We start from the raw sequence: 142,586 nt of genomic DNA on the forward strand, positions 1-142,586 counted from the left end.
CTTAACTTAAATGGAGCTTTGCTTAAGCTATGCCCAGTGCCAAAATAGAATAGACCCACCATAAAAAAATAACCCTTCCTCCCAACCACAACACCCCCATAAGAAAACAGAACGGCTCCTACCACCTCGCCCCAGGCCGACCCAGGGGCACCTCACACAGATCTCGAGCCCATCCACGGTCCACAGGAAAGCCTCACTAGGTAGGAATCTGCATAAGATCACGGACAATCTCTCCCACACTATCTACGCACCCTCTCCCCCTCTCACCAACCCTACTTGGTAACCACTCTGAATCTCCCACGACTCTCAACCCATAGTAGTAACTCGTAAACTGCAAGAGGTACACCTGTAGTTAATGACACTGCAATTATCTCGCATTTAATCCTCAACTAGTCAAAGGTTTGAAATGCTTTGTATTAATACCTATACCCCCACCTATCCCCTTTTCCTTTTGTTTTTGTACCCAAACTCTTATATCGACGAACCCCTCTAAGTTGTGTACTGAAACCATGGATGTTACCCTTACATGCCTGTTTAAACTGTACGATCATAAGCAAACTGTTACCTCTGTTTTGTAGTTTTGTATACTACAACTGTTATCCTCAAACTCTTTTTTTCTGTACCCCTTTCCTAATATAACAAAATTCATAAAATAAAGAATTTATTAAAAAAAAGGTAACCCTTGCTTTATCTTTATTTACAACTGTATAAAGCAAAATTAATAAAAACAAAAAAATACATAAAAAAAAATAAAGAATTAAAACAACACAAAATCAAGTGACAGAGCTGCTTTAAGCAATAGTTGTGGTCTTGTATTTCTGTTCCAAGCCTTGTTTCGCCATGTCGTGTTCCCCTGGGGTAACACATCCTCATTTCACAAATACTTGTTGTGACACTATCCTATCTTATACAACAACAACAACAACCAGAGTGACAACTGAAAACAGGCAATTGCTACACTGGTGAAATCTGCATTTTATACAAGTGTCTTTTTTTTTTAACATTCTGTTTTTATTTAAATTTTCAAAATGTTTTGGAAAATACAACAGTCAACATAGTGTATAAACAACAATAAAGTACAAGTAAAGAGGGCGATAGATAAATACAAACAGGCCAGATAGTTCTAGAACAATTGGGTATCGGAGGATGATCCCAGAATTAAAGGAAAGCTGCAGGCACCACAACTACTTCAGGCGGCGGTTTGCCTATGTTTACTACGTTTCCCCCTTATAATTCATAAATAAATGCCTCTATGAGCTCATTTGCACATCAAGCTAGGAGCTCTGGGATAATTGTGAAAATATAATTTCTCGAGTTTCTGTACCCGAGGGGGAACTTCCAAATGCTAACTTGAGATATTTATAAATAATCAAGGTAGAGATAGACTCCTACAAGCGTTATTTATGCATAATATATTGCCAAAAACCTGCGGCAAATGTAAATATGAACAAAACAATAACAACGTGTCTCTTTGAAGCTTGTCAGGATTACAGGAGTTATAGGAAGTTGCCAGATAGGAGCACATACTTTATCTGTAAAAATGTGCATATTGCTTTTTATGTTTCCAGTCGCTCACTAAGTACAGCAGAAGACCAGCAGTTGTGTTGGTGGGGGCAATGACCCCTTATAATACGTGGCTTTCTTGTAACGCATTATTTGTTGCACCCCCGATATAAATTAGGCATTAACAGAACAAATGCAGTGGGTGATGTCAGCTTTATTTAAAATATGAATTGATATATTTTGGCACTCCAACTGCTGCGGATAATGGGAGACGTAGTTCATACTAGCTGGAGGGCCGCAAGATTCCACCAATCATTAGATAATATTTTTTTCTCTGTGGACCTTATAATTTAAGCTTTGCCGCTATCTGGTCTTAAAACTTTCTCAATCTTCCGTAACAGACCTTTCTAACCGTGTCTGCCATCTCTCCTGAGACCCTAACAATCTGCATATATACTTATATTTGATATAAAAAGAAAAAAAACCCTCTGTATTATTACTACAACATTTTTTCGCCGCTACCATTGTTTTTCCACTGCGTACCTCATCGTCCAAACTGCCAAAGAATCACTTAAGTGTTTTACCATTTGAGTTTTCTTAAGCACAGTAAGTCTGGGTGGTTGAACACAGTATTGTCCTCAATTTATGAGATAGATTGATAACTTGCATATATCTATCCTTTCACCCATTCAGACAGGGCACCTGTTACAGAAACCTTGCAGGGTGACACGTCAATGAAATGTCTTCTCTTCATTAGACATTTTAATATAATATTTTTCATGTCCGCTTTTGTCTCCATACTGTCAGATAGAGATTGAGAATATGGCAGAAAAAGCGTATATTTTTTATTTTCTTTTTTCCAATATGCCTCTCAGTAATGTGCAGGGTGTATGAGTGTATCACAGAGCTCCACATAATAAAACGCTCAGTAATGTGCAGGGTGTATGAGTGTATCACAGAGCTCAACCCAATAAAACTCTCAGTAATGTGCATCGTGTATGAGTGTATCACAGAGCTCCACATAATAAAACTCTCAGTAATGTGCAGGCAGCAATATATTTGTGTGTGTGTATGTCTGTCAGTGTGTGTGTATGTCTGTCAGTGTGTCTGTGTGTATATATCTGTCATTGTGTTTGAGTGTGTATGTCTGTCAGTGAATGTGTGTATGTCTGTCAGTGAGTGTCTGTGAGGGAGCCTGTGTGTCTAAGTGACTGTGAGTGTCTGTCAGTGAATTTGTGTTTGTGTCTGAGTAATTGTGTGTCTGTCAGTGTGTGTGTCTGTCAGTGTTTGTCTGTGAGGGTGCCTGTGTGTTTGACTGATTGTGTGTGTCTGTCTGTGAGTGTGTGTATGTCTGCCAGTGTGTGTCTTTGAGGGAGCCTGTGTGTCTGAGTGATTGTGTTTGTCTGTGAGTGAGTGTGTGTGTGTCTGTCAGTGAATGTGTATGCGTGTGTGTGTGTGTGTGAGTGATTATGTATGCCTGTCAGTGTGTGTGTCTGTGAGTGGGTGTGTCAGTGATTGTGTGTCTGTCAGTGTGTGTCTGTTAGTGAGTCAGTGATTGTGTGTGTCTTTCAGATTGTGTCTAATCAGTGTGTGTGTGTATGTCAGTGTATCTGAGAGTGTGTGTCTGTCAGTCAATGTGTGTGTTAGTCTTTAACAAGAAAAGGTGTGGCATTGCCAGGAAGGGGTGGAGCAAACTTAAATTAGGGGGTGCCCGAGTTCCTTCATGCCTAGGGCAGCACAGATCCAACATATACCACTGTGTGCAGGGTCTATGAATGTATCACAGAGCTCCTCATTATAAAACTATCAGTAATTTGCAGATTGCAGGAGTGTATCACAGAGCTCCACATTATAAAACCCTCAGTAATTTGCAGGGTGTATGAATGTTTTATTTTCATGGTCGGAGATGGGTGTAAGCTCTGTGGTCTCAGGGCCCTGTGTTATATTTTCACAGTCGAGATGGGTGTAAGAGCTGTGGTCTCAGGGCCCTGTGTTATATTTTCACAGTCGGAGATGGGTGTAAGCTCTGTGGTCTCAGGGCCCTGTGTTATATTTTCACAGTCGGAGATGGGTGTAAGCTCTGTGGTCTCAGGGCCCTGTGTTATATTTTCATGGTTGGAGATGGGTGTAAGCTCTGTGGTCTCAGGGCCCTGTGTTATATTTTCATAGTCGAGATGGGTGTGAGCTCTGTGGTCTCAGGGCCCTGTGTTATATTTTCACAGTCGAGATGGGTGTAAGCTCTGTGGTCTCAGGGCCCTGTGTTATATTTTCACAGTCGAGATGGGTGTAAGCTCTGTGGTCTCAGGGCCCTGTGTTATTTTTCACAGTCGAGATGGGTGTAAGCTCTGTGGTCTCAGGGCCCTGTGTTATATTTTCACAGTCGAGATGGGTGTAAGCTCTGTGGTCTCAGGGCCCTGTGTTATATTTTCATGGTTGGAGATGGGTGTAAGCTCTGTGGTCTCAGGGCCCTGTGTTATATTTTCACAGTCGGAGATGGGTGTAAGCTCTGTGGTCTCAGGGCTCTGTGTTATATTTTCACAGTCGAGATGGGTGTAAGCTCTGTGGTCTCAGGGCCCTGTGTTATATTTTCACAGTCAGAGATGGGTGTAAACTCTGCACGTGACACTGTACTATGCAGTGTGCATTTCTCTTTACAAAGTCAGACAGCAGCCCTTCCTGTGTCTGTTTCTTATTAACAGTCATCAGCTCCCTCCCACCCTCCTCACATTTTGAATCTGTATCAGGACATAGAGGGACGGCCACGTTTGTCTATTTGCATGATGGGAAATGTAGTTTTAGACAGGAGATGACAAAATCCTTTTTTTCATCTTTGTTTGGTCATAGTTTATGTGATTTTTAAAGTATAATTAAACCATGATCCAACATGTAAAACGAGTGACGACAACCAAAGAGAATTTGTCACAATAACCTTGTAGGTTTGTTTTTGGACGGCTGACCCACTCCAGTTGCTAGAATAATTGTTATTTTATTCACATTGCTGGCAAATTCTGACAGATTCACAGCAAGATGTCCATCCGCTTTGTCTGGAGCATTGCGCTCTTTGCAGTGTTTGCTGTTACTGTGATAAATCGAGTGCAGTCTCCGACATTGGATATTGATACCTCCTAGACTCCTAGTCTAATGACTGCCCAGCGCTGTCAGCTTCCAGCCTAATCATATAGTACAATGAGTTCCATATAGACTCCAACTCCATGCACAGCCAGCAAAAGGCAATAATCTTTGAAATGATCCTTTATTGCGGTGTACAGATAACAGGAAATGTTTCGGCCATGCCTTTTGATAAAGACCTGGTATGGCCGAAACGTTACCTGTTATGCAATGACTGCTAAGCTTCGTCACTCCCCTCCAGCCGAATGTTGTCACCTCTCAGCCTCAGCTATATCCAGTCCTGTCACCACCAATTGGTAGTTACAAACTAGAAATGTCTGTATTCTCCGTCTACCTGCAGAGGGTCCAGGCTTTGGGTGCCAGGAGAGGGATAATTTTTGTAAAATTACTTTAAAAGGTTTAACAAAAAGGGGAGACTTAGTGTATTTGTATCTAGTCTGACGCCAGCTGTCAGTTCTTGGCTACAGTCTGACAGCACCCATTGCAGCTTTATTTACAGATCTGTGAATTTTAATTTCTTTGTCTCATACTTAGGCTATTTGCTGATACATTTTATGTTTTTAGGTAGCCAAGTAACACAGTTGCTAAGCAACATATTGTTTTTATTAAGATTATTATTTTTCTTCTGCCTCTTTTCTGAAATGCCTGTAGAACCCAAAGTACTATTTGAAAACGCATGGAACTTGACTCAGTGATGGAGAACTAAGGTGCACTATATCCTTTGCAATATAAATATCATTGGCATGTTCAGACTGGCCATTGGGCAAACAGCAGGCCGCAATGACCATGGTCCAAGACCGACAGTGGAGATCAGAGATCCCCCCAACGGCCAATGCAGAGCCAGCACAATCCAAGCACCACCTCTGCTGTGTGCCACTATGGACCATTGGGGAGATCAAGGATCTCCCTCACCGGCCCGGGGCCCACTGGCATGTTACTGCGGCAATCACCAGAAGAAGGAGAGGGAAGAGGACCCGGGAGCTCTAGCCTGTGGCTCCACTGGGTACTTTCACTCGCGAAGAAGGGGTGGGCAGGTTTAACGTTTATTAGTATTTCTTTTTAATTAAATAATAATGAAAAAATAATGAAAAATTATATGAAAAATTATATTTGTCCCCTTCCACAATTGAGGCATTGCAGCACTTTCAAACATTACACCTTCCCACACACTGCACCCCTCACACACTGTACACTTCACACACACTGCACACCTCACACACACTGCACTACACCTTTCACACACACACACTGCACCCCTGACAAACACATACTGGATCCGCTATTCACACACTAATTTCCCTGTATTCAAACAGCCTCTACACACACTACATCACCTATATACACAGACACAACCTGACTCTCTACAGCCCCTACCCATACATATTACACAACTAAAACCGACCTATTTACACAAAACACCACACCACAATCGCACAAGCAGCCTCCATACACATGCACAATACACTTTCCTGGAGTTTTGGTCTCTGATTTCCCACTAATGGAGACAAGTTACAAGAACACTTGCTTGCGTTGTGCAGAACTAATACAGAGTCTTTTTCTCAGATCTTCAGCAGAGCTCTGCGCATGGGTTGCCCTGGAAGAGCATTGAACCAGCATGCTCACTTTGAGAGGGGATTTGCTTGTCATTGGCGATGACAACACAACCTCCTCTCTGCCTCCACCCCTTCCCACTGGGTCACTGTGGGAGAGGGAGGTGTAGGGGTATGTGAGTATGTGCTTGTTAAATACAAACTGCTGTGTGAAGTAATGTAACCCAGATTTGCATTCATTCAGAAGAGGCCAACCGGTCACATAAATGATTGCGTAAAGGTCTGGCGGTACAGCCAGTGCAGCTACATAGGAGGACGAAGGTGGTGCCCCGCTGGTGAACAGAAGTGCCCCCCCTCTCCTATGAAGCTGTATTGGCTGCATCTCCTGAAATGTGCAAAATCCTTTATTTGACCAAAGCTGGGTAACGTAACTTTGCTGCAACCCCTCTATTAGTTATAGCATTGAATACCTGGCATAGGGAGGGAGAGGAGGAGGCACAGAGAGGGGAGAGAGCCAATCACATACTCCAATCAGCCTCGGCCAGCACCTGCTCGAACCAGTGTAACCAAAGTCAGACACCAACCTGCACCCAAAAGGTATGGAAAAAGAGGGTGGCTATACATTTGTAAATTATAACTTGTATCTGCATTTGTTCTTTCAGTGTGTATGTTTTTCATGTGAGCATGTTTGTGTGGCAGTGTGTGTGTTTACATCCTTGCATTCAAATGCCGCCACTGCATGTAAAACATCAGTCCTGCACATAAACACACCCCTGCATTCAAATGCCAACATTATACATAAACACACCCCTGCATTCAAATAATATCACTACATGCAAACGCATCCCTGCATTCAAACACAAACACTACATACAAGTACACCACTTGGCTGCAGTACATGAGAACACACAACTACATTCAAATGCCAACACTAAACACAAATAAACATCTACATTCACACACACTCCATCCAAAAACGCACTCACATGCAAACACACAAACACTGCTTGCAAATACAGTCCTGTATCTGCAAGGACGGGCAAATGTTAAATCCCCAGCTGGCAAAGCATTGTGGGAGATGTACAACAGACGGGGGTCTACTCATTGCCACCCTTATGCCAGATGGGGGCTCAAAATAATTCTTTACACCAGGGCCCTCTCTAAAGTAGTTCAGCCACTATCTTCAAGCATCAAAATCCAGGTGGCCCCTGTAAGCCCGTCACCTTCAAAGAGTCTTTAAATTTGCAATGATTTAACTATTGAACTGTGTTACAATTTGTTATACATATAATTTTAGCAATATCTGTTCATGTCATTTGGTCTGGCAGCTGTTTATGTCCTTTGAGATCAGTTTTATTTACAATATTGTCATTTTTCTCTCTCTCCAGAACCCCATATGCTACAGATCTGCGAGGAAAGACTATTAGTAACAATGTTTGGCGGCCATGTTGAATTGTGCAACGTTCGTCAAACATCTTTTATTCTGAAACATTATTTTCTCCACAATAATTATCAATACGCTAATATTAATATAGCCGCATGAGCCAATTACCCCCATGCCGTCCTAGAACTGTGTTAAATTGCATTTATTTCACTATTGAACTATATTGCAACTTGTTAAATATTGGATTGCTCAATAGCAGGAGATACTGGGGGGATCAAAGGTCAGCAGACATTTAGAATTTGACACCTTTGAATATTCTGCGTCTCTACCTGTTCTAATTATGCACGTGATGCAGCAATGCTGTTATGACAGTTCAATTTGTCAGTCAGTCGCGTGGTTTGGAAGCCTTTTCGAAACTGTCATCAACAGCAAAAGTGTCATAGGTAATATGGGGGACAAAGGTCACAAAATTCAAAGCTTCATCGAATTAGAAATATTGGTAATTTACACCCCAACATGTAATATGCCTTTATAGCTGCAATGCAGCTATAATAATTTAATAATTTAAATGACACAATAACATGGGATAATACAATGAGCTGCAATAATACAATAAGCTGCAATAATACAACAAGCTATAATAATACAATGAGCTGTTATAATACACTAAGCTGTAATAATACAATGAGCTGTAATACAATAAGCTGTAATAACATAATGAGCTTCAATAATACAATGAGCTGTAATACAATAAGCTGCAATAATACAATAAGCTGCAATAATACAATGGGCTGTGATAATACAATAAGCTGTAATAATACAATAAGCTTCAGTAGTACAATGAGCTGCAATTATACAAGAGCTGTAATAATACAATAAGCTGTAATAATATAATGAGCTTCAATAATACAATGAGCTGTAATAATACAATGAGCTGTAATACAATAAGCTGTAATAACATAATGAGCTTCAATAATACAATGAGCTGTAATACAATAAGCTGCAATAATACAATAAGCTGCAATAATACAATGGGCTGTGATAATACAATAAGCTGTAATAATACAATAAGCTTCAGTAGTACAATGAGCTGCAATTATACAAGAGCTGTAATAATACAATAAGCTGTAATAATATAATGAGCTTCAATAATACAATGAGCTGTAATACAATAAGCTGCAATAATACAATAAGCTGCAATAATACAATAAGCTGTAATAATACAATGAGCTGTAATACAATAAGCTGTAATAACATAATGAGCTTCAATAATACAATGAGCTGTAATACAATAAGCTGCAATAATACAATAAGCTGCAATAATACAATGGGCTGTGATAATACAATAAGCTGTAATAATACAATAACACAATGAGCTATAATAATACAATAACACAATGAGCTGCAATAATACAATAAGCTGTAATAATACAATGAGCTGTAATACAATAAGCTGTAATAACATAATGAGCTTCAATAATACAATGAGCTGTAATACAATAAGCTGCAATAATACAATAAGCTGCAATAATACAATGGGCTGTGATAATACAATAAGCTGTAATAATACAATAAGCTTCAGTAGTACAATGAGCTGCAATTATACAAGAGCTGTAATAATACAATAAGCTGTAATAATATAATGAGCTTCAATAATACAATGAGCTGTAATACAATAAGCTGCAATAATACAATAAGCTGCAATAATACAATAAGCTTTAATAATACAATGAGCTGTAATACAATAAGCTGTAATAACATAATGAGCTTCAATAATACAATGAGCTGTAATACAATAAGCTGCAATAATACAATAAGCTGCAATAATACAATGGGCTGTGATAATACAATAAGCTGTAATAATACAATAACACAATGAGCTATAATAATACAATAACACAATGAGCTGCAATAATACAATAAGCTGTAATAATACAATGAGCTGTAATACAATAAGCTGTAATAACATAATGAGCTTCAATAATACAATGAGCTGTAATACAATAAGCTGCAATAATACAATAAGCTGCAATAATACAATGGGCTGTGATAATACAATAAGCTGTAATAATACAATAAGCTTCAGTAGTACAATGAGCTGCAATTATACAAGAGCTGTAATAATACAATAAGCTGTAATAATATAATGAGCTTCAATAATACAATGAGCTGTAATACAATAAGCTGCAATAATACAATAAGCTGCAATAATACAATAAGCTTTAATAATAGAATGAGCTGTAATAATACAGTAAGCTGTAACAATACAATGAGCTGTGATAATACAATAAGCTGTAATAATACAATAAGCTGCAATAGTACAATGAGCTGCAATAATACAATGAGCTGTAATAATACAATAAGCTGTAATAATAGAATGAGCTTCAATAATACAATAAGCTGCAATAATACAATAAGCTTCAATAATACAATAAGCTGTGATAATACGATGAGCTGCAATAATATAATGAGCTGTAATAATACAATAACCTCTAATACAATAAACTGCAATAATACAATGAGCTGCAATAATACAATGAGCTGTACTAATACAATGAGCTGTAATAATACAATAAGCTGCAATAGTTTTGTAAGTTGTCTTGCTGATGACAATATAATATTTACTTTTATGTTGAAAATGCCACTACCTGGCCCGCAACCTTTAAACGCACGGTAGAAGTTGTCTCACAATACTAATTGTATTTCCTGGCCTGCTTCTGTGATCAAATGCGCTGGTCTACAAGATCAGATAAAACCAGCCCCTAACAACCGTACTAAAGCCCCTTACTCCTTACTACACCCCTAAAACCCCACTACAGCCCCCAACCCCAATCAATTCCTGGTACTCCTTACTACAGTCCCTTACTACTGCCGAGGAGCTCTGTTATACACTCAGACACGTTACTGGGAGTATAACTGCTGTGGAGCTCTGTTATACACTGAGACACATTACTGTGAGTATTATTGCTGTGGAGCTCTGTAATACACTAAGACACATTACTGGGAGTATTATTGCTGTGGAGCTCTGTGATACACTCAGACACATTACTGGGAGTATTATTGCTGTGGAGCTCTGTTATACACTCAGACACATTACTGGGAGTGTTATTGCTGTGGAGCTCTGTTATACACCGAGACACATTACTGTGAGTATTATTGCTGTGGAGCTCTGTAATACACTAAGACACATTACTGGGAGTACTATTGCTGTGGAGCGCTGTTATACACTCAGACACATTACTGGGAGTATTATTGCTGTGGAGCTCTGTGATACACTCAGACACATTACTGGGAGTATTATTGCTGTGGAGCTCTGTTATACACTCAGACACGTTACTGGGAGTATTACTGCCGAGGAGCTCTGTTATACACTCAGACACGTTACTGGGAGTATAACTGCTGTGGAGCTCTGTTATACACTGAGACACATTACTGTGAGTATTATTGCTGTGGAGCTCTGTAATACACTAAGACACATTACTGGGAGTATTATTGCTGTGGAGCTCTGTGATACACTCAGACACATTACTGGGAGTATTATTGCTGTGGAGCTCTGTTATACACTCAGACACACTACTGGGAGTATTATTGCTGGGGAGCTCTGTTATACACTCAGACACATTACTGGGAGTGTTATTGCTGTGTAATACACTAAGACACATTACTGGGAGTACTATTGCTGTGGAGCGCTGTTATACACTCAGACACATTACTGGGATTATTATTGCTGTGGAGCTCTGTTATACACTCAGACACATTACTGAGAGTATTACTGCTGAGGAGCTCTGTTATACACTCAGACACGTTACTGGGAGTATAACTGCTGTGGAGCTCTGTTATACACTGAGACACATTACTGTGAGTATTATTGCTGTGGAGCTCTGTAATACACTAAGACACATTACTGGGAGTATTATTGCTGTGGAGCTCTGTGATACACTCAGACACATTACTGGGAGTATTATTGCTGTGGAGCTCTGTTATACACTCAGACACACTACTGGGAGTATTATTGCTGGGGAGCTCTGTTATACACTCAGACACATTACTGGGAGTGTTATTGCTGTGTAATACACTAAGACACATTACTGGGAGTACTATTGCTGTGGAGCGCTGTTATACACTCAGACACATTACTGGGAGTATTATTGCTGTGGAGCTCTGTTATACACTCAGACACATTACTGAGAGTATTACTGCTGAGGAGCTCTGTTATACACTCAGACACGTTACTGGGAGTATAACTGCTGTGGAGCTCTGTTATACACTCAGACACATTACTGGGAGTATTATTGCTGTGGAACTCTGTTATACACTCAGACACATTACTGGGAGTATTATTGCTGTGGAGCTCTGTTATACACTCAGACACATTACTGGGAGTATTATTGCTGTGGAGTTCTGTTATACACTCAGACACGTTACTGGGAGTATAACTGCTGTGGAGCTCTGTTATACACTCAGACGCATTACTGGGAGTGTTATTGCTGTGGAGTTCTGTTATACACTGAGACACATTACTGTGAGTATTATTGCTGTGGAGCTCTGTAATACACTAAGACACATTACTGGGAGTACTATTGCTGTGGAGCGCTGTTATACACTCAGACACATTACTGGGAGTATTATTGCTGTGGAGCTCTGTGATACACTCAGACACATTACTGGGAGTATTATTGCTGTGGAGTTCTGTTATACACTCAGACACATTACTGGGAGTATTATTACTGTGGAGCTCTGTTATACACTCAGACACATTACTGGGAGTATTATTGCTGTGGAGCTCTGTTATACACTCAGACATTACTGGGAGTATTATTGCTGTGGAGCTCTGTTATACACACAGACCTATTACTGGGAGTATTATTACTGTGGAGCTCTGTCATACACTCAGACACATTACTGGCAGTATTATTACTGTGGAGCTCTGTTATACACTCAGACACATTACTGGGAGTGTTATTGCTGTGGAGCTCTGTTATACACTCAGACACATTACTGGGAGTATTATTACTGTGGAGCTCTGTTATACACTCAGACACATTACTGGGAGTATTATTGCTGTGGAGCTCTGTTATACACTCAGACACATTACTTGGAGTATTATTGCTGTGGAGCTCTGTTATACACTCAGACACATTACTGGGAGTATTATTGCTGTGGAGCTCTGTTATACACTCAGACACATTACTGGGAGTATTATTGCTGTGGGGCTCTGTTATACACGCAGACACATTACTGGGAGTATTATTGCTATGGAGCTCTGTTATACAGTCAGACACATTACTGGGAGTATTATTGCTGTGGAGTTCTGTTATACACTCAGACACATTACTGGGAGTATTATTGCTTTGGAGCTCTGTTATACACTCAGACACATTACTGGGAGTATTATTGCTGTGGAGCTCTGTTATACACTCAGACACATTACTGGGAGTATTATTGCTGTGGAGCTCTGTTATACACTCAGACACATTACTGGGAGTATTATTGCTGTGGAGTTCTGTTATACACTCAGACACATTACTGGGAGTATTATTGCTGTGGAGTTCTGTTATACACTCAGACACATTACTGGGAGTATTATTGCTTTGGAGCTCTGTTATACACTCAGACACATTACTGGGAGTATTATTGCTGTGGAGCTCTGTTATACACTCAGACACATTACTGGGAGTATTATTGCTGTGGAGTTCTGTTATACACACAGACACGTTACTGGGAGTATAACTGCTGTGGAGCTCTGTTATACACTCAGACGCATTACTGGGAGTGTTATTGCTGTGGAGTTCTGTTATACACTGAGACACATTACTGTGAGTATTATTGCTGTGGAGCTCTGTAATACACTAAGACACATTACTGGGAGTACTATTGCTGTGGAGCGCTGTTATACACTCAGACACATTACTGGGAGTATTATTGCTGTGGAGCTCTGTGATACACTCAGACACATTACTGGGAGTATTATTGCTGTGGAGTTCTGTTATACACTCAGACACATTACTGGGAGTATTATTACTGTGGAGCTCTGTTATACACTCAGACACATTACTGGGAGTATTATTGCTGTGGAGCTCTGTTATACACTCAGACATTACTGGGAGTATTATTGCTGTGGAGCTCTGTTATACACACAGACCTATTACTGGGAGTATTATTACTGTGGAGCTCTGTCATACACTCAGACACATTACTGGCAGTATTATTACTGTGGAGCTCTGTTATACACTCAGACACATTACTGGGAGTGTTATTGCTGTGGAGCTCTGTTATACACTCAGACACATTACTGGGAGTATTATTACTGTGGAGCTCTGTTATACACTCAGACACATTACTGGGAGTATTATTGCTGTGGAGCTCTGTTATACACTCAGACACATTACTTGGAGTATTATTGCTGTGGAGCTCTGTTATACACTCAGACACATTACTGGGAGTATTATTGCTGTGGAGCTCTGTTATACACTCAGACACATTACTGGGAGTATTATTGCTGTGGGGCTCTGTTATACACGCAGACACATTACTGGGAGTATTATTGCTATGGAGCTCTGTTATACAGTCAGACACATTACTGGGAGTATTATTGCTGTGGAGTTCTGTTATACACTCAGACACATTACTGGGAGTATTATTGCTTTGGAGCTCTGTTATACACTCAGACACATTACTGGGAGTATTATTGCTGTGGAGCTCTGTTATACACTCAGACACATTACTGGGAGTATTATTGCTGTGGAGCTCTGTTATACACTCAGACACATTACTGGGAGTATTATTGCTGTGGAGTTCTGTTATACACTCAGACACATTACTGGGAGTATTATTGCTGTGGAGTTCTGTTATACACTCAGACACATTACTGGGAGTATTATTGCTTTGGAGCTCTGTTATACACTCAGACACATTACTGCGAGTATTATTGCTGTGGAGCTCTGTTATACACTCAGACACATTACTGGGAGTATTATTGCTGTGGAGCTCTGTTATACACTCAGACACATTACTGGGAGTATTATTACTGTGGAGCTCTGTTATACACTCAGACACATTACTGGGAGTATTATTGCTGTGGAGCTCTGTTATACACTCAGACACATTACTGGGAGTATTATTACTGTGGAGCTCCGTTATACACTCAGACACATTACTGGGAGTATTATTGCTGTGGAGCTCTGTTATACACTCAGACACATTACTGGGAGTATTATTGCTGTGGAGCTCTGTTATACACTCAGACACATTACTGGGAGTATTATTGCTGTGGAGCTCTGTTATACACTCAGACACATTACTGGGAGTATTATTGCTGTGGAGCTCTGTTATACACTCAGACACATTACTGGGAGTATTATTGCTGTGGAGCTCTGTTATACACTCAGACACATTACTGGGAGTATTATTGCTGTGGAGCTCTGTTATACACTCAGACACATTACTGGGAGTATTATTGCTGTGGAGCTCTGTTATACACTCAGACACATTACTGGGAGTATTATTGCTGTGGAGCTCTGTTATACACTCAGACACATTACTGGGAGTATTATTACTATGGAGCTCTGTTATACACTCAGACATATTACTGGGAGTATTATTGCTGTGGGACTCTGTTATACACTCAGACACATTACTGGGAGTATTATTACTGTGGAGCTCTGTTATACACTCAGACACATTACTGGGAGTATTATTGCTGTGGAGCTCTGTTATACACTCAGACACATTACTGGGAGTATTATTACTGTGGAGCTCTGTTATACACTCAGACACATTACTGGGAGTATTATTGCTGTGGGACTCTGTTATACACTCAGACACATTACTGGGAGTATTATTACTGTGGAGCTCTGTTATACACTCAGACACATTACTGGGAGTATTATTGCTGTGGGACTCTGTTATACACTCAGACACATTACTGGGAGTATTATTACTGTGGAGCTCTGTTATACACTCAGACACATTACTGGGAGTATTATTGCTGTGGAGCTCTGTTATACACTCAGGCACATTACTGGGAGTATTATTGCTGTGGAGCTCTGTTATACACTCAGACACATTACTGAGAGTATTATTGCTGTGGAGCTCTGTTATACACTCAGACACATTACTAGGAGTATTATTACTGTGGAGCTCTGTTATACACTCAGACACATTACTGGGAGTATTATTGCTGTGGGGCTCTGTTATACACTCAGACACATTACTGGGAGTATTATTACTGTGGAGCTCTGTTATACACTCAGGCACATTACTGGGAGTATTATTGCTGTGGAGCTCTGTTATACACCCAGACACATTACTGGGAGTATTATTACTGTGGAGCTCTGTTATACACTCAGACACATTACTGGGAGTATTATTGCTGTGGAGCTCTGTTATACACTCAGACACATTACTGGGAGTATTATTACTGTGGAGCTCTGTTATACACTCAGGCACATTACTGGGAGTATTATTGCTGTGGAGCTCTGTTATACACCCAGGCACATTACTGGGAGTATTATTACTGTGGAGCTCTGTTATACAATCAGACACATTACTGGGAGTATTATTGCTGTGGGGCTCTGTTATACACTCAGACACATTACTACGAGTATTATTGCTGTGGGGCTCTGTTATACAATCAGACACATTACTGGGAGTATTATTGCTGTGGGGCTCTGTTATACACTCAGACACATTACTGGGAGTATTATTGCTGTGGGGCTCTGTTATACACTCAGACACATTACTGGGAGTATTACTGCTGTGGAGCTCTGTTATACACTCAGACACATTACTGGGAGTATTATTACTGTGGAGCTCTGTTATACACTCAGGCACATTACTGCGAGTATTATTGCTGTGGAGCTCTGTTATACACTCAGACACATTACTGGGAGTATTATTGCTGTGGAGCTCTGTTATACACTCAGTCACATTACTGGGAGTATTATTGCTGTGGAGCTCTGTTATACACTCAGTCACATTACTGGGAGTATTATTGCTGTGGAGCTCTGTTATACACTCAGACACATTACTGGGAGTATTATTGCTGTGGAGCTCTGTTATACACTCAGACACATTACTGGGAGTATTATTGCTGTGGAGCTCTGTTATACACTCTGACACATTACTGGGAGTATTATTGCTGTGGAGCTCTGTTATACCATCAGACACATTACTGGGAGTATTATTGCTGTGGAGCTCTGTTATACACTCAGACACATTACTGGGAGTATTATTGCTGTGGAGCTCTGTTATACCATCAGACACATTACTGGGAGTATTATTGCTGTGGAGCTCTGTTATACACTCAGACACATTACTGGGAGTATTATTGCTGTGGAGCTCTGTTATACACTCAGACACATTACTGGGAGTATTATTGCTGTGGGGCTCTGTTATACACTCAGACACATTACTGGGAGTATTATTGCTGTGGAGCTCTGTTATACACTCAGTCACATTACTGGGAGTATTATTGTTGTGGAGCTCTGTTATACACTCAGACACATTACTGGGAGTATTATTGCTGTGGGGCTCTGTTATACACTCAGACACATTACTGGGAGTGTTATTGCTGTGGAGCTCTGTTATACACTCAGACACATTACTGGGAGTATTATTGCTGTGGAGCTCTGTGATACACTCAGACACATTACTGGGAGTATTATTGCTGTGGAGTTCTGTTATACACTCAGACACATTACTGGGAGTATTATTACTGTGGAGCTCTGTTATACACTCAGACACATTACTGGGAGTATTATTGCTGTGGAGCTCTGTTATACACTCAGACATTACTGGGAGTATTATTGCTGTGGAGCTCTGTTATACACACAGACCTATTACTGGGAGTATTATTACTGTGGAGCTCTGTCATACACTCAGACACATTACTGGCAGTATTATTACTGTGGAGCTCTGTTATACACTCAGACACATTACTGGGAGTGTTATTGCTGTGGAGCTCTGTTATACACTCAGACACATTACTGGGAGTATTATTACTGTGGAGCTCTGTTATACACTCAGACACATTACTGGGAGTATTATTGCTGTGGAGCTCTGTTATACACTCAGACACATTACTTGGAGTATTATTGCTGTGGAGCTCTGTTATACACTCAGACACATTACTGGGAGTATTATTGCTGTGGAGCTCTGTTATACACTCAGACACATTACTGGGAGTATTATTGCTGTGGGGCTCTGTTATACACGCAGACACATTACTGGGAGTATTATTGCTATGGAGCTCTGTTATACAGTCAGACACATTACTGGGAGTATTATTGCTGTGGAGTTCTGTTATACACTCAGACACATTACTGGGAGTATTATTGCTTTGGAGCTCTGTTATACACTCAGACACATTACTGGGAGTATTATTGCTGTGGAGCTCTGTTATACACTCAGACACATTACTGGGAGTATTATTGCTGTGGAGCTCTGTTATACACTCAGACACATTACTGGGAGTATTATTGCTGTGGAGTTCTGTTATACACTCAGACACATTACTGGGAGTATTATTGCTGTGGAGTTCTGTTATACACTCAGACACATTACTGGGAGTATTATTGCTTTGGAGCTCTGTTATACACTCAGACACATTACTGCGAGTATTATTGCTGTGGAGCTCTGTTATACACTCAGACACATTACTGGGAGTATTATTGCTGTGGAGCTCTGTTATACACTCAGACACATTACTGGGAGTATTATTACTGTGGAGCTCTGTTATACACTCAGACACATTACTGGGAGTATTATTGCTGTGGAGCTCTGTTATACACTCAGACACATTACTGGGAGTATTATTACTGTGGAGCTCCGTTATACACTCAGACACATTACTGGGAGTATTATTGCTGTGGAGCTCTGTTATACACTCAGACACATTACTGGGAGTATTATTGCTGTGGAGCTCTGTTATACACTCAGACACATTACTGGGAGTATTATTGCTGTGGAGCTCTGTTATACACTCAGACACATTACTGGGAGTATTATTGCTGTGGAGCTCTGTTATACACTCAGACACATTACTGGGAGTATTATTGCTGTGGAGCTCTGTTATACACTCAGACACATTACTGGGAGTATTATTGCTGTGGAGCTCTGTTATACACTCAGACACATTACTGGGAGTATTATTGCTGTGGAGCTCTGTTATACACTCAGACACATTACTGGGAGTATTATTGCTGTGGAGCTCTGTTATACACTCAGACACATTACTGGGAGTATTATTACTATGGAGCTCTGTTATACACTCAGACATATTACTGGGAGTATTATTGCTGTGGGACTCTGTTATACACTCAGACACATTACTGGGAGTATTATTACTGTGGAGCTCTGTTATACACTCAGACACATTACTGGGAGTATTATTGCTGTGGAGCTCTGTTATACACTCAGACACATTACTGGGAGTATTATTACTGTGGAGCTCTGTTATACACTCAGACACATTACTGGGAGTATTATTGCTGTGGGACTCTGTTATACACTCAGACACATTACTGGGAGTATTATTACTGTGGAGCTCTGTTATACACTCAGACACATTACTGGGAGTATTATTGCTGTGGGACTCTGTTATACACTCAGACACATTACTGGGAGTATTATTACTGTGGAGCTCTGTTATACACTCAGACACATTACTGGGAGTATTATTGCTGTGGAGCTCTGTTATACACTCAGACACATTACTGGGAGTATTATTGCTATGGAGCTCTGTTATACACTCAGACACATTACTGGGAGTATTATTACTATGGAGCTCTGTTATACACTCAGACATATTACTGGGAGTATTATTGCTGTGGGACTCTGTTATACACTCAGACACATTACTGGGAGTATTATTACTGTGGAGCTCTGTTATACACTCAGACACATTACTGGGAGTATTATTGCTGTGGAGCTCTGTTATACACTCAGACACATTACTGGGAGTATTATTACTGTGGAGCTCTGTTATACACTCAGACACATTACTGGGAGTATTATTGCTGTGGGACTCTGTTATACACTCAGACACATTACTGGGAGTATTATTACTGTGGAGCTCTGTTATACACTCAGACACATTACTGGGAGTATTATTGCTGTGGAGCTCTGTTATACACTCAGGCACATTACTGGGAGTATTATTGCTGTGGAGCTCTGTTATACACTCAGACACATTACTGAGAGTATTATTGCTGTGGAGCTCTGTTATACACTCAGACACATTACTAGGAGTATTATTACTGTGGAGCTCTGTTATACACTCAGACACATTACTGGGAGTATTATTGCTGTGGGGCTCTGTTATACACTCAGACACATTACTGGGAGTATTATTACTGTGGAGCTCTGTTATACACTCAGGCACATTACTGGGAGTATTATTGCTGTGGAGCTCTGTTATACACCCAGACACATTACTGGGAGTATTATTACTGTGGAGCTCTGTTATACACTCAGACACATTACTGGGAGTATTATTGCTGTGGAGCTCTGTTATACACTCAGACACATTACTGGGAGTATTATTACTGTGGAGCTCTGTTATACACTCAGGCACATTACTGGGAGTATTATTGCTGTGGAGCTCTGTTATACACCCAGGCACATTACTGGGAGTATTATTACTGTGGAGCTCTGTTATACAATCAGACACATTACTGGGAGTATTATTGCTGTGGGGCTCTGTTATACACTCAGACACATTACTACGAGTATTATTGCTGTGGGGCTCTGTTATACAATCAGACACATTACTGGGAGTATTATTGCTGTGGGGCTCTGTTATACACTCAGACACATTACTGGGAGTATTATTGCTGTGGGGCTCTGTTATACACTCAGACACATTACTGGGAGTATTACTGCTGTGGAGCTCTGTTATACACTCAGACACATTACTGGGAGTATTATTACTGTGGAGCTCTGTTATACACTCAGGCACATTACTGCGAGTATTATTGCTGTGGAGCTCTGTTATACACTCAGACACATTACTGGGAGTATTATTGCTGTGGAGCTCTGTTATACACTCAGTCACATTACTGGGAGTATTATTGCTGTGGAGCTCTGTTATACACTCAGTCACATTACTGGGAGTATTATTGCTGTGGAGCTCTGTTATACACTCAGACACATTACTGGGAGTATTATTGCTGTGGAGCTCTGTTATACACTCAGACACATTACTGGGAGTATTATTGCTGTGGAGCTCTGTTATACACTCTGACACATTACTGGGAGTATTATTGCTGTGGAGCTCTGTTATACCATCAGACACATTACTGGGAGTATTATTGCTGTGGAGCTCTGTTATACACTCAGACACATTACTGGGAGTATTATTGCTGTGGAGCTCTGTTATACCATCAGACACATTACTGGGAGTATTATTGCTGTGGAGCTCTGTTATACACTCAGACACATTACTGGGAGTATTATTGCTGTGGAGCTCTGTTATACACTCAGACACATTACTGGGAGTATTATTGCTGTGGGGCTCTGTTATACACTCAGACACATTACTGGGAGTATTATTGCTGTGGAGCTCTGTTATACACTCAGTCACATTACTGGGAGTATTATTGTTGTGGAGCTCTGTTATACACTCAGACACATTACTGGGAGTATTATTGCTGTGGGGCTCTGTTATACACTCAGACACATTACTGGGAGTGTTATTGCTGTGGAGCTCTGTTATACACTCAGACACATTACTGGGAGTATTATTGCTGTGGAGCTCTGTGATACACTCAGACACATTACTGGGAGTATTATTGCTGTGGAGTTCTGTTATACACTCAGACACATTACTGGGAGTATTATTACTGTGGAGCTCTGTTATACACTCAGACACATTACTGGGAGTATTATTGCTGTGGAGCTCTGTTATACACTCAGACATTACTGGGAGTATTATTGCTGTGGAGCTCTGTTATACACACAGACCTATTACTGGGAGTATTATTACTGTGGAGCTCTGTCATACACTCAGACACATTACTGGCAGTATTATTACTGTGGAGCTCTGTTATACACTCAGACACATTACTGGGAGTGTTATTGCTGTGGAGCTCTGTTATACACTCAGACACATTACTGGGAGTATTATTGCTGTGGAGCTCTGTTATACACTCTGACACATTACTGGGAGTATTATTGCTGTGGAGCTCTGTTATACCATCAGACACATTACTGGGAGTATTATTGCTGTGGAGCTCTGTTATACACTCAGACACATTACTGGGAGTATTATTGCTGTGGAGCTCTGTTATACACTCAGACACATTACTGGGAGTATTATTGCTGTGGAGCTCTGTTATACACTCTGACACATTACTGGGAGTATTATTGCTGTGGAGCTCTGTTATACCATCAGACACATTACTGGGAGTATTATTGCTGTGGAGCTCTGTTATACACTCAGACACATTACTGGGAGTATTATTGCTGTGGAGCTCTGTTATACCATCAGACACATTACTGGGAGTATTATTGCTGTTGAGCTCTGTTATACACTCAGACACATTACTGGGAGTATTATTGCTGTGGAGCTCTGTTATACACTCAGACACATTACTGGGAGTATTATTGCTGTGGGGCTCTGTTATACACTCAGACACATTACTGGGAGTATTATTGCTGTGGAGCTCTGTTATACACTCAGTCACATTACTGGGAGTATTATTGTTGTGGAGCTCTGTTATACACTCAGACACATTACTGGGAGTATTATTGCTGTGGGGCTCTGTTATACACTCAGACACATTACTGGGAGTGTTATTGCTGTGGAGCTCTGTTATACACTCAGACACATTACTGGGAGTATTATTGCTGTGGAGCTCTGTGATACACTCAGACACATTACTGGGAGTATTATTGCTGTGGAGTTCTGTTATACACTCAGACACATTACTGGGAGTATTATTACTGTGGAGCTCTGTTATACACTCAGACACATTACTGGGAGTATTATTGCTGTGGAGCTCTGTTATACACTCAGACATTACTGGGAGTATTATTGCTGTGGAGCTCTGTTATACACACAGACCTATTACTGGGAGTATTATTACTGTGGAGCTCTGTCATACACTCAGACACATTACTGGCAGTATTATTACTGTGGAGCTCTGTTATACACTCAGACACATTACTGGGAGTGTTATTGCTGTGGAGCTCTGTTATACACTCAGACACATTACTGGGAGTATTATTACTGTGGAGCTCTGTTATACACTCAGACACATTACTGGGAGTATTATTGCTGTGGAGCTCTGTTATACACTCAGACACATTACTTGGAGTATTATTGCTGTGGAGCTCTGTTATACACTCAGACACATTACTGGGAGTATTATTGCTGTGGAGCTCTGTTATACACTCAGACACATTACTGGGAGTATTATTGCTGTGGGGCTCTGTTATACACGCAGACACATTACTGGGAGTATTATTGCTATGGAGCTCTGTTATACAGTCAGACACATTACTGGGAGTATTATTGCTGTGGAGTTCTGTTATACACTCAGACACATTACTGGGAGTATTATTGCTTTGGAGCTCTGTTATACACTCAGACACATTACTGGGAGTATTATTGCTGTGGAGCTCTGTTATACACTCAGACACATTACTGGGAGTATTATTGCTGTGGAGCTCTGTTATACACTCAGACACATTACTGGGAGTATTATTGCTGTGGAGTTCTGTTATACACTCAGACACATTACTGGGAGTATTATTGCTGTGGAGTTCTGTTATACACTCAGACACATTACTGGGAGTATTATTGCTTTGGAGCTCTGTTATACACTCAGACACATTACTGCGAGTATTATTGCTGTGGAGCTCTGTTATACACTCAGACACATTACTGGGAGTATTATTGCTGTGGAGCTCTGTTATACACTCAGACACATTACTGGGAGTATTATTACTGTGGAGCTCTGTTATACACTCAGACACATTACTGGGAGTATTATTGCTGTGGAGCTCTGTTATACACTCAGACACATTACTGGGAGTATTATTACTGTGGAGCTCCGTTATACACTCAGACACATTACTGGGAGTATTATTGCTGTGGAGCTCTGTTATACACTCAGACACATTACTGGGAGTATTATTGCTGTGGAGCTCTGTTATACACTCAGACACATTACTGGGAGTATTATTGCTGTGGAGCTCTGTTATACACTCAGACACATTACTGGGAGTATTATTGCTGTGGAGCTCTGTTATACACTCAGACACATTACTGGGAGTATTATTGCTGTGGAGCTCTGTTATACACTCAGACACATTACTGGGAGTATTATTGCTGTGGAGCTCTGTTATACACTCAGACACATTACTGGGAGTATTATTGCTGTGGAGCTCTGTTATACACTCAGACACATTACTGGGAGTATTATTGCTGTGGAGCTCTGTTATACACTCAGACACATTACTGGGAGTATTATTACTATGGAGCTCTGTTATACACTCAGACATATTACTGGGAGTATTATTGCTGTGGGACTCTGTTATACACTCAGACACATTACTGGGAGTATTATTACTGTGGAGCTCTGTTATACACTCAGACACATTACTGGGAGTATTATTGCTGTGGAGCTCTGTTATACACTCAGACACATTACTGGGAGTATTATTACTGTGGAGCTCTGTTATACACTCAGACACATTACTGGGAGTATTATTGCTGTGGGACTCTGTTATACACTCAGACACATTACTGGGAGTATTATTACTGTGGAGCTCTGTTATACACTCAGACACATTACTGGGAGTATTATTGCTGTGGGACTCTGTTATACACTCAGACACATTACTGGGAGTATTATTACTGTGGAGCTCTGTTATACACTCAGACACATTACTGGGAGTATTATTGCTGTGGAGCTCTGTTATACACTCAGACACATTACTGGGAGTATTATTGCTATGGAGCTCTGTTATACACTCAGACACATTACTGGGAGTATTATTACTATGGAGCTCTGTTATACACTCAGACATATTACTGGGAGTATTATTGCTGTGGGACTCTGTTATACACTCAGACACATTACTGGGAGTATTATTACTGTGGAGCTCTGTTATACACTCAGACACATTACTGGGAGTATTATTGCTGTGGAGCTCTGTTATACACTCAGACACATTACTGGGAGTATTATTACTGTGGAGCTCTGTTATACACTCAGACACATTACTGGGAGTATTATTGCTGTGGGACTCTGTTATACACTCAGACACATTACTGGGAGTATTATTACTGTGGAGCTCTGTTATACACTCAGACACATTACTGGGAGTATTATTGCTGTGGAGCTCTGTTATACACTCAGGCACATTACTGGGAGTATTATTGCTGTGGAGCTCTGTTATACACTCAGACACATTACTGAGAGTATTATTGCTGTGGAGCTCTGTTATACACTCAGACACATTACTAGGAGTATTATTACTGTGGAGCTCTGTTATACACTCAGACACATTACTGGGAGTATTATTGCTGTGGGGCTCTGTTATACACTCAGACACATTACTGGGAGTATTATTACTGTGGAGCTCTGTTATACACTCAGGCACATTACTGGGAGTATTATTGCTGTGGAGCTCTGTTATACACCCAGACACATTACTGGGAGTATTATTACTGTGGAGCTCTGTTATACACTCAGACACATTACTGGGAGTATTATTGCTGTGGAGCTCTGTTATACACTCAGACACATTACTGGGAGTATTATTACTGTGGAGCTCTGTTATACACTCAGGCACATTACTGGGAGTATTATTGCTGTGGAGCTCTGTTATACACCCAGGCACATTACTGGGAGTATTATTACTGTGGAGCTCTGTTATACAATCAGACACATTACTGGGAGTATTATTGCTGTGGGGCTCTGTTATACACTCAGACACATTACTACGAGTATTATTGCTGTGGGGCTCTGTTATACAATCAGACACATTACTGGGAGTATTATTGCTGTGGGGCTCTGTTATACACTCAGACACATTACTGGGAGTATTATTGCTGTGGGGCTCTGTTATACACTCAGACACATTACTGGGAGTATTACTGCTGTGGAGCTCTGTTATACACTCAGACACATTACTGGGAGTATTATTACTGTGGAGCTCTGTTATACACTCAGGCACATTACTGCGAGTATTATTGCTGTGGAGCTCTGTTATACACTCAGACACATTACTGGGAGTATTATTGCTGTGGAGCTCTGTTATACACTCAGTCACATTACTGGGAGTATTATTGCTGTGGAGCTCTGTTATACACTCAGTCACATTACTGGGAGTATTATTGCTGTGGAGCTCTGTTATACACTCAGACACATTACTGGGAGTATTATTGCTGTGGAGCTCTGTTATACACTCAGACACATTACTGGGAGTATTATTGCTGTGGAGCTCTGTTATACACTCTGACACATTACTGGGAGTATTATTGCTGTGGAGCTCTGTTATACCATCAGACACATTACTGGGAGTATTATTGCTGTGGAGCTCTGTTATACACTCAGACACATTACTGGGAGTATTATTGCTGTGGAGCTCTGTTATACCATCAGACACATTACTGGGAGTATTATTGCTGTGGAGCTCTGTTATACACTCAGACACATTACTGGGAGTATTATTGCTGTGGAGCTCTGTTATACACTCAGACACATTACTGGGAGTATTATTGCTGTGGGGCTCTGTTATACACTCAGACACATTACTGGGAGTATTATTGCTGTGGAGCTCTGTTATACACTCAGTCACATTACTGGGAGTATTATTGTTGTGGAGCTCTGTTATACACTCAGACACATTACTGGGAGTATTATTGCTGTGGGGCTCTGTTATACACTCAGACACATTACTGGGAGTGTTATTGCTGTGGAGCTCTGTTATACACTCAGACACATTACTGGGAGTATTATTGCTGTGGAGCTCTGTGATACACTCAGACACATTACTGGGAGTATTATTGCTGTGGAGTTCTGTTATACACTCAGACACATTACTGGGAGTATTATTACTGTGGAGCTCTGTTATACACTCAGACACATTACTGGGAGTATTATTGCTGTGGAGCTCTGTTATACACTCAGACATTACTGGGAGTATTATTGCTGTGGAGCTCTGTTATACACACAGACCTATTACTGGGAGTATTATTACTGTGGAGCTCTGTCATACACTCAGACACATTACTGGCAGTATTATTACTGTGGAGCTCTGTTATACACTCAGACACATTACTGGGAGTGTTATTGCTGTGGAGCTCTGTTATACACTCAGACACATTACTGGGAGTATTATTACTGTGGAGCTCTGTTATACACTCAGACACATTACTGGGAGTATTATTGCTGTGGAGCTCTGTTATACACTCAGACACATTACTTGGAGTATTATTGCTGTGGAGCTCTGTTATACACTCAGACACATTACTGGGAGTATTATTGCTGTGGAGCTCTGTTATACACTCAGACACATTACTGGGAGTATTATTGCTGTGGGGCTCTGTTATACACGCAGACACATTACTGGGAGTATTATTGCTATGGAGCTCTGTTATACAGTCAGACACATTACTGGGAGTATTATTGCTGTGGAGTTCTGTTATACACTCAGACACATTACTGGGAGTATTATTGCTTTGGAGCTCTGTTATACACTCAGACACATTACTGGGAGTATTATTGCTGTGGAGCTCTGTTATACACTCAGACACATTACTGGGAGTATTATTGCTGTGGAGCTCTGTTATACACTCAGACACATTACTGGGAGTATTATTGCTGTGGAGTTCTGTTATACACTCAGACACATTACTGGGAGTATTATTGCTGTGGAGTTCTGTTATACACTCAGACACATTACTGGGAGTATTATTGCTTTGGAGCTCTGTTATACACTCAGACACATTACTGCGAGTATTATTGCTGTGGAGCTCTGTTATACACTCAGACACATTACTGGGAGTATTATTGCTGTGGAGCTCTGTTATACACTCAGACACATTACTGGGAGTATTATTACTGTGGAGCTCTGTTATACACTCAGACACATTACTGGGAGTATTATTGCTGTGGAGCTCTGTTATACACTCAGACACATTACTGGGAGTATTATTACTGTGGAGCTCCGTTATACACTCAGACACATTACTGGGAGTATTATTGCTGTGGAGCTCTGTTATACACTCAGACACATTACTGGGAGTATTATTGCTGTGGAGCTCTGTTATACACTCAGACACATTACTGGGAGTATTATTGCTGTGGAGCTCTGTTATACACTCAGACACATTACTGGGAGTATTATTGCTGTGGAGCTCTGTTATACACTCAGACACATTACTGGGAGTATTATTGCTGTGGAGCTCTGTTATACACTCAGACACATTACTGGGAGTATTATTGCTGTGGAGCTCTGTTATACACTCAGACACATTACTGGGAGTATTATTGCTGTGGAGCTCTGGTATACACTCAGACACATTACTGGGAGTATTATTGCTGTGGAGCTCTGTTATACACTCAGACACATTACTGGGAGTATTATTACTGTGGAGCTCTGTTATACACTCAGACACATTACTGGGAGTATTATTGCTGTGGGACTCTGTTATACACTCAGACACATTACTGGGAGTATTATTACTGTGGAGCTCTGTTATACACTCAGACACATTACTGGGAGTATTATTGCTGTGGGACTCTGTTATACACTCAGACACATTACTGGGAGTATTATTACTGTGGAGCTCTGTTATACACTCAGACACATTACTGGGAGTATTATTGCTGTGGAGCTCTGTTATACACTCAGGCACATTACTGGGAGTATTATTGCTGTGGAGCTCTGTTATACACTCAGACACATTACTGAGAGTATTATTGCTGTGGAGCTCTGTTATACACTCAGACACATTACTAGGAGTATTATTACTGTGGAGCTCTGTTATACACTCAGACACATTACTGGGAGTATTATTGCTGTGGGGCTCTGTTATACACTCAGACACATTACTGGGAGTATTATTACTGTGGAGCTCTGTTATACACTCAGGCACATTACTGGGAGTATTATTGCTGTGGAGCTCTGTTATACACCCAGACACATTACTGGGAGTATTATTACTGTGGAGCTCTGTTATACACTCAGACACATTACTGGGAGTATTATTGCTGTGGAGCTCTGTTATACACTCAGACACATTACTGGGAGTATTATTACTGTGGAGCTCTGTTATACACTCAGGCACATTACTGGGAGTATTATTGCTGTGGAGCTCTGTTATACACCCAGGCACATTACTGGGAGTATTATTACTGTGGAGCTCTGTTATACAATCAGACACATTACTGGGAGTATTATTGCTGTGGGGCTCTGTTATACACTCAGACACATTACTACGAGTATTATTGCTGTGGGGCTCTGTTATACAATCAGACACATTACTGGGAGTATTATTGCTGTGGGGCTCTGTTATACACTCAGACACATTACTGGGAGTATTATTGCTGTGGGGCTCTGTTATACACTCAGACACATTACTGGGAGTATTACTGCTGTGGAGCTCTGTTATACACTCAGACACATTACTGGGAGTATTATTACTGTGGAGCTCTGTTATACACTCAGGCACATTACTGCGAGTATTATTGCTGTGGAGCTCTGTTATACACTCAGACACATTACTGGGAGTATTATTGCTGTGGAGCTCTGTTATACACTCAGTCACATTACTGGGAGTATTATTGCTGTGGAGCTCTGTTATACACTCAGTCACATTACTGGGAGTATTATTGCTGTGGAGCTCTGTTATACACTCAGACACATTACTGGGAGTATTATTGCTGTGGAGCTCTGTTATACACTCAGACACATTACTGGGAGTATTATTGCTGTGGAGCTCTGTTATACACTCTGACACATTACTGGGAGTATTATTGCTGTGGAGCTCTGTTATACCATCAGACACATTACTGGGAGTATTATTGCTGTGGAGCTCTGTTATACACTCAGACACATTACTGGGAGTATTATTGCTGTGGAGCTCTGTTATACCATCAGACACATTACTGGGAGTATTATTGCTGTGGAGCTCTGTTATACACTCAGACACATTACTGGGAGTATTATTGCTGTGGAGCTCTGTTATACACTCAGACACATTACTGGGAGTATTATTGCTGTGGGGCTCTGTTATACACTCAGACACATTACTGGGAGTATTATTGCTGTGGAGCTCTGTTATACACTCAGGCACATTACTGGGAGTATTATTGCTGTGGAGCTCTGTTATACACCCAGACACATTACTGGGAGTATTATTACTGTGGAGCTCTGTTATACACTCAGACACATTACTGGGAGTATTATTGCTGTGGAGCTCTGTTATACACTCAGACACATTACTGGGAGTATTATTACTGTGGAGCTCTGTTATACACTCAGGCACATTACTGGGAGTATTATTGCTGTGGAGCTCTGTTATACACCCAGGCACATTACTGGGAGTATTATTACTGTGGAGCTCTGTTATACAATCAGACACATTACTGGGAGTATTATTGCTGTGGGGCTCTGTTATACACTCAGACACATTACTACGAGTATTATTGCTGTGGGGCTCTGTTATACAATCAGACACATTACTGGGAGTATTATTGCTGTGGGGCTCTGTTATACACTCAGACACATTACTGGGAGTATTATTGCTGTGGGGCTCTGTTATACACTCAGACACATTACTGGGAGTATTACTGCTGTGGAGCTCTGTTATACACTCAGACACATTACTGGGAGTATTATTACTGTGGAGCTCTGTTATACACTCAGGCACATTACTGCGAGTATTATTGCTGTGGAGCTCTGTTATACACTCAGACACATTACTGGGAGTATTATTGCTGTGGAGCTCTGTTATACACTCAGTCACATTACTGGGAGTATTATTGCTGTGGAGCTCTGTTATACACTCAGTCACATTACTGGGAGTATTATTGCTGTGGAGCTCTGTTATACACTCAGACACATTACTGGGAGTATTATTGCTGTGGAGCTCTGTTATACACTCAGACACATTACTGGGAGTATTATTGCTGTGGAGCTCTGTTATACACTCTGACACATTACTGGGAGTATTATTGCTGTGGAGCTCTGTTATACCATCAGACACATTACTGGGAGTATTATTGCTGTGGAGCTCTGTTATACACTCAGACACATTACTGGGAGTATTATTGCTGTGGAGCTCTGTTATACCATCAGACACATTACTGGGAGTATTATTGCTGTGGAGCTCTGTTATACACTCAGACACATTACTGGGAGTATTATTGCTGTGGAGCTCTGTTATACACTCAGACACATTACTGGGAGTATTATTGCTGTGGGGCTCTGTTATACACTCAGACACATTACTGGGAGTATTATTGCTGTGGAGCTCTGTTATACACTCAGTCACATTACTGGGAGTATTATTACTGTGGAGCTCTGTTATACACTCAGACACATTACTGGGAGTATTATTGCTGTGGAGCTCTGTTATACAATCAGACACATTACTGGGAGTATTATTGCTGTGGGGCTCTGTTATACACTCAGACACATTACTGGGAGTATTATTGCTGTGGGGCTCTGTTATACACTCAGACACATTACTGGGAGTATTACTGCTGTGGAGCTCTGTTATACACTCAGACACATTACTGGGAGTATTATTACTGTGGAGCTCTGTTATACACTCAGGCACATTACTGCGAGTATTATTGCTGTGGAGCTCTGTTATACACTCAGACACATTACTGGGAGTATTATTGCTGTGGAGCTCTGTTATACACTCAGTCACATTACTGGGAGTATTATTGCTGTGGAGCTCTGTTATACACTCAGTCACATTACTGGGAGTATTATTGCTGTGGAGCTCTGTTATACACTCAGACACATTACTGGGAGTATTATTGCTGTGGAGCTCTGTTATACACTCAGACACATTACTGGGAGTATTATTGCTGTGGAGCTCTGTTATACACTCTGACACATTACTGGGAGTATTATTGCTGTGGAGCTCTGTTATACCATCAGACACATTACTGGGAGTATTATTGCTGTGGAGCTCTGTTATACACTCAGACACATTACTGGGAGTATTATTGCTGTGGAGCTCTGTTATACCATCAGACACATTACTGGGAGTATTATTGCTGTGGAGCTCTGTTATACACTCAGACACATTACTGGGAGTATTATTGCTGTGGAGCTCTGTTATACACTCAGACACATTACTGGGAGTATTATTGCTGTGGGGCTCTGTTATACACTCAGACACATTACTGGGAGTATTATTGCTGTGGAGCTCTGTTATACACTCAGTCACATTACTGGGAGTATTATTGTTGTGGAGCTCTGTTATACACTCAGACACATTACTGGGAGTATTATTGCTGTGGGGCTCTGTTATACACTCAGACACATTACTGGGAGTGTTATTGCTGTGGAGCTCTGTTATACACTCAGACACATTACTGGGAGTATTATTGCTGTGGAGCTCTGTGATACACTCAGACACATTACTGGGAGTATTATTGCTGTGGAGTTCTGTTATACACTCAGACACATTACTGGGAGTATTATTACTGTGGAGCTCTGTTATACACTCAGACACATTACTGGGAGTATTATTGCTGTGGAGCTCTGTTATACACTCAGACATTACTGGGAGTATTATTGCTGTGGAGCTCTGTTATACACACAGACCTATTACTGGGAGTATTATTACTGTGGAGCTCTGTCATACACTCAGACACATTACTGGCAGTATTATTACTGTGGAGCTCTGTTATACACTCAGACACATTACTGGGAGTGTTATTGCTGTGGAGCTCTGTTATACACTCAGACACATTACTGGGAGTATTATTACTGTGGAGCTCTGTTATACACTCAGACACATTACTGGGAGTATTATTGCTGTGGAGCTCTGTTATACACTCAGACACATTACTTGGAGTATTATTGCTGTGGAGCTCTGTTATACACTCAGACACATTACTGGGAGTATTATTGCTGTGGAGCTCTGTTATACACTCAGACACATTACTGGGAGTATTATTGCTGTGGGGCTCTGTTATACACGCAGACACATTACTGGGAGTATTATTGCTATGGAGCTCTGTTATACAGTCAGACACATTACTGGGAGTATTATTGCTGTGGAGTTCTGTTATACACTCAGACACATTACTGGGAGTATTATTGCTTTGGAGCTCTGTTATACACTCAGACACATTACTGGGAGTATTATTGCTGTGGAGCTCTGTTATACACTCAGACACATTACTGGGAGTATTATTGCTGTGGAGCTCTGTTATACACTCAGACACATTACTGGGAGTATTATTGCTGTGGAGTTCTGTTATACACTCAGACACATTACTGGGAGTATTATTGCTGTGGAGTTCTGTTATACACTCAGACACATTACTGGGAGTATTATTGCTTTGGAGCTCTGTTATACACTCAGACACATTACTGCGAGTATTATTGCTGTGGAGCTCTGTTATACACTCAGACACATTACTGGGAGTATTATTGCTGTGGAGCTCTGTTATGCACTCAGACACATTACTGGGAGTATTATTACTGTGGAGCTCTGTTATACACTCAGACACATTACTGGGAGTATTATTGCTGTGGAGCTCTGTTATACACTCAGACACATTACTGGGAGTATTATTACTGTGGAGCTCCGTTATACACTCAGACACATTACTGGGAGTATTATTGCTGTGGAGCTCTGTTATACACTCAGACACATTACTGGGAGTATTATTGCTGTGGAGCTCTGTTATACACTCAGACACATTACTGGGAGTATTATTGCTGTGGAGCTCTGTTATACACTCAGACACATTACTGGGAGTATTATTGCTGTGGAGCTCTGTTATACACTCAGACACATTACTGGGAGTATTATTGCTGTGGAGCTCTGTTATACACTCAGACACATTACTGGGAGTATTATTGCTGTGGAGCTCTGTTATACACTCAGACACATTACTGGGAGTATTATTGCTGTGGAGCTCTGTTATACACTCAGACACATTACTGGGAGTATTATTGCTGTGGAGCTCTGTTATACACTCAGACACATTACTGGGAGTATTATTGCTGTGGAGCTCTGTTATACACTCAGACACATTACTGGGAGTATTATTACTATGGAGCTCTGTTATACACTCAGACATATTACTGGGAGTATTATTGCTGTGGGACTCTGTTATACACTCAGACACATTACTGGGAGTATTATTACTGTGGAGCTCTGTTATACACTCAGACACATTACTGGGAGTATTATTGCTGTGGAGCTCTGTTATACACTCAGACACATTACTGGGAGTATTATTACTGTGGAGCTCTGTTATACACTCAGACACATTACTGGGAGTATTATTGCTGTGGGACTCTGTTATACACTCAGACACATTACTGGGAGTATTATTACTGTGGAGCTCTGTTATACACTCAGACACATTACTGGGAGTATTATTGCTGTGGGACTCTGTTATACACTCAGACACATTACTGGGAGTATTATTACTGTGGAGCTCTGTTATACACTCAGACACATTACTGGGAGTATTATTGCTGTGGAGCTCTGTTATACACTCAGACACATTACTGGGAGTATTATTGCTATGGAGCTCTGTTATACACTCAGACACATTACTGGGAGTATTATTACTATGGAGCTCTGTTATACACTCAGACATATTACTGGGAGTATTATTGCTGTGGGACTCTGTTATACACTCAGACACATTACTGGGAGTATTATTACTGTGGAGCTCTGTTATACACTCAGACACATTACTGGGAGTATTATTGCTGTGGAGCTCTGTTATACACTCAGACACATTACTGGGAGTATTATTACTGTGGAGCTCTGTTATACACTCAGACACATTACTGGGAGTATTATTGCTGTGGGACTCTGTTATACACTCAGACACATTACTGGGAGTATTATTACTGTGGAGCTCTGTTATACACTCAGACACATTACTGGGAGTATTATTGCTGTGGGACTCTGTTATACACTCAGACACATTACTGGGAGTATTATTACTGTGGAGCTCTGTTATACACTCAGACACATTACTGGGAGTATTATTGCTGTGGAGCTCTGTTATACACTCAGGCACATTACTGGGAGTATTATTGCTGTGGAGCTCTGTTATACACTCAGACACATTACTGAGAGTATTATTGCTGTGGAGCTCTGTTATACACTCAGACACATTACTAGGAGTATTATTACTGTGGAGCTCTGTTATACACTCAGACACATTACTGGGAGTATTATTGCTGTGGGGCTCTGTTATACACTCAGACACATTACTGGGAGTATTATTACTGTGGAGCTCTGTTATACACTCAGGCACATTACTGGGAGTATTATTGCTGTGGAGCTCTGTTATACACCCAGACACATTACTGGGAGTATTATTACTGTGGAGCTCTGTTATACACTCAGACACATTACTGGGAGTATTATTGCTGTGGAGCTCTGTTATACACTCAGACACATTACTGGGAGTATTATTACTGTGGAGCTCTGTTATACACTCAGGCACATTACTGGGAGTATTATTGCTGTGGAGCTCTGTTATACACCCAGGCACATTACTGGGAGTATTATTACTGTGGAGCTCTGTTATACAATCAGACACATTACTGGGAGTATTATTGCTGTGGGGCTCTGTTATACACTCAGACACATTACTACGAGTATTATTGCTGTGGGGCTCTGTTATACAATCAGACACATTACTGGGAGTATTATTGCTGTGGGGCTCTGTTATACACTCAGACACATTACTGGGAGTATTATTGCTGTGGGGCTCTGTTATACACTCAGACACATTACTGGGAGTATTACTGCTGTGGAGCTCTGTTATACACTCAGACACATTACTGGGAGTATTATTACTGTGGAGCTCTGTTATACACTCAGGCACATTACTGCGAGTATTATTGCTGTGGAGCTCTGTTATACACTCAGACACATTACTGGGAGTATTATTGCTGTGGAGCTCTGTTATACACTCAGTCACATTACTGGGAGTATTATTGCTGTGGAGCTCTGTTATACACTCAGTCACATTACTGGGAGTATTATTGCTGTGGAGCTCTGTTATACACTCAGACACATTACTGGGAGTATTATTGCTGTGGAGCTCTGTTATACACTCAGACACATTACTGGGAGTATTATTGCTGTGGAGCTCTGTTATACACTCTGACACATTACTGGGAGTATTATTGCTGTGGAGCTCTGTTATACACTCAGACACATTACTGGGAGTATTATTGCTGTGGAGCTCTGTTATACACTCTGACACATTACTGGGAGTATTATTGCTGTGGAGCTCTGTTATACCATCAGACACATTACTGGGAGTATTATTGCTGTGGAGCTCTGTTATACACTCAGACACATTACTGGGAGTATTATTGCTGTGGAGCTCTGTTATACACTCAGACACATTACTGGGAGTATTATTGCTGTGGAGTTCTGTTATACACTCAGACACATTACTGGGAGTATTATTGCTGTGGAGTTCTGTTATACACTCAGACACATTACTGGGAGTATTATTGCTTTGGAGCTCTGTTATACACTCAGACACATTACTGCGAGTATTATTGCTGTGGAGCTCTGTTATACACTCAGACACATTACTGGGAGTATTATTGCTGTGGAGCTCTGTTATACACTCAGACACATTACTGGGAGTATTATTACTGTGGAGCTCTGTTATACACTCAGACACATTACTGGGAGTATTATTGCTGTGGAGCTCTGTTATACACTCAGACACATTACTGGGAGTATTATTACTGTGGAGCTCCGTTATACACTCAGACACATTACTGGGAGTATTATTGCTGTGGAGCTCTGTTATACACTCAGACACATTACTGGGAGTATTATTGCTGTGGAGCTCTGTTATACACTCAGACACATTACTGGGAGTATTATTGCTGTGGAGCTCTGTTATACACTCAGACACATTACTGGGAGTATTATTGCTGTGGAGCTCTGTTATACACTCAGACACATTACTGGGAGTATTATTGCTGTGGAGCTCTGTTATACACTCAGACACATTACTGGGAGTATTATTGCTGTGGAGCTCTGTTATACACTCAGACACATTACTGGGAGTATTATTGCTGTGGAGCTCTGGTATACACTCAGACACATTACTGGGAGTATTATTGCTGTGGAGCTCTGTTATACACTCAGACACATTACTGGGAGTATTATTACTGTGGAGCTCTGTTATACACTCAGACACATTACTGGGAGTATTATTGCTGTGGGACTCTGTTATACACTCAGACACATTACTGGGAGTATTATTACTGTGGAGCTCTGTTATACACTCAGACACATTACTGGGAGTATTATTGCTGTGGGACTCTGTTATACACTCAGACACATTACTGGGAGTATTATTACTGTGGAGCTCTGTTATACACTCAGACACATTACTGGGAGTATTATTGCTGTGGAGCTCTGTTATACACTCAGGCACATTACTGGGAGTATTATTGCTGTGGAGCTCTGTTATACACTCAGACACATTACTGAGAGTATTATTGCTGTGGAGCTCTGTTATACACTCAGACACATTACTAGGAGTATTATTACTGTGGAGCTCTGTTATACACTCAGACACATTACTGGGAGTATTATTGCTGTGGGGCTCTGTTATACACTCAGACACATTACTGGGAGTATTATTACTGTGGAGCTCTGTTATACACTCAGGCACATTACTGGGAGTATTATTGCTGTGGAGCTCTGTTATACACCCAGACACATTACTGGGAGTATTATTACTGTGGAGCTCTGTTATACACTCAGACACATTACTGGGAGTATTATTGCTGTGGAGCTCTGTTATACACTCAGACACATTACTGGGAGTATTATTACTGTGGAGCTCTGTTATACACTCAGGCACATTACTGGGAGTATTATTGCTGTGGAGCTCTGTTATACACCCAGGCACATTACTGGGAGTATTATTACTGTGGAGCTCTGTTATACAATCAGACACATTACTGGGAGTATTATTGCTGTGGGGCTCTGTTATACACTCAGACACATTACTACGAGTATTATTGCTGTGGGGCTCTGTTATACAATCAGACACATTACTGGGAGTATTATTGCTGTGGGGCTCTGTTATACACTCAGACACATTACTGGGAGTATTATTGCTGTGGGGCTCTGTTATACACTCAGACACATTACTGGGAGTATTACTGCTGTGGAGCTCTGTTATACACTCAGACACATTACTGGGAGTATTATTACTGTGGAGCTCTGTTATACACTCAGGCACATTACTGCGAGTATTATTGCTGTGGAGCTCTGTTATACACTCAGACACATTACTGGGAGTATTATTGCTGTGGAGCTCTGTTATACACTCAGTCACATTACTGGGAGTATTATTGCTGTGGAGCTCTGTTATACACTCAGTCACATTACTGGGAGTATTATTGCTGTGGAGCTCTGTTATACACTCAGACACATTACTGGGAGTATTATTGCTGTGGAGCTCTGTTATACACTCAGACACATTACTGGGAGTATTATTGCTGTGGAGCTCTGTTATACACTCTGACACATTACTGGGAGTATTATTGCTGTGGAGCTCTGTTATACCATCAGACACATTACTGGGAGTATTATTGCTGTGGAGCTCTGTTATACACTCAGACACATTACTGGGAGTATTATTGCTGTGGAGCTCTGTTATACCATCAGACACATTACTGGGAGTATTATTGCTGTGGAGCTCTGTTATACACTCAGACACATTACTGGGAGTATTATTGCTGTGGAGCTCTGTTATACACTCAGACACATTACTGGGAGTATTATTGCTGTGGGGCTCTGTTATACACTCAGACACATTACTGGGAGTATTATTGCTGTGGAGCTCTGTTATACACTCAGTCACATTACTGGGAGTATTATTACTGTGGAGCTCTGTTATACACTCAGACACATTACTGGGAGTATTATTGCTGTGGAGCTCTGTTATACAATCAGACACATTACTGGGAGTATTATTGCTGTGGGGCTCTGTTATACACTCAGACACATTACTGGGAGTATTATTGCTGTGGGGCTCTGTTATACACTCAGACACATTACTGGGAGTATTACTGCTGTGGAGCTCTGTTATACACTCAGACACATTACTGGGAGTATTATTACTGTGGAGCTCTGTTATACACTCAGGCACATTACTGCGAGTATTATTGCTGTGGAGCTCTGTTATACACTCAGACACATTACTGGGAGTATTATTGCTGTGGAGCTCTGTTATACACTCAGTCACATTACTGGGAGTATTATTGCTGTGGAGCTCTGTTATACACTCAGTCACATTACTGGGAGTATTATTGCTGTGGAGCTCTGTTATACACTCAGACACATTACTGGGAGTATTATTGCTGTGGAGCTCTGTTATACACTCAGACACATTACTGGGAGTATTATTGCTGTGGAGCTCTGTTATACACTCTGACACATTACTGGGAGTATTATTGCTGTGGAGCTCTGTTATACCATCAGACACATTACTGGGAGTATTATTGCTGTGGAGCTCTGTTATACACTCAGACACATTACTGGGAGTATTATTGCTGTGGAGCTCTGTTATACCATCAGACACATTACTGGGAGTATTATTGCTGTGGAGCTCTGTTATACACTCAGACACATTACTGGGAGTATTATTGCTGTGGAGCTCTGTTATACACTCAGACACATTACTGGGAGTATTATTGCTGTGGGGCTCTGTTATACACTCAGACACATTACTGGGAGTATTATTGCTGTGGAGCTCTGTTATACACTCAGTCACATTACTGGGAGTATTATTGTTGTGGAGCTCTGTTATACACTCAGACACATTACTGGGAGTATTATTGCTGTGGGGCTCTGTTATACACTCAGACACATTACTGGGAGTGTTATTGCTGTGGAGCTCTGTTATACACTCAGACACATTACTGGGAGTATTATTGCTGTGGAGCTCTGTGATACACTCAGACACATTACTGGGAGTATTATTGCTGTGGAGTTCTGTTATACACTCAGACACATTACTGGGAGTATTATTACTGTGGAGCTCTGTTATACACTCAGACACATTACTGGGAGTATTATTGCTGTGGAGCTCTGTTATACACTCAGACATTACTGGGAGTATTATTGCTGTGGAGCTCTGTTATACACACAGACCTATTACTGGGAGTATTATTACTGTGGAGCTCTGTCATACACTCAGACACATTACTGGCAGTATTATTACTGTGGAGCTCTGTTATACACTCAGACACATTACTGGGAGTGTTATTGCTGTGGAGCTCTGTTATACACTCAGACACATTACTGGGAGTATTATTACTGTGGAGCTCTGTTATACACTCAGACACATTACTGGGAGTATTATTGCTGTGGAGCTCTGTTATACACTCAGACACATTACTTGGAGTATTATTGCTGTGGAGCTCTGTTATACACTCAGACACATTACTGGGAGTATTATTGCTGTGGAGCTCTGTTATACACTCAGACACATTACTGGGAGTATTATTGCTGTGGGGCTCTGTTATACACGCAGACACATTACTGGGAGTATTATTGCTATGGAGCTCTGTTATACAGTCAGACACATTACTGGGAGTATTATTGCTGTGGAGTTCTGTTATACACTCAGACACATTACTGGGAGTATTATTGCTTTGGAGCTCTGTTATACACTCAGACACATTACTGGGAGTATTATTGCTGTGGAGCTCTGTTATACACTCAGACACATTACTGGGAGTATTATTGCTGTGGAGCTCTGTTATACACTCAGACACATTACTGGGAGTATTATTGCTGTGGAGTTCTGTTATACACTCAGACACATTACTGGGAGTATTATTGCTGTGGAGTTCTGTTATACACTCAGACACATTACTGGGAGTATTATTGCTTTGGAGCTCTGTTATACACTCAGACACATTACTGCGAGTATTATTGCTGTGGAGCTCTGTTATACACTCAGACACATTACTGGGAGTATTATTGCTGTGGAGCTCTGTTATACACTCAGACACATTACTGGGAGTATTATTACTGTGGAGCTCTGTTATACACTCAGACACATTACTGGGAGTATTATTGCTGTGGAGCTCTGTTATACACTCAGACACATTACTGGGAGTATTATTACTGTGGAGCTCCGTTATACACTCAGACACATTACTGGGAGTATTATTGCTGTGGAGCTCTGTTATACACTCAGACACATTACTGGGAGTATTATTGCTGTGGAGCTCTGTTATACACTCAGACACATTACTGGGAGTATTATTGCTGTGGAGCTCTGTTATACACTCAGACACATTACTGGGAGTATTATTGCTGTGGAGCTCTGTTATACACTCAGACACATTACTGGGAGTATTATTGCTGTGGAGCTCTGTTATACACTCAGACACATTACTGGGAGTATTATTGCTGTGGAGCTCTGTTATACACTCAGACACATTACTGGGAGTATTATTGCTGTGGAGCTCTGTTATACACTCAGACACATTACTGGGAGTATTATTGCTGTGGAGCTCTGTTATACACTCAGACACATTACTGGGAGTATTATTGCTGTGGAGCTCTGTTATACACTCAGACACATTACTGGGAGTATTATTACTATGGAGCTCTGTTATACACTCAGACATATTACTGGGAGTATTATTGCTGTGGGACTCTGTTATACACTCAGACACATTACTGGGAGTATTATTACTGTGGAGCTCTGTTATACACTCAGACACATTACTGGGAGTATTATTGCTGTGGAGCTCTGTTATACACTCAGACACATTACTGGGAGTATTATTACTGTGGAGCTCTGTTATACACTCAGACACATTACTGGGAGTATTATTGCTGTGGGACTCTGTTATACACTCAGACACATTACTGGGAGTATTATTACTGTGGAGCTCTGTTATACACTCAGACACATTACTGGGAGTATTATTGCTGTGGGACTCTGTTATACACTCAGACACATTACTGGGAGTATTATTACTGTGGAGCTCTGTTATACACTCAGACACATTACTGGGAGTATTATTGCTGTGGAGCTCTGTTATACACTCAGACACATTACTGGGAGTATTATTGCTATGGAGCTCTGTTATACACTCAGACACATTACTGGGAGTATTATTACTATGGAGCTCTGTTATACACTCAGACATATTACTGGGAGTATTATTGCTGTGGGACTCTGTTATACACTCAGACACATTACTGGGAGTATTATTACTGTGGAGCTCTGTTATACACTCAGACACATTACTGGGAGTATTATTGCTGTGGAGCTCTGTTATACACTCAGACACATTACTGGGAGTATTATTACTGTGGAGCTCTGTTATACACTCAGACACATTACTGGGAGTATTATTGCTGTGGGACTCTGTTATACACTCAGACACATTACTGGGAGTATTATTACTGTGGAGCTCTGTTATACACTCAGACACATTACTGGGAGTATTATTGCTGTGGGACTCTGTTATACACTCAGACACATTACTGGGAGTATTATTACTGTGGAGCTCTGTTATACACTCAGACACATTACTGGGAGTATTATTGCTGTGGAGCTCTGTTATACACTCAGGCACATTACTGGGAGTATTATTGCTGTGGAGCTCTGTTATACACTCAGACACATTACTGAGAGTATTATTGCTGTGGAGCTCTGTTATACACTCAGACACATTACTAGGAGTATTATTACTGTGGAGCTCTGTTATACACTCAGACACATTACTGGGAGTATTATTGCTGTGGGGCTCTGTTATACACTCAGACACATTACTGGGAGTATTATTACTGTGGAGCTCTGTTATACACTCAGGCACATTACTGGGAGTATTATTGCTGTGGAGCTCTGTTATACACCCAGACACATTACTGGGAGTATTATTACTGTGGAGCTCTGTTATACACTCAGACACATTACTGGGAGTATTATTGCTGTGGAGCTCTGTTATACACTCAGACACATTACTGGGAGTATTATTACTGTGGAGCTCTGTTATACACTCAGGCACATTACTGGGAGTATTATTGCTGTGGAGCTCTGTTATACACCCAGGCACATTACTGGGAGTATTATTACTGTGGAGCTCTGTTATACAATCAGACACATTACTGGGAGTATTATTGCTGTGGGGCTCTGTTATACACTCAGACACATTACTACGAGTATTATTGCTGTGGGGCTCTGTTATACAATCAGACACATTACTGGGAGTATTATTGCTGTGGGGCTCTGTTATACACTCAGACACATTACTGGGAGTATTATTGCTGTGGGGCTCTGTTATACACTCAGACACATTACTGGGAGTATTACTGCTGTGGAGCTCTGTTATACACTCAGACACATTACTGGGAGTATTATTACTGTGGAGCTCTGTTATACACTCAGGCACATTACTGCGAGTATTATTGCTGTGGAGCTCTGTTATACACTCAGACACATTACTGGGAGTATTATTGCTGTGGAGCTCTGTTATACACTCAGTCACATTACTGGGAGTATTATTGCTGTGGAGCTCTGTTATACACTCAGTCACATTACTGGGAGTATTATTGCTGTGGAGCTCTGTTATACACTCAGACACATTACTGGGAGTATTATTGCTGTGGAGCTCTGTTATACACTCAGACACATTACTGGGAGTATTATTGCTGTGGAGCTCTGTTATACACTCTGACACATTACTGGGAGTATTATTGCTGTGGAGCTCTGTTATACCATCAGACACATTACTGGGAGTATTATTGCTGTGGAGCTCTGTTATACACTCAGACACATTACTGGGAGTATTATTGCTGTGGAGCTCTGTTATACCATCAGACACATTACTGGGAGTATTATTGCTGTGGAGCTCTGTTATACACTCAGACACATTACTGGGAGTATTATTGCTGTGGAGCTCTGTTATACACTCAGACACATTACTGGGAGTATTATTGCTGTGGGGCTCTGTTATACACTCAGACACATTACTGGGAGTATTATTGCTGTGGAGCTCTGTTATACACTCAGTCACATTACTGGGAGTATTATTGTTGTGGAGCTCTGTTATACACTCAGACACATTACTGGGAGTATTATTGCTGTGGGGCTCTGTTATACACTCAGACACATTACTGGGAGTGTTATTGCTGTGGAGCTCTGTTATACACTCAGACACATTACTGGGAGTATTATTGCTGTGGAGCTCTGTGATACACTCAGACACATTACTGGGAGTATTATTGCTGTGGAGTTCTGTTATACACTCAGACACATTACTGGGAGTATTATTACTGTGGAGCTCTGTTATACACTCAGACACATTACTGGGAGTATTATTGCTGTGGAGCTCTGTTATACACTCAGACATTACTGGGAGTATTATTGCTGTGGAGCTCTGTTATACACACAGACCTATTACTGGGAGTATTATTACTGTGGAGCTCTGTCATACACTCAGACACATTACTGGCAGTATTATTACTGTGGAGCTCTGTTATACACTCAGACACATTACTGGGAGTGTTATTGCTGTGGAGCTCTGTTATACACTCAGACACATTACTGGGAGTATTATTACTGTGGAGCTCTGTTATACACTCAGACACATTACTGGGAGTATTATTGCTGTGGAGCTCTGTTATACACTCAGACACATTACTTGGAGTATTATTGCTGTGGAGCTCTGTTATACACTCAGACACATTACTGGGAGTATTATTGCTGTGGAGCTCTGTTATACACTCAGACACATTACTGGGAGTATTATTGCTGTGGGGCTCTGTTATACACGCAGACACATTACTGGGAGTATTATTGCTATGGAGCTCTGTTATACAGTCAGACACATTACTGGGAGTATTATTGCTGTGGAGTTCTGTTATACACTCAGACACATTACTGGGAGTATTATTGCTTTGGAGCTCTGTTATACACTCAGACACATTACTGGGAGTATTATTGCTGTGGAGCTCTGTTATACACTCAGACACATTACTGGGAGTATTATTGCTGTGGAGCTCTGTTATACACTCAGACACATTACTGGGAGTATTATTGCTGTGGAGTTCTGTTATACACTCAGACACATTACTGGGAGTATTATTGCTGTGGAGTTCTGTTATACACTCAGACACATTACTGGGAGTATTATTGCTTTGGAGCTCTGTTATACACTCAGACACATTACTGCGAGTATTATTGCTGTGGAGCTCTGTTATACACTCAGACACATTACTGGGAGTATTATTGCTGTGGAGCTCTGTTATACACTCAGACACATTACTGGGAGTATTATTACTGTGGAGCTCTGTTATACACTCAGACACATTACTGGGAGTATTATTGCTGTGGAGCTCTGTTATACACTCAGACACATTACTGGGAGTATTATTACTGTGGAGCTCCGTTATACACTCAGACACATTACTGGGAGTATTATTGCTGTGGAGCTCTGTTATACACTCAGACACATTACTGGGAGTATTATTGCTGTGGAGCTCTGTTATACACTCAGACACATTACTGGGAGTATTATTGCTGTGGAGCTCTGTTATACACTCAGACACATTACTGGGAGTATTATTGCTGTGGAGCTCTGTTATACACTCAGACACATTACTGGGAGTATTATTGCTGTGGAGCTCTGTTATACACTCAGACACATTACTGGGAGTATTATTGCTGTGGAGCTCTGTTATACACTCAGACACATTACTGGGAGTATTATTGCTGTGGAGCTCTGTTATACACTCAGACACATTACTGGGAGTATTATTGCTGTGGAGCTCTGTTATACACTCAGACACATTACTGGGAGTATTATTACTGTGGAGCTCTGTTATACACTCAGACACATTACTGGGAGTATTATTGCTGTGGGACTCTGTTATACACTCAGACACATTACTGGGAGTATTATTACTGTGGAGCTCTGTTATACACTCAGACACATTACTGGGAGTATTATTGCTGTGGGACTCTGTTATACACTCAGACACATTACTGGGAGTATTATTACTGTGGAGCTCTGTTATACACTCAGACACATTACTGGGAGTATTATTGCTGTGGAGCTCTGTTATACACTCAGGCACATTACTGGGAGTATTATTGCTGTGGAGCTCTGTTATACACTCAGACACATTACTGAGAGTATTATTGCTGTGGAGCTCTGTTATACACTCAGACACATTACTAGGAGTATTATTACTGTGGAGCTCTGTTATACACTCAGACACATTACTGGGAGTATTATTGCTGTGGGGCTCTGTTATACACTCAGACACATTACTGGGAGTATTATTACTGTGGAGCTCTGTTATACACTCAGGCACATTACTGGGAGTATTATTGCTGTGGAGCTCTGTTATACACCCAGACACATTACTGGGAGTATTATTACTGTGGAGCTCTGTTATACACTCAGACACATTACTGGGAGTATTATTGCTGTGGAGCTCTGTTATACACTCAGACACATTACTGGGAGTATTATTACTGTGGAGCTCTGTTATACACTCAGGCACATTACTGGGAGTATTATTGCTGTGGAGCTCTGTTATACACCCAGGCACATTACTGGGAGTATTATTACTGTGGAGCTCTGTTATACAATCAGACACATTACTGGGAGTATTATTGCTGTGGGGCTCTGTTATACACTCAGACACATTACTACGAGTATTATTGCTGTGGGGCTCTGTTATACAATCAGACACATTACTGGGAGTATTATTGCTGTGGGGCTCTGTTATACACTCAGACACATTACTGGGAGTATTATTGCTGTGGGGCTCTGTTATACACTCAGACACATTACTGGGAGTATTACTGCTGTGGAGCTCTGTTATACACTCAGACACATTACTGGGAGTATTATTACTGTGGAGCTCTGTTATACACTCAGGCACATTACTGCGAGTATTATTGCTGTGGAGCTCTGTTATACACTCAGACACATTACTGGGAGTATTATTGCTGTGGAGCTCTGTTATACACTCAGTCACATTACTGGGAGTATTATTGCTGTGGAGCTCTGTTATACACTCAGTCACATTACTGGGAGTATTATTGCTGTGGAGCTCTGTTATACACTCAGACACATTACTGGGAGTATTATTGCTGTGGAGCTCTGTTATACACTCAGACACATTACTGGGAGTATTATTGCTGTGGAGCTCTGTTATACACTCTGACACATTACTGGGAGTATTATTGCTGTGGAGCTCTGTTATACCATCAGACACATTACTGGGAGTATTATTGCTGTGGAGCTCTGTTATACACTCAGACACATTACTGGGAGTATTATTGCTGTGGAGCTCTGTTATACCATCAGACACATTACTGGGAGTATTATTGCTGTGGAGCTCTGTTATACACTCAGACACATTACTGGGAGTATTATTGCTGTGGAGCTCTGTTATACACTCAGACACATTACTGGGAGTATTATTGCTGTGGGGCTCTGTTATACACTCAGACACATTACTGGGAGTATTATTGCTGTGGAGCTCTGTTATACACTCAGTCACATTACTGGGAGTATTATTGTTGTGGAGCTCTGTTATACACTCAGACACATTACTGGGAGTATTATTGCTGTGGGGCTCTGTTATACACTCAGACACATTACTGGGAGTGTTATTGCTGTGGAGCTCTGTTATACACTCAGACACATTACTGGGAGTATTATTGCTGTGGAGCTCTGTTATACACTCAGACACATTACTGGGAGTATTATTGCTGTGGAGCTCTGTTATACACTCAGACACATTACTGGGAGTATTATTGCTGTGGAGCTCTGTTATACACTCAGACACATTACTGGGAGTATTATTCCTGTGGAGCTCTGTTATACACTCAGACACATTACTGGGAGTATTATTGCTGTGGAGCTCTGTTATACACTCAGACACATTACTGGGAGTATTATTGCTGTGGAGCTCTGTTATACATTCAGACACATTACTGGGAGTATTATTGCTGTGGAGCTCTGTTATACATTCAGACACATTACTGGGAGTATTATTGCTGTGGAGCTCTGTTATACACTCAGACACATTACTGGGAGTATTATTGCTGTGGAGCTCTGTTATACACTCAGACACATTACTGGGAGTATTATTGCTGTGGAGCTCTGTTATACACACAGACACATTACTGGGAGTATTATTGCTGTGGAGCTCTGTTATACACTCAGACACATTACTGGGAGTATTATTGCTGTGGAGCTCTGTTATACACTCAGACACATTACTGGGAGTATTATTGCTGCGGAGCTCTGTTATACACTCAGACACATTACTGGGAGTATTATTGCTGCGGAGCTCTGTTATACGCGCAGACACATTACTGGGAGTATTATTGCTGTGGGGCTCTGTTATACGCGCAGACACATTACTGAGAGTATTATTGCTGTGGAGCTCTGTTATACGCGCAGACACATTACTGAGAGTATTATTGCTGTGGAGCTCTGTTATACGCGCAGACACATTACTGAGAGTATTATTGCTGTGGAGCTCTGTTATACGCGCAGACACATTACTGAGAGTATTATTGCTGTGGAGCTCTGTTATACGCGCAGACACATTACTGGGAGTATTATTGCTGTGGGGCTCTGTTATACACTCAGACACATTACTGGGAGTATTATTGCTGTGGAGCTCTGTTATACGCGCAGACACATTACTGAGAGTATTATTGCTGTGGAGCTCTGTTATACGCGCAGACACATTACTGGGAGTATTATTGTTGTGGGGCTCTGTTATACACTCAGACACATTACTGGGAGTATTATTACTGTGGAGCTCTGTTATACACTCAGACACATTACTGGGAGTATTATTGCTGTGGAGCTCTGTTATACACTCAGTCACATTACTGGGAGTATTATTGCTGTGGAGCTCTGTTATACACTCAGACACATTACTGGGAGTATTATTGCTGTGGAGCTCTGTTATACACTCTGACACATTACTGGGAGTATTATTGCTGTGGAGCTCTGTTATACCATCAGACACATTACTGGGAGTATTATTGCTGTGGAGCTCTGTTATACACTCAGACACATTACTGGGAGTATTATTGCTGTGGAGCTCTGTTATACACTCAGACACATTACTGGGAGTATTATTACTGTGGAGCTCTGTTATACACTCAGACACATTACTGGGAGTATTATTGCTGTGGAGCTCTGTTATACACTCAGACACATTACTGGGAGTATTATTGCTGTGGGGCTCTGTTATACACTCAGACACATTACTGGGAGTATTATTGCTGTGGAGCTCTGTTATACACTCAGTCACATTACTGGGAGTATTATTGTTGTGGAGCTCTGTTATACACTCAGACACATTACTGGGAGTATTATTGCTGTGGGGCTCTGTTATACACTCAGACACATTACTGGGAGTGTTATTGCTGTGGAGCTCTGTTATACACTCAGACACATTACTGGGAGTATTATTGCTGTGGAGCTCTGTTATACACTCAGACACATTACTGGGAGTATTATTGCTGTGGAGCTCTGTTATACACTCAGACACATTACTGGGAGTATTATTGCTGTGGAGCTCTGTTATACACTCAGACACATTACTGGGAGTATTATTCCTGTGGAGCTCTGTTATACACTCAGACACATTACTGGGAGTATTATTGCTGTGGAGCTCTGTTATACACTCAGACACATTACTGGGAGTATTATTGCTGTGGAGCTCTGTTATACACTCAGACACATTACTGGGAGTATTATTGCTGCGGAGCTCTGTTATACACTCAGACACATTACTGGGAGTATTATTGTTGTGGGGCTCTGTTATACACTCAGACACATTACTGGGAGTATTATTACTGTGGAGCTCTGTTATACACTCAATCACATTACTGGGAGTATTATTGCTGTGGAGCTCTGTTATACACTCAGACACATTACTGGGAGTATTATTGCTGTGGAGCTCTGTTATACACTCAGACACATTACTGGGAGTATTATTGCTGCGGAGCTCTGTTATACACTCAGACACATTACTGGGAGTATTATTGTTGTGGGGCTCTGTTATACACTCAGACACATTACTGGGAGTATTATTACTGTGGAGCTCTGTTATACACTCAGACACATTACTGGGAGTATTATTGCTGTGGAGCTCTGTTATACACTCAGTCACATTACTGGGAGTATTATTGCTGTGGAGCTCTGTTATACACTCAGTCACATTACTGGGAGTATTATTGCTGTGGAGCTCTGTTATACACTCAGACACATTACTGGGAGTATTTTTGCTGTGGAGCTCTGTTATACACTCAGACACATTACTGGGAGTATTATTGCTGTGGAGCTCTGTTATACACTCTGACACATTACTGGGAGTATTATTGCTGTGGAGCTCTGTTATACCATCAGACACATTACTGGGAGTATTATTGCTGTGGAGCTCTGTTATACACTCAGACACATTACTGGGAGTATTATTGCTGTGGAGCTCTGTTATACACTCAGACACATTACTGGGAGTATTATTGCTGTGGAGCTCTGTTATACACTCAGACACATTACTGGGAGTATTATTACTGTGGAGCTCTGTTATACACTCAGACACATTACTGGGAGTATTATTGCTGTGGAGCTCTGTTATACACTCAGTCACATTACTGGGAGTATTATTGTTGTGGAGCTCTGTTATACACTCAGACACATTACTGGGAGTATTATTGCTGTGGGGCTCTGTTATACACTCAGACACATTACTGGGAGTGTTATTGCTGTGGAGCTCTGTTATACACTCAGACACATTACTGGGAGTATTATTGCTGTGGAGCTCTGTTATACACTCAGACACATTACTGGGAGTATTATTGCTGTGGAGCTCTGTTATACACTCAGACACATTACTGGGAGTATTATTGCTGTGGAGCTCTGTTATACACTCAGACACATTACTGGGAGTATTATTCCTGTGGAGCTCTGTTATACACTCAGACACATTACTGGGAGTATTATTGCTGTGGAGCTCTGTTATACACTCAGACACATTACTGGGAGTATTATTGCTGTGGAGCTCTGTTATACATTCAGACACATTACTGGGAGTATTATTGCTGTGGAGCTCTGTTATACATTCAGACACATTACTGGGAGTATTATTGCTGTGGAGCTCTGTTATACACTCAGACACATTACTGGGAGTATTATTGCTGTGGAGCTCTGTTATACACTCAGACACATTACTGGGAGTATTATTGCTGTGGAGCTCTGTTATACACACAGACACATTACTGGGAGTATTATTGCTGTGGAGCTCTGTTATACACTCAGACACATTACTGGGAGTATTATTGCTGTGGAGCTCTGTTATACACTCAGACACATTACTGGGAGTATTATTGCTGCGGAGCTCTGTTATACACTCAGACACATTACTGGGAGTATTATTGCTGCGGAGCTCTGTTATACGCGCAGACACATTACTGGGAGTATTATTGCTGTGGGGCTCTGTTATACGCGCAGACACATTACTGAGAGTATTATTGCTGTGGAGCTCTGTTATACGCGCAGACACATTACTGAGAGTATTATTGCTGTGGAGCTCTGTTATACGCGCAGACACATTACTGAGAGTATTATTGCTGTGGAGCTCTGTTATACGCGCAGACACATTACTGAGAGTATTATTGCTGTGGAGCTCTGTTATACGCGCAGACACATTACTGGGAGTATTATTGCTGTGGGGCTCTGTTATACACTCAGACACATTACTGGGAGTATTATTGCTGTGGAGCTCTGTTATACGCGCAGACACATTACTGAGAGTATTATTGCTGTGGAGCTCTGTTATACGCGCAGACACATTACTGGGAGTATTATTGTTGTGGGGCAATGTTATACACTCAGACACATTACTGGGAGTATTATTACTGTGGAGCTCTGTTATACACTCAGACACATTACTGGGAGTATTATTGCTGTGGAGCTCTGTTATACACTCAGTCACATTACTGGGAGTATTATTGCTGTGGAGCTCTGTTATACACTCAGACACATTACTGGGAGTATTATTGCTGTGGAGCTCTGTTATACACTCTGACACATTACTGGGAGTATTATTGCTGTGGAGCTCTGTTATACACTCAGACACATTACTGGGAGTATTATTGCTGTGGAGCTCTGTTATACACTCAGACACATTACTGGGAGTATTATTACTGTGGAGCTCTGTTATACACTCAGACACATTACTGGGAGTATTATTGCTGTGGAGCTCTGTTATACACTCAGACACATTACTGGGAGTATTATTGCTGTGGGGCTCTGTTATACACTCAGACACATTACTGGGAGTATTATTGCTGTGGAGCTCTGTTATACACTCAGTCACATTACTGGGAGTATTATTGTTGTGGAGCTCTGTTATACACTCAGACACATTACTGGGAGTATTATTGCTGTGGGGCTCTGTTATACACTCAGACACATTACTGGGAGTGTTATTGCTGTGGAGCTCTGTTATACACTCAGACACATTACTGGGAGTATTATTGCTGTGGAGCTCTGTTATACACTCAGACACATTACTGGGAGTATTATTGCTGTGGAGCTCTGTTATACACTCAGACACATTACTGGGAGTATTATTGCTGTGGAGCTCTGTTATACACTCAGACACATTACTGGGAGTATTATTCCTGTGGAGCTCTGTTATACACTCAGACACATTACTGGGAGTATTATTGCTGTGGAGCTCTGTTATACACTCAGACACATTACTGGGAGTATTATTGCTGTGGAGCTCTGTTATACACTCAGACACATTACTGGGAGTATTATTGCTGCGGAGCTCTGTTATACACTCAGACACATTACTGGGAGTATTATTGTTGTGGGGCTCTGTTATACACTCAGACACATTACTGGGAGTATTATTACTGTGGAGCTCTGTTATACACTCAATCACATTACTGGGAGTATTATTGCTGTGGAGCTCTGTTATACACTCAGACACATTACTGGGAGTATTATTGCTGTGGAGCTCTGTTATACACTCAGACACATTACTGGGAGTATTATTGCTGCGGAGCTCTGTTATACACTCAGACACATTACTGGGAGTATTATTGTTGTGGGGCTCTGTTATACACTCAGACACATTACTGGGAGTATTATTACTGTGGAGCTCTGTTATACACTCAGACACATTACTGGGAGTATTATTGCTGTGGAGCTCTGTTATACACTCAGTCACATTACTGGGAGTATTATTGCTGTGGAGCTCTGTTATACACTCAGTCACATTACTGGGAGTATTATTGCTGTGGAGCTCTGTTATACACTCAGACACATTACTGGGAGTATTTTTGCTGTGGAGCTCTGTTATACACTCAGACACATTACTGGGAGTATTATTGCTGTGGAGCTCTGTTATACACTCTGACACATTACTGGGAGTATTATTGCTGTGGAGCTCTGTTATACCATCAGACACATTACTGGGAGTATTATTGCTGTGGAGCTCTGTTATACACTCAGACACATTACTGGGAGTATTATTGCTGTGGAGCTCTGTTATACACTCAGACACATTACTGGGAGTATTATTGCTGTGGAGCTCTGTTATACACTCAGACACATTACTGGGAGTATTATTACTGTGGAGCTCTGTTATACACTCAGACACATTACTGGGAGTATTATTGCTGTGGAGCTCTGTTATACACTCAGTCACATTACTGGGAGTATTATTGTTGTGGAGCTCTGTTATACACTCAGACACATTACTGGGAGTATTATTGCTGTGGGGCTCTGTTATACACTCAGACACATTACTGGGAGTGTTATTGCTGTGGAGCTCTGTTATACACTCAGACACATTACTGGGAGTATTATTGCTGTGGAGCTCTGTTATACACTCAGACACATTACTGGGAGTATTATTGCTGTGGAGCTCTGTTATACACTCAGACACATTACTGGGAGTATTATTGCTGTGGAGCTCTGTTATACACTCAGACACATTACTGGGAGTATTATTCCTGTGGAGCTCTGTTATACACTCAGACACATTACTGGGAGTATTATTGCTGTGGAGCTCTGTTATACACTCAGACACATTACTGGGAGTATTATTGCTGTGGAGCTCTGTTATACATTCAGACACATTACTGGGAGTATTATTGCTGTGGAGCTCTGTTATACATTCAGACACATTACTGGGAGTATTATTGCTGTGGAGCTCTGTTATACACTCAGACACATTACTGGGAGTATTATTGCTGTGGAGCTCTGTTATACACTCAGACACATTACTGGGAGTATTATTGCTGTGGAGCTCTGTTATACACACAGACACATTACTGGGAGTATTATTGCTGTGGAGCTCTGTTATACACTCAGACACATTACTGGGAGTATTATTGCTGTGGAGCTCTGTTATACACTCAGACACATTACTGGGAGTATTATTGCTGCGGAGCTCTGTTATACACTCAGACACATTACTGGGAGTATTATTGCTGTGGAGCTCTGTTATACGCGCAGACACATTACTGGGAGTATTATTGCTGTGGGGCTCTGTTATACGCGCAGACACATTACTGAGAGTATTATTGCTGTGGAGCTCTGTTATACGCGCAGACACATTACTGAGAGTATTATTGCTGTGGAGCTCTGTTATACGCGCAGACACATTACTGAGAGTATTATTGCTGTGGAGCTCTGTTATACGCGCAGACACATTACTGAGAGTTTTATTGCTGTGGAGCTCTGTTATACGCGCAGACACATTACTGGGAGTATTATTGCTGTGGGGCTCTGTTATACACTCAGACACATTACTGGGAGTATTATTGCTGTGGAGCTCTGTTATACGCGCAGACACATTACTGAGAGTATTATTGCTGTGGAGCTCTGTTATACGCGCAGACACATTACTGGGAGTATTATTGTTGTGGGGCTCTGTTATACACTCAGACACATTACTGGGAGTATTATTACTGTGGAGCTCTGTTATACACTCAGACACATTACTGGGAGTATTATTGCTGTGGAGCTCTGTTATACACTCAGTCACATTACTGGGAGTATTATTGCTGTGGAGCTCTGTTATACACTCAGACACATTACTGGGAGTATTATTGCTGTGGAGCTCTGTTATACACTCTGACACATTACTGGGAGTATTATTGCTGTGGAGCTCTGTTATACACTCAGACACATTACTGGGAGTATTATTGCTGTGGAGCTCTGTTATACACTCAGACACATTACTGGGAGTATTATTACTGTGGAGCTCTGTTATACACTCAGACACATTACTGGGAGTATTATTGCTGTGGAGCTCTGTTATACACTCAGACACATTACTGGGAGTATTATTGCTGTGGGGCTCTGTTATACACTCAGACACATTACTGGGAGTATTATTGCTGTGGAGCTCTGTTATACACTCAGTCACATTACTGGGAGTATTATTGTTGTGGAGCTCTGTTATACACTCAGACACATTACTGGGAGTATTATTGCTGTGGGGCTCTGTTATACACTCAGACACATTACTGGGAGTGTTATTGCTGTGGAGCTCTGTTATACACTCAGACACATTACTGGGAGTATTATTGCTGTGGAGCTCTGTTATACACTCAGACACATTACTGAGAGTATTATTGCTGTGGAGCTCTGTTATACGCGCAGGCACATTACTGAGAGTTTTATTGCTGTGGAGCTCTGTTATACGCGCAGACACATTACTGGGAGTATTATTGCTGTGGGGCTCTGTTATACACTCAGACACATTACTGGGAGTATTATTGCTGTGGAGCTCTGTTATACGCGCAGACACATTACTGAGAGTATTATTGCTGTGGAGCTCTGTTATACGCGCAGACACATTACTGGGAGTATTATTGTTGTGGGGCTCTGTTATACACTCAGACACATTACTGGGAGTATTATTACTGTGGAGCTCTGTTATACACTCAGACACATTACTGGGAGTATTATTGCTGTGGAGCTCTGTTATACACTCAGTCACATTACTGGGAGTATTATTGCTGTGGAGCTCTGTTATACACTCAGACACATTACTGGGAGTATTATTGCTGTGGAGCTCTGTTATACACTCTGACACATTACTGGGAGTATTATTGCTGTGGAGCTCTGTTATACACTCAGACACATTACTGGGAGTATTATTGCTGTGGAGCTCTGTTATACACTCAGACACATTACTGGGAGTATTATTACTGTGGAGCTCTGTTATACACTCAGACACATTACTGGGAGTATTATTGCTGTGGAGCTCTGTTATACACTCAGACACATTACTGGGAGTATTATTGCTGTGGGGCTCTGTTATACACTCAGACACATTACTGGGAGTATTATTGCTGTGGAGCTCTGTTATACACTCAGTCACATTACTGGGAGTATTATTGTTGTGGAGCTCTGTTATACACTCAGACACATTACTGGGAGTATTATTGCTGTGGGGCTCTGTTATACACTCAGACACATTACTGGGAGTGTTATTGCTGTGGAGCTCTGTTATACACTCAGACACATTACTGGGAGTATTATTGCTGTGGAGCTCTGTTATACACTCAGACACATTACTGGGAGTATTATTGCTGTGGAGCTCTGTTATACACTCAGACACATTACTGGGAGTATTATTGCTGTGGAGCTCTGTTATACACTCAGACACATTACTGGGAGTATTATTCCTGTGGAGCTCTGTTATACACTCAGACACATTACTGGGAGTATTATTGCTGTGGAGCTCTGTTATACACTCAGACACATTACTGGGAGTATTATTGCTGTGGAGCTCTGTTATACACTCAGACACATTACTGGGAGTATTATTGCTGCGGAGCTCTGTTATACACTCAGACACATTACTGGGAGTATTATTGTTGTGGGGCTCTGTTATACACTCAGACACATTACTGGGAGTATTATTACTGTGGAGCTCTGTTATACACTCAATCACATTACTGGGAGTATTATTGCTGTGGAGCTCTGTTATACACTCAGACACATTACTGGGAGTATTATTGCTGTGGAGCTCTGTTATACACTCAGACACATTACTGGGAGTATTATTGCTGCGGAGCTCTGTTATACACTCAGACACATTACTGGGAGTATTATTGTTGTGGGGCTCTGTTATACACTCAGACACATTACTGGGAGTATTATTACTGTGGAGCTCTGTTATACACTCAGACACATTACTGGGAGCATTATTGCTGTGGAGCTCTGTTATACACTCAGTCACATTACTGGGAGTATTATTGCTGTGGAGCTCTGTTATACACTCAGTCACATTACTGGGAGTATTATTGCTGTGGAGCTCTGTTATACACTCAGACACATTACTGGGAGTATTTTTGCTGTGGAGCTCTGTTATACACTCAGACACATTACTGGGAGTATTATTGCTGTGGAGCTCTGTTATACACTCTGACACATTACTGGGAGTATTATTGCTGTGGAGCTCTGTTATACCATCAGACACATTACTGGGAGTATTATTGCTGTGGAGCTCTGTTATACACTCAGACACATTACTGGGAGTATTATTGCTGTGGAGCTCTGTTATACACTCAGACACATTACTGGGAGTATTATTGCTGTGGAGCTCTGTTATACACTCAGACACATTACTGGGAGTATTATTACTGTGGAGCTCTGTTATACACTCAGACACATTACTGGGAGTATTATTGCTGTGGAGCTCTGTTATACACTCAGTCACATTACTGGGAGTATTATTGTTGTGGAGCTCTGTTATACACTCAGACACATTACTGGGAGTATTATTGCTGTGGGGCTCTGTTATACACTCAGACACATTACTGGGAGTGTTATTGCTGTGGAGCTCTGTTATACACTCAGACACATTACTGGGAGTATTATTGCTGTGGAGCTCTGTTATACACTCAGACACATTACTGGGAGTATTATTGCTGTGGAGCTCTGTTATACACTCAGACACATTACTGGGAGTATTATTGCTGTGGAGCTCTGTTATACACTCAGACACATTACTGGGAGTATTATTCCTGTGGAGCTCTGTTATACACTCAGACACATTACTGGGAGTATTATTGCTGTGGAGCTCTGTTATACACTCAGACACATTACTGGGAGTATTATTGCTGTGGAGCTCTGTTATACATTCAGACACATTACTGGGAGTATTATTGCTGTGGAGCTCTGTTATACATTCAGACACATTACTGGGAGTATTATTGCTGTGGAGCTCTGTTATACACTCAGACACATTACTGGGAGTATTATTGCTGTGGAGCTCTGTTATACACTCAGACACATTACTGGGAGTATTATTGCTGTGGAGCTCTGTTATACACACAGACACATTACTGGGAGTATTATTGCTGTGGAGCTCTGTTATACACTCAGACACATTACTGGGAGTATTATTGCTGTGGAGCTCTGTTATACACTCAGACACATTACTGGGAGTATTATTGCTGCGGAGCTCTGTTATACACTCAGACACATTACTGGGAGTATTATTGCTGCGGAGCTCTGTTATACGCGCAGACACATTACTGGGAGTATTATTGCTGTGGGGCTCTGTTATACGCGCAGACACATTACTGAGAGTATTATTGCTGTGGAGCTCTGTTATACGCGCAGACACATTACTGAGAGTATTATTGCTGTGGAGCTCTGTTATACGCGCAGACACATTACTGAGAGTATTATTGCTGTGGAGCTCTGTTATACGCGCAGACACATTACTGAGAGTATTATTGCTGTGGAGCTCTGTTATACGCGCAGACACATTACTGGGAGTATTATTGCTGTGGGGCTCTGTTATACACTCAGACACATTACTGGGAGTATTATTGCTGTGGAGCTCTGTTATACGCGCAGACACATTACTGAGAGTATTATTGCTGTGGAGCTCTGTTATACGCGCAGACACATTACTGGGAGTATTATTGTTGTGGGGCTCTGTTATACACTCAGACACATTACTGGGAGTATTATTACTGTGGAGCTCTGTTATACACTCAGACACATTACTGGGAGTATTATTGCTGTGGAGCTCTGTTATACACTCAGTCACATTACTGGGAGTATTATTGCTGTGGAGCTCTGTTATACACTCAGACACATTACTGGGAGTATTATTGCTGTGGAGCTCTGTTATACACTCTGACACATTACTGGGAGTATTATTGCTGTGGAGCTCTGTTATACACTCAGACACATTACTGGGAGTATTATTGCTGTGGAGCTCTGTTATACACTCAGACACATTACTGGGAGTATTATTACTGTGGAGCTCTGTTATACACTCAGACACATTACTGGGAGTATTATTGCTGTGGAGCTCTGTTATACACTCAGACACATTACTGGGAGTATTATTGCTGTGGGGCTCTGTTATACACTCAGACACATTACTGGGAGTATTATTGCTGTGGAGCTCTGTTATACACTCAGTCACATTACTGGGAGTATTATTGTTGTGGAGCTCTGTTATACACTCAGACACATTACTGGGAGTATTATTGCTGTGGGGCTCTGTTATACACTCAGACACATTACTGGGAGTGTTATTGCTGTGGAGCTCTGTTATACACTCAGACACATTACTGGGAGTATTATTGCTGTGGAGCTCTGTTATACACTCAGACACATTACTGGGAGTATTATTGCTGTGGAGCTCTGTTATACACTCAGACACATTACTGGGAGTATTATTGCTGTGGAGCTCTGTTATACACTCAGACACATTACTGGGAGTATTATTCCTGTGGAGCTCTGTTATACACTCAGACACATTACTGGGAGTATTATTGCTGTGGAGCTCTGTTATACACTCAGACACATTACTGGGAGTATTATTGCTGTGGAGCTCTGTTATACACTCAGACACATTACTGGGAGTATTATTGCTGCGGAGCTCTGTTATACACTCAGACACATTACTGGGAGTATTATTGTTGTGGGGCTCTGTTATACACTCAGACACATTACTGGGAGTATTATTACTGTGGAGCTCTGTTATACACTCAATCACATTACTGGGAGTATTATTGCTGTGGAGCTCTGTTATACACTCAGACACATTACTGGGAGTATTATTGCTGTGGAGCTCTGTTATACACTCAGACACATTACTGGGAGTATTATTGCTGCGGAGCTCTGTTATACACTCAGACACATTACTGGGAGTATTATTGTTGTGGGGCTCTGTTATACACTCAGACACATTACTGGGAGTATTATTACTGTGGAGCTCTGTTATACACTCAGACACATTACTGGGAGTATTATTGCTGTGGAGCTCTGTTATACACTCAGTCACATTACTGGGAGTATTATTGCTGTGGAGCTCTGTTATACACTCAGTCACATTACTGGGAGTATTATTGCTGTGGAGCTCTGTTATACACTCAGACACATTACTGGGAGTATTTTTGCTGTGGAGCTCTGTTATACACTCAGACACATTACTGGGAGTATTATTGCTGTGGAGCTCTGTTATACACTCTGACACATTACTGGGAGTATTATTGCTGTGGAGCTCTGTTATACCATCAGACACATTACTGGGAGTATTATTGCTGTGGAGCTCTGTTATACACTCAGACACATTACTGGGAGTATTATTGCTGTGGAGCTCTGTTATACACTCAGACACATTACTGGGAGTATTATTGCTGTGGAGCTCTGTTATACACTCAGACACATTACTGGGAGTATTATTCCTGTGGAGCTCTGTTATACACTCAGACACATTACTGGGAGTATTATTGCTGTGGAGCTCTGTTATACACTCAGACACATTACTGGGAGTATTATTGCTGTGGAGCTCTGTTATACATTCAGACACATTACTGGGAGTATTATTGCTGTGGAGCTCTGTTATACATTCAGACACATTACTGGGAGTATTATTGCTGTGGAGCTCTGTTATACACTCAGACACATTACTGGGAGTATTATTGCTGTGGAGCTCTGTTATACACTCAGACACATTACTGGGAGTATTATTGCTGTGGAGCTCTGTTATACACACAGACACATTACTGGGAGTATTATTGCTGTGGAGCTCTGTTATACACTCAGACACATTACTGGGAGTATTATTGCTGTGGAGCTCTGTTATACACTCAGACACATTACTGGGAGTATTATTGCTGCGGAGCTCTGTTATACACTCAGACACATTACTGGGAGTATTATTGCTGCGGAGCTCTGTTATACGCGCAGACACATTACTGGGAGTATTATTGCTGTGGGGCTCTGTTATACGCGCAGACACATTACTGAGAGTATTATTGCTGTGGAGCTCTGTTATACGCGCAGACACATTACTGAGAGTATTATTGCTGTGGAGCTCTGTTATACGCGCAGACACATTACTGAGAGTATTATTGCTGTGGAGCTCTGTTATACGCGCAGACACATTACTGAGAGTATTATTGCTGTGGAGCTCTGTTATACGCGCAGACACATTACTGGGAGTATTATTGCTGTGGGGCTCTGTTATACACTCAGACACATTACTGGGAGTATTATTGCTGTGGAGCTCTGTTATACGCGCAGACACATTACTGAGAGTATTATTGCTGTGGAGCTCTGTTATACGCGCAGACACATTACTGGGAGTATTATTGTTGTGGGGCTCTGTTATACACTCAGACACATTACTGGGAGTATTATTACTGTGGAGCTCTGTTATACACTCAGACACATTACTGGGAGTATTATTGCTGTGGAGCTCTGTTATACACTCAGTCACATTACTGGGAGTATTATTGCTGTGGAGCTCTGTTATACACTCAGACACATTACTGGGAGTATTATTGCTGTGGAGCTCTGTTATACACTCTGACACATTACTGGGAGTATTATTGCTGTGGAGCTCTGTTATACCATCAGACACATTACTGGGAGTATTATTGCTGTGGAGCTCTGTTATACACTCAGACACATTACTGGGAGTATTATTGCTGTGGAGCTCTGTTATACACTCAGACACATTACTGGGAGTATTATTACTGTGGAGCTCTGTTATACACTCAGACACATTACTGGGAGTATTATTGCTGTGGAGCTCTGTTATACACTCAGACACATTACTGGGAGTATTATTGCTGTGGGGCTCTGTTATACACTCAGACACATTACTGGGAGTATTATTGCTGTGGAGCTCTGTTATACACTCAGTCACATTACTGGGAGTATTATTGTTGTGGAGCTCTGTTATACACTCAGACACATTACTGGGAGTATTATTGCTGTGGGGCTCTGTTATACACTCAGACACATTACTGGGAGTGTTATTGCTGTGGAGCTCTGTTATACACTCAGACACATTACTGGGAGTATTATTGCTGTGGAGCTCTGTTATACACTCAGACACATTACTGGGAGTATTATTGCTGTGGAGCTCTGTTATACACTCAGACACATTACTGGGAGTATTATTGCTGTGGAGCTCTGTTATACACTCAGACACATTACTGGGAGTATTATTCCTGTGGAGCTCTGTTATACACTCAGACACATTACTGGGAGTATTATTGCTGTGGAGCTCTGTTATACACTCAGACACATTACTGGGAGTATTATTGCTGTGGAGCTCTGTTATACACTCAGACACATTACTGGGAGTATTATTGCTGCGGAGCTCTGTTATACACTCAGACACATTACTGGGAGTATTATTGTTGTGGGGCTCTGTTATACACTCAGACACATTACTGGGAGTATTATTACTGTGGAGCTCTGTTATACACTCAATCACATTACTGGGAGTATTATTGCTGTGGAGCTCTGTTATACACTCAGACACATTACTGGGAGTATTATTGCTGTGGAGCTCTGTTATACACTCAGACACATTACTGGGAGTATTATTGCTGCGGAGCTCTGTTATACACTCAGACACATTACTGGGAGTATTATTGTTGTGGGGCTCTGTTATACACTCAGACACATTACTGGGAGTATTATTACTGTGGAGCTCTGTTATACACTCAGACACATTACTGGGAGTATTATTGCTGTGGAGCTCTGTTATACACTCAGTCACATTACTGGGAGTATTATTGCTGTGGAGCTCTGTTATACACTCAGTCACATTACTGGGAGTATTATTGCTGTGGAGCTCTGTTATACACTCAGACACATTACTGGGAGTATTTTTGCTGTGGAGCTCTGTTATACACTCAGACACATTACTGGGAGTATTATTGCTGTGGAGCTCTGTTATACACTCTGACACATTACTGGGAGTATTATTGCTGTGGAGCTCTGTTATACCATCAGACACATTACTGGGAGTATTATTGCTGTGGAGCTCTGTTATACACTCAGACACATTACTGGGAGTATTATTGCTGTGGAGCTCTGTTATACACTCAGACACATTACTGGGAGTATTATTGCTGTGGAGCTCTGTTATACACTCAGACACATTACTGGGAGTATTATTACTGTGGAGCTCTGTTATACACTCAGACACATTACTGGGAGTATTATTGCTGTGGAGCTCTGTTATACACTCAGACACATTACTGGGAGTATTATTGCTGTGGGGCTCTGTTATACACTCAGACACATTACTGGGAGTATTATTGCTGTGGAGCTCTGTTATACACTCAGTCACATTACTGGGAGTATTATTGTTGTGGAGCTCTGTTATACACTCAGACACATTACTGGGAGTATTATTGCTGTGGGGCTCTGTTATACACTCAGACACATTACTGGGAGTGTTATTGCTGTGGAGCTCTGTTATACACTCAGACACATTACTGGGAGTATTATTGCTGTGGAGCTCTGTTATACACTCAGACACATTACTGGGAGTATTATTGCTGTGGAGCTCTGTTATACACTCAGACACATTACTGGGAGTATTATTGCTGTGGAGCTCTGTTATACACTCAGACACATTACTGGGAGTATTATTCCTGTGGAGCTCTGTTATACACTCAGACACATTACTGGGAGTATTATTGCTGTGGAGCTCTGTTATACACTCAGACACATTACTGGGAGTATTATTGCTGTGGAGCTCTGTTATACATTCAGACACATTACTGGGAGTATTATTGCTGTGGAGCTCTGTTATACATTCAGACACATTACTGGGAGTATTATTGCTGTGGAGCTCTGTTATACACTCAGACACATTACTGGGAGTATTATTGCTGTGGAGCTCTGTTATACACTCAGACACATTACTGGGAGTATTATTGCTGTGGAGCTCTGTTATACACACAGACACATTACTGGGAGTATTATTGCTGTGGAGCTCTGTTATACACTCAGACACATTACTGGGAGTATTATTGCTATGGAGCTCTGTTATACACTCAGACACATTACTGGGAGTATTATTGCTGCGGAGCTCTGTTATACACTCAGACACATTACTGGGAGTATTATTGCTGCGGAGCTCTGTTATACGCGCAGACACATTACTGGGAGTATTATTGCTGTGGGGCTCTGTTATACGCGCAGACACATTACTGAGAGTATTATTGCTGTGGAGCTCTGTTATACGCGCAGACACATTACTGAGAGTATTATTGCTGTGGAGCTCTGTTATACGCGCAGACACATTACTGAGAGTATTATTGCTGTGGAGCTCTGTTATACGCGCAGACACATTACTGAGAGTATTATTGCTGTGGAGCTCTGTTATACGCGCAGACACATTACTGGGAGTATTATTGCTGTGGGGCTCTGTTATACACTCAGACACATTACTGGGAGTATTATTGCTGTGGAGCTCTGTTATACGCGCAGACACATTACTGAGAGTATTATTGCTGTGGAGCTCTGTTATACGCGCAGACACATTACTGGGAGTATTATTGCTGTGGGGCTCTGTTATACACTCAGACACATTACTGGGAGTATTATTGCTGTGGAGCTCTGTTATACACACAGACACATTACTGGGAGTATTATTGCTGTGGAGCTCTGTTATACACTCAGACACATTACTGGGAGTATTATTGCTGTGGAGCTCTGTTATACACTCAGACACATTACTGGGAGTATTATTGCTGCGGAGCTCTGTTATACACTCAGACACATTACTGGGAGTATTATTGTTGTGGGGCTCTGTTATACACTCAGACACATTACTGGGAGTATTATTACTGTGGAGCTCTGTTATACACTCAGACACATTACTGGGAGTAGTATTGCTGTGGAGCTCTGTTATACACTCAGACACATTACTGGGAGTATTATTGCTGTGGAGCTCTGTTATACACTCAGACACATTACTGGGAGTATTATTGCTGCGGAGCTCTGTTATACACTCAGACACATTACTGGGAGTATTATTGTTGTGGGGCTCTGTTATACACTCAGACACATTACTGGGAGTATTATTACTGTGGAGCTCTGTTATACACTCAGACACATTACTGGGAGTATTATTGCTGTGGAGCTCTGTTATACACTCAGTCACATTACTGGGAGTATTATTGCTGTGGAGCTCTGTTATACACTCAGTCACATTACTGGGAGTATTATTGCTGTGGAGCTCTGTTATACACTCAGACACATTACTGGGAGTATTATTGCTGTGGAGCTCTGTTATACACTCAGACACATTACTGGGAGTATTATTGCTGTGGAGCTCTGTTATACACTCTGACACATTACTGGGAGTATTATTGCTGTGGAGCTCTGTTATACCATCAGACACATTACTGGGAGTATTATTGCTGTGGAGCTCTGTTATACACTCAGACACATTACTGGGAGTATTATTGCTGTGGAGCTCTGTTATACACTCAGACACATTACTGGGAGTATTATTACTGTGGAGCTCTGTTATACACTCAGACACATTACTGGGAGTATTATTGCTGTGGAGCTCTGTTATACACTCAGACACATTACTGGGAGTATTATTGCTGTGGGGCTCTGTTATACACTCAGACACATTACTGGGAGTATTATTGCTGTGGAGCTCTGTTATACACTCAGTCACATTACTGGGAGTATTATTGTTGTGGAGCTCTGTTATACACTCAGACACATTACTGGGAGTATTATTGCTGTGGGGCTCTGTTATACACTCAGACACATTACTGGGAGTGTTATTGCTGTGGAGCTCTGTTATACACTCAGACACATTACTGGGAGTATTATTGCTGTGGAGCTCTGTTATACACTCAGACACATTACTGGGAGTATTATTGCTGTGGAGCTCTGTTATACACTCAGACACATTACTGGGAGTATTATTGCTGTGGAGCTCTGTTATACACTCAGACACATTACTGGGAGTATTATTCCTGTGGAGCTCTGTTATACACTCAGACACATTACTGGGAGTATTATTGCTGTGGAGCTCTGTTATACACTCAGACACATTACTGGGAGTATTATTGCTGTGGAGCTCTGTTATACATTCAGACACATTACTGGGAGTATTATTGCTGTGGAGCTCTGTTATACATTCAGACACATTACTGGGAGTATTATTGCTGTGGAGCTCTGTTATACACTCAGACACATTACTGGGAGTATTATTGCTGTGGAGCTCTGTTATACACTCAGACACATTACTGGGAGTATTATTGCTGTTTAGCTCTGTTATACATTCAGACACATTACTGGGAGTATTATTGCTGTGGAGCTCTGTTATACACTCAGACACATTACTGGGAGTATTATTGCTGTGGAGCTCTGTTATACATTCAGACACATTACTGGGAGTATTATTACTGTGGAGCTCTGTTATACACTCAGACACATTACTGGGAGTACTATTACTGTGGAGCTCTGTTATACACTCAGACACATTACTGGGAGTATTATTTCTGTGGAGCTCTGTTATACATTCAGACACATTACTGGGAGTATTATTGCTGTGGTGCTCTGTTATACACTCAGACACATTACTGGGAGTATTATTGCTGTGGAGCTCTGTTATACACTCTGATACATTACTGGGAGTATTATTGCTGTGGAGCTCTGTTATACACCCAGACACATTACTGGGAGTATTATTGCTGTGGGGCTCTGTTATACACTCAGACACATTACTGGGAGTATTATTGCTGTGGAGCTCTGTTATACACTCAGACACATTACTGGGAGTATTATTACTGTGGAGCTCTGTTATACACTCACACACATTACTGGGAGTATTATTGCTGTGGAGCTCTGTTATACACTCAGACACATTACTGGGAGTATTATTGCTGTGGGGCTCTGTTATACACTCAGACACATTACTGGGAGTATTATTGCTGTGGGGCTCTGTTATACACTCAGACACATTACTGGGAGTATTATTGCTGTGGAGCTCTGTTATACATTCAGACACATTACTGGGAGTATTATTACTGTGGAGCTCTGTTATACACTCACACACATTACTGGGAGTATTATTGCTGTGGAGCTCTGTTATACACTCAGACACATTACTGGGAGTATTATTGCTGTGGGGCTCTGTTATACACTCAGACACATTACTGGGAGTATTATTGCTGTGGGGCTCTGTTATACACTCAGACACATTACTGGGAGTATTATTGCTGTGGAGCTCTGTTATACACTCAGACACATTACTGGGAGTATTATTACTGTGGAGCTCTGTTATACACTCAGACACATTACTGGGAGTATTATTGCTGTGGAGTTCTGTTATACACACTCAGACACATTACTGGGAGTATTATTGCCGTGGGGCTCTGTTATACACTCAGACACATTACTGGGAGTATTATTGCCGTGGGGCTCTGTTATACACTCAGACACATTACTGGGAGTATTATTGCTGTGGAGCTCTGTTATACACTCAGACACATTACTGGGAGTATTATTACTGTGGAGCTCTGTTATACACTCAGACACATTACTGGGAGTATTATTGCCGTGGGGCTCTGTTATACACTCAGACACATTACTGGGAGTATTATTGCTGTGGGGCTCTGTTATACACTCAGACACATTACTGGGAGTATTATTGCTGTGGAGCTCTGTTATACACTCAGACACATTACTGGGAGTATTATTGCTATGGGGCTCTGTTATACACTCAGACACATTACTGGGAGTATTATTACTGTGGAGCTCTGTTATACACTCAGACACATTACTGGCAGTATTATTGCTGTGGAGCTCTGTTATACACTCAGACACATTACTGGGAGTATTATTGCTGTGGAGCTCTGTTATACACTCAGACACATTACTGGGAGTATTATTGCTGTGGAGCTCTGTTATACACTCAGACACATTACTGGGAGCATTATTGCTGTGGAGCTCTGTTATACATGCAGACACATTACTGGGAGTATTATTGCCGTGGGGCTCTGTTATACACTCAGACATATTACTGGGAGTATTATTACTGTGGAGCTCTGTTATACACTCAGACACCTTACTGGGAGTATTATTACTGTGGAGCTCTGTTATACACTCAGACACATTACTGGGAGTATTATTGCTGTGGAGCTCTGTTATACACTCAGACACATTACTGGGAGCATTATTGCTGTGGAGCTCTGTTATACACGCAGACACATTACTGGGAGTATTATTGCCGTGGGGCTCTGTTATACACTCAGACATATTACTGGGAGTATTATTGCTGTGGAGCTCTGTTATACACTCAGACACATTACTGGGAGTATTATTGCCGTGGGGCTCTGTTATACACTCAGACATATTACTGGGAGTATTATTGCTGTGGAGCTCTGTTATACACTCAGACACATTACTGGGAGTATTATTACTGTGGAGCTCTGTTATACACTAAGACACATTACTGGGAGTATTATTGCTGTGGAGCTCTGTTATACATTCAGACACATTACTGGGAGTATTATTACTGTGGAGTTCTGGTGTACACTCAGACACATTACTGGGAGTATTATTACTGTGGAGCTCTGTTATACACTCAGACACATTACTGGGAGTATTATTGCTGTGGAGCTCTGTTATACACTCAGACACATTACTGGGAGTATTATTGCTGTGGAGCTCTGTTATACACTCAGACACATTACTGGGAGTATTATTGCTGTGAAGCTCTGTTATACCCTCAGACACATTACTGGGAGGATTATTGCTGTGGAGCTCTGTTATACACTCAGACACATTACTGGGAGTATTATTGCTGTGGGGCTCTGTTATACACTCAGACACATTACTGGGAGTATTATTACTGTGGAGCTCTGTTATACACTCAGACACATTACTGGGAGTATTATTGCTGTGGAGCTTTTAGAAAAGAGGGACTTTCCCTCCTACATAGGGACACTTGGGAGATATGCTTATCAGATGGCTACAGATACTGCACACATTTCCAAATCACCAACCCTGTGTAATGGTATTTCTAGCTAAGTGCTGTCCTCTAGTGGCTCATGTTTGCAATTACATGTATTGAAATCTGTTGCTCTAAGTAAGAAGTAGTCACTGGTTTTTCATAACAGAGAAGCAAATTAAATAAATTTATGATCCTGCAAAAAATATTCACTTCTGTATCACGCAATACTTGAGACTGCAATCATGGTCTAAACACCTGGTTTTATACACTCACTTAGAGCGCACAGACAAGCTGGTATCCTGCGTTGGGATACTCGGGATTACATTGTCAATTCCTTTGCAATTGTCCACTAACTACTGGTTTAATTAATAACTCCGACACTAAATAAAACCCAAGAATTAGCAAAACTGGGATAATTTGAAAGAAATTTTTTTATCAAAATGAATTTGTTGTTTTTCCAGGAGATTCCTGCAGCTGGCTCTCTTTAAGGGGTTAAACCATTTGAGAGCAGTTTAACCGTGTGTTCCAGCTCTGAATCTCCCTGTCTCTGCCATTCCATTTTCTAAAAATCTCTAAACCGGAAGACTCGCTCAGACGCTCTCAGCCAATCAGTTAATCCCCATTCATAAAACTGACTTGGAAAATGTGCGTTTCTTTTTCATTCGAGAACAGTTTAGCCCCATATGGTGAGCCAGTGCTAGGGACTTCCTTGCACCATAACAACTTAATTTCAATAATACCTAAACTGTTCCTTTAAAAGAAAACTTTAGTGTCAGGAATACAAACCTGCATTCCTAAAAATATAGTGTGCCTCTGCCCCCATGACCCTATCCCCCACCGCAATGAAAGAGATAAAAACCCTTTAACCACTTACCTGTTTCCACCGGCGTGGTCGCTTGGCGCTAATTGCGTATAGTGATTGTCTGGAATACAGCAACTAAAGACAGTCTTAACCCTGCAATGTAAACATTGCAATTTCTCTAAAAATATTTGACGTTGCGGGGTTAAGGGGACAGGGACACTGCACCCAGAGATGGTCTGGGTGCCTATAGTCAGGGGTGTATTTACCACAAGGCAAACAAGGCATTTGCCTAGGGCGGCACTTTCAGGAGGGGTGCCAAAAATGCCACCCCAAGCTCCCAGACAAATGCCTTGTTTGCCTCGTGTTCTGGGGCTGTCCACCTTACAGTGTCTGTGAGTGAGAATGGGTGTGCCTGTGAGTGTGTGTCAGTGTGCGTATGTCATTTTATGTGTATCTGAGAGTGTGTGCCTGTCAGTGAGTGGGTGTGTCAGTGTGTGTCTGTCAGTGAAAGTGTGTGTTGGTTAAACAGTGTGTGCCATTGACTGTATGTGTGTTTGCCAATGACTGTGTATCTGTCAGTGAGTGTATATCAGTGCATTTATCAATGAGGGTATGTGTCTGTCAGTCAAAAAAATGGCAGTAACACAAATTGGGGGAGCAAATTTAGATTTTGGGGGTGCCCGAATTTAGTCTTGCCTAGGGCAGCACAAATCCAAAATACACCACTGCCTATAGTGTCGCTTTAAATTTGAAATTCAAGAGTGAAGATTCAAGAGAGACATTTGTCTCAACTAAAGCCTATTTCTTGCGTAAGTAACAAAATAAAAGCATGCTTTTCAGTGTTAGTTATTGTTTTGAATAAAGTATTTCAAGTTATCTGTTGGGTATTTTAGTTTACAACGTCTCAGACGGAAGAAGTGAGAGATCTTTTTAAAGATAAAAAAAAAATATTACAGCGGACCGACTTCTTCTTCCAGTCACGCTATCTGCAACGTGAAAGGAAACCGCAATAATTTGTTTTTTCTGCACCTCGAAATGTTCAAACTGGAGGAAAAAATAGGTGGAGTCCTCATTTATTAATGCTGCAATATATATATATATGTTTAAATTAGAGGGAGATGGTTAAATCATACCCCCCCACAGAAACCCAGATAGCCTGAAATGTCTCGCAGGGAATTCCGGCGAGAGTTCTACAAAAGCCCTACCACCTCGACTGTACTAGGGGTTAACAAGATATGTATAGCAGCTGTGAATATATTGCGCACTCAATATCTTATGCAGTCTCCTATTAACTAAAACTCTCTACCCTGGAACTTCTGACGTACACCAGTTATAAGATTGGTGAATTGTACTCATGACATGTTTTTGCTTGTTATTGTTGTAATACCTCTTGCTATGCTATCCAAAATAAAAAATAAAGATTGTCTAAAAAAAAAAAAAAAAAAAAAATCATACCCCCCATACCCCCCCTATGCCCCCCCTGCACAGCTGTACTGTGATTAAATTAATCAAGAACATCCTTAGATAAAGTAGTGGAGGGGGTATTGCAAAGAGTGGTAAAATACAAAACAATTTCATTGGCTAGCATTTTGTCCGGTCTTTTTTCGGCCCAGCTCTGTGACGTAGAGAAGGGTGTAGCTGCGCTGCCTATTTGCTGCCTTACATGACGATCACTAGTTAGAAACATCTTCAGTTTATGTTATTCACAAAAAGAATCTGGCACTCCTTCCAATCCAATTGATTGCCTGGTGCTTGTCAAGACAAAATACAAAAAAAAACAAAAAAAAAACACATCAGCATCGCACTCTCAGGACTTGTACAAAAAAAAACCCGTAACTTTTATTATCTTAACTTAAAAATCAACGTTTCAGTTTGATATACTCAAACTTTCATCAGGACTTGTTATATACTTATATATGTGTCTGTTACTTATTATCACTTAATATTTATTCTAATGGTTATTTACTAACATACGTAACGTGACTGAAAACATGATTCATTATTAACTGTTTTGGGAGGTTAGCAGCTAAGCAGATGGTAATCTTGAAGACAAGATACCGGGCAAACACATCCTTATTTTGGGCATATTAGAGGCAAACTAGCAGGGCCGGATAAATTGGAAGCAGCTGTGTGGAGCCGAGCTAGGATTGCTTTGTTAAACATTCTTTAAAACATTGTTTGTTAATTTAGCTACATTTTAATGCATAATCTAGCGTATCAAAGATGACAAATGGTCTAAGTTACTTTACCCGTAACAATTAGAATTCGAAAATATATCCAGGTGTTCTAGATCTTTATAGATCTTTAAATATGAATACAGCAATTCTAGCTTCTATCCAGGAGAGAATAATGTTAATTTATCCATTTTATCTGTATGTAAGCATGTAGATAGATAAGGGTGAATCGTGCATTCTGGGATAATTGTCTGGAGACATCGTAATAAAACACGTGACAAGAGGTCGAATCTCAAGAATCCTGAGATTTCAATATTTTCACCTGTTATGTGCCCTTGTGTTCTGTATCTTTTATATTACTTGTTTTTTAAGATTCCTTTAATCTCAACGGATAAACATGTCCCGGCCTGTCTGAGAGTGGTGGGAGTTACACTCCTGAGCAGCAGCTGCTATTTGAGAATATCACCATTAATTTAGCTCCTCTCTAAGAATGATATGCTGGCAGGGAAGTTGTAGAAGTGATATAACAATTGGGAAAAGGCATCATTAAAGAAACTTTGTAGGCACTATAACCACTTCATCTTATTGGAGCCGCTATAGTGCCTTTAGTCCTACCCCAAAATGTAATATTTTAATAGGTTAAAGGCTTGGAAGCACCTCCAAGCCCTTTGGGTAGCAGAGCCGGGGATTACATCCCGGCTCTCATAATATAGCATACCCTGACTGACGTCACTTGCACATGTGCAGTGCTGCCACAGTCTGTCAGTGATTCTCTATGATGGCATCATAGGCGCATCGCGGTGACTGTGTGCTTACGATCCTCAACAAACAGCATTCTGGAGGCATGGCTCTAGGAGGACATCTCTCAAGAAGGACCAGGTGGCAGTATAGAGGGGAGACTGGGCCCTGCAGAAAAAGTGTGTAAAATGATTTATTTTTATTTTTACAGTGCATGGTGGGGGGATTCATGAAACGAAATAGGGACAGGGATACCATAGCATTAGGTAAAACATATTTGTATTCCTAATGGTATATTGTTCCTTTAACCCCTTAAGGACCAAACTTCTGGAATAAAATGGAATCGTGACATGTCACACGTCATGTGTCCTTAAGGGGTTAATAGAGACAGCTGTGTCCTGTGCGTCCTAAGAGTGTAACTCCTATCAATTGTGGCAGATCAGTCATGTACCTCCCAGCACTACCATGAAATTAGGTTCCCCAAATAAAACGATAGCAGTAAGAGAGAAGACACCAATGAACTAATGTTTATAAGGGATTGTATGAGGGTGGATTTAATATTCTGCATGCCCCTATAGCTTTGTCACAGCAGCTCTATGAGAAGCCTCTGATTGGACACCGGCCCTGAATAGACTAAAAGTCTGGGGGAAATGCAGAGGGCCGTAGAGTGGTGAGAGTGGTGGGAGTTACACTCCTGAGCAGCAGCTGCTATTTGAGAATATCACCATTAATTTAGCTCCTCTCTAAGAATGATATGCTGGCAGGGAAGTTGTAGAAGTGATATAACAATTGGGAAAAGGCATCATTAAAGAAACTTTGTAGGCACTATAACCACTTCATCTTATTGGAGCCGCTATAGTGCCTTTAGTCCTACCCCAAAATGTAATATTTTAATAGGTTAAAGGCTTGGAAGCACCTCCAAGCCCTTTGGGTAGCAGAGCCGGGGATTACATCCCGGCTCTCATAATATAGCATACCCTGACTGACGTCACTTGCACATGTGCAGTGCTGCCACAGTCTGTCAGTGATTCTCTATGATGGCATCATAGGCGCATCGCGGTGACTGTGTGCTTACGATCCTCAACAAACAGCATTCTGGAGGCATGGCTCTAGGAGGACATCTCTCAAGAAGGACCAGGTGGCAGTATAGAGGGGAGACTGGGCCCTGCAGAAAAAGTGTGTAAAATGATTTATTTTTATTTTTACAGTGCATGGTGGGGGGATTCATGAAACGAAATAGGGACAGGGATACCATAGCATTAGGTAAAACATATTTGTATTCCTAATGGTATATTGTTCCTTTAACCCCTTAAGGACCAAACTTCTGGAATAAAATGGAATCGTGACATGTCACACGTCATGTGTCCTTAAGGGGTTAATAGAGACAGCTGTGTCCTGTGCGTCCTAAGAGTGTAACTCCTATCAATTGTGGCAGATCAGTCATGTACCTCCCAGCACTACCATGAAATTAGGTTCCCCAAATAAAACGATAGCAGTAAGAGAGAAGACACCAATGAACTAATGTTTATAAGGGATTGTATGAGGGTGGATTTAATATTCTGCATGCCCCTATAGCTTTGTCACAGCAGCTCTATGAGAAGCCTCTGATTGGACACCGGCCCTGAATAGACTAAAAGTCTGGGGGAAATGCAGAGGGCCGTAAAATGCTGCAGACACCAGATCTGCAGCTTTAGCAGGATATACCCATTAACCCCTGCTGGAGATGGGTTTACAGATTACAGAATGGATGTAGAAGTAAGTTACACTTGGCAAGTGATGCACAATATATTAGGAACTATAGAATATGAGTTTTTATTTCTGCATAATATTTTAATTCATTATCTACGAATTTTTTTAGAAACGCAGGTCAATTTTTTAATATTGTTTCCCTGAACTGAGCATTGACGTAGAAACAAAAGAAAGTATAATACTGTTATTCCAGACCCCATCACCAATCAATACTTTGATTTTAAACGTTTTGGATAAAGCTGCAAAAGCACACAATGAATCATTCAATGTTTCCATCATCTTTATTGAAGGAAAGAGCACAATAATGTTTTTATTACTTACTGAAACGGATACATGTCCATTCTAGAAAATTCATGTTTAACCCCTTAAGGACCAAACTTCTGGAATAAAAGGGGATCATGACGTGTCACACATGTCATGTGTCCTTAAGGGGTTAAAAAACTTTCCCAGACAAAACAAAAACGAAAAACAAGATCTTTGATTCTGGCCAGAAAGCATTGCAGGCACAACTTGGACAAAATCATCGCAGACAACCAGGAAGTGAGAGCTCCAGGAGCCTGATAGACATTTCTAAGTGGTTATCTTATGGACGTGTGATTTTTACAAACCTCTGCACTTATAAGTCAGTATCAGAGCTGTGAATGGGTGCCATGTACTCTCTGTAATTTAAACATTGCAAAGTAGTTATTATGCTTAGAGTGACCCTTTAACTCCACACACATTATATTAAATCAGCTGTGTACATACCTCCCAATTCCAGACACGTGGAATTGGGACCGGACCTCTCATATTTGGGGCAGAAAATGGCCTTAATGTCCCCAGAAAATGGACAAAGTGTTGGATGGAGAGATGTGGAACGGGACCAAAGAGGCAATATTTGTAATGTTCTCTAGCCAACTATGAGCAGAGAGACTTGATTAGCATCCAATCTGTGGTCCCTAACACAGTCCTCCAGGATTTTTACCAATTCTTTTCCACTGAGGTACTGAGAAATCCTGGAGCATCAGTGTGTCTTGAGGACTGGGATGGGAATCACTAATGAATATATAAATGATGTAGGTTTGCTCAGGTACCACGATGTTCAAGAAAAGTGAGATATCAGACTTTTTGTGTATCCTATATTGAGGGATGGGAGAGTGACAATGGCCTTCTAAACAATGCACATCAAAGAAATGGACATCTAACAAAGACCATATTGGCCAGTCAATACCTTCACAAACACAAACCTCTGAGTTTTAGTTTGAAAAATGTATGTAATTGTCAGCCCACGAGAAGAAACAGCAGACTCGAAATAAGCAATATGATAGTTCTCCAAGTCCCACCATTATTTATTGAAAAAGTGAAGAAAAAAGAAAAAAAAACAACCTAGGAAATAGAGTTCCAGGTGTCCTAAGATGTATTAAGAATATTCTTAAATACCCACGATGATCTCGCTGCAAGCCTTGGAATGGAAGATAAGATATTAAGACAATAAGCTCTCTGTGTAGTTTTAAGATGAGTAGGTGGGACGGATCACCACCATGTATGTGTTGGATCTTGAGGAGCATGGGAAGTTGGTGCCAGTGAGAGTAGCTGGGTCTAGCAACATTTGCTGCTTGAGCTCTTGTATTTCTGTGACGATTGTTCCACCACATTTCATCACTAGCATATTCTGATAGCGAATGTTAGGAGTGACATTGCTTGAGCTGAATCTGAAACCAGGAAGAGAATCGGCAGAACAAGAGAATCCATAGTTCCGGCAACTGTGTGTGTTGGTCAGATACATAACAGTCCACTGGGTCTGGGAAGATATGAACAGAGAACTGGGGTGTCTGGCTGTCCTGAAGGATCGATTACTTTGACTGTAGTACGAATTGGTTTGTGCACTTGAACTCCATGTAGAAGAGGTATAGATTCTAGGTGTGTAGGCATCTTTAGATAGGTTCATATAGCGGTTTAGGGCTTGGTAAGATAAAGTGTGGAACATTAAAGCCTGAACAAAGTGTTCCTGGAAAGTGAATTTATTCTTTTCATACATAGATACATTAAACTGGAGTTTGAGAAGCTCTTCTGGTGTCATCATTGGGAACCTTACTGTCTCAATAAGCTCTTTTGTGAGTTCTCCCTCCACTTGATTGGTAGTTATCCACTTTTGCACTGTTTCAAGTACTGCCCATTCACTCTTGATAACCAAATCTGACCTAGAAAGGATAGATCGCAGCTGGCTAAAAGTGACATCATTCCACACCTTCGACTGAGAAAACAACTCGAAATTCCAAGCAAAGTATCGTAGACACAAGTCCCGTAGTTTGGCATCAGAGCTGGACTCTGCATAGTTAAGAAGTTCAAGCTGTTTTTTGAAAGATGGATCTTCTGGGATTACGATGGAGAAGAACTGGGCAGTGTACTCCTTCAGACTGTTAACCTTGTAGGTGGAAGCTATCTGGTGGATACACTTTAAGGAGGACAATGTCACCTTAATTTTATGACTATAGAAATACCTAAATAACAGAGAAAGGACATGTTAGTACACCATAGGACTATGTAAAGAGTTACAGATAATATATAAACGGTTGTCAACCTGATTTTTATGGTACTATGGCATTTCTACACCTTAAAGGAACACTCCAAGTACCATAACCTCTACAGTGTGATGTAGTGGTTATGGTGCTAAGTGTCCATTTAAAGTTCCAAGCTGTGGAACTCCAATGCCTATGACTTTTAGAAGTGTTTTACAGTCACTAAAGTTATTGGACCCCTGCCAGAAGTCCTCACCTGATAAATATTTTTGCTTGCGATATACATTCGTTCTGAACGGTGAGCGTGAATTTGTTGCCCTCTCCTCCCAGAAGGAACTTTGCCTCCGGATTAAGTTGAAGGATGAGTCGATGAGCACAGATTTCTGTAGACACAGAAGGCTTATCTTTTCCAGCCACTGTGATAAAGTGATCACAGTTCTTCTGGCTCTCAAAAAGAACTGTCAGGGTCTCGCCGATTTCACAGGAGTTATCCAGGGTGTAAGCCGTGAAATTTCCTTCTACAAGACATTACAAAATATAACAATCAGAACAATCTTATCCTCAAAACAATTTATAATCAGTGGCAGTGTAAGTAATGCAGATTAGTAATAGTATCCAAGAATAAACTTAGGCTAGGTTCCACCAGAAATGGGTAGTTGATCATAATGTTATGCTAAGTATGGATACAGATTTATAAATAATAACTAGTATTTATATAATTCCTTTTCCCCAGTGAGACTCTAAGAACTTCTCAGTGCACTCTTTCAGAATTAACCTAATTGGCAGCTAAATAATAATAGATGTTGTTATTACCCAATTGATGGTACTCACTTATTGACCTCCGAAGGATGAAGGGCTGAGTTGAACCTGTGACTTTGTGTTTTTAATCAGGCTCTGTCAGCAAGGGATTTACAAATTGAGCTATCACACTGGTATGTGTTCTGCACCGCTGTACAATGGGTGGACTAACAAACACGAACTTGTAACCAGTCAAGATAGAGGCACAGGAACAGCGGAGTTGAGGGCCCTGCTCAATGAGCTTACATGCTAGAGGGAGTAGGGTATAGGGACACAAAAGGAGGTAAGGGGCACTGAGTCTCTGCAGTGGTGAAGCTACCCAGTGCAGAGACTCAGTTGAGTGCCCCTTACCCCTTTTTTTTCCTTCCAAAAACAGGCAGCCGGTGCACGATGGGATCACCAGCTTTTTTGGCAGCCGCTATGGCTTGTAAATAGATTGTGTTGTGTGTAAGGGAAGCTGTTTGTGTTCTTTGAGTGTTGTGTTTATAGTGAGGTTGTGTTTCATACGTGGGAGGTGACTGTGTATGACTATCTTCAGGGGGTGACTGTGATAGGGTGATTAAGGAGAGTACTGTGGCAGGGTGAGGGGGTAAGTGTGACAATGTAAGGGGTGTGATAAGGTTTGGGGGGTAAGTGCAGTAGTGGAACTATATAACTACTGTGGTCACAGGGGTCGCAACTGCGACCGGGCCCGTCACATGAGAGGGCCCAGCTGCCCTGTTTAACTCTGCTGATAAGTTCACACCCTCCCAGTAGCTCTCCAACATCTTGTGTCTGGGAAAGTTGGAGAGGAGTCCTCTATAGAGGGACGGGGTCTCAGTTCCCTCGTGCAGAAATCTCTCCAGGTTCCAGCTCACAGAGAAGTTCCTTCTCCGTTAGCTGGTTCATCACCACCTGCCGGACTCCATGCTGATGAGCGGTGGCTGGTAGAAGCACCTAAGTTCAGTGGCTGGGTGAATCTGCCCCTAGGGATTTCACTGACCTCGAGAGAGTGGTCAGTAATTTGATCAAAAGGAAGACCTGATCTGACCATACAACAGTCCTGACCTGACCATACGGAAGCCCTGATCTGACCATACGGAAGTCCTGATCTGACCATACGGAAACCCTGATCTGACCATACGGAGGCCCTGATCTGACTATACGGAAGCCCTGATCTGACCATACGGAAGTCTACAGTTGACCATGTGGAAGTCCTGATCTGACTATATGGAAGCCCTGATCTGACTATATGGAAGCCCTGATCTGACTATATGGAAGCCCTGATCTGACCATACGGAAGTACTGATCTGACTATACGGAAGCCCTAATCTGACCATATGGAAGCCATTAGAGCCAATTGTGTGTCAAACAGACAAGATGTAAAAGAAGGAAATAAGGATTTTGGAACTTACCCTCTTCTGCCGGAGAGCAAACCACACCAGCATCTTCAATGTGCTTACAGTCACTTAAACCCCAGGCTTTGAAAGCACAGTCGGCCAATGATGTCTCATTTCCAGTGCAAGCCAACTCATCGAGCATGATGGTACCCGATCCTGTGGGTAAAGCAAAGAGTGTTGGACATACCAACCCAACCTCAGCTTGGAAGAAAGGAAAGAGACTGTCCATAAATTACCTGGTGGGAACACTCCTCCCATTTCAGCTCTGATGGCCCCAGAGAACCCCAAAGCTCTGCAGACCACGGATGCCTCTTTAATGTCCCATCCATCATCGCAGACCGTTCCCCACTGTCCATCATGATACACCTCCACTCTGCCCTGGGCTGTACCGTTCCCTCCAGCCAACCTCACAGCTCCTTCGGTAATTGCTTGAAAAGAAACACAGTATTGTACTTTATATATTGTGTGTAAAAATGGGAAAAGGGGTCTGAAGGGAGTAAAAGTGTTAATAATTATTAATCAGTTACTGATTTGTTGAAGCCAAAAGGCCAAATTAATTCAGTAGGAAATGAGCCAGATAGCGGGGTAAAAAGTATTTTTGGTGTAGACAACTATCTACCAGCAGCTACATTTTAGTTACTGTTGTCCATAATGTTGTTTTTTTTTGTTATTTCAAAAAATGCCTATTTCCAATGACAATTTCTTGACAAAATAGGATTAACGCTGGCGACTGGAGCCGACATATTTCTTTTTTAACACATTTTATGGACTATACTTTTACAGTATATAAGCAAAAAACAGTAAATTCAAAATAAATACATAATTAACAAGACATTTTCAAATATCCAGTCAGCTTTGTTGCTCACTTAAAGGGACACTGAATTCCCCAATTCTTCACCTGGGATTTGTGTTTGAATGAAGGTGGTTGAAGACGAGCGCTTGCATTGTTATGTGTTTCAGCAATTGGCTAATTGTATTAACAAAATCAATCAACCCCCAAGCATTACAGAGGGCAAACGGTGGGTGTTTAGTTCTTCTTATTATTATTGGTATTTATATAGGACCAACTAATTCCGCAGCACTTTACAATATTATGAAAGGGGGGAGATTTACAATAAATGAGACAATTACACAGTGACACGGGAACAATAGATGAGGGCCCTGCTCAAACGAGCTTACAGTCTAGATTGACAGCCTGAGAATCATGGAATTTGTAGTTCTCTAAAGCTGAACTGCCAAGGGTTAACCTTGCCCCTGATCTAATGTATTAACCTAATTATTGTGAAATTCCACTTACCTGAAACCACTTTACATGTCAGAAGGGGTAAAACCAGAACGATCCATTGAAGAGGATGCATTTCTTGGGGGATTCTTGGGGGGGCAGAACCCAGACAGACGCAGATTATACAGGGGTTTAGGAATGGGTTCCAGAACCAAGACGTGCAGCAGTTACAAAGTATCTACAATGAATCTCTGTAACATCTGCATCCAGAGAGCAGGCTATTTAAAGCGAAGGATTAAAACGTATTACCCAATCAGGTACCAGCCTAATTCTCAGTTCCTCCCATCACTGGATGTTTGGTTTCGTTTCCTGAGAGTGATGAAAATGCATTATAGGCATTAGCGAAGATGCGGTTCTATGTTTATCTAAACAGAAACCTTGGTTTTACCAGGATGTCATGGTTACAGTGCCAAACTTATTCAAAGGAAGCGTGTTGGAATTTCATTGAGATTCCAGCCAAGTCAAGAGATATACTGAAACATGTATACTGAGTACGGAGTACTATGCCTTAGTATTTTTCCCAATCCTGCGGATTCTTGAGGTTCTCCATTGACCTAAGTGTTGACGTCGGCTGACATTGGCTCCTGGTGGATGACGGGCCAGGAGCTGAAAAGGATCAGCAGGAAGAAGATGGTGGCAGCAGTGAGGAACAGGTTTCAGGTAAGTATAAATTTTATTAGCCTTGGGGCTAACTGACATGCCGGTCGGGCGTGCGGCACTTCCGAGGGAGCACTTCCTCTGAGCACTCTGCTCAGCTCCCTCGCGCACCGCAGAGGGAGGCTGGGAACTGGAAGATTACGTCATATTCCGGGTCCCAGCCTCACTCTGCGGCATGTGAGGGAGCTGAGCAGAGTGCTCAGAGGAAGTGCTCCCTCGCCAGCCACCCGCCAGCACCCCCTGACCAACCAGCAGCTACTGGACCCCCAGGGAGAGAGGAAACCTCCCCCCCCCCCCATTCCCAAAGGTAAGGAGGCTGGGGCAGCACAAAACCAGGATATACCACTGCTTGGAGGTGTGTTTGGGGTCGTTATCATGTTGGAATACTGCCCTGAGGCCCAGTCTCTGAAGGGAGGGGATCATGCTCTGCTTCAGTATGTCACAGTAAATGTTGGCATTCATGGTTCCCTCAATGAACTGTAGCTCCCCAGTGCCAGCAGCACTCATGCAGGCCTAGACCATGACACTCCCATCACCATGCTTAACTGTAGGCAAGACATACTTGTATTTGTACTCCTCACCTGGTTGCCGCCACACAAGCTTGACCCCATCTTAACAAAATAATCAGTAATCCATGTCCTAAGTCTGCTTGTCTTCAGCAAACTGTTTATGGGCTTCCTTCTGGGACGACAGCCATGGAGACCAATTTGATACAGTGTGCGGCGTATGGTCTGAGCAATGCTGGCAGCAGCCATACGTCTATTTCCCAAAGACAACCTCTGGATATGATGCTGAGCACATGCACTCAACTTCTTTGGTCGACCATGGCGAGACCTGATCTGAGTGGAACCTGTCCTGTGAAACTGCTGTATGGTCTTGCCCACCGTGCTGCAGCTCAGTTTCAGGGTCTTGGCAATCTTCTTATAGCCTAGGTCATCTTTATGAAGAGCAGGGGAGGGCTGGCAGCCTTAGGCCTGGGGGGCAAAACCAGTCAAGTGGCCCATTGCGCCACCAAATCAGTTCACCATCCATGCCCACCTTTTCCTGGTTTTATAACGGATATTGATGTTATGCTAATCAGTAGCTCTTTGCCATACCCGCTCCTTCACGGCTCTGACTTTCAATGTTGTCAGAGCACAGGCTGAGAATCTCTGGGCCTGTGCTCTGACTCACTAACTGAGCGCCGGAACCACGAGGGAGAGGATATGATCTGACTGCACCTACTGCTGGTGCGCACCAGTGGACCACCAGCGAATCGTTTAAATTAAATATGCTGGTGTACCCAGCTTGTGAGCTGTGTTGGCCGCCGGGCGCCTCTTGTCAGGATCGGGACAGGGATCCAACACGCAGAGTACAAACAGTAGCCAGATACGTATACCGGACCTTAGAATGGCCGGACTAACGTAAGTAGTACTGTATAGAATGGTCAAAGACAAGCCGAGGTCGAGGGTAACAGAAGACAGGTAAGCGAGAGACAAGCCGAATCAAGGGTAACAGAGATAAGCAGAGTAAGGTAAACAAGCCGGGTCAAAACCAAAAGGGATAATAGAATACACAAGCACTGAGTGACTAGAACAAGCTAGAACCACGACAGGGCAATGAGCTAATGAAGGAAGCTCTGTTAAATACCCTGTTCAGAGCAGTAACCACACCTCCAAGACGTCCTGATTGGTCCTGCAGCAATTGACTGACAGGTCGATCCGGGGGAGTGTCCTGATGATGACTTCCTGCCTAGATGGTGTAAAAGGCAGTCACTCCCTCGCGGCCGGCCTTGCATGACCGGATAGGCCGCGGGGAAGGGAGTCATCAGACCGTCTGAATGGTGGAACAGCTAAGTCTCTACCTCTTTTGGAGGTAGAGACCACAGGTACCCTGACACCTCTGTTGTCATGGCACCCTGCGTGACCGCACAGCTTGCCCACCCCAACGGCTGGCCCTGCTGACACACACTGATGTTACTACTTAGACATCCCTCAATATTAATACAGAGATGAGAGTAAACACCAATAAACTGTGGAAACAGAGCTGATCCCTCACAAATTTATAAAGGTTTGCTTAGAGGATTTATTCAAGATTAAATCATGCCTCCTCCTCTCTCTCCCCCATGCGCTGCTCTGTAGGCTGGGAGGAAGTGAAGAGTAATCACAGTCTCCCAGCACAACGCCACCTGTGGCTGCATGGGGAACAGCTGTTTAATGTAATGCTTGTAGGACGGCCAGCTGCCGCAGAACCTCTTTGTTTCCGTCTCTGCAAAGGGCTCCAGGCACTGCTTGTTGTGAGTGTGAGCCACTGTAAATTAGGGGCAGAGGGCACTTGCACTGCGGTCAAGACGGGTCTGGGCAGGAGGAGAGTGCAGTGCAATCAGTGCACTCCCCTCCTGTGGGTCACCAGTAGACTGGTGCACCTGCCCAGGATCAGAGCCGGTGCAAGGATTTTTGCCGACCTAGACAAAATATAAATTTGCCGCCCCCCCATGTGATATCACAATGCCCCACTCATATGATCTGCCATATGAACTAACGCCAGTGCTGCACACAGTGTGTGTTTACATTAAAAGGCCTGCAGGGACCAGCTATAGACACCAGAACCACTTCATTAAGCTATAGTGTCCCTTTAATATGAGGTAAATTATAGATTAGTGTCACTAATAATATACTAGATTGCCTACTTAAAATTAGATGAGGATGATGATGGGCTGCAGTTTGGCTCCATTGGAATTATGGGTAAGTAGGATTGGCTATTTAAATGAGCAGCCATTTTAGGTGAGTCATTCTAACTTTCTACCTGGTTGAGTTTGTGTTCACCTCGGTGTGCGCGGGCTTTGCTTGGTCGGATTTCTTTTGTCTCCTCTGCAGGGCCAATGGACGACGTGGAGCATTTGCTGGAGGGGATCAGGTCGGCAGCACGGCATCAGGGTGCGGACTGGCTACGGGCCCAGCTAGGCCCTGCCCTGGCGGAGGCGGCGGATCGGGACGGTGATGGCGGTAGACCGGTTCGGGCCAGGAGGCCCCCGAGGAGGCTAAGCCCGGGCGCGGGGCCCGGTGAGGTGATCCCCGGAGGCAGTGGAGTTTCGGTTGCGGCCGGCAGCAGGCCCGGTAGCCGCGTGGTCGAGGCCTTGCCTCCCCGCGTGCGGCCGGAGCCTCGGATGAGCACTCGGAGGCGGAAGGATATCGTGGACGGGGGCGCTGCTGCTTTCGGGTCGGAGGTGACCGGGCGGCCCCCTGGTGGATCGGGAACCACAGAGGGGAGGTCCAGGAGGGCTTCCCCCCTATCGGAGAGTGATGATGATGATGATGAGTCTGGATCCGGGAGACCGCATGGCCGGCCTAGGAGGCAACAGGCAAGTGCAGAGGGCTCCGGCCGGGGCCCTCTTGGCGGGAAGGACGCTAGGGGGAGCTCTGCCACAGGGGGGGGCAGGAGTAGTCCGGTAGAGGGCGCCCGGGCCCTAGTCGCAAGGGGGGGGTCCTGGGGCCCCTAAGAGAAAGTGTGGTTTAAAAGGGGTGAGTTCCAAGGGCGGTGGGGGTTCTCGGGGTGCGGCCAGGTCAGTGAGCGGGTCCCCCAAGGGGGTGGATGGTAGGTCTGGGCTGGCAGGGTCTGGTAAAGGGGCTGTGGCAGTTGGTGCGGGGAGGGGGGTTCCGGAGGTAGATAGGCAGAGAAGTGGGGTAGACGGGGGATTGGGATCCTCTGTAGTGGGTGGGCGGCGGGGGGGCTGTGGCCTACAGGGGGGCCCAGGTTCTGGGAGTAGTAGTGGCAGCCCCTCGCCAGTTAGATCTCCGGGGTCCCGGGATACTCGGGGGAGGTCAGGTCGGCACTGCTCCCCCTCGGACAGCTCGGCAGGGGATTGTGAGGCAGCCCCTAGGTATGGTCGGTGGGGGCGGCCTACTGGTAGAGACGGGAGAAGTCGTAGTCCCGGGGGTTCCCAGGTGCCGCGGGGTAGTAGAGCTCAGCGGGAGGCTTCGGTGCAGAGCAGGCGCTCCCGGGGTCGTGACGGGAGGGGAATTGATGTTCGTTACACCCTACCCAGGACTTCTTCTCCTTGTTCTAGGTCTCGGAGCCGTTCCGCCTCCTCGCAGGCAGGACACCGGGTGGGCTCCCCGGTCGGCGAGACAGCGGCGGAAGTTCCTCTTCCTGGACGGCGGGCGATCAGCACTGCAGCCCCCACCGTTCAGGTGTCGGGGGGCTTGGCCGGTGAGTCCAGTGGGTCACTACACTCCAGCGCTTTAGTTACCACACTTCAGGCACTACTCCACTCATTGGGGGCGGGGGGTGACACTAGCGGCATTGGTCAGGTGTGGGCTCCAGGAGCTGTGGCTACGGGCTCTCGGGTCGGGAATTCCACAGGGCCTAGTTCGGGCGGGGACATGGTGGTGCCGCAGGAAGTAGGGGAGGCTGGGAGTGAGCGGGCTGAGTTGACCGGGGGTATCCCCGACGCGGCTAGGCAGCACGCGTATGTATCTTTTGCGGGTCCGCTGGGGGTTCACTTGAAACAGGACGTTAAGGATAAGATATGGAAGGGTGAGTTCTGTAAGATTTTCTCCCTCCTCCCATTAGAGGACTTTATTGACCTCAAAGAGGAGGATAAGAAGGATGAGAAAAAGGAGGAGGAGGAAAAGAGGAAGCGTTATCGCAAGATTCCGAAATCCTTTGGTAATTGGTTGAGGGCCTTTTGCGTGCTGGCTAGCGTACTCGGCGAGAAATCGCCGGGGTTATGCTCGTCTCTGTTTTGCTATCTGGATGGCATTTGGGAAGCGTACCGTACTTATGGGGGGTTGGCGTGGTGGCGGTATGACGAGCAGTTTAGGCAACGGCTGGCGGCTAATCCAGGTATGAGGTGGGATCAGATGGACCTGCCGCTCTGGATGAAGCTGATGATGGCGCAGAAGGAGCAGCCCTTTCAGAACTCGTCCGGCGCAAGGGGGCAGTCCGCCTCGTCGGCCACCTTACAAAAGGGCTTATGCTGGCTCTATAATGAGGGCCAATGCAAATGGGGGGCCACCTGTCGTTTCAAGCACGAGTGCTCCGGCTGCGGGGGCGCTCATGGGCTCAACCACTGCTTCAAGAAGGGTAAGTCCGGAGGCGCCGGTGCGGCTGTCGCGACCGGGGGAGGGGGTGCATCCGCTTCCCCGGGGCTTAACCCCAGTGAGGCTAAGCGCGATGGAGCCGTGGCTAAGCCGCTACGGTAACAGGGCGGATGCTGCTGTGCTCCTGGCGGGTTTTGCAACGGGGTTTTTGATTCCGTTCCAGGAGCGGGAGGGGGGATCGGGGAGGCTGCGCAACCTGAAGTCTGTTGCTGACTTCCCGGACGTGGTGAGGGAGAAGCTGGGCAAAGAAGTCGGGCTGGGCCGCATGGCGGGCCCGTTCGCAGTGCCTCCGATGGAGGGCCTGCGGATTTCCCCACTTGGGGTGGTTCCCAAGAAGGAGCCAGGTAAATTTAGACTCATTCACCATCTCTCATACCCGAGAGGGGAGTCGGTGAATGACGGTATTAGTAAGGACTTATGCTCGGTGTCGTATGCATCTTTCGACCGGGCGGTCGAACTGGTCAGGCGGGCCGGGCGTGGGGCTCTGATGGCTAAAGTGGACATTGAAGCAGCGTTTCGGCTGCTGCCGGTCCACCCGGACTGTCATCACCTACTGGGGTGTTTCTTCGAAGGGGCCTACTTCGTGGACTTGTGCCTGCCCATGGGTTGTTCCATTTCGTGCTCCTATTTTGAGAAGTTTAGCACTTTTCTCGAATGGGTGGTACGGGAGGAGGCGGGGAATCGTTCTATTGTGCATTATTTGGATGATTTTCTGTGTGTGGGGCCGGCTGATTCCTTGGAATGCCTGCGCCTGCTGCGGACGCTTGAGTGGGTGGCGGGCCACTTCGGGGTTCCGCTGGCGGCGGATAAAACTGAAGGCCCGACCACATGTCTGAGTTTCCTGAAACTGGAGATTGACTCAGGGCTGGGCGAATGTCGGCTGCCCCGGGATAAGCTGGACAGGCTTAGAGGGGCGGTGGCTGCTGTGGCTGGGGCGCGCAAGGTTACCCTGCGGCAGCTGCAGTCTTTGATTGGGCTGCTCAATTTTGCGTGCCGGGTCATACCAATGGGGAGGGTCTTCAGTCGCAGCTTGTCGGCTGCTACCGCGGGGGTTCGGTCCCCGCACCATTTCATCCGGGTGTCGGCGGCCATGAGAGCGGACTTGGGCATTTGGGATGCCTTCTTGCGGGATTTTAATGGGACGGTGTTTTTCCGGCAGGAGGGCCAGTCGTCGGCCGAGCTGGAGCTTTTCACGGATGCATCGGGCAGTGTGGGCTTTGGGGCATATTTTGGTGGCTGCTGGTGCGCGGAGAGGTGGCCGGAATCTTGGGGGTCGAGCCCTCTTATGCGCAACTTGGCTTTCCTTGAGTTGTTCCCGTTGGTCATCGCAATGGCACTGTGGGGCGACGGGCTGCGCGATCGGAAGGTGGTCTTTTTCTCGGACAACATGGCAGTGGTACACGCGGTGAATCGTCAGTCTGCGGCCTCAAAGCCGGTGGTTAAGCTGCTTAGGCGACTTGTATTGCTGTGTATGTCTCGGAATGTTGTTTTTCGCGCGCGCCATGTTCCAGGGTATTTGAATGAAGTGGCTGATGCTCTGTCTCGTTTTCAGTGGTCCCGATTCTGGCTGGCAGCGCCGGGGGCATCGAAGGAAGGGCAGGCTTGCCCGGACGAGATTTGGCAGCTGGGAGCATCCTGCTTGGAGGACTTGTGAAGGCTTCTCTGGCACCGGCCACTTGGGCCTCGTACAGTAAGGTTTGGGGCTCGTGGGAGCGGTCGCTGGACGGGTTGGCCATAGACAGCGGGGATGCCCTGCGGGATGCTTTCCTGTGGTACACCTGTCAGTTGCTGGCAAAAGGGCCGTCCCCGGCCGTGGTGGACAGGTCCATGGCGGCGATGGCGTTTTGGTTTAGGTGGCGGGGGAAGGAGGACTTTACCAAGACCTTCGTCATCAGGCAAGCCCTGAAGGGTTATCGCAAGGGACGCAGGTCGCCAGATACCAGGCGCCCGGTGTCGGTTAAGCTATTGGGGGATTTGGTGGGTCTGTTGCCTGAGGTCTGTTTCGATGGGTTCGAAGCTTCTCTGTTCAAGGTGGCGTTTATTTTGGCGTTTTTTGGGGCATTCCGAATAGGGGAATTGGTGAGTGCTAATAAGATGGTGCAAGGGGGTCTGCAATTTTCGGGGGTTCGTGTTTTGGATAGGAAGGTAGTAGTGCACCTTGCAAAAAATACCAAAACGGCAATCTACAATACAACAATAGAAATAGACATAGGGCAATATTGTTTGCAAAAATTATGGGTTAATGGATAAGAATGATTTGCACTCACAAACCCAATTTGATTGTAGGCATATCACTAGAATCAATGTAGCGACTTCAGGACTTTGGAACCTCAGTGGCATGCATAGGAAGAATAGAAAATAATAATAGTGCAGAGTATCTCAGTAAAAATCACACATTTTATTAAATGTCACACTTACAAAAACGAAGTGTCAGATAGGCACATCAGGTGGAAACACTTTTGATCCGAAATCCACAAGAGCAGGAAAGCCAGATAAAACAAAATAAATACAAAATACATAAAAAAATAAATAAATAACTAAATACTCTGTACACTAAAAAAGCCCTACGCGTTTCGTTCAAAGTTGAACTTCCTCAGGGGCAAATATCCAGATGCTGTCCTCATGCAAGCATAACATGAAATGCCAAACTTCTCCTTTTTAAATTCGTTTTCGGCGCGAAGTAATCAGCCGTGCGCCATACTTCCGGGTTCGGGCTCCGGTGCACTTCCGGTTACGCCTGCGTTGCGTTCCGGAATTGGTAACCAAGCCTCGTTTTGATTCTCATCAGTAAGGGCGGCCAGCCATGCGTTCCAAATGCGTTCCAATGCTCGAAAACGAGCAGAAAGTCCCCAAAGTAGAAAACCACAGTAAATATACACATTAAATAATCAATCAGGGAAAAGACATCCCAAAAGGTAAAATACCAGTATAAAAGAATGGATAGAAATGAAAATATAAGTAAAGACAAAATACAATTCTTCCTATGCATGCCACTGAGGTTCCAAAGTCCTGAAGTCGCTACATTGATTCTAATGATATGCCTACAATCAAATTGGGTTTGTGAGTGCAAATCATTCTTATCCATTAACCCATAATTTTTGCAAACAATATTGCCCCATGTCTATTTCTATTGTTGTATTGTAGATTGCCGTTTTGGTATTTTTTGTATTTGCTATGAGGACATGAGAGGAGTCCTTTCATCTACAATACTTTGTAACTAAGGGTAATTGTTGTGTGTTCTCCTTCACTCATTACCCACTGTGTGTGTTTTGATCTGCACACAGGTGTATTTGTACTTATCTGTTATTTTATATTCTTTCTGTTTTTCCTCTGCTGCACAAATACACTGCTTATATTTTTTTCTGGAAAAGCATCATGAGCATGTTCTCAGATCTAAGGGAGCTAAGGGAAGCTAAGCTCCAGTCCCTCTTTAATAATCCAAATACTAACTTAGAAAATAATACCTCCATAGATGACTATTTCATTAAATTAGAAAAACTCTCATTTAGAGAGACAAAAAAAATGGTGGGAGGTATCCTTTTTGGAGTCATACCTTAAGGAGGGATTGATTCCAAGAGGTTTAAGGTTGGATAAAAGACCTGCCAATGGATTAGAAAAATCTAAACATATTGAACGTTGGGACGTAGCATTGGAGAGATGCTCTATGACGCTTATGGAAATTATTATCGATTTTGAAAGAGACAACCTGAGTGTGGTTTCTGATGAAATGGGGAAATTAGCTGATATTAATATCTTTGACAAAGATACCTCTGATTTTAAGAGGAAAGAAAAAGTTCTGTTCGAAAGGATAGAGAAACTTGATGATAATATCGCACAAACTAAGAATAAGAAATATCTTAGAGACAAACGAGATAAAATCAATAATACCCATTCAACATTAAACAAAATTGATAGAAAATCTAGATTTAAGGATCATGGTAAATATAATCTAAATAGAGAAACATCTAATCAAAGAAAGGGTGACCATATGGGGGCTAAACCCAAGTGGACTACACCTTTAAGAAATCAAACCAATCCGAAAAAACGGAATGAAAGTTCATCTAGTTTGCATCTTTTTCCCAGACCACAAAGGGATACAGTTGCTAGTGTGATGAATACCACCCGATCTACTGCTCAAAACTCCAATTCTGATAGGAATTTTTTAGGGAAGGGGCAAGACCGAAGAAAGGGGGAAATCACAGAATTTTTTCCACCAAGGTCTCAAGAATTACCCCTAACCAATCGTTTTGTGCCCCTCAGTGAACAACATATCCCGGGGAAGAAGAGGAGATTGAGTGGAGAAAGGGTGGGAATTTAACTAAAAAACAAGAAGAGAGTTTAGGAGTTTTCAATTTATCTGGATTTAATTTGACATTACAAGAAACCCTCCTTCTGAGTAAGGGTTTGAAATTTGTCCCGGAAGAACCCCCGAATTGTTTTCAACTTTTTATTGACGCCCAGAAATTTATTAGGAAAATGTCGATTAAAAGATTTTTTATTAAGAAAACCAGCGAAGGTTTTTTGAATACCTCCTCCAATCCTACTAAAGATAGAGAGATTCAGAGATTTAAACCTAAATCTAAATTTTGTCCTAATGACCGAGGAAGTCAGATTGAAGCCTTCAACAAAATGATCATTAGGGATTTCGAAAAACTGGGAAGAGATCAGGCTAGGAGAGTTAAACATAAGAATCTTACTTCGAAAGAAAGTAATATCCTAATTAATTTAAGTAAAAGAAGTGAGTTGACTATTAAGAGTGCGGACAAGGGAGGAGGAGTGGTTATTATGTCGACAAAATATTATGTTGAAGAATCTTTAAGACTTCTAAATGATCATCTTACATACGCCAAACTCAACTCCAATCCCAATTATGAATTTAATCAAGATCTTAAAAGCATGTTATGCAGTGCTAGAACAGCAGGCACTATAGATGAATCCACCTATTCCTTCATTTTTACAGAATTTCCTAGGGTACCTACTTTTTATTTTCTCCCAAAGCTTCACAAATGTAAGGATAAGCCCCCAGGGAGGCCGATCATAAGTGGCATCGATTCTTTGACTTCAAAGCTCTCTGAGTATATTGATTTCCATCTGCAGAAATATGCTCAGGGTGCTTTGTCATATCTAAAGGACACGAAACATCTCATTCAGGAACTGGAAAGTATTGAATGGGGTGATGACTACGTTTGGGCCACTTTGGATGTGACTTCACTCTACACCGTAATTGATCACAATCTTGGTGTGGAGGCGGTCAAGAGTAACCTGATACAAGACACTGAATTAGAGCCTTCTTTTTTTTCTTTTTTGGAGGAGGCTATCCGTTTTATCCTTACACACAACTTTTTCAGTTTTGATGGGGAATACTTCCTCCAGATTAAGGGTACAGCCATGGGCACCAAGTTTGCACCGAGCTATGCTAACATTTTTATGGATTGTTGGGAAAGGTCGTTTATTTGGTCCAACAACCCGTTCGGTGCAAGCTTGGTGCTCTGGAGACGGTACAACGATGATGTCCTGATGATCTGGCGGGGCCCCTTGGATCTCTTATATGATTTCTTTGAGTATGTTAACTGCAACTCTTTGTCTTTGGTTTTTACCCCTAAAATAGGTGTCAATAGTATTGATTTTCTTGACCTTTCAATATATATTGAGGAGCAGGAGATCAAGACTAAAACATTCTTTAAGACTATTGATTCCAATAGCTTTATTGATACCACAAGCGGACACCATCCAAATTGGTTAAGAGGTGTCCCTAAAAGCCAATTTGTTAGGTTACGTAGGAATTGCAGTGATCTAGACTCTTTTTTTTGAACAATCTGAGATTCTCAAGAAATGTTTTTTGGAGAAGGGCTATTCCCCTGAATTTTTAGACACAGAGATTGATCGAGTTGGGAGGATTAGCCGTAGCAATTTACTTCAAGATAAGAAAAAAGATATAACTACTAGAAATCCAATTTTTGACTTTTCTTTTAACACTAAATATAATGGAACGGCTTTTGACATACAAAGGATTATTAAAAAACATTGGGGTTTACTCACCGAGGACGAATTTCTAGGTAGACAAATCCCACAAGCTCCTAAAGTTATTTTTAGAAAGGGCAATAATCTAAAACAAATTCTGGCCCCTAGTACTTTTCGATCTGGGAAAACTTCAATTGACCACATGGGAGGTTTTTTCACTTGTGGGAATTGCAAAAGTTGTAGTCACCAATTTAATACATTTAAAGATTTTGTTAGTACACAGACACAAGTTAAATTTAAAATTAAAAATAAGGTGTCCTGCTCCTCCACCCATGTGGTATATCTACTTACCTGTGGGTGTGGGATGCAGTACGTAGGAAGAACTGGGAAGAAATTAAAAGTAAGATTTCAAGAACATAGAAACAACATAAAAAATGGTTTGTTAACACACTCAGTGCCAGTGCACTGTAATAACTGCCCCTCTTTTAATTTTAATACCTTAAGATGTATAGGTATAGAACAGGTTACTTTAAATGAAAGAGGTGGTGACCTTATGATGGCTCTAAGGAAGAGAGAGGGATATTGGATCCACACGTTAAAAACTATGAAACCAAATGGGTTAAATGTAGATTTTGATTTGGTTTGTTTTTTGTGATTTTATTTATTGTATCTATTTTATTTTATTGTATTTTGTCTTTACTTATATTTTCATTTCTATCCATTCTTTTATACTGGTATTTTACCTTTTGGGATGTCTTTTCCCTGATTGATTATTTAATGTGTATATTTACTGTGGTTTTCTACTTTGGGACTTTCTGCTCGTTTTCGAGCATTGGAACGCATTTGGAACGCATGGCTGGCCGCCCTTACTGATGAGAATCAAAACGAGGCTTGGTTACCAATTCCGGAACGCAACGCAGGCGTAACCGGAAGTGCACCGGAGCCCGAACCCGGAAGTATGGCGCACGGCTGATTACTTCGCGCCGAAAACGAATTTAAAAAGGAGAAGTTTGGCATTTCATGTTATGCTTGCATGAGGACAGCATCTGGATATTTTCCCCTGAGGAAGTTCAACTTTGAACGAAACGCGTAGGGCTTTTTTAGTGTACAGAGTATTTAGTTATTTATTTATTTTTTATGTATTTTGTATTTATTTTGTTTTATCTGGCTTTCCTGCTCTTGTGGATTTCGGATCAAAAGTGTTTCCACCTGATGTGCCTATCTGACACTTCGTTTTTGTAAGTGTGACATTTAATAAAATGTGTGATTTTTACTGAGATACTCTGCACTATTATTATTTTCTATTCTTCCGATGCATGCCACTGAGGTTCCAAAGTCCTGAAGTCGCTACATTGATTCTAGTGATATGCCTACAATCAAATTGGGTTTGTGAGTCCAAATCATTCTTATCCATTAACCCATAATTTTTGCAAACAATATTGCCCTATGTCTATTTCTATTGTTGTATTGTAGATTGCCGTTTTGGTATTTTTTGTATTTGCTATGAGGACATGAGAGGAGTCCTTTCATCTACAATACTTTGTAACTAAGGGTAATTTTTGTGTGTTCTCCTTCACTCATTACCCACTGTGTGTGTTTTGATCTGCACACAGGTGTATTTGTACTTATCTGTTGTTTTATATTCAGTAGTGCGCCTTGGCAGATCCAAAACGGACGTCCGCGGCGTAGGCCGGGACGTGACACTGTGGGCCTTGCCGGGCTCGGCTTTGTGCCCGTTGGCTGCTACGGCGGAGTACCTGGCGCGGAGGCCGGCGATAGGGGCTTCCTTGTTGGTACATGCTGACGGATCGTCCCTTTCTCGGTTCCAGTTCACGAAAGTTTTTCGGTTGGGCCTAGGTAAGTTGGGGCTTCGGGCTGAACGATCTGGAACGCACTCGTTCCGTATTGGGGCGGCCACGGAGGCAGCACGGTTGGGATTGGGGGACGAGGTGGTGAAGCGGATAGGGAGGTGGGAATCGGTAAGATTCCGTTCCTATGTCCGGTTGGGTTTGTTGGAGTGATGGACTTGGGGACTGTATATAAAAAAAAAAAAAAAAAAAAAAAAGGATAACTAAATAAATTAAACAGGAACACTTCGATGTTTTGGGCTGGGGTGGGGGTCTCTGTTAGACTTCCCTCACCATTTGTTTTCTCCTCCCCAGGGCGTGTGGCATGGATCGTGGGCCATTCGTTTGTCTTCTGGGCCGAGAGGAGGGCCGCAGCTCGAGCACAAGGCCAGCAGCTGGGTTTTCCGAGAGGCCAGTTGGCAGTTCGTTGGTTTGGGTATCGGGGGTTTTGCTGGGGGGATGTTTGTGGTGCACTGTTTAGGATGCTAGCGGCTGGGTACGCGCCGGACTTGCTGGTCCTACATGTGGGGGGTAATGACCTGGGTCTTACGCCGCAACGCCGGCTGGTGAAGTGGATGAAGCAGGACATTAACAAGTTGAGGGGCCTGCTTCCGGGGGTCATGTTAGTTTGATCCGGTGGCTATGGATAGGTGCAGGAAGAAAGTGAACAGCTTGATGGCAAGCTTTGTCCGGAAGGTGGGGTGTGTGGTAGTGAGGCACCTTGAGCTGGAGGAAGGGTTGCCAGGATACTACCGCTCGGATGGTGTTCATCTCTCGGATGTGGGTTTGGACCTGCTCAACTTGGGTTGGTAGGATGGTATGCGGATGGCACTGTTTCTTCGGGGTGGCGGAGCTCAGACAGCTTAAGGGGTCAAGGTTTGAGCTTGTGGCGGGACGGGGAGCTGAAGGAGAGGAAATAGGCTCCCCAGGATGAACGTGAGGTGGAATAAACAAGTTGTGGTCATCGGTGGTTGAGAGGTTTCGAGTCCTGGAGGTGGCTCAGAACCTGGTGGGGCAGGGGTATCCGGGTATACCCCTGCCGTGGTTAATGGATGGTTGGCACTTTTACAATTGATAGATTGGAATAATGTTGGTGTATGTTATAAGTATGTATATGTGTTATTTATATGGGGGTCATTGCCTTTTGTATGGTAGCGGAAGGAACAGGATACGAGGGCGGAGTATGGGGGGCAATGACCCATGTTTATCTGTTAATTTGTGTAATGTGTTATCTAATATGTGTGCTTATGGTATGTAGTGTATAGGGATACCACTTTGTGCAGGTGATGCAGTGTGTTTGTGTGTAGTGGAAGCAGTGTGTATTTGTGTATAAGGGATGTATTATGTGTTTCTGGTTGTGTGTGAGGGATGCATTGTGTGAATCTGTGTTTGTATGCATAAGGGATGCAAGGTGTGTGTCTGTATGTGTGTGCATTGAGTGTAAGAGATGCATTGTGTTTCTGTGTGTATGTAAGAAAAACAATGTGTGTGTTTGCATGTGTGTGTAAGGGTTTGCATTGTATGTTTCTGTGTATGTGTGCAAATGATGCATTGTCCTTGTGTGTAAGGGTTGCATTGTGTGTGTGTGTGTGTGTGTGTGTAATGGATGCATTGTGTGTTTCTCTGTGTGTAAGGGAAGCATGTTCTGTTTCTGTGTATGTATAGGGATGCATTGTGTGTTTCTGTGTATGTATAGGGATGCATTGTGTGTTTCTGTGTATGTATAGGGATGCATTGTGTGTGTGTGTGTGTGTGTGCACGTAGTGTTAAAGAGCTCCCTGTCTTGCCCCCTGTCCTATAGAGCTTAGTGGTCTCTCCTCTCCCCCACCCTCCCCTAGCGGTCTCTTCTCACACTCACCCACCCTCCCTGTGCTCTTCTCATCCCCCCTCCACCCTCCCTGTGTTCTTCTCACTCCTCCCTCTGTGTGTTCTCACCCCCCCTGTGTTCTTCTGACCCCCCTCGTCCCGGTGTTCTTCTTACTTGCCCCCTTGTTCTTCTTACCCCCGTCTTCTTATTACTCTCCCCTTCTTACCTCCCTCTTCTTCTTCTTACTCCCCCCTTCTTCTTACTCCCCCCTCTTCTTATTGCTCCCCCTTCTTCTTCTTACCCCCTCTTCTTCTTACCCCCTTCTTCTAATTACTCCCCACTCTTGTTCTTACTCCCCCTTCTTCTTCTTAGCCCCTCTTTTTCTTATCTCCCCTCCTTCTTACTTCCTCCTTCTTCTTACTCCCCCCCTCTTATTACCCCCTCCCCTCTTCTTACTCCCTCTCTTCCCTCTTCTTACTCCCCCCTCTTCTTACTCCCCCCTCTTCTTACTCCCCCCTCTTCTTACTCCCCCTCCCCTCTTACTCCCCCCTCCCCTCTTCTTACTCCCCCTCCCCTCTTCTTACTGCCCCCTCCCCACTTCTTACTCCCCCTCCCCTCTTCTTACTCCCCCTCCCCCTCCCCTCTTCTTACTCCCCCTTCTTCTTACTCTCCCCCCTCTTCTTACTCCCCCTCCCCTCTTCTTACTCCCCCCTTCTTCTTACTCTCCCCCCCTCCCCTCTTCTTACTCTCCCCATCCCCTCTTCTTACTCTCCCCCCTCTTCTTACTCTCCCCTCCCCTCTTCTTACTCTCCCCCCCTCCCCTCTTCTTACTCTCCCCCCTCCCCTTACTCTCCCCCCCTTCCCTCTTCTTACTCCCCCTCCCCCTCCCCTCTTCTTACTCCCCCTTCTTCTTACTCTCCCCCCTCTTCTTACTCCCCCTCCCCTCTTCTTACTCCCCCCTTCTTCTTACTCTCCCCCCCTCCCCTCTTCTTACTCTCCCCCATCCCCTCTTCTTACTCTCCCCCCTCTTCTTACTCTCCCCCTCCCCACTTCTTACTCCCCCTCCCCTCTTCTTACTCCCCCTCCCCCTCCCCTCTTCTTACTCCCCCTTCTTCTTACTCTCCCCCCTCTTCTTACTCCCCCTCCCCTCTTCTTACTCCCCCCTTCTTCTTACTCTCCCCCCTCCCCTCTTCTTACTCTCCCCATCCCCTCTTCTTACTCTCCCCCCTCTTCTTACTTTCCCCCTCCCCTCTTCTTACTCTCCCCCCTCCCCTCCTTCTTACTTCCCCCTTCTTCTTACTCCCCCCCTCTTATTACCCCCTCCCCTCTTCTTACTCCCTCTCTTCCCTCTTCTTACTCCCCCCTCTTCTTACTCCCCCCTCTTCTTACTCCCCCTCCCCTCTTACTCCCCCCTCCCCTCTTCTTACTCCCCCTCCCCTCTTCTTTCTGCCCCCTCCCCACTTCTTACTCCCCCTCCCCTCTTCTTACTCCCCCTCCCCCTCCCCTCTTCTTACTCCCCCTTCTTCTTACTCTCCCCCCTCTTCTTACTCCCCCTCCCCTCTTCTTACTCCCCCCTTCTTCTTACTCTCCCCCCTCCCCTCTTCTTACTCTCCCCATCCCCTCTTCTTACTCTCCCCCTCCCCTCTTCTTACTCTCCCCCCTCCCCTCTTCTTACTCTCCCCCCTCCCCTTACTCTCCCCCCCTTCCCTCTTCTTACTGCCCCCTCCCCACTTCTTACTCCCCCTCCCCTCTTCTTACTCCCCCTCCCCCTCCCCTCTTCTTACTCCCCCTTCTTCTTACTCTCCCCCTCTTCTTACTCCCCCTCCCCTCTTCTTACTCCCCCCTTCTTCTTACTCTCCCCCCCTCCCCTCTTCTTACTCTCCCCCATCCCCTCTTCTTACTCTCCCCCCTCTTCTTACTCTCCCCCTCCCCTCTTCTTACTCTCCCCCCTCCCCTCTTCTTACTCTCCCACCTCCCCTTACTCTCCCCCCTCTTCTTACTCCCCCTCCCCTCTTCTTACTCCCCCCTTCTTCTTACTCTCCCCCCCTCCCCTCTTCTTACTCTCCCCCATCCCCTCTTCTTACTCTCCCCCCTCTTCTTACTCTCCCCCTCCCCTCTTCTTACTCTCCCCCCTCCCCTCTTCTTACTCTCCCCCCTCCCCTTACTCTCCCCCCTTCTTACTCTCCCCCCTCACCTCTTCTTACTCTCCCCCCTCCCATCTTTTTACTCTCCCCCCTCCCCTCTTCTTACTCTCCCCCCCTCCCCTCTTCTTACTCTCCCCCCTCCCCTCTTCTTACGCTCCCCCCTCCCCTCTTCTTACTCTCCCCCCTCCCCTTACTCTCCCCCCTCCCCTTACTCTCCCCCCTCCCCTCTTCTTACTCTCCCCCCCTCCCCTCTTCTTACTCTCCCCCCCTCCCCTCTTCTTACTCTCCCCCCTCCCCTTACTCTCCCCCTCCCCTCTTCTTACTCTCCCCCCTCCCCTCTTCTTACTCTCCCCCCCTCCCCTCTTCTTACTCTCCCCCCTCCCCTCTTCTTACTCCCTCCCCTGTAGTGTGGCTGAGCTGCTCTCTGGTCCGCGGTGCCGGCCGGAGTGATGGGAAGGTGCACGCTCAGTGTGCACTTCCTGTCAGTCCGGCCGGGTACATGAAACAGAAACTCCTGTTCTGCGCGGAACAGGAGTTTCTGTTTCCTGTAACCGGCCGGACTGACAGGAAGTGCACACTCAGTGTGCACCTTCCTATCACTCCGGCCGGGCACTGCGGACCGGAGAGCAGCTCGGCCACGCTACAGGGGAGGGGAGGGAGGGAAAAGCAGCTGCAGCCGTCTGAGCGCTCTTTACAGAGCGCTCGGCGGCTGCAGCATTTTTTTTTTTTAATTCTTTCTTTTTTTGTGCTTGGTAGAACATGGGTACAGAGTACAGTTCGGAGCATATTTGTAAAATGGGAGCAAGCAGGTACATGTTTTAGCGTTAGCGTTCATATTTCAAGTTTGTAAGCACATTTTCTCTTAACAAATAGGTATAGTGACATGCCCAGGGTGAGTAGTGTTGTGGTTGGTCTGGTAGGGTGTATTTACTTTCCCTAGGGGATACTCCAGGTGTGTGGGTGGTATGAGTGTAATCCAGGTTAGTGCAGGTATGTGGGTTTGGATGCTCGTGCGTGCTCGCTAGCGGAACATAGTAGATTTTCGTGGTCTGGCTAGTGTGGAAGTGGTTCCGGAGAGCGATGCACCCTGTGTGGCATCTTGTGTGTCCCCTGTAACCCTGGGGATGAGGGGGGGGGGGTTAGGCGGAGTGGCTAGATTCTACAATAAGCGCCTATAAAATCTCTATCGTGTGTTGCTGCAGTCTAGATGTGCCTCAGTGACATATGTGTAGAGGATGAATACGTGCTGAGCCAATACATATGGATTATCATTGCAAGGTAAAGAAAGAATAATTGCATGGGAGCACCGAGGCTCGTATACAGTACAGCAAAACATGAAAAACATTAAGATAAAGAGAGAACTTGGAAAAATAAGAAAAAATAAGGGGAAGAAAAAGAAAAAGAAAACCAGGGAGATGCAGCAGTGCCATTTATTTGGGGACAAAGTCACGGGTGTGAGTGTTCATTGGGGGATACCCCCTCTCTCTCACGGGTATCAGGTCTTCACACTGGCAGTCCCTGCTCTGTAGTGAACGTTACCCCTGGTTTCAGTCCCTGGTCGGGGTCAGGTGGTAGGTGTCGGTGACTCGGTGGTTGATTGGTCGTGTGTGGAGCCGTCGTCCTGTTCCCAGCTTTCTGGTTGGCTCGCGGTCATGGAGGTGAGTTGTGGGGATTGTAGTCCCAGTGTCCGCAGGAAGGTGGGCGCTCCGGTTGGGGTTGTGAGATGGTGTGCTGTCCCGTTGTGGTGGACAAGTAGTGCGCCTGTGTTTCCCCATCTGTAAGCGATGCCGGCCTTGCGCAGGGACGTTGTCACAGGTTCGAATGACTTTCTCCTTAACAATGTGGCTCTTGTGACATCCTGGAAAAAAGAGAGCTGAGAGCCCTCAAAGGCCAGAGGTGTTTTGCCTTTTATAGCGATCATTATTTGGATCTTGTCTGATGTTGTCGCCAGGCGCATGATAACATCCCTTGGCATGTCGGGTGGTATGCGGGTAGAGCTGGTCACTCTGTAAATCCCGTCCGGGGTTATCTTTTTAGCGGCTAGCAGTGTTGTAAGTAGCCGCCTTACATATTGCGGCAGTTCCTCTGTCGTGACAGCGTTTGGGATGCCCCGGATTTTGATATGATTCCGGCGTTGTTTGTCTTCCAATGACATAATTTGGCCGGCGAGTACATGTTGCTCTGCCTGTAGGCGTTGAATCGAGTCCTGGAGGGTGGACACGGTGTCCTGTACAGTGGTAATGTCAGCTTCCACTGTTGTCACTCTCTCTGTGACCGACTGTATGTCTTTTTTGACTATAGCGACATCAGCCGCCAGCAGCTGTTGTATGTTGGTCCAGAGGGTTTTCAAGTCGCCTTTAGTCGTGGGGGCCGAGTCGTCCTGGGCCTCTTGCGGCGGTGTGTGCTCCGCCAGGGGAGTCCTGTTTGTATTCGGCTCCTCGCGGTCAGGCTCGGATGGTTGCCCGGGAGGAGGGCGGTGTGTGGTGCGCGCCGTTTCGGTTTGCACCGGTCGGAGCCACATCTCGCCAATATCCCTGGCTTGTGTGGTCGCGCTTGTTGCAGGTTTGTTTGATCGGCGGCCCATACCCGTGGTGTCCGGGTTCAGGTTGGGTGCGTGGTACCCGAGTAGGCTTCCGTCTAGGTAGGCCTCCAGGCTCTGGATGGGCGATGCGCTGTAGGCCGCGGATTTGCGCCGTTGCCTGTGCTGCTTGGGTGGTTGGAAAAAAGGCATCAATCGATGCAGCAAGGAACGCTAGTGGCACCCCGTGCTAGTGGCATTAGTGGCACCCCGTGCAGACCGGGATAACCCCCCAGGGTCCAGAGGGGGGGGGGGGGTCAGACGCCGACCGGAGACCTGGGAGAGCGGCTGTCTCGTCCCAGCTCAAGCTCCAACACACTCCGGGCCCCTGTCAGGTTACTGTTGATGCCAGGCAGGGTCTTGAGAGGTATCCCCGCGTACCCCAGCAGCAGCAACTTGGGGATCAAGTTAATCACCGATATGAGTTGCTGTTTGGGTTTGGCCTCCAGTTAGCGCCGATTTTTTGGCCCTGAAGCGGAAGCTCAGACACAGCATGTCTGATCCCGTCGGCAGTCAGGCCCCGCCCGTTCAACAAACCATATAATAAATATAAACAATTTAAGAAAGTCCTTAAGAAGTCCTTTGACTTCATGGACAATTGTTAATAAAAAACAATCACACAAGGATTCTCTGAAAATGCAGAATTTTGAATTTACAGTAAAGCTGTCATAATTCTGTCATTATTTAACATAAAAGATATTATATATATTACAGCCTTTGCGTTTTGTATTCTGTAATGCATGCAAATGTTTAAATAGTACTCTTCAGTGTATCTCTTGACTTTATTGCCCCCACCATTATAGTGAGGTGGTATGGAGGACAATTTTATTGGGGGCTGAGGGAGGGGGGGTTAAGTTGCTAATGGTTTGGGGACACCTAGCCACTGAGAAGGTTGGCCTAAAATTCTGGGTGGTTGATAATGGCATCTCGTCTACCCTTTAATGTTTACTTGTTTGCTGTTATATTTATAATATATGTTTAATTTTATTAGCATAACAATGATGCATCTATTTTTCTCCCTACTGAACCATTTGGCCTTAATTTCATTGTTGATTATCCCTTTGAATTTCCTGTAGCAAACTAAAGATTATACAAGCAACCTGTTCGTTTTACAATATGGTTATGTCACTTTATGTGTCTGCAGGGGTTCTCACCTGCTGTAAAGTAGAATGTTATCGAACAAGGATAAGTGCAGATGATGACTATGAACTTAATTGAGGGAAAGACTAGAAAATCTCAACTTGTTTTTTTCAGACAATAAGTAGCCCACAAGACATATAAGCACATTACACAACTATACGTTTTTTAAAAATGTTGTTCCAAAAAAAAAAAGGAAATTTCATCGAACTAGGTTTTCACCCCCACCCCCACCCCATTAGATCAGTTGTTTTTTTACCATACGCTCCATGTTACTAATATGTGGCCTGTTTTAGTTCTTTAGTGTCCAAGCAGACTGTTTGTCATTCTATGATTTCTGCTGTTTGCAGCAAATTGTGAAGCGTGGTGCAATCGTTTTAGACAAGTTGAGACACTTGTGGTTTAAAAAAAAATAAAATAATGCATCATTCAGCACAATTCTATACACTATTCTTAAAGATGTCTTTTGAGTTTCGTTTACTGAGATTAGTGAAAATTCAAGAAACAAAACCTAATGTTTCAGAATAAGGAAGACTGGTGCTCATGAACATCTATCTGTAACTCTGTATGTTTTGATTTCCCCAGCAAAAAATTCAAATATTTTGCAGCATGTTTGTGGGCAGTTACTGTACCCTTCAATCAGTATCAAGGGTCTTTTGTTTTGTTTGTATCAGAAGGTGTTCTGATACCAACACGTTGTCTGTATTCCCTCTATTGTACTGTGCTCCAGAATACGTTGGCGCTATATAAATAACAAATAATAAAAATAATACTTTGACAATAGACTCCAATATCATCAATGCAAGCCACCTGGATTCTAAGAAAACAGAAAATGTGCAAGGAACATAGAGGGATATTTATCAAAGTGTTCTAGAAAGTGGTGGTTAAATTGCCGAATTGTTTTGACTTGATATTTGCTAAAGTGATATAAAAATTCCCCTTTTTTCTTTATAGCAAATTTGGCCAGTTTATACCACAAAATGTATTGTTCTGAGTAAGAAATGATGGTCCAGGCCCAGCTGGGTCGACTCGAATCATTGCTTTTTGTTTCTCCTCCAATGAACCTGTTTAATTTGTTTTCACATTGAGGGACTGAACCATCATTTTTTTGCTCAGAACTGTAAGGCGAGGTCTGGCCTACCTCAGGCCCGGTGCACCTTGGTGATCAGGAGTGTGCGGATACCTTAATTTTTTTTGCACAAAATTTATAGTAGCAGGAAAGATTCTGCCACTTATTGCTGAAAAAAAAAAATCATACATCGTTTGTATTGCTTAAAGAAAATGGCATGTATTCGAAAATGCAGCTTGGGCACCAAAAAGCAACAGATGACAAAATTGTGCCAAATGTTGCTGGAGATGTTATGTAAACTTGTTAGTGACACTCTCCTACAAGGTGTATCAAAATATATACAGTATCTCCCAAACGTGAATACACCCCTCACATTTTTGTAAATATTTTATTATCTCTTTTCATGTGACAACACTGAAGAAATGACAATGTAAAGTAGTAAGTGTACAGCCTGTATAACAGGGTAAATGTTCTGTCCCCTCAAAATAACTCAACACACAGCCATTAATGTCTAAACCATTGGCAACAAAAGTGAGTACACCCCTAAATGGAAATGTCCAAATTGGGCCCAATTAGCCATTTTCCCTCCCTGGTGTCATGTGACTCGTTAGTGTTACAAGGTCTCAGGTGTGAATGGGGAGCAGGTGTGTTAATTTTGGTTTTATCGCTCTCACACTCTCTCATACAGGTCACATTTCAACATGGCACCTCATGGCAAAGAACTCTCTGAGGATCTGAAAAAAAGAATTGTTGCTCTTCATCAGGGGCGAAAATTATTTTAGGACCGGCCGCGGCGGGCCGGCCCTTTAAATGCTGCAGCCGCCGGGGGCGGAGCCTGGCAGCCATCCTGTTCAGACGCCATCTAAACTTGCTCTCCCATAGCCAGAAACAATCCGTCGAATATCCCCTACACCAAGCACCATCAAGCAGCGAAAAATTTTGTTTCTTGAATTTTCACTAATCTCAGTAAACGAAACTCAAAAGACATCTTTAAGAATAGTGTATAGAATTGTGCTGAATGATGCATTATTTTTTTTTTTTTTAAACCACAAGTGTCTCAACTTGTCTAAAACGATTGGACCACGCTTCACAATTTGCTGCAAACAGCAGAAATCATAGAATGACAAACAGTCTGCTTGGACACTAAAGAACTAAAACAGGCCACATATTAGTAACATGGAGCGTATGGTAAAAAAACAACTGATCTAATGGGGTGGGGGTGGGGGTGAAAACCTAGTTCGATGAAATTTCCTTTTTTTTTTTTTAACAACATTTTAAAAAACGTATAGTTGTGTAATGTGCTTATATGTCTTGTGGGCTACTTATTGTCTGAAAAAAAGAAGTTGAGATTTTCTAGTCTTTCCCTCAATTAAGTTCATAGTCATCATCTGCACTTATCCTTGTTCGATAACATTCTACTTTACAGCAGGTGAGAACCCCTGCAGACACATAAAGTGACATAACCATATTGTAAAACGAACAGGTTGCTTGTATAATCTTTAGTTTGCTACAGGAAATTCAAAGGGATAATCAACAATGAAATTAAGGCCAAATGGTTCAGTAGGGAGAAAAATAGATGCATCATTGTTATGCTAATAAAATTAAACATATATTATAAATATAACAGCAAACAAGTAAACATTAAAGGGTAGACGAGATGCCATTATCAACCACCCAGAATTTTAGGCCAACCTTCTCAGTGGCTAGGTGTCCCCAAACCATTAGCAACTTAACCCCCCCTCCCTCAGCCCCCAATAAAATTGTCCTCCATACCACCTCACTATAATGGTGGGGGCAATAAAGTCAAGAGATACACTGAAGAGTACTATTTAAACATTTGCATGCATTACAGAATACAAAACGCAAAGGCTGTAATATATATAATATCTTTTATGTTAAATAATGACAGAATTATGACAGCTTTACTGTAAATTCAAAATTCTGCATTTTCAGAGAATCCTTGTGTGATTGTTTTTTATTAACAATTGTCCATGAAGTCAAAGGACTTCTTAAGGACTTTCTTAAATTGTTTATATTTATTATATGGTTTGTTGAAGGGGCGGGGCCTGACTGCCGACGGGATCAGACATGCTGTGTCTGAGCTTCCGCTTCAGGGCCAAAAAATCGGCGCTAACTGGAGGCCAAACCCAAACAGCAACTCATATCGGTGATTAACTTGATCCCCAGCTGCTGGGGTACGCGGGGATACCTCTCAAGACCCTGCCTGGCATCAACAGTAACCTGACAGGGGCCCGGAGTGTGTTGGAGCTTGAGCTGGGACGAGACAGCCGCTCTCCCAGGTCTCCGGTCGGCGTCTGACCCCCCCCCCCCTCTGGACCCTGGGGGGTTATCCCGGTCTGCACGGGGTGCCACTAATGTGCCAATCTGGGCCTAAAGAAACCACCCCGCAGTGGATCAACCATTGAGTATCACCCCCCAAGATGGCCGCCGTGCGCAAACCATGTGCGCAACCTGACGACCTGATCGCGGATGGGATAACCAGCTAGCTCAGGGCAAGTCCGGGGATGAAGGCACCTCTTACCACAGCTGGGGAGAGAGTGGAGCTAGAAGAGTTCCTGAACCCTCTGCCCAAAAGCACCATCACGGATGTTGCCCGGAGGAATCCACACAAGGCCACAACCTGAACCACAGACCGGAACCCTGAAAGCTACTAAAGAGCCAATCTGCCTGCCTGCGCTCAAGAGTATTACCACGCAGCCATCACGAACCTGGAGGAAAAAGCAACACACCTGCATGTTGAGGCGACTACCACTAAGACCTGGCATTAAGTCTTCCATATGACCCGCAACACTGAAGCCCCCCAGGACTCTGGTGGAGAGACCGGGCACATACCGATCATGGGAGTCGGCTGATCATCGCTACCTCCCCGAAGGGGACTTTCTGGACATCACCTTGCTAATTCCAATTAGAAGAATTGGTTGATCCGGGCTTCAGGACTTTACCTGCAATATGTGGCCACCCACATAGGCGGACTCCACCTTGGTTTCCACAGTATGTTGTGCACAGAGCTATGGTTATTATTGCTATTGTTTTTGTTAGTCATAGCTGATATTCTATCTCACTCTATAACTTAAAACAGGCTTAAGCTCCTACACATGTTTGGATTGATAATATGCTAGATTGAACCTACAGTTCATTACATACAAGTATGCTCATGTAGCCCATGGAGCAGCGTAGCTAAGGGGAGTGGGCCTTGACATTGCCAGGAGACAGGCCATCTAGGGGTCAGTAGTTAGGGATGGGCCTAAGGATATGGAGTGGGGTGGAGTTATAAGGGGAGTATAAGTAGTGGCCATTTTAGATCTAAGGATTACTTTTAATCTAAAGTTACACTTACCTGTTGTTGTAGCAGGATTTGTGTGGCTTTGTTTCTTCTTTTGTCTCCTCTGCAGGTTGTCAGCATGATGGAAGATTGGCTGGAAGGAGTCCGGGCTGCTGTGCAGGAGAGGGGTGTCAAGTGGCTGAGGGACAGTCTTGGAGAGGCTCTGCCATCCAGTTCAGGAAGCTCCCAGGGTCAGAGGCCGGTTAGGAGGACGAGGCCCCTACAGAGGTTGAGCCCCAGCCCAGTTCCGGGCTCCCGGCGTCCGAGGGGCCCTTCTGGAGGTCATCTGGGCGGCAGTGAGGCTGCTGGCGAGAAGGTCGCAAGTGGAGGAGGTCGCGGGCGCCATTGCAGTGTGGCCACACGAACCCGCCGTCAGGCGAGGCTGGAGATACTAGCTGCAGGTTTGGGAACCGAATCGGAGACTGCCGAACGTTCGGGGAGCTAACGTGGAGGTAGGAGTATCGGTGACCGGACGGAAACTGCCGAACGTTCGGGAGATGAATGTAGAGGTAGGAGATCTGGCGAATGGGCAGAAACTGCCGAACGTTCGGGAGACGAATGGGGAGGTAATACTACTGCCGATCGTTCGTTTCCCGGACGGGGAGGTAAAAATACTGCCGAACGTTCGGGAGTTGGACGGGGAGGTAGCCATACTGCCGGCCGTTCGGTTTTTGTGTCCTCTTTTACAGGAAGTGAAGGAGAAGTGGCTGCTGGTGACAGGAGTTTGGAAAAGGGGCCATTACAAGCGCGGGCCAGCGGAAGAAGGAGGAGCGGTAAGTGCTGTTGGCGGAACAGGAACAACTGCTGCGCATCGCCCGGGTGAGTCGCCCTCTGACGCTACTGCCCCTTCAGTTGCTAGCCCACGGGTTACCCCGGGGGTGGGTCCCGGTGCTGGCATGGTTGGTGACGACAGGGTGGCAGGTGGCAGGCAGGGGACTGCTAGGGCGCAGAGGTGACCGGAAGGGTTTAGCGCCTCGAGACGCCATAGAGTGTCCCCAGTCAGCGGGCGGGAGCGCAGCGCTTCGCCAGGGTCTCCCATACGACTAGGCTGGGGACGACGACAGGCTGTTCAGGAAGTCGGGGACGTATCCGAAGGGAGCGCCAGCGAGGGACAGCGCAGGAGGTCGGCACCCTCCAAAGGGATAGCGCGCAAGGCTATAGCAAAGGGTGCGCAAGGTGCTAGGAGACACAGGTCGCGGAGCAGCCACCGGAGGGGGACGGACGGAGATGACAGGGACCCCTGTGGGGTTGACCACACCCGGGGGCGGCGTAGGGTGCCCCCTGTCAGGACAAGGGGATGGAGGCAGCGGGACGATAGTTCCATGAGCGGGAGTTCCGCGGAGGGTATGCGGACTGCTGCGCAGGCTCTTGCCCCTCGAGGGCGGACGGCTAGAGGGGAGATGGGTTACAGTTCCCAGGACGAGAGGGGACAGGGCAGGGTTTCCCCGGCCAGCCTACCCAGGATGTCTTCTCCTTGCAGGTCTCGAAGACGGTCACCCTCCAGGAGGGAGCGATCCCACGCAGTAAGGACATCAGGACGGTCGCCGGCAGGCAAGGTGGACCTCAAGGAGGAGGATAAAAAGGACGCGAAAAAGGAGGAGGAAAAGAAACGGCGGTATAGGAAGATCCCCAAAACGTTTCGGAACTGGCTAAGGGCGTTCTGCATCTTGGCTAGCGTGATGGGCGAGAAGGTGGCGAAGCGCTGTTCACAGCTCTTCTGTTACCTGGACGGGGTTTGGGAAGCATATCGGACGTATGGGGGTCTAGCGTGGTGGCGGTACGACGAACAATTTCGTCAGCGACTGGCCGCTAATCTGGGAATGCGGTGGGACCAGATGGACCTACCGCTCTGGATAAAACTGATGATGGCGCAGAAAGCGTCTCCCTTTCAGACGGGGGCCGGCACGGGCGCTTCTACCGTCGTGTCGGCCAACCAGAAATGGGGCTACTGTTGGCTATACAATGAGGGGCAGTGCAAGTGGGGGGCCACCTGTCGCTTCAAGCACGAGTGCTCCGGGTGTGGAGGCAGTCACGGACTCCACAGGTGCTTTAAGAAGGGGAAGTCAGCCTCTGCAGCGGGGGGCCCGGAGGTTCGGCCGCGTCCCCTGCCACTGGGGGCAACGCCAGTGAAGGTCGGCGCGATGCTGCCTTGGCTAAACCACTACGCTAACCGGGAAGATGCTGGGTTGCTTGAGGAGGGGTTTTCCAAAGGGTTTATGATACCGTTTCGGGACCGGGAAGTGGCTCATCGACTTCGCAACCTGAAGTCGGCCGGGGAATTTCCAGGGGTGGTCAGGGAAAAGTTGCTTAAGGAGGTGCAGTTGGGCAGGGTGGCAGGGCCGTTTAGAGAGCCCCGCTTACCTAACTTGAGAGTATCAACGTTGGGGGCGGTACCTAAGAAGGAGCCCGGCAAGTACCGCCTGATACATCACCTGTCCTACCCCAAGGGGTCGTCTGTTAACGACGACATCGACAAGGCCCTTTGTTCGGTGTCGTACGCTTCGTTCGACCAGGCGGTGAGTCTGGTGCAGCGAGCAGGACGGGGGGCGTTGTTGGCTAAGGCGGACGTGGAGGCGGCTTTTCGCCTTTTACCAATTCACCCGAAGTGCCATCACCTACTGGGTTGTCACTTCGAGGCGGAATACTACGTGGATTTATGTTTGCCCATGGGGTGCTCTATATCGTGCGCATACTTCAAGAAGTTTAGAACATTTCTGGAATGGGTGGTGAAGCTGGAAGCAGGCACTAGGATGCTAGTCCATTAACTGAATGACTTCCTATGTGTCGGGCCTCCCGGATCGGAGGAATGCCGCAGGGGATTGAGGACATTGGAATGGGTGGCACACGTTATCGGAGTCCCCTGGCGGGTGACAAAATGGTGGGACCGACAACGTGCTTGAGTTTCTTGGGCTTGGAGATCGACTCGATCAAAGGGGAGTGTAGGCTGCCGCAGGATAAGTTGCTGGCTCTGCGGCAGGCAGTGGCGGAGGTACGAGGAGCTAAGAAGGTCACGCTCCGGGTGCTTCAGTCACTGCTAGGCCGGCTAAACTTCACCTGTCGGGTGATCCCAGTTGGCAGGGTCTTTAACAGGTTCCTAGCCAGGACGACGGGGGGGGGGGGGGTTCCCGCACCCCCTTATGCGGGTCACGGCGGCTATGAAGGCCGATTTGGACGTCTGGGGGGAATTCTTATGGGATTTTAACGGGAAGGTGTTCTTTCGGGAGCCGGCAGCTTCGTCACAGGAGCTGGAGCTGTTCACAGATGCTTCGGGTAGCGTTGGTTTCGGGGCTTACGGGTCAATGGTGCACGGGGACTTGGCCAGAGGAGTGGAGGGTCAGCCCACTGATCCGCAACTTGGCGTTCCTGGAGTTGTTCCCGTTAGTCATAGCACTGTCACTATGGGGTCCGCAGTTGAGGGATAAGAAGGTTGTATTCTTTTCGGACAATATGGCAGTAGTTGACGCAGTGAATGGGCTGTCAGCGTCCTCTATCCCGGTGGTTCGGCTCCTTTGCCGTTTTGTATTGTTCTGTATGCAATTTAATATTGTTTTTCGGGCCCACCACGTGCCTGGACTGTTGAATGTTATTGCCGATGCGTTCTCGTTCGCAGTGGGAGAGGTTTCGGCAAGCGGCACCTGGCGCGCGGGAGGAAGGGATGTCTTGCCCAGACGAGATGTGGCGGCTCGGGACATCATGCTTGGCGGACTGATCAGGGACTCCCTGGCGCCCGCTACATGGACGGCTTACAGTAAGGTGTGGGGGGAATGGGACTAGCTTGTGCAACAGTCGGGGGGTCAGCTCTCACGGGAGGCCCGGTTGGATACGCTGTTGTGGCTCGTGTGTAGGTCGGTTACCACAGGGGCTTCGGCCGCGGTGATAGGACGGAAGCTGGCAGCGCTAGCTTTCTTGTTCAAATTTAATGGATGGGAGGACGCCACAAAACACTTTCTGGTGAGGCAGGCGCTGAAAGGTCTAAGGAGGGGAAAAGTGTCAGTGGATTCCAGGAGGCCTGTGTCGTTTGCTACAGTGGGTAGTCAGGGTCCTGCCCATGGTGTGTTTTTCGGGATACAAAGTTAAGTTGTTCTCCGTGGTTTTTAGTTTCGCATTTTTAGGGGCATTTCGGGTCAGCGAGCTGGTCAGCAGCAACCGCCAAGGGGCGGGGGGGGGCTTCAGGCAGTGGATGTGGAGGTGTGGAGTGACAAGGTGGTGATCAACCTGAGGCGGTCCAAAACGGACACAATGGGGAAGGGGACCTTGGTTACATTGAGGGAGCTCCCAGACGGGGGCACGTGCCCAGTTAAATGCACCACGGCCTTCCAGGAAGTCTAGGCGACGGCCGGGGGTTCATATTTTCAGCACAAGGACGGCTCTTCACTATCAAAGTTCCAGTTCCTCAGGGTTCTGCGGAAGGCGTTGGTAAAGTTGGGAGTGGACCCAAGACAATTTGGGACTCATTCCTTTTGGATTGGCGCGGCTACGGAAGCGGGAGACTGGGTTTGGGTGATGATCGGGTAAAAAAGATCGGCAGGTGGGAATCCCTGAGGTTCAGGTCTTACGTTAGGCCAGACAAGTTGGTGTAAGGCCTATGGGTGGTTCAAGGGGAGTTGTTACTTTAATGTTGTGTTGTGGTTGACTATGTTGCTTTATGTTTTGCAGGTTGGACGGCATGGGTGGTCGGCCACTCATATATATATACTGAGCACATCGGAGAGATGCAGTTTGACATCGGGGTCTACAGCTGGGCTTTCCGAGTTCCATGGTGCAGCTCCGGTGGTTTGGATACCGGGGTTGGGGTTAGAGTGCTATCTGTCCGGAAATGTTTTGTAAAATTCTGTTGGATCAGGTTCCGGACATAGTGTTGCTTCATGCAGGAGGCAATGATGTGGGGTCATTTCCGCAGAAGGTATTGATCGAGAGTATGCAGAGGGATGTGGACAAGCTGGGGGAGTTAGTGCCAGGGGTTATGGTAGTGTGGTCGGAAATGGTTCCGAGGTTTTACTGGCGGCACGCGCGGAACCCCTCCGCGGTGGTGAAAATTAAGGGTAAGGTTAACAAAGTCATGGCGGCGTATGTGAAGCGGTTGGGGGGCTTGTAATTAGGCACAGGGAGTTGGAAGACATGCTTCCGGGCTATTATAGGTGAGATGGGGTCCACCTCTCCAAAGTGGGCTTAGAATTTTTGTTGCTAGGTTTCCAGGAGGGCCTCCAGAGGGCAATCTTTTCCCTGGGGGGGGGGGGGGGGTCGCTCAGGAGCTCGAGGAGTCGAGCTCTGAGCTGTGGCGGGGGATGGAGAGTAAAGTTGGGAAAAGTTTGGAGTTCTTGGCTAATAGTTAGGCCTTTGGACTGGTTTGGTAGGTTCGAGCTCGTAGGTAGCTCCGAACCAGGGTGTGTAGGGGTGTCTCAGTATGCCCCTACACTTGTGGTGCCCTTTGGTGGCAATGGATTGTGCCCTTTGGTGGCAATGGTCACGTTAAGTTAAAATGTTACAATGTTTGGGTATTATGTTACGTGGGGGTGGGTCATTGTCAAGGGGTTAAATTGTAAACAACTGTGGTAATTGTGCAGGCCAACGTAGGCCTGATGTTGACAATGACCTTTATAATATATGATAATAATAAATAAAAGCTGTGATATACTTTTGCCAAAACCCTGGTGTCAGTGTCTTTTATTGTAATGGGTATTGGTGGGGTTTTTTGTGCATATGCCGACAAGGCGACTGTGCACATGTCATGTGTTTGCATAGGTCTGTTCTCTGCATAATAACAGCATTACTGTTAGCACCAGTAATATCAACTCTCCTGTTTTAATCTAATCTACAGCGTGAAATAGTCATTAGCCATAGCATGTATAAAAGTATAATATGTTAGTCTCGCTTAGCATTAACACTTTGTTTCTTCTGATCAGTTAACTAACGTTTTGGCTTGACTTTTAACCCAGACCTGAATTACTCATGCTATCAATAACTAAGCTTACACTCAGATTAAACTTATCTATAGCATAAATATATATATCTACAACTGTTATACTGTTGAGCATACATAGCTCATAAAAATGTGTTTGTGCTCTGACATAGCCCAACTATAATTTACACTTACGTTCCCAATCGAATGTTTAAACTAGATCATAATATAAAAATGTGCATGTTAACCTTGTACCCCGCATGTTAAGCGTGGAAATTGCTAGAGGATTGCTTTTGGGGGCACCTATCGCCTGCTTGTACTATCTTATGCACTACAAAAATACAAAATTTAATAATAATAATATGGTTTGTTGAAAATGATAGCGTCTGACCAGGCATCCGTCAAACTGACATGTTATGTCTGGTTAGATGAAGGTGCACTTGACATTAGCTGGATATATTTTTGTAAATTTTAAAAAAAAGTACCAGTTTTAACATACTACAATGCCTGATGGAGCAAAATGGCAGCTTAATAAGATTCACAGCGCAATCTGTCGCGATACAGTATGGCGCGTTTATATCATTAGGCAAACCCAGTCACTGCTACTTCCTCTGCCTTCAGTGTGGCGCATTGCTCCTCAATTCTCCTCCCTGTAGATTCTATCAATATATGATACCATACTGGAAACCATCAGCCTCCGATAATCCCAAAAGAAGGGATCGAAGAAAGGCGGTTTCATCTGTTTGCGCTTAGAAAGTGAATGCAGTATTTTATACAGTGCTCCTTCAAACCCCATTAAATGGCCAGAAGTGATCACGCCAGCTTCCCTGAAACATAAATCAAACCTTGAAAGCTTTCCGCCCTGACCGGTTATCAGAGACAGAACTGTCTGCCACATTGTTGGCACTCCTTATCACACACCGCTCTGTTTTATTAGATAAATATACCATTATTATTCAATTATTATATCACACACAAGGAGCATAGAAGAGAGATACACGACTAGATTGCAGAGGTTAAGTGGAATAATGGGGGTGTTGTATAGTCATTTAACACTCATTGGGGAGCATGCCCAATTACAAAGTATCCCAGTATTTTCTGCGTTGGGTTTGGGTGAGCATCATTGGAGAGTAGGTTTAACGGTAAGGTGACCTTACGTGGCTGCCTGGGACCATCAATCTGCTTGGCTGTATTCCCCATCTCTATGTGAAGTTTGAAGGAGCCCCAAGCCTTGGACCCTGTCAGATCTTAATCCTTCTCTGCATCACGGAGCCAAATGGAGCTGAGGTCATGCAACACTAGTACAACTAGGCCCCGTATATGGCTTGCATGAAGCCAACAGAGATTCAAATTATTTAGGGCTCTGCTTGGTTCAATACAGATACAGTAGTTGTGTGCTTAATGTTGGAGAATGAAAAAGGACCAGACGTCAGCAGATTTTAATCAGAAAGATATTTTAATACACATTTTTAATGCTTACAAAACACAGGTTGGTTAAATGTAGCAACACATAGACTCTACAAATCCATATTAACGTAACAAGTAGCAAGTTATTCATTAAGCCAGCCGTAAGTTACTGGCAATTCACCAGGGAATGTCACACCAAAAATTCTCCAAGCTGGACATCGGACATTTTTTATGTGGCTTAAAAATATATCATATAGATATATATATTTTTTAAAAATACCAAGTAATATCATGCTTCCTTTACACCCAATGAAAGAAGGAAACTCATACAGCACCAGTGTGTATTAAAAAAAAGGGTAACCAAAATGTAAATCCTTAATGCTCCTCAAAGCATCATGGGAGCTGTACATGTTTTTCACCCCTACTCTGAACTAATGCTGTTTTGATACCAGTGGCGATGACTCTACTTTTCAAAGAAGACAATAATAAGTCGAGGTAGACACTCAACACTCTATGAATTACTTTAGTTGAGTTTGTAAATGGGACGGATAACCGCAGAGTATGTGTTTGATCCCGAGGTACATGGGAAATTGGTGCCATTACTAGTGGCTGAGTCTGATGCCATGTCATTCTTAAATACTTCCATTCCCGTGACTGTGGTTCCACCACATTTCATTAGCAGTACATTCTGATAGACAATGTACTGGTAAATATTACCCGTATTGAGTCTGAATAAAGGTAGTGAATCAGACGTACAAGGAATTCCATAATTATAGCACGTCTGTATGTTTGATGCATAAATAACATTCCACTGGGTCAACTGGGATGTAAGTAGGGCACTGAAATGTCTTGGGGTATTGAAATATTGAATATTGTAACCATAGTATTGATTTGCATAAACAGTTGAGCTCCATGTAGTAGATGTATAGATTCTGGGTATGTACACATCTTTAGAAAGGTCCACGTAGCTGTTTAGGACCTCGTAGGACACAGCGTGGAACATTAAAGCCTGAATGATCTTGTCTTGGAAAATTATTTTATTCTTTTCATACATGGAAACATTCACCTGAACTTGGAGAAGCTCCTCTGGAGACATCATGGGGAACCTTACTGTCTCAATCAGCTCTTTCAAGAGATCTCCCTCCACTTGATTGGTAGTTACCCAATTCTCCACAGTTTCAAGTACTGCCCACTCATTCTTAATAACCAAATCTGACCTGGAGAGAAGAGACTGAAACTGACTAAATACTAGATTTTTCCAAACCTTAGACTGAGAAAAGGACTCGAAATTCCAAGCAAAGTATCTTAGACACAAGTCCCTCAGGTTGGCGTCAGAGTTGGACTCTGCATAGTTAAGGAGTTCAAGCTGCTTTTTGAAAGATGGATCATCTGACATCAAGATGGAGAAGAACTGGGCAGTGTACTCCTTCAGACTGTTAACCTTGTAGGTCGAAGCCATCTGGTGGATACACTTTAAGGAAGACAATGCCACCTTGATTTTCTGAGTGTAGAAGTATCTAATGACAAAGATAAAGCCAAACACAGCCATTATTTTAGAAAATATTACTGAATATAGGGCCACTATGGGCCACCCACTTTAAAAAAAATTTAAAAAATAATGTTATTTCTTGGATGCCACAAATCCTCTAAGCTGAACTGTAATTCAATTTTGTAAGTACTTTAACCATCATAGACAGATAAGTTATCTGCTAACTAAAGCTCACCTCAAGACCTGACTGAGACAGCTAAACCCTTTAGAGTCATTACCTCTCATGGGTCAAAACCAGGAGAAAGATCGCTCAAATTCTTTCACTGAGTCTCAGTGGGTAAAATCCTGTATCTGAGCTCATTTCTACACACATCCGAGAATCCACACTTAATGTGTTTTGTGTACCAGTGTCCCAAAATGTAATTCACCCAAATTGAAAATAGTGGAAATGCTTGCAAGAGGGAGGAGGAGGGGTTATTATGCACATAAATGAACATGCCTGTTAATCCCTTCTTTCTGTTATAATATATACAAACATACCTACATACACACAAATCAATATATACATATACTTAAATTTCTGTCCTGGGGCCCCCCAAAAAAGAAGCTAACTCACTAAAGTCTGAATGGCCCATTACCAAACGTGATAAACCGTTTTGGCTGCGTATGGGACCATCCGAACTGCAAAATGCAGACATTGTTCATGCTATTTAACATGTGAGGATATTGTGATTTAAAAAAGATCTAAAGTATTTGCCACTGTGAGGGTTAATCACACGGGGGCTGGCCAGTGCTTGCTAGTCAGCTGTCACATGAAAAAAGTGAAAGAAAAAATAAAAACAATTTTAAAAAAATTAAAAAATATGGGGGATCATTAAGACTCCCATTTTAGGTCACTGATAGGGGCAAGGGAGTGGCCAGTGTTCTGTCCACCTACCATTATTTCATTTAAAGTTTAAACCCAACTCCTACAGGGAAGAGGTGGCCATGTAACACCCCTGTTATTTTACCTTTCAAGCAGATAGCCTGCAATCACTGCCCAGTTGCTGGTACTAAATATTTAGAAGATCTGTCCAGTGGGGAAACTACTGCCAGGCGGCGACACCAGGGCACGCACACTGTGGGTGCGTCGATTGGGTGGCCCGTGCACTTAGAGCCACCCAATGGGTATTTATGAACAGGGGCTGGGTTGGGCACAGTGGCCTTTTAACAGAGCCTGTGTCGGATCACTGATTCTGGGGGCAATGAATGCCCGTAAAAAAAAAAAAAAAAAAAAAAAGGTGACAGAAAAGACACATTTAGTAGAATTTGCAAAAGAGTGCAAATAGAAAAATATTTCATTCAAAACATTAATTTTAAATTTTTCTACTATCTTCAGTTTTTTGTCACATTCTACAGTGTTTTTTTTTTTTTTTTCGTTTGGTGGTAAACCGATTGGATTTACATTTGTTTGACAGAAAATCTATTCTATTCCTCACCTGATAAATATCTTCGCTTGTGGAATACATTCGTCCTGTATGGTGAGTGTGAATTTGTTGCCCTCTCCTCCCAAAAGGAAGTTTGCCTCTGGGTTTAGTGAGAGAATGAGTCTATGAGTGCAGATCTCCTTGGAGGCCACAAGTCCATCTTTTCCCACCACCGTGATAAAGTGATCACAGTTCTTCTGGCTCTCAAAAAGAACTCTCAGGGTATCGCCGATTCCACAGGAGTTATCCAGGGTGTAAGCCGTGAAATTTCCTTCTGCAAGAGATCGGTTGATGATTATTATGAAATCGTACAGCAACAAACACAAATACATTCATCTGTCCAATAGGTTTTATTTTACAGAACATTTGCTACTCTAGCAGGGAGTAAGGAAGCATAATGTTTTAGGACAGATATATTACACCTGCATTTCAGTTTTTCTCAGGTGTGAAATAGACTTGGATCGTATTGTGTGTTGTAGCAAATACCCATCAATGCATTCATTGTGGCAACAGTAAGCCTTGACTCTTAGAGTCTGTTATTACATAAACAGATTGATCCTTGGATGCAGAGTGCTACACATCAAAACTACCACTACTCTCAGCCGGGTGGAGGATCTTCATGTAACAATGGCACTTGACCAAATACTCACTCCCTTGTGAAACTTTCACATCCACTTGCCGTGTTTGTCGATGGCTATGGTTTATAAAAGAGGAATATGTGAATATTTCTTTATGTCCCCAGGTGGTGCTACGCAGGTTTGGTCTTGTCTAACAGACATTCCTCCACACTAGTTGATCTTGCTGAAAAAGCATTTTTTTGTTGACGTTACATTTTCATTAACATTGGAGACAATTTGACAACGATATTCAGGTGTTACATCTGGAGAGTTCTTGTAGATTCAGCACAGATGTATCTAACTAGTCAAAGTCTTCAGAGTCCCCACAGGATTAAATAACTATGGTAAACTTACAAACAACTTATCGCATACGCCTTGGTTTGAAAAAAACTTTTTATCATTAGTTGTTACTCCACCAGATGTGAGATCTCCAGTGGAAGAAGAAAGGTTCAGTTTCTACCACAGTTCTGAACAAAAAGCAGGTAGAACCTGCACTACGCTTTGTGTGTCAAGCAGACAAGGTGTGAAAGAGTAGGGAAAGGAGGATTTGGGAACTCACCCTCTTCTTCTGGAGAACAAACCACACCAGCATCTTCACTGTGCTTACAGTCACTTAAACCCCAGGCTTTGAAAGCACAGTCGGCCAACGATGTCTCATTTCCAGTGCAAGCCAACTCATCGAGCATGATGGTACCCGATCCTGTGGGTAAAGCAAAGAGTGTTGGACATACCAACCCAACCTCAGCTTGGAAGAAAGGAAAGAGACTGTCCATAAATTACCTGGTGGGAACACTCCTCCCATTTCAGCTCTGATGGCCCCAGAGAACCCCAAAGCTCTGCAGACCACGGACGCATCCTTAATGTCCCATTCATCATCGCAGATCGTTCCCCACTGTCCATCATGGTACACCTCCACTCTGCCCTGGGCTGTACCGTTCCCTCCAGCCAACCTCACAGCTCCTTCGGTAAATGCTTGAAAATAATAAACAAAAAGTATGAAATCATTTCAATAATGTATAATATAACGAAAGCAGATACTGGGGTGTTAATGTGAAGTGAAACCTTTCAAAATCTTAACATTAACACAGCATAATAATTTGCCTGTACTTTGTGTTAGCTTTTTAAATGGCTCAGACATTCAAGATATCATATATTATTATTATTATTATTAAATTAATTACATTTTGGGCTTTTCTCTAAACTCCTTGTATTTCCAGATTTTGCACAGATATTAAAGGACACATTCCGAGGGGACAGTTTAAAAAATGATGCTGTCGTGACTATTCGTTAAGGTCCAAACTTACTCCTAACAAACGGGGCAAAACCATTTGGTGCTGTATGGGGCCATTCAGACTGCAAAATCTATACATCGTTCACAGTATTTTAACAATGTCCGCATTTCGCAAAACAGGCTTTGAACGAGCCTGAAGTTGGGCTTGGTTTCAGTTGAACCAAATACTGCCAGACAGCTAGAATCCAGACCAGGATTGTTAAAATCCAAACTATTTGTCTAACAACCAGCAGGTAAATGGCTAAAAAAAAAAAGTAGTAGCTGCCCAGTGCTTGCTAGTCAGCTGCCCCAATAAAAATAAAATAAAAATAAAGCATATGGGGTCAGGGAGGTTCAATACATTGCAGCATGGTGGTAGGAGAGTGGAGGGCATATCTACTAAACAGTGAGCAGTCAGCTATAAGACGGACCCCATCGTCTGGGGATGGGACCAATCAACCACCAAGCTAGACGATGAGCATCGAGTGAGGGGTGAAATCCAATAAAGAGAATTGGACAGGTCACAGTCCATCCCCCGCCCCCTCCCATGGCCAGTGGGTGGAGGACATGTAATAAAACACGATGGGATGTCCTATTGACCCCCACGGAACAGCAGGTGGAGGCTCTAAAATATAAACCGAGAGGGAGCATCACACTGTCCCATTCCCACCACGGGCCATGGGTGGTGTCTATTAAATAGAAGCCAGAGGAGATGCCTGTGTCACCCCCACACACGGACGGGGGTTGGTAATTACTGAATAATAAAGGGTGGGATGGACATCCTATAGTCATCTCCAATCCCCCACCTATAGGCTTTGGGTGGGCGGTTCTTAGTGCAAGAAAAGTGGTGCAAATACTTTGAGGGCATAAAAACTTGTGCTGGCCACCTACTACAAAGGGTTACCCTTGCACCACCTAGGTCCTAGGGTTATTTAACTCTACTACAAATAGCACTGATACGTTATTATTTGCTCGTTAAAAGCAAATGCATGATAAATTGCAAATGTGTATTCAACCATTTCACATTCAGTCTTGGTGCTTTTTAAATATCTCCGATATTATTACGGTTTTATAGGGTTATGGGAAAAATGCACCTATTTTAAGCTAAACTCAGAAGAGCATCCAGCAGAATTTGGTCGCAGATGCGTTGAAGGAATTCCAACCAGAATTTATTTTAGTAAATAGGAGAAAGTACCATTGCAGTCAGATTTGAACCAGTTTCATCAAATGTTTTTTTCACCAAAAGTTGGACACGTTTGTGTTTAGCGAATAGCATGTATATTTATCTAAAGTGTGAGAAAAGATCTGCAGCCATCCTGTTTTTTAGATATATTTATTTACAGGTTTGTTTCCCTCTGTTTTTACAATATGTGCCTTTTAGCTCAATCCCTCCCCTGTCTCTCACTCCAGAGCAAATGATAGAAACATACAGGAGAGCGAAGATTAGCCGAGGGATCTCAGCCGGTTCCTGGTGGAGTGTGCCATTGCTGCAGAGGAATCCGGGGATTTTTTCCAAAAGTGGAATATTCAAAAATTAGTATTTACACAATATTGGGGGAAAGCATAAAATACATATTTTAGAATATATATATATAGAGAGAGAGTATATAAAATGAATTATATCCTTTGGATTCTCACACGTGGTGAGTTAGAGAGAACTCCCTAATGTATAAACACGTGAACCAGGGGGCGGCCCGCCTGTGTATGGGTTCTGTTTCAATAACTGGATATATATTTGGGAGTTGACATTAAGGTGCAGGGTTGTGTTGTTTAACCAGTTTGTCTTTTTTCTCTCTATTTTAATTAACATTAATAATGTCTCCACACTCCCTCCTTTCTATGACCTACTAGTTAAAGAATTTAGAGAGGGTTTTTTTGGCAGCAGTACACCCAATTTCCCAGTAAATGTATGTTTTTAACTTTTAATCAATAATCAATAATGGTTACATTTTGCATTGATGATAATTCATTCAATATTCCTCTTATTAATTTAAAAAAACCTGAACCATTCTATTACCGCTCTAAATTCGGCCCAAAAAGTCGACACTTTACGATAATTAAACCGTCAGAGGTAAGATTTGAGGGTGGTAGGGGATCCCTGTGTCTCTGGTCCCCATTTATTCCAAATTACAGCGATGTATTGAGATCAAGTGGGGGCTGTGAGGCTTAACATTGATAGCCACTTAGCCAGTGCCCAAGTCTTATATTTTTATTCCCAACTCTTTTCCATTTCTTTTTTTAATTTGTTTTTTATTCTATGTATTGGGGTTGATGAGCACTATAGTCATTGCTGCTGCCCAGGAGTTGCGGGAGTTTGAGTGCAGGGCTTAGTTCGTTTGTCTCTATTTTTCTAATGTACTAAGTATTGTATTACAGGACAATAGGTTAGCCTGGAGCGAATATCTCCATGGACAGATGGTTTGTTTGCGCACTTTGTCTTATCACAGTAAAACGATGAACAATAAGTGCAAAGTTTAAAGGTTGATTTACCGCAGATTCGGGAAGCCTTGAGAGAATTCAAAATTAAAAAAGCAATTCTATGATACAACAGGAGGATTTTATTTATCACAATTTAGATATACAACAGACATTTTGCTGATCTATAGTATAGAGCAGGGGTAGGCAACCTTAGGCACTCCAGATGTGAACGACATCTCCCCTGATGCTTTGCTAGCTCTATGGCTGTAAGGGGATTATGGGAGGTGTAGTCCATAACATCTGGAGTGCAGAAGGTTATCTAGCCCTGGTGTAGAGACATATCAATTCAAATTAAATTCCTGCCCTATTATTAAGGGACTCCGATATCATACAAAGTAGGGAAGTCATCACCTTCCCAAATCCCAACTCTAGACCCCCCACTATGTCTGAGGACCAACCAGTGAATGAAACATTGTTACAGTATACAGTAACCGCTCTGACACTGCCCTGACAACGGGTTTCTCCCATCCAGTGATGGAGACAATGTGGGATCCAGGTGTGGACTTTCACCCTCCCCACCCCCCTCACCACCACCCTGTGTATCCAGGTAAATACAGGTAATATCGGAAATAAAAACAGAAACAGCCTTAAAAATACACGTCTGGTCTATTTCTACTTCCTCTCAGTTTTTACCTACCTGAGGCCACTTCACATCCTGTGAGAAAGACAATCACAGAGATAACTTGCGAAAACAGCATTTCTTCAGCAGCTCAAAAGCCTTTGTTCATAAAAGCACCAACCGCTAATAGCAATAAAGGTGTTTTGGAGATATAATAATAATAATAAAGTATTTAACCAGGAAAGGCACATATGTTCTGGAGCCGTTGGTGCAGGGGCTGCGTAAAAACAAATGATACAGTGTCATTAACCTTCAGCTCTGAGACACTTATTCAAAGATCTGAGTTAATTACATCCAATCAGATCTCAGCTTACCCCCCCTTCACACTCCCCCCGCCCCCTCGCACTCCCCTGAATGCTTAGTTTCATTTCCTGAAGACAGAACAGTTCAATGAAAGTGAAAGTAATGATGAACAAAGAGATAGAAAGTACCCGCCCTACAACCATGACTCCCATCATCCTATGGATTAATACAGGGCGTAACGCGAGGCATGTGCCAGGTTAATGTAAATAGAAAGCTAGGCGTTAAATAATTACCAGCGTTTTGGGATTTAGTACCAGCTAGTAATTTGCCACACGCATCACGCATTCTTAGTAAATTACATAAACATTAATTCATTCACAAATTAGTGCTGTTTTAGCATGTTTGCTGATCTCGTGTTGGGTTTTCTATAAACTCGCAGTTTTCTGCAAGTGATAATAACAGTGATCATATTTATCCCGGTGCGCAGCTATATTCGCTATATTGATTGTTAGCAGTCAGAGAGCAAGTAAGGAAAATGTTGATGTATTGTGTCTGAGTGTATAACAGAGCTACACAGTAATAATACTCCCAGTAATGTGTCTGAGTGTATAACAGAGCTCCACAGCAATAATACTCCCAGTAATGTGTCTGAGTGTATAACAGAGCTCCACAGCAATAATACTCCCAGTAATGTGTCTGAGTGTATAACAGAGCTCCACAGCAATAATACTCCCAGTAATGTGTCTGAGTGTATAACAGAGCTTCACAGCAATAATACTCCCAGTAATGTGTCTAAGTGTATAACAGAGCTCCACAGCAATAATACTCCCAGTAATGTGTCTGTGTGTATAACAGAGCTCCACAGCAATAATACTCCATGTAATGTGTCTGAGTGTATCACAGAGCTCCACAGCAATAATACTCCCAGTAATGTGACTGAGTGTATAACAGAGCTCCACAGCAATAATACTCCCAGTAATGTGTCTGAGTGTATAACAGAGCTCCACAGCAATAATACTCCCAGTAATGTGTCTGAGTGTATAACAGAGCTTCACAGCAATAATACTCCCAGTAATGTGTCTAAGTGTATAACAGAGCTCCACAGCAATAATACTCCCAGTAATGTGTCTGTGTGTATCACAGAGCTCCACAGCAATAATACTCCCAGTAATGTGACTGAGTGTATAACAGAGCTCCACAGCAATAATACTCCCAGTAATGTATCTGAGTGTATAACAGAGCTCCACAGCAATAATACTCCCAGTAATGTGTCTGAGTGTATAACAGAGCTCCAGAGCAATAATACTCCCAGTAATGTGTCTGAGTGTATAACAGAGCTCCACAGCAATAATACTCCCAGTAATGTGTCTGAGTGTATAACAGAGCTCCACAGCAATAATACTCCCAGTAATGTGTCTGAGTGTATAACAGAGCTCCACAGCAATAATACTCCCAGTAATGTGTCTGAGTGTATAACAGAGCTCCACAGCAATAATACTCCAAGTAATGTGTCTGAGTGTATAACAGAGCTCCACAGCAATAATACTCCCAGTAATGTGTCTGATTGTATAACAGAGCTCCACAGCAATAATACTCCCAGTAATGTGTCTGAGTGTATAACAGAGCTCCACAGCAATAATACTCCCAGTAATGTGTCTGAGTGTATAACAGAGCTCCACAGCAATAATACTCCTAGTAATGTGTCTCTATAATATAATTAATGTGATTACAAAGCCAGTCTGTGTAAATACATTGTTTTTTTCTAAGTTACATTTTATAATCTTAGTAAGTCACCTACAATTTATCATGTGTGTAGGTAGCGGTTATCGTGTGGTGCGACACAATACATCCCCCCCATTCAAACCCTTAACCCAATCAAAACTAGGAAACATATGTGTGGTATAAAAAGGCCACAGCTTTTATTTATAATTGATCAAACATATTTATAAAACCAACCATAAATAAAACAAGGTATAAGCATTATTTAACTTGAACTAGTCCTTGCCAACCGTACCACCAACCCTCTAGGGTACACGCCCTACCGAGGCATCAGCCCTCCCCCCTCGTCCCCCCATGCGGCCCAGCGCTACTTCCTTCGCCAGTTTTTCCCTGACCACCCCCGGATATTCAGAAACAGATCTCAGGTTTCTGCAAAAACCGGAGACCTGCCGAGGCCGGTGAGGGATCCAAAACCCCTGCCCAAATCCCTCCAGTAATAAGGCAGCCGCCTTCTTATTCTTATAACGATTTAGCCATGGGCGCATCGCGTCGACGTCCACCGGCGTCTTCGCCCTTAGCGCCCACGGAGTCCCCTTTGTCGCCAGTTTTGGCTCGTTTGAAGCATTTTGAAGCGGGGTGGGACCCGCCGCACCCCGAACATTCATGCTTGAAGCGACAACTAGACCCGAATTTGCATTGGCCATCGTTATATTGCCAACAGCAGCCTGTTTTACGTTGACCGGCCGACGCTGCGGTTGAAGAACCCGCGCCGGCCCCCCCAAGAAAGGACGACAGGCCCCCTTGATGTGAGGCTGGGCGGGTCATGATAGCTAACCACAAGCCAATGTCCATTTGATCCCAGCCCATGGAAGGCCGAACCGCTAAACGTTGGCGGAACTGCTCATCATACCGCCACCACCCTAACCCGCCGTACACCCGACAAGCGTTCCATATCACGTCCTGGTAGCAAAATAGGGAAGAACATTTGGTGGGAGTCTTCTCACCTATCACGCTGGCTAAGATCGAAAAAGCTCGGATCCAGTTTCCGAAAGTTTTCGGAATCTTCCGATACCGAAACTTTTCTTTGTCCTTTTCAGATTCTTTAGCGTCAGCGTCCACCCGGGGAAGATCTTCCATAGGGAGGAGAGAAAAAATTTCAACAAATTCCCCCTTATCTATTTTCGCGCGCAATTCCGGCGTTAGATGGAGGCCCAGAGGACCTGACCAGCACATGTACGCCGCACCGTGTGCGGCCGGAGCAACCCCCAAACCCGAGAGAGCAGCGGCGTCCCCAGCCGTGCCCCCTGCAGTCTCCGGCGTCACCGTCAGTAACGCCGAGGTTGAGGGGCTGGGGGCCTGTGTCATATTAGCGGGCATTGACGCCGCAACTGCTGAAGGATCAGACCCTGCGGAACCTGCCCAACCCGCCCGAAGTTGGTTATCTAAAGCCACCGGGGGGGAGGCCCCGGGGCGATATCCCCGCTCAAGGGTTAGCAAAACCTGCTTCATAGCCTGGAGTACAGAACCCCATTCTTGCACTTCCCCTGCGCCAGCGCCCCCCAAACCCGACCCCGTTATACCGGAGTACTCACCTGCAGGAGCTGAATTGGAAGGTAGCAGCGGGACTTCAACATGCCCACCAGGCTGCAACGGCCCCAAGGGAACTGCGACCGCAGGAAGCACTGCACCAGTCACAGCATCAGGGAACCGACTTGTCAGCCGACCAGGGGTGACCTGTGAAGACAGGACAGGTGAAAAAGAACCCTGCCCACCCATCCCAGGTAATTGGGGACCCGCAGAAGTGGAAAAAACTGTGTGTGAATCTGGCATGGCAGAAAGAGCCCCAGAGGGGGCAGCATGGGCCGTAGTTAACGGTGGGGCAGATGCAGAGGGCATCAGACCCATAGGGAGGGGTCCAAGGGGGGTAGGATGGGCAGGAGAGAGTGTTGGGAGAGCTTGATGGGCGGCTGAGGTTGATGAGAGTGCAGGATGGACGGATGAGGTTGATGGAAGTGCATGCTGGCCGGATGAGGTTGATGGGAGTGCATGCTGGCCGGATGAGGCTGATGGGAGTGCCTGCTGAACGGATGAGGCTGATGGGAGTGTGGTAGTGGCCGGGCCAGGGGAGACAGAGCGGGGAGGATGAGAAGGGGGGGGGGCTGTGCCCACGATTAGCCGGACCTGGCTCTATACCCCGACCCCCCGAACCCCCCAACCCCCTACTGGTTGCCCTGCCGCCTCGCGGCCTACTCACCACTCCTGAAGAAGGGCCGGCCGCCGACCTAACTTGCTCGCGCTCCGCCTGAGATCCGCCATGAGCCGAGCGCCTGTTAGGTGCCCGGGTCGCCGCCAACGTTGTGCTGGAAAGTGATCTCGCGGCCGACCTCCTGGAGGCCCGCGAGATCACAGGAGCAGGAACCGGCGCGGGACGGCCATCACCTCCCCGAGAAGCGGCAGCCGCACGGGTAGCTCTAGACCGCCTCGGGGAGGAGGCGACAGACTGTAATGACTCGCTGCCGCCCGCGGCCGCGGGGGACCTGGCGCGCGGGCCGGCAACGGGGCTCCTGCTCCTACCCCTCACCCGACCCTCCCGCGAGTGGCTGTAACGGGTAGGGGGACGCGCCCGGTGGCGCGGAGTACTCTGGCTGCCGACAGAGGGAGCAGCTACCAAGGAGGCACCCTGCAGCCTTACCAGCTGGGCCTGCAGGTGCCGGCCACCGTCCTGGAGGGCCTCAGCCCGAAGAGCAGCAAGGATTCCATCGATATCCATGCTCCTGGCCGTGGGGTAAGCAAAAGCAACAATAAATGATAGGAAACAGGGGAGAAATTGTCACCTTGCCGTTATTTTTAAGATGGCTGAGGTGAAGGGGACAAAATGTCCGTTATTTATACAACCCCACCCAAACCCCTAACCTAAATGCCACACCCATTTTACACCCACACATGCCTCCTATCCGGCTAGCTTTCAGCCCGCCTCCTCTGGGCCTGAACAGACCCACTGCTGGTCACATCCCCTCTAACACACCTAAATTTAAAGTGTCCCTCTTTGTCCATTGTAAATATTGGGATGGGAGGTATGCGCATACATACATAGAGAGGGAGAGAGAGACTGAAAAAGAGAGGCATATACACACACAGAGAAAGAGAATGAGAAAAAGAAGAAGAGACGCACAGACGGAGACACACACACAGTTTCAGAGACAGGCGTAGTGCATTTTGAGGTTGAAAAATCCATTCTGCTTTGAATAACCTTTAAGATATTATTGTTTGGAGTGATATGTACAGCCATTAGTAAATGTTTCTTCCCGCATGGACTTGTGGGAGATTTTCAAAGAATGCTAAATGTTGGACAATAGGGCAAATATGAAGGTCACATAAACATGTCATTATCGTTAGGCACGGTGCTCCACCATAACCACTTCATTTCCCTCAGGGGCAAAAATACACAAATGTATTTTACCACAATAACACCCACTATGATTAAACAATTATAAATATTAATTTGAAAATGACTCATACAATTAAGGAATGTATTAGCCATATGATAAATAGACAATACTCATATTGGAAAAATACTATTTGGAGAATGAATTTTACTTAACACCCAGGACCTGTATATCACAAAGACCCAAGATACTAGACATGTTCTATGTGTCCAGTTCCAAATCAAATTTCGTCAGAATTCTGTTAAATTCAGCAGTTCAGACGAGTCAAAATTTTCAAATTGATTGAAATGAAGTGTAAAAGAATGAATTCTGAACCAATCAAAACAAATGATTTATCACCCATTGGTTTTTATAAAGAAAGCAAGTTAGGGCTTTTCTTTTTTTGCTCTTACAGCAATTTAGTAGATCCTTACGTGGGATTGCAATAATTAGGAATACCAAATTAGGGCGCTGTTTAGCAGATAGCTCCCTTTTTTGGTAATAGAGAGTTATGTACTAAACAGCTGAACGGGGATAATTAGGAAAAGGGCTTGTTTAGTAGATAACCCCCTAATTTGGTATCCTGTGTATATCACAAACATTCGATATACATGTAGCACATACATTATCTGCAGTTACACGTAGAGCTGGTATGGAAACTAGACGGAGATTCGTTTTGGGCTGAACTGCAATCCAGCCAAATAGAAACATAGAATGTGACAGCAGATAAGAACCATTCGGCCCATCTAGTCTGCCCAATTTTCTAAATACTTTCATTAGTCTCTGGCCTTATCTTATAGTTAGGATAGCCTTATGCCTATCCCACGCATGCTTAAACTCCAAACCCAGCATGATTGGGTGATAGGAAGCCAAAATGTAGATTTCCGAACGGCCACAAACCCAAACATGCTCATTGTGATTCAGAGTGCCACTCCTGTGGCCAGAAAAAAAAGAAAGAAAAATAAGAAACTTAGCTTGCCATGATGGACAAGACGTCTGCCCAATCATGTGGGCCCCTCCTGTCCAATAGAGGTAGAAAATTAGGACACAACCACTAAATGTTGATTTTATTCACAGATAAAGTGACAGCCAGAGGCGGACTGACAACTCACAGGAGATCAAGGGCCCCTCCTGGTGCAAGGTTTTGGCCACTTCTGCTCTTATCCCCTTCTTTTTGCGGTTCTCACACAGATATTATGGGCGCAGTGCCCAACACCCAGAATGGCTCTTAGAGCTACACTGTCATGGCCCCCAAACAGTGCACGATTTACTTTTATGGGGTTAATCCACCTCAAAACAGTGTTTTATTAAAACAATGTTTTTGGTTGGAATAACCCTTGCTGGCATGTCTCCCAGGCTATTGCCACACTTGCATTAGGATTTCCCCATAGGAAAGCATTAATCAATTCTTTCCTATAGGGATTCCAATGACACTGGAGATCCTCATCCAGAGCATGAGGACTTTCAGCGTTGTTTAGATGACCAAAAGTCATCCAAGTACCCGGAAGTTCCTCTAGTGGTTGTCTGGTAGGAGGAGTTAACACTAGCAGGTAATTATTGCAGTTTCTCAGAAACTGCAATAATAACCATTGTAGGGTTAAGGGACCTGGGACATTGCACCCAAACCACTTCAAAGAGCTAAAGTGGTTTGGGTGCCCATAGTGTCCTTTTACTTCAAGGTGTTTGGGCATTTTAGAGGGTCTAAAATACCCAAACACCTTGATTTAATTTGTTTAATCAGCATCAGATATTAAATGATCAATCTGTTTAAAAAAACAAAAAACTTCAAATTCTTTATCTACAAAAATTTCCATAGACTTTAAAGGAACACTATAGCGATAGGAATACAAACATGTATTGCCAAGGCTGTGGTGTTCCCCTATTGAGTTTTACTTATCTTTCCTCCCTTGCTGACCTGGTCTCATCGCAGCCGTGCCATCTCCCTGACTCAGGCCCCATACAGTGACAATCCTGCTTTCCTTTCACTATTACCAGATTTACAGACAATGAATGAATTGATTTCATTATGGGATGTGTTTGTCTTTGTCCAAATACTAATAAAAAGTATGTGAACAAACGCATCAAATTACAAAAAGAAGTTGATTGTTGCCTTAATGCTAACTTGAAAATGTCATTTTGTAAGATATTATCGTCATATTCTAAATTTGTAAAATAGTTACATTGTGTAAATATCCAAAACATTTAACAATTGTTACACACTGTTTATATTTCTGTTCTCTCATTATACAGTTTTGGGTGACTAATGTTTCTACAGGAGAAAACTGCAATTTTACTCACAGTAAATTCCTTTTTCCTTAATATGGTGGCAGTACAATAGGGATGTACTCTTCCTTCGGGACAAGCATCTGAAATAAATAATTAACATAAAAGGTTCCTCCCCTTACCAGGTATAAGAGACCCCATCAGCCCTAGGACCTCAGTACGTACCAAGAACACCACAGTGGATCAATAGAACACCAAAAATGAATATATACATAAACGGAGGGAATGCTGTACTGCCACCATATTAAGGAAAAAGGAATTCACGGTGAGTAAAATTGCAGTTTTTCCTGACATATGGTGGCAGTACAATAGGGATATATCGAGATCCCAGACTAAGGGCGGGAATTTAGGCATTAACAGCTTGTAACACCTTATGCCCGAAATCAGTGTCAGAGGCAGAGAATACGTCTAGTCTGTAATGTTTGACAAAAGTGTTGAAAGAAGACCAGGTAGCTGCTTTGCATATATCTTCCGGAGAGGCACACGCTTTTTCGGCCCAAGAGGCAGCCATGGCTCTAGTAGAATGCGCTTTTAAGGAGGCAGGCAGAGGAAGGCTCAAGGAAGAATAAGCCATTTTTATAGCATCCACCAGCCATCTTGCCAAAGTGGCCTTGGAGGCAACATTGCCTTTAAATTTTCCAAAGAAATTCACGAATAGATGATCAGTCATCCTATATGCAGAGGAGCGGTCTAAGTAGATTTTCAGAGACCTACCCACATCTAGTAGGTTCCAATCAAATTCCCAATCTGGCTTAGATGGACCAATAAAGGAAGGAAGAAAAATAGGAAGGTTGATAGCCTTAGAGGAGATGACTTTAGGAAGAAAGGAAGGTTTAGGGAATATAACCACTTTCTCCGGATAACATTTTGTAAAGTCAGGAGAAGAAGAAAGGGCCTGGAGTTCCCCTATTCTCTTAGCTGAAGTGATGGCCACTAAAAACACGGTCTTCAGGGACAGATTCTTCAACAACGCTTTTTCCAAAGGTTCAAACGGCTGAGTACACAGAGATTTCAAAACTAAAGACAAATCCCAAGAGGGAAAACAGATTTTAAAAAAAATCTCCTAATGAGAGGATTAGAAGCCAAATTCTTTTTACCAAAAAATGACTTGGAGCAGAAACTTGGACCTTGAGGGTAGACAGACTAAAACCCTGATCAAGACCATCTTGTAAAAAATGAAGGATAGTATCAGTAGAAGGAGAGCATCTTATGCAACGGTTAGAAATGCACCAGTGAAGAAATCTCATCCAAATCTTCAAGTATATAGAAGAGGTAGAGCTCCTGGTAGAACTTAATAGTAATCGAAACCTCTCTTTCTTAATACCCTGATTATGCAGAATTAGCCTTGCAGCAGCCAAGCTGTCAATTTGAACATGTTCAAAATTCCCACCGGAATCCCCTCGTTTTCCAGAAGATCCGGTGTTACTTGAAGAATCCAGTACTTTAAAGCCATTATCTTCAAAACCGAGAACCAGCTGCGGTTCGGCCAGTACTGCATTATGGCTAGAAGACGTGCTTGATCTAATGTCACTTTTTGCAGAATTCTCGGGATTAGGCTTACTGGGGGAAAAATGTAAGCAAGGGAAAAATCCCATTGGATCGAAAGACCATCCATTATAAGAGGCCTGTCTACCTTGAAGAGGGAGGCAAACAAACTCACGTTTGCATTGGATCTTCTTGCCATAAGGTCTATGACTGGAAGACCGAATCTCTCCACCAGCTGAGTGAAAATTTCTTGATTGAGAGACCACTTTGATCTGCTCAAATCGTCTGCTACCACGTTGTCTATACCCCGAATGTGAACGGCTGAAATGTTGTCCAGATGACTTTGAGCCCAGGACATAATCCGTGAGCAAAGGAGATACAATTTCTTTACTCTTGTACCGCCTTGTTTGTTCAGGTAGGAGACAGTAGTCTGATTGTCTGATTTTTACAGCTTTCCCCAAAATGAAAACTTTGAACTGCTGAAGAGCGTAGAGTACTGCTAACAACTCCTTGAAATTTGAAGATTCCTTTGTTTCTTTTTTTGACCAAACACCTTGTCTTAAGTGGTATAAAAGGTGAGCTCCCCAACCTGTGTTTGAGGCGTCTGTTGAAAAAAAGGATCCAAGATTTTTGACGAAAGGACAGGCCTTCTGAAAGGAATTTTTCCGCCAGCCACCAAGATATTTTTTCTTTTGTGCGATGTGATATGCTCATTATTGCATCCAAGTCTTCTTCCTTCTTTGACCATTGGACAAGAATTTCCAACTGTAAAGGCCCTGATTCTGCTTTGGCCCATTTTACTGCCGGGATTGTAGAGGATGACCTAAAAGCTGCATAGCTGTTCTCACTGAACAGCTGACATCCGAAGAAGTTTCTTTATCCAAATCTTGATCTTTTTTCTCTTTCCTCTTGTCAGATGAATCGACAGCGTGTCTGACTTGATCAAAAAACCTAGAAACAGGATAGACCTTGTAGGGGTAAGGTGTGATTTTTCTAGGTTTATAATCCAACCATGTTCTTCCAGGATTTCCAGTGTATAGGCCACATCTGATTCTTGACAGGTCTATAGTCGCCATTTGGGCAGTCGGAATCCAGGACAAACCACCCCCATAACCTAACCCAATAATACACAGACACTAAGTAGTATGGGGAAATTTGTCCACAGCTTTATTAACCAATAATTATAATAATAATAATAATAATAATATCGATAATAAATTAACAGGTAAACATGGGTCATTGCCCCCCATACTCCGCCCCCTCGCATCCTGTTCCTTCGGCTACCATACAAAAGGCAATGACCCCCATATAATAACACATATATACATAATTATAACATACACCAACTTTATATCAAAGTGCCAACCACCATTAACCACGGCAGGGGTATACCCGGATACCCCTGCCCCACCAGGTTCTGAGCCACCTCCAGGACTCGAAACCTCTCAACCACCGATGACCACAATCTGTTTATTCCACCTCACGTTCATCCAGGGGAGCCTATTTCCTCTCCTTCAGCTCCCCGTCCCGCCGCTGTGAAAGAAACGGATTAAATAAACACAAAACAAACAAAGGGAGGGTGGGTGGGACAAACTCGACCAGGTAGGAAGTTAGAATGACTCACCTAAAATGGCTGCTCATTTAAATAGCCAATCCCACTTACCCATAATTCCAACCCTCGCTTACTTCCTCCTAAGCCCGCCTCCTAACCCCTGTCAAGGCCTTTTTCCGCTTAGCTGCGCTCTAGCTACATGGGGCTACATGACAGGTCTATAGTCGCCATTTGGGCAGTCGGAATCCAGGACAAACCACCCCCATAACCTAACCCAATAATACACAGACACTAAGTAGTATGGGGAAATTTGTCCACAGCTTTATTAACCAATAATTATAATAATAATAATAATAATAATAATATCGATAATAAATTAACAGGTAAACATGGGTCATTGCCCCCCATACTCCGCCCCCTCGCATCCTGTTCCTTCGGCTACCATACAAAAGGCAATGACCCCCATATAATAACACATATATACATAATTATAACATACACCAACTTTATATCAAAGTGCCAACCACCATTAACCACGGCAGGGGTATACCCGGATACCCCTGCCCCACCAGGTTCTGAGCCACCTCCAGGACTCGAAACCTCTCAACCACCGATGACCACAATCTGTTTATTCCACCTCACGTTCATCCAGGGGAGCCTATTTCCTCTCCTTCAGCTCCCCGTCCCGCCACAAGCTCAGACCTTGACCCCTTAAGCTGTCTGAGCTCCGCCACCCCGAAGAAACAGAGCCATCCTTATACCATCCTGCCAACCCAAGTTGAGCAGGTCCAAACCCACATCCGAGAGGTGAACACCATCCGAGCGGTAGTATCCTGGCAACCCTTCCTCCAACTCCAGGTGCCGTACCACTACACCCCCTATTTTCCGCACAAAGCTTGCCATCAAGCTATTCACCTTCTTCCTGCACCTCTCCATAGCCCCCGGGTCCCGAGCGTGCCGCCACCGGCGCCGCGGGACAATCTCAGACCAGACCAACATTACCCCCGGAAGCAGGCCCCTTAACTTATTAATGTCCTGCTTCATCCACTTCACCAGCCGGCGCTGCGGCGTAAGGCCCAGGTCATTTCCCCCCACATGTAATACCAGCACGTCTGGCGAGTACCCTGCTGCCAGCATCCCAAACAGTTTCCCACAAACATCCCCCCAGCAAAAACCCCGATACCCAAACCAACGAACTGCCAACTGGCCTCTCGGAAAACCCAGCTGCTGGCCTTGCGCTCGAGCTGCGGCCCTCCTCTCGGCCCAGAAGACAAACGAATGGCCCACGATCCATGCCACACGCCCTGGGGGGAGAAAACAAATGATGAGGGAAGTCCAACAGAGACCCCTACCCCATCCCCAACCAACACAGTGAAACATCCCAACATAGCCATTACCCCTCACATCATAACACAAAACCTTTCGAATTTGATGGTTCTACACATTTTTTTTTTTTTTTTTTTTTGAAATACGAAACAGTCCCCTGCCATTAATCCAATAGACCCAACCGGACATAGGAGCGGAATCTTACCGATTCCCACCTCCCGATCCTCTTCACCACCTCGTCCCCCAATCCCAACCGTGCGGCCTCCGTGGCCGCCCCAATACGGAACGAGTGCGTCCCAAATCGTGCAGCTTGAAGCCCCAACCTGCCCAAGCCCAACCGAAAAACTTTCGTGAACTGGAACCGAGAAAGGGACGATCCGTCAGCATGCACCAATAAGGAGCCCCCCACCGCTGGCCTCCGCGCCAGATACTCCACCGTAGCAGCCACCGGGCACAAAGCCGAGCCTGGCAAGGCCCCCAGTGTCACGTCCCGGCCCACGCCGCGGACGTCCGTTTTGGACCTGCCAAGGTGCACCACCACCTTCCTATCCAGGATACGGACCCCCGACAATTGCAGGCCCCCCTGCGCCAGTTTACTAGCACTCACCAATTCCCCTACTCGGAATGCCCCAAAAAACGCCAAAACAAACGCTACTTTGAACAGTAAAGCCTCAAACCCATCAAAACAAACCTCATGCAATATACCCACCAAGTCCCCCAGCAGCCGCACCGACACCGGTCGCCTGGTATCCGGCGCCCTGCGCCCCTTGCGATAACCCTTCAGGGCTTGCCTGATGACGAAGGTCTTGGTAAAGTCCTCCTTCCCATGCCACCGAAACCAAAACGCCATAGCCGCCATGGATCTGTCCACCACGGCAGGGGACGGCCCTTTTGTCAGCAACTGACAGGTGTACCACAAGAAAGCGTCCCGCAGGGCCTCCCCGCTGTCCATGGCCAACCCCTCCAGTGACCGTTCCCACAAGCCCCAAACCTTACTGTACGAGGCCCAAGTGGCCGGTGCCAGAGAAGCCTTCACGAGTCCTCCAAGCAGGACGCCCCCAGCTGCCAAATCTCGTCCGGGCAAGCCAGCCCTTCCTTCGATGCCCCCGGCGCCGCCAGCCAGAAACGGGACCACTGAAAACGAGATAGAGCATCAGCCACCTCATTCAAATAGCCGGGAACATGGCGCGCGCGAAAAACAACATTTCGGGGCATACACAGCAATACCAGTCGCCTAAGCAGCTGAACCACCGGCTTTGATGCCGCCGACTGGCGATTCACCGCGTGAACCACCGCCATGTTATCCGAGAAAAATACCACTTTCCGATCACGCAGCCTGTCACCCCATAACGCTACTGCAACGACCAACGGGAACAACTCCAAGAAAGCCAAGTTGCGCATAAGAGGGCTCGAACCCCAAGAGTCCGGCCACCGCTCCGCACACCAGGAGCCCCCGAAATATGCCCCAAAGCCTATACTGCCCGAAGCATCCGTAAAAAGCTCCAGCTCGGCCGACGACTGGCCCTCCTGCCGGAACAACACCGTCCCATTAAAATCCCGCAAGAAGGCATCCCAGATGCCCAAGTCCGCTCGCATGGCCGCCGACACCCGTACGAAATGGTGCGGGGATCTAACCCCCGCGGTAGCGGCCGACAAGCTGCGACTAAACACCCTTCCCATCGGGATGACCCGACACGCAAAATTGAGCAACCCAATCAAAGACTGTAGCTGCACCAGAGTCACCTTGCGTGCCCCAGCAACGGCAGCCACCGCCCCCCGAAGCCTTGCCAGCTTATCCTGGGGCAGCCGACATTCTCCCCTCCCAGAGTCAATCTCCAGACCTAGAAAACTCAGACACGTGGTCGGGCCCTCGGTCTTATCCGCCGCCAGCGGAACCCCGAATTGGCCCGCCACCCACTCAACCGTCCGCAGCAGGCGCAGGCAATCCAGGGAACCGGCCGGTCCCACACACAGAAAATCATCTAGATAATGTACAATAAGACGACTCCCCGCTTCCACCCGTATCACCCATTCGAGAAAAGTGCTGAATTTCTCAAAATAGGAGCACGAAATGGAACAGCCCATGGGCAGACACAAGTCCACGAAGTAGGCCCCTTCAAAGAAACACCCCAGCAGGTGATGACAGTCCCGGTGGACCGGTAGCAGCCGGAACGCGGCCTCGATGTCCACCTTAGCCATCAGGGCCCCATGCCCGGCCCGCCGGACCAAATCGACCGCCCGGTCGAAAGATGCATATGACACCGAGCACAATTCCTTATGAATACCGTCATTCACCGACTCCCCTTTCGGGTATGAGAGATGGTGAATGAGTCTAAATTTACCCGGCTCCTTCTTGGGGACCACCCCAAGTGGGGAAACCCGCAGGCCCTCCAGCGGAGGCACTACAAATGGGCCTGCCATGCGGCCCAGTCCGACTTCTTTGCCCAGCTTTTCCCTAACCACATCCGGGAAGTCCGCCACAGACTTCAGGTTGCGCAGCCTCCCTTGACCCCCTCGTCGCTCCTGAAACGGAATAAAGAACCCCACCGCAAAACCCCGCCAGGAGCACCGCAGCGTCCGCCCTGTTACCGTAGCGGCCTAGCCACGGCTCCATCGCGCTTAGCTTCACTGGGGTTAGGCCCAGGGGAAGCGGATGCACCCCCTCCCCCCGGCGCGACAGCCGCGCCGGCGCCTCCGGACTTACCCTTCTTAAAGCAGCGGTTGAGCCCATGAGCTCCCCCGCAGCCGGAGCACTCATGCTTGAAACGACAGGAGGCTCCCCATTTGCATTGGCCCTCGTTATAGAGCCAGCATAAGCCCTTTTGTAAGGTGGCCGACGAGGCGGACTGCCCCCTGGCGCCGGCCGAGCTCTGAAAGGGCTGCGCTTTTTGCGCCATCATTAGCTTCATCCAGAGCGGCAGGTCCATTTGGTCCCACCGCATACCCGGGTTAGCCGCCAGCCGCTGCCGAAACTGCTCGTCGTACCTCCACCATGCCAACCCCCCGTAGGTCCGGTACGCCTCCCAAATGCCATCCAAATAGCAGAACAAAGACGAGCACAACCCCGGCGATTTCTCGCCGAGCACGCTAGCCAGCACACAAAAAGCCCGCAACCAATTACCGAAGGACTTCGGTATCTTGCGGTACCGCTTCCTCTTCTCCTCCTCCTCTTTTTTTCTCATCCTTCTTATCCTCCTCCTTGAGGTCAATGAAGTCCTCTAACGGGAGGAGGGAGAAAATCTCACAGAACTCGCCCTTCCAAATCTTATCCTTCACGTCCTGTTTCAAATGGACCCCCAGTGGGCCCGCAAAAGATACGTACGCGTGCTGCCTAGCCGCGTCGGGGATACCCCCGGACAACTCAGCCCTTTCGCTCCCAACCTCCCCTACGTCCTGCGGCACCACCAAATCCCCGCCCGAACTAGGCCCCGCGGAATCCCGGATCCGAGAACCTGAAGCCACTGCACCCGGAGCCCACACCTGACCAACGCCGCTAGTGTCACCCCCCGCCCCCAATGAGTGGAGTAGTGCCTGAAGTGTGGTAACTAGTGCGCTAGAGTGTAGTGACCCACTGGACTCACCGGCCAAGCCCCCCGACACCGGAGCGGTGGGGGCTGCAGTACAGATCGCCTGACGTCCGGGAAGAGGAACTTCCGCCGCCATCTCGCCGACCGGGGAGCCCACCCGGTGCCCAGCCTGTGAGGAAGCAGAACGGCTCCGAAATCTAGGACAAGGAGAAGAAGTCCTGGGTAGGGGGTAACGAACATCCACTCCCCTCCCGTCCCGACCCCGGGAGCGCCTGCTCTGCACCGAAGCCTCCCGCTGACCTCTACCACCACGTGGCACCCGGGAACCCCTGGGGCTACGACTCCTCCCGTCTCTACCAGCAAGCCGCCCCTGCTGTCCATACCGAGGGGCTGCCGCACCTTCCCCTGCTGAGCTATCCGAGGGGGAGCAGTGCCGACCCGACCGCCCCCGAGCATCCCGGGACCCCAGAGATCTAACGGGCGAGGGACTGTCACTACTACTCCTGGAACCCGGGCCCCCCCTGCGCCCCTCCACTACGGAAAGACCCGACTCCCGGCCTACCCTACGCCCTTGCCTAGCTACCTCCGCAACCCCCTCCCCCACCCCCTTACCTCTGACCCCTTGCTTGCCAGACCCCGATGGCCCCGAACTACCCACCACCCCTACGGGAGACCCTCTGTCTGACCTGGCCCCCTCCCGGGAACCCCTACCACCCGTAGAACTTACTCCTTTAGAGCCACATTTTCTCTTCGGGGCCCCAGGGCCCTCCCCCTTTCCCACTAAGGCCTGTGTACCCCCAACCTGCTTACTCCCGCCCCCCCCAGTGGCAGAGCTCCCCCGAACAACCTTCCCGCCAAGAGGGCCCCGACCTGAGCCCTCTGCACTTGCCTGATGCCTGCCATGCGGTCTCCCGGATCCAGCCTCCTCATCGTCTCCGCTGTCCGAAGGGGGGGAAGCCCTCCTGGGCCTCCCCTCCGTGGGTCTCGAAGCACCGGGGGGCCGCCCGGCCGCCTCCGACCTGCTAGCAGCCGCGCCCCCGTCCACGATATCCCTTTGCCGCCTAGTGCACATCCGAGGCTCCGTCCGCACACGGGGAGGCAAGGCTTCGACCACGCGGCTCCCGGGCCTGCTGCCGGTCGTAACTGGAACTCCACTGCTACCGGGTACCACTTCACCGGGCCCCGCGCCCGGGCTTAGCCTCCTCGGGGGCCTCCGGGCCCGGACCGGTCTCCCGCCATCGCCGTCCCGATCCGCCGCCTCCGCCAGGGCAGGGCCAAGCTGTGCCCGTAGCCAGTCCACACCTTGATGCCGTGCTGCCGACCTGATCCCTTCCAGCAAACGCTCCACGTCGTCCATTGTTCCTGCAGAGGAGACAAAAGAAATCCGACCAAGCAAAGTCCGCGCACACCGAGGCGAACACAAACTCGACCAGGTAGGAAGTTAGAATGACTCACCTAAAATGGCTGCTCATTTAAATAGCCAATCCCACTTACCCATAATTCCAACCCTCGCTTACTTCCTCCTAAGCCCGCCTCCTAACCCCTGTCAAGGCCTTTTTCCGCTTAGCTGCGCTCTAGCTACATGGGGCTACAAGAGCGCTTCTTGAATCTGCCTTTATCAACCAGTCGTCCAAGTATGGTACTACTGTGATTCCTTGCAACCTTAAAAGAGCCGTGACCGGTGTGAGGATCTTTGTAAAAATCCTGGGTGCCGAAGCTAGCCCGAATGGAAGGGCTCTGAATTGGAAATGATGGATAGTATTCCCTTTCCTTATAGCAAACCTTAGGTATTTTCTTGAGCTCACATCCATAGGAACATGCAGATAGGCATCCTTTAGATCCTAAAGTAAAGTAGCCATGAAATCTCCTTTCCGAAGGATATGAGTGACAGACGCTATAGTCTCCATTCTGAAGTGTTGGTAAGGGATGAGCTTGTTCAGGATTTTTAGATCCAAGATTGGACGAAAAGACATGTCCGGTTTTGGTACTAGGAACAAACGGGAGTACACCCCTTGATAAACTTGGGAATTTGGAACCCTTTCTACAACACCTTTTCTTAATAGGGAGTGGCATAAAAAAGGGCTTGGTTTTTTAATTTCGACTGGTAGGAGGAGACAAGGAAACTTGGCCTTGGAACATCTAAGAATTTTATTCGGTATCCATTTTGCACCAGATTCAAAATCCATAGATTTGTAGTCGTCTCCCTCCATCTGTGAATAAAACCTTGCAACCTTCCGCCCACTCTGATGGCGTCAGAAACGTTTGTTTCTGTCAGACTTATTGTCTTTTTGTGTGTCAAATCTTGGATTTTTCCTTTGTTGACGAAAAAAAACCCTGGGTTTTTCTTGAAACCCCCTACGGTGTCTGAATTGGAAATTTCTGTACCCGGGTTTCCAGGAATATTTTCTGTCTTGAGGCAAGGCCTTCTTGGTTTCCGACATCTGTTGGATTAACTCTTCTAGAGGAGAACCAAAAATGTTTTCTTCTCCAAGGGAAGTTCACATAATGCAGATTTTAATGCAGTATCTGCTGTCCAGGCCTTAAGCCACAGTGCCCTTCGGGCCACAGATGTCAAACCCATTACACGAGCCGAAAGCTTAATAACCTCCGTGACAATATCCATAAGGTACTCATTAGACAACCTTACATTTTGGAACAGGAGGGACAGGTCTTTGTCTTGGTTATCACCCAGACCTTCTTCCAAAGAATTAAGCCAAAGATTCTGAGCTCTTACCACTGAAGCCCCGGCTAGAAACATAGAAACATAGAATGTGACGGCAGATAAGAACCATTCGGCCCATCTAGTCTGCCCAATTTTCTAAATACTTTCATTAGTCTCTGGCCTTATCTTATAGTTAGGATAGCCTTATGCCTATCCCACGCATGCTTAAACTCCTTTACTGTGTTAGGCCTGCTTTAGCCTGAAAACCTGCAGCCTGATAAGCCCTTCTGCTGGAAGTTTCTGCCCTCTTATCCATAGGGTCTTTCAGACCAGAAACTTCCCAAATAGGTAAGGTACTACCTGTAATTCTTCCCATTTATCTTCCTCCTGTATTTTAACAATACTCTTTTTTAGAAGCAGGAGTAGGAACTTTGTCTTTATCCATATTGTCAGTAGAAACAGGACTAGACATATCTGCAATACACAATCAAATAAACCAAATTTGTAGTTTAAACAAATAAAAAGAGTGTTTTAAAGATTAGAAACCTAAAGGATCATACCTCTAAAACCTCTGACCCGTGTGGGGGGGCTGGTGACATGGGAGAACTTTACTGCCTAGCATCCATGCTGACAGGAAGATCTGCACAGTATAAATAGGCAAAATCCATTCGAAACTGGCGCCATTTCGGGGAGTTCATACCGCGCATGCGCGATAGCGCGGTCGGAACTCCGGTGGAACGCATAACCACCCGGGCGTGCGTTCCACCGCTGTGCGCATGCGTCTCACATGGACAGTGATTTGACCGCACGTGGCATAAAAGCAGGCTTACATACCTGCTCCGTAAGACTGCAGGATGTGTTCCTGGCCATTCAGCTCTCCTCCCGGGAGGCTATCAGACCGGATCCCCCTGGCAGCAACCCATGTGCCTCACCATCCATTTTCCAGATGCCGTCCGTTCATGCTGGAACAAGAAAGAGAACTGAGGTCCTAGGGCTGATGGGGTCTCTTATACCTGGAAAGGGGAGGAACTTTTTATGTTAATTATTTATTTCAGATGCTTGTCCCGAGGGAAGAGTACATCCCTATTGTACTGCCACCATATGTCAGGAAAACAAAATTTTTGAAAATGTAAGACAATTTTCCAATATAAATTTATTAAATTATATAGAGATTAATCCTAATAGAATGAAATACATGGTTCTATGGAAGGTGCTACAAAGAGTGCAACAATAATCAGTTCCGCTGAGTTACATAATCACATGAGATTCACCAGATCTTGTGTGTCAGTAACATACTGATAACAAGTGTCAAAGCAAACTGTTATTTCCGGTACGCGAGGCGGACTGGGGTTCTGTGGGTAACATTCTGCACTTTATAAGTTACATACTAAAAAAAAAATAGCATTTATTTTTACTTGTTAAGATGTAGGTAGAAGGATCTATAGCAGGAGATATAAAATTATAGGAGCAGACAGTTACTACATGAGTCACAATGTTGATAAGGATCCACAGAGTGAGGAGAATACAAATCCAGTTAGCCAGATCCGGTTCCAATAACCAGAAATCAAATCTGAGAGTAAAAGAGGAAAGTCTTTTAACAAGTCTCCTCTGATAACAGGTAATCGTTAACATCCAGGGCTTAGATAGAAGCAAGTCTTTTAGCCAAGTCCAAGTCGTTACTAGAAAATACAAATCGAGGAATTAAGAGAAATGCAATCCTTAGATCACGCCAGAGTTTGTACACAAGTAATCTGCAATCACAGAATTGGTGGTACAAGAACAGAGACGCTGATAGGAAGCCAAAATATTGAGAAATCCGTAACCTGTAATAAATCCAAATGAGTTGAATAATTCCAGATGAGATTAGTATCGATGATTGGCGCTGGGGCTCATACTTGAACTAACTGCAATGAGAGAAATAAGAATAAACAAACTCTTGTGTATAATGTGAAGAGTTTGGGGTTTATTTAATTTTTTGCAACAAACACTGTTGAGACGCTGCCCTAAATTCTGCTATGGATCAATGAATGAAGCATTGCAGACACCAGTTCAGAGAATTTCATCTGACGGCACATTGAAAGAAACGTAATTAGAATGTCATGAATTTAAATAAATAGTCAGAACATGAAGACATCAAGGTTTTCTTAAAGGTCGATATATGTAGAAGACAACAAATTGCCATATATAAGAAAAGTAAACTCATAATAACAGTGAGGTAAAAAAAAAATTAAAGACTTCTGTTCATTTATAAAAAATATAATGTGTGGCTACCTATATTCCGGACTTACATTACAGAGCTAGATGGGTGTCAGACAAACATAACGCTTTAGTAATAGCTTACTATAACACTAAGCATGGAGATGGGATCAATGCTTTAAGGAGTTACTCCAGACACCATGACCACTGCAGTGATTTGAAGTGGTCGTGGTGCTTGACGCCTGTACCTGCAGTATTTCGCTATGAGACGCCGCACATACAGAGACTGACCCCTCTGCTGCCAGAAACTCCAAAATACAGTCATATCATAGACGTGTTATTAGCAAGATGGGAACAAGAGTTCTGAGCTCACCAATATATATGCTGTGCAAAATTGGCGTCTGATGCCAATACACACAGCATGCTGGCGCCAGACAGCCAATGGCAGCATGGCGCCCTTACATGCTGCCCCTGTCCTCCCCTCAGTCAGTTCTCCCTCCCTATCCGGCAAGGTGAGCGATGTCAGCAGACAAAGACTGGGCTGAGGAAAAAAATAAATAATAATAATTTAAGTTAAAGGTTTTGTTTTTGGCATTTGGGGGCAGAGGCGGACAACCACATAAAGTGTTACTCCAACCAAAAGCAGTGTTTTTGTGAAAAGATTGGATATTGGTTGGAGTAAGCCTTTATTAAATAAAAATTAAACATTTCTTACTGAAGAAAAGCCGTTAAAAGATAAACCAAATAAAGTGAAAAATAAAGTA

The 142,586-nt window shown here is 44.2% G+C and overlaps 1 protein-coding gene across 1 annotated transcript; it reads right to left on the bottom strand.

The window, feature by feature from the left end:
• Positions 1-75,870: 75,870 nt before the first annotated feature.
• Positions 75,871-121,620, bottom strand: LGALS3BP (galectin 3 binding protein). The gene is made up of 12 exons (XM_063456660.1): positions 121,423-121,620; positions 117,818-118,009; positions 117,597-117,737; positions 116,433-116,694; positions 113,992-114,982; positions 99,794-100,739; positions 92,586-92,617; positions 80,551-80,713; positions 79,490-79,681; positions 79,269-79,409; positions 77,333-77,594; positions 75,871-77,058 (listed from the first exon to the last, which is right to left on the bottom strand). The coding sequence occupies exons 1-12, from the start codon at positions 121,481-121,483 to the stop codon at positions 76,068-76,070; spliced, it is 4,374 nt and encodes a 1,457-aa protein (XP_063312730.1). The 5' UTR covers positions 121,484-121,620; the 3' UTR covers positions 75,871-76,067.
• Between the last annotated feature and the right edge of the window lie 20,966 nt (positions 121,621-142,586).

This window comes from Pelobates fuscus, chromosome 5 (assembly GCF_036172605.1).
Source record: "Pelobates fuscus isolate aPelFus1 chromosome 5, aPelFus1.pri, whole genome shotgun sequence".
In the NCBI taxonomy this organism is placed as follows: domain Eukaryota; kingdom Metazoa; phylum Chordata; class Amphibia; order Anura; family Pelobatidae; genus Pelobates; species Pelobates fuscus.

Excerpts from the sequence above, each read along its gene's own strand:
- LGALS3BP (XM_063456660.1), bottom strand. The coding sequence starts at position 121,483 with ATGCTGTTTTCGCAAGTTATCTCTGTGATTGTCTTTCTCACAGGATGT. Across the intron at positions 79,682-80,550 it reads GACATGTAAAGTGGTTTCAG|CAATTACCGAAGGAGCTGTG; the intron begins GTAAGTGGAATT and ends TTTCTTTTCAAG. Across the intron at positions 77,059-77,332 it reads CAAGCAAAAATATTTATCAG|GTATTTCTATAGTCATAAAA; the intron begins GTGAGGACTTCT and ends TCTGTTATTTAG.